We start from the raw sequence: 138032 nt of genomic DNA, 5'->3' as shown, positions 1-138032 counted from the left end.
AAATGTACTGTATAATACTGTAAAAAAAGTAAATGCTACCGTAATCAGAATGATTGAATGAAATTCATTGCGGGGTGGGGTTTGTATTTCAGAGTATTTTACTGTAATTACAAGGGATTGGTGTCAGCATGTTGGCTGTTAGGTAATGTGTTTACACATTACAGAATATTTATGAATATTTGGTGGCACTTCTAGAGGCCTTAACAAAGGCTTCCAAACTGGCAGCAACTACAGGGAAAATTAGAACAAAACAACATGGCAAAATGCTCAACCATATAAGGTTTAAAGGGATACTTCTGGATATTTAAAAATCTACTTCCCCGGAGTCAGATTAAGTTATCAATACCTTTTGTAGTTTCGCGAGCCAATGCTAATTCGCATTAGCACAATGACTGGACGTATATAGAATAGTTGCGAATTTGGCTTCCCTAAAATGGGAAGCCTGGGGAAGTTCCATGGCAGAAGTCAGCTATAGAGGGGTTGGAACCTGGTGTAAATCAGTGACGCCTTGCAGCACATCAAACCAATCAAGTGCCTTGCTTGGAAGGAGCTCCAAAGGTGCTCACCAGATTAGTGCCATAGGAGCAACACTGAGGACTAAAAATGTCAACAAAACAATCACAGGTGACAAAACATTTTAGATTATTTGCAGCACGTTGGTTTTCAGAGCATTTCTCTGTTATTTCGAGTTGAGCTAAACATGCAGCAAGAGGAGAGAAATGGTCTACAAAACTGGCCATATCAATATTTTTATGTTGATGTTTCTGAAATGATATTTCGCTGTAAATGCTAGCATGAGGGACAAGTATCTAGCTACAATGAGGTTTGTTTAGAGAAAAGTCAGCTAACCTTGTAAGCTACCTAGGCATAATTAACTAGCTTGCTACTAGCTAGTTTAAATCCTCTCACAATTATAAAGCCAACCTTTAATTTTACCTAAGATGTTAGCTGTGTTAGCACATAAGCTTATCCAGAGTCAGTGATACATGAAGCAGCCATGTACTATTAGTGGGAGGTTTTCTATCTATGGGAACTGCAATAATTTTGCTAGAAACATTGCTAAAATAAAGGAAATTAAATGAACCTCATAAAATGTCACCTGTAATGCTCATCCAATTTGTAAGTCGCTCTGGATAAGAGCGTCTGCTAAATGACTTAAATGTAAATGTAAATCTCCTGTAGCCTAATTCTCCTTATTTTTTCGTACTGTACCTCGATAACACAGCTTGGATTTACACTAAACAATTTTATATGTCAGCACTTATAAGGCATGTACAAAATCTAGTATATGGTTTGCCTCATATACATTGTCTACTGGTATCATTTTAAATTGAGAAAATACACTGAGTATACCAAACATTACGAACACCATCCTAATATTGAGTTTTCAATACCCCTTTCAAAGGTGCTTACATTTTTTGTCTTTCCCATTCATGCTCTGAATGGCACACATACACAATCCATGTCTCAATTGTCTCAAGCCTTAAAAATCCTTCTTGAACCTGTCTATAACAGTCTCCTCCCCTTCATCTATACTGATTGAAGTGGATTTAACAAGTGACATCAATAAGGGATCATAGCTTTCACCTGGATTTACCTGGTCAGTTTATGTCATGGAAAGAGCAGATGTTCTTAATATTTGTATACTCAGTGTATAGCTCAACATGTAAACAATGTGTGAGTTTAGCTATTCTCTGCTCCAGATGACAGATGCCCATAAGGCCAGTAATGCCATCATACTGTAGGCATATGGCTGCATTGGTGATGCATGCCATATGATAAGCTGCTAAATGGATTCACATAGCTGATATAATGAGAGAAAGTGACAATCAAATAAAACAGATTTAAGATCTTACAAATAGACAAAAAGGAAATGTTCGTTTGAGAATACAACACATAAACACAGACAAATTATAGACAGAACCCCCTCCCCTATTTATTGCAGATTGTGATATGTGATTAATCAACAGACACTGGTTCATTTTGAATAATAGTTTAACAATTAAAACAAGTTTAAACACTTTACTTCAAAGAATCAACACTTCATCACTTCAAAACACACAAATAAGCTAACTCGTATGAAAAGTTAGACATCTTAGTCTAAACAACAATAGATAATTACGTGGTAACAAGTAGGCTATAATTACTGAAGCATAATTTCAAGTGAACAGAAAAACTCCATACCAGCGGTGGCCAACCTTGCTCCACTGATCCCTGATCTACTAGGTGAGCCGACTTCTTTTCCAGCCCAGCAAAAGCACACTTGATTATCAACTCATTCAATTTGATCAGTTAAATCAGCTGCGTTATTGCTGGGCTGAAACAGAACCCTGCACACCCGGCAGACCACCAGCAGGATTGACCTGCTCCAATTGTAATAGGTTTATACATTATGTGTGATGTTTAACTATATTTTTGTATACAACATTTGCTAACAAAGGTAGGCCTACACATATAACCCATGGCATATAGGATATACCCTTAGTCTCTTGGGAGATTCATTGGGACCTCTCTCTTCATCTGCAAAAGTGCCTTCACAACTTTCCATTTCTAAGGACAGAAAACATCAAAAAGAAACAGGCTTCATTATACACAAATGAGACAGCACTCTATATTATGTTGCTATTATCTCTCTGTCCTCAAAGATTTCCCCTGTAGGGGCTGGAACTGGAGAATCTTTTCTTAATGTCCTCCCACAAAGTTACCTGCCCTATCCAGTAGCCTACACTCTCCCTTTAGTGACAATTTCACCCACTTTTCCATGGCTGTTATCTACAAATGCATTTGGAGACTGTGTTTTTAATTTACAATGATTACATCAAGATAGCTAGCTAATAGGAAGTTAGTACCTTTTTTCTAAGAGTGTAGCTGTTATTCGGCTGTCCCCATAGCAGTACCCTTTGAAAAACCCTTTTTGGTTTCATGAAGAACCCTTTCCACAGAGGGTTCCAAAAGGGTTCTACCTGAAACCAAAACTGGTTCTACCTGGAACCAAAAATGGTTATCCTATGGGGACAGCTGAAGAACCCTTTTGGAACTCTTTTTCTAAGAGTGTAGCTTGATGACATTTTTTTTATTTAAAAAAAATTGTATTTCACCTTTATTTATCCAGGTAGGCCAGTTGAGAACAAGTTCTCATTTACAACTGCGACCTGGCCAAGATAAAGCAAAGCAGTGCGACACAAACAACAACACAGAGTTACACATGGAATAAACAAACGTACAGTCAATAACACAATAGAAAAATATATATATACAGTGTGTGCAAATGAGGTAAGATTAGGGAGGTAAAGCAATAAATAGGCCATAGTGGCGAAGTAATTACAATTTAGCAATTAAACACTGGAGTGATAGATGAGCAGAAGATGAATGTGCAAGTAGAGATACTGGGGTGCAAAGGAGCAAAAAAATGAATAACAATTTAATTCACTTAGCTAAACAGTGTGTACAGTTAGTTAGCTAGCTAGCTAGCAGCTAATTTTAGTTAGCCAACAAAGTGACCTACTGGCCGACAGCTATCTAACTAGCTACTAATATATTGTCTTTTAACATTTAAAAAATGTATTTATTTACCTGAATAGTTTTTCCCACTGCCTCTGTTTTTTGTGTCAAAATAGTGGTCAATCTTCACAATATTTTCAGGGTTTACGAAGTGCAGCCAGCAGTCATGTGGACAAGCGGAGACAAGGAAAAAAGTGTTTGTCATCAGAGTGGTTTAGAACATGTTGTGACGTTTGACTTTACCAGCGTAATCCACTTTCAATTTCAATAAATATCAATCACAGACTGTTGGCCACACTTGATAACTTGAAAACTAGCACTTGAAACTAGCATAGGCAACAACTACCTGGAAGGAAAACAGTGACAAACAACACACAGCACCCCTTCTACGGGCCTGTGGGGGCAGGGTTTCTTGAAATGTAACATCCAATCAAAATCTTAATTGGATGTTACGTTGGTCCAGCGGACCATTCAACCCGTTTTTACAGTACAAAGTTCCCCAGACTTCCAAGGGAGGCGTGAGAACGATGTGATTTTGGAGGTATGACAAAGCGAGACTAGTACATCAATGGTAACAGCTATTGTGCTAACGCTAGTTCATCTGACTCTGGGGAAGTAGATAAAGGGCTTCCCTTTACAGTAAGTATCCATTTACAGTAAGACTTGATGCCACTACAATCTATCCCCTATACAGAGCTTTCAGAAAGTATTCATATCCCTTGATTTATTCCAAAGTCAAGGAGTGTGAATACTTTCTGAAGGTACTGTATTTGTTTAAAATCTATCAATTGATGGTTTCATTTCAGACAGAGAAATAATCATGTTTGTTAGCAAAATACTATATACTATATCCGCCTCACTCTCAGACAAATAAGTAGTACTGCTAGGTTTTACACAGTCAAATGTAACAAATAACTAATAAAGAAATGTACAAATTATATATTTGTGACATCAATATGTTTTTTGTGCTTGATGGTTGTTGCGACTGCACTTGAAGAAACTTTCAAAGTTCTTGACATTTTCCATGTTGACTGACCTTCATGTCTTAAAGTAATGATGGACTGTCATTTCTCTTTACTTATTTGAGCTGTTCTTGCCATAATATGGACTTTGTCTTTTACCAAATAGGGCTATCTTCTGTATACCAACCCTACCTTGCCACAACACAACTGATTGGCTCAAATGCATTAAGAAGGAAAAATTCCACAAATGTTCAATTAAATGCATTCCAGGTGATTACATCATGAAGCTGGTTGAGAGAATGCCAAGAGTGTGCAAAGCTGTCATCAGGGCAAAGGGTGGTTACTTTAAAGAATCTCAAATTAATTTTGATTTGTTTAACACTTTTTTGGTTACTACATGATACCATATGTGTTATTTCCTACTTTGATGTCTTCACTATTATTCTACAATGTAATAATAAACAAAAACCCTGGAATGCGTATGTGTGTCCAAACTTTTGACTGGTACTATATATATATATATATATATATATATATATATATATATATATATATATATATATACACTGCTCAAAAAAATAAAGGGAACACTTAAACAACACAATGTAACTCCAAGTCAATCACACTTCTGTGAAATCAAACTGTCCACTTAGGAAGCAACACTGATTGACAATAAATTTCACATGCTGTTGTGCAAATGGAATAGACAACAGGTGGAAATTATAGGCAATTAGCAAGACACCACCAATAAAGGAGTGGTTCTGCAGGTGGTGACCACAGACCACTTCTCAGTTCCTATGCTTCCTGGCTGATGTTTTGGTCACTTTTGAATGCTGGCGGTGCTTTCACTCTAGTGGTAGCATGAGACGGAGTCTACAACCCACACAAGTGGCTCAGATAGTGCAGCTCATCCAGGATGGCACATCAATGCGAGCTGTGGCAAGAAGGTTTGCTGTGTCTGTCAGCGTAGTGTCCAGAGCATGGAGGCGCTACCAGGAGACAGGCCAGTACATCAGGAGATGTGGAGGAGGCCGTAGGAGGGCAACTACCCAGCAGCAGCCTTTGTGCAGCCTTTGTGCAAGGAGGAGCAGGAGGAGCACTGCCAGAGCCCTGCAAAATGACCTCCAGCAGGCCACAAATGTGCATGTGTCTGCTCAAACGGTCAGAAACAGACTCCATGAGGGTGGTATGAGGGCCCGACGTCCACAGGTGGGGGTTGTGCTTACAGCCCAACACCGTGCAGGACGTTTGGCATTTGCCAGAGAACACCAAGATTGGCAAATTCGCCACTGGCGCCCTGTGCTCTTCACAGATGAAAGCAGGTTCACACTGAGCACATGTGACAGACATGACAGTCTGGAGACGCCGTGGAGAACGTTCTGCTGCCTGCAACATCCTCCAGCATGACCGGTTTGGCGGTGGGTCAGTCATGGTGTGGGGTGGCATTTCTTTGGGGGGCCGCACAGCCCTCCATGTGCTCACCAGAGGTATCCTGACTGCCATTAGGTACCGAGATGAGATCCTCAGACCCCTTGTGAGACCATATGCTGGTGCGGTTGGCCCTGGGTTCCTCCTAATGCAAGACAATGCTAGACCTCATGTGGCTGGAGTGAGTCAGCAGTTCCTGCAAGAGGAAGGCATTGATGCTATGGACTGGCCCGCCCGCTCCCCAGACCTGAATCCAATTGAGCACATCTGGGACATCATGTCGCGCTCCATCCACCAACGCCACGTTGCACCACAGACTGTCCAGGAGTTGGCGGATGCTTTAGTCCAGGTCTGGGAGGAGATCCCTCAGGAGACCATCCGCCACCTCATCAGGAGCATGCCCAGGCGTTGTAGGGAGGTCATACAGGCACGTGGAGGCCACACACACTACTGAGCCTCATTTGGACTTGTTTTAAGGACATTACATCAAAGTTGGATCAGCCTGTAGTGTGGTTTTCCACTTTAATTTTGAGTGTGACTCCAAATCCAGACCTCCATGGGTTGATAAATTGGATTTCCATTGATTATTGTTGTGTGATTTTGTTGTCAGCACATTCAACTATGTAAAGAAAAAAGTATTTAATAAGATTATTTCATTCAGATCTAGGATGTGTTATTTTAGTGTTCCCTTTATTTTTTTGAGCAGTATATATATGTATATATTTTTTTAAATAATGAATTGCAGTAATATGAGATCTGTATGAAAAACTTTTACATTTGACAGTTTTGTAATTTAGCAGAAGCTTTTATCCAGAACAACTTACAGTAAGTGCATTCATCTTAATGAATGTCTGTCTATGGAGAGTGCATGACTGTGTGCTCGAATTTATACACCTGTCAGCAACGGGTGTGGCTAAAATAGCCAAATCCACTCATTTGAAGGGGTGTCCACATACTTTTGTATATATAGTAGGCCACACAAGCTCACGGAACGGAACCTCCGAATGCTGAAGCTCGTAGCGCGTAAAAATCGTCTGTCCTCTGTTGCAACACTCACTACAGGGTTCCAAACTGCCTCTGGAAGCAACGTCAGCACAAGAACTGTTCGTCGGGAGCTTCATAAAATGGGTTTCCATGGCCGAGCAACTGCACACAAGCCTAAGATCACCATGTGCAATGCCAAGCAGCGGCTGAAGTGGTGTGAAGCTCGCCGCCATTGGACTCTGGAGCAGTGGAAACGCTCTCTCTGCCAGGAGAACGCTATCTGCCCCAATGCATAGTTCCAGCTGTAAAGTTTGGTAGAGGAGGAATAATGGTCTGGGGCTGTTGTTCATGGTTCGGGCTAGGCCCCTTAGTTCCAGTGAAGGGAAATCTTAACGCTACAGCATACAATGACATTCTAGATGATTCTGTGTTCCAACTTTGTGGCAACAGTTTGGGGAAGGCCCTTTCCTGTTTCAGCATGACAATGCCCCAGTGCACAAAGCGAGGTCGTTGTGGAAGAACTTGACTGGCCTTCAAAGAGCCCTGATAGTGTGCTTCGCAGAGCTTTACATGTTGTTTCAGAAGTCAGTGTGATGAATGAAACCTTTGTTTTCTGAGCCAAGGACAGTGATCTTGACAGCCTTCATGGGCCACACAACAAACTGTAGTAGAGGAGGCACAGACAGCACACTGTAAAAGAGGGGGCACAGACAGCACACTGTAAAAGCAGGGGCACAGACAGCACACTGTGAAAGAGGGGGCACAGAAAGCACACTGTGAAAGAGGAGGCACAGACAGCACACTGCAGAGGTGGCACAGACAGCACACTGTGAAAGAGGGGGCACAGAAAGCACACTGTGAAAGAGGGGGCACAGAAAGCACACTGTGAAAGAGGGGGCACAGAAAGCACACTGTGAAAGAGGGGGCACAGAAAGCACACTGTGAAAGAGGAGGAACAGACAGCACACTGCAGAGGTGGCACAGACAGCACACTGGGAAAGAGAGGGCACAGACAACAATTTACTTTACACTGAAAACACTCCGATATAAGTTGTATGGAGATATCAATGTTATGTAACTTGAAAAATAAATAAATGCCCCTCGTTTGTTGCTATGGCAATGGCCCTCTGGACTCTGAGCACCTGTGCACCTTGTGTGAGCACCCTCTCCCATGTCTTTTCTCCAGCACACTTTTTGCTCCCTGATTAGTCCCTTACAAAAACTTACCTCTGGCCTGTGCCTCCCACACAAAGACTGCAACCCATCAGTCAATTATAAATTAACGTTTAGGATTTATAATGTTTAGGTGTGAATAAAACCTATCAATAATCAATAATTACAGATCAGTTCACAGAATACCTATGCTCAATTAAATTGTGCGGCATTACAAAAAACGTGCTAATTTGCACAAGCATACACTCAGTAATACACGCACGTCACACACACACACAAGTTGCTTTGTAGATGGAGTGATCGGTGATTCCTTTCTTCATACCCATATGAATAATTAAGAACTATTTGCACTAAGTCTGTATCAATCACCAAATCTCAGGTCATTACCTGAAGCCTCATAGAACACTACCACTGAAGTTTCACAGAACTAGTGTTGCGAAACTGGGAATCCATAACTGGGATTTCTGGAAACCCTGAGAATTTGGGGAAAGTGACCAGATTTTTGCACCTTACATGACATAACATTACTGGACTACTGAAATTCCTCAGGACATTACCACTGAAGCTCCATGGTTAAGCTAGTGCTGGAGGCTAGTGGAGTTGACTTCTCTGACACAAGCATACAGTTTGATATTTGTGGATACAATGTCACATATAGCACTGGACACAGGGTAGGCGGTATCATCTTTATATTTTTTGTACTAATTATGCATTGAGTGTTCTGTGTGTTTTATTATAATGTTTCTAATTAAAGAGACATTGGGGGCGCGGCACTGCTGCCAGACCCTGAGCTCACCTGCATGAATTGTTTTTTTGTTTATAGTTATATCTGGGGGTGCAACTTTCACTGGGGACAGGGGGGACATGTACCCCCACATTCTGAAATACCATTTTTGTCCCCCCAGTTTTATAATTGGAATGTGATACAAAATGAGGCAAAGGTGTGCTTTAGGACCATTCGGAAGACTCTGAGTGGTCGGGTAGGCTGTGTTGAGTGTTTATCAGACTGGATAAAAAATAAAAAAAACATTAATAATACAAACAAAATGGTCGGTGAATAACATTGCAGCTTTGAAACAAGAACTTACAATTAATTACAAACACAAAGTCCGCATTTCAGGACATGCATATATGCTAAGCACAAATACTGCTGCAGCGATGCTACACTTCTAAAGCCAAAGTTGCGCACCTGGTTATATCGTTACATTTTGTTTTGTTTTGTCTCAATCCAAGTGCGTCGGAAATTAGAAAGTGTATTGTACACACTCTCTTTAATAAATGGGTCACTTTAATAACGCCATTTTAATAATGTTTGCATATCTTGCGTTAATCATCTCATATGTTTACAGTGGCGGATTTAGGTATAGGCGACATGGGCATCTTCCCAGGGGCAGCGCGGGGCGCCCGCACAAAAACATTTGGAATGGTGACATTTGCACAATCAATTTTCTATTGCTCATTTGCACATTACGTCAATGATATCATGTGACCATTTGGGACTGTGGATCAATTAACCTTGTCGGAGTGGGTGCCCTGATTCTAGTATGTGAGCTAGGCATGCTACTGCCTGGGAAGGTCTCCCACTCAGAAGTACGAGATGGGGAGGGGGGCGGGGGTAGGTTGACCTCAGGTCTCCCCACTGGAAGCCCGAGGTAGGGGGAGCGGGGAATCTATCAAATAGTGCACCTATAACTTTGTACAGTGCTAAATACATGTGTAAATCAGTCACACTATGAAATGCTACCAAATAAACCACAATTCATTCATAATACTGTGAACATAAATTTTCACAGACATTGTTGCATTTTCTTCTGGTTTGTGTAAAATCGTTAAGAATAATATAAAACCAGTCTGCACACCACCAAAGGTGAATTGGTTTAGTCTTGACTCTTGGGTGACAGTGTTGGGGGATGGGTAATGTATTGATGCTTGAGTGCCAAATCAACACAAATTTGTTTCTATTACTTATTTTTTATATTTATGAGTCTTATTTTTGTACATATTTGTATATTTATATAGTTTTAAATGTTATGATTATTTATTTATGTTGTTCCAAATATCTGAATAAAAATTACAGTTAGTGCAGAATGGTGCTTTATGGGGGGGGCTGAAGTGGGGGTTCGCTAAGGGAGCCATACAAGCTAGAACCGCCAGTATGTACAGTATATACTGTATTTTATACCATCTATTGCATTTTGCCTATGCAGCTCGGTCATTGCTCATTGATACATTTAGATGTATATATTCTTATTCCATTCCTTTATTAGGTAGTTGTTGTGGAATTGTTAGATTACTTGTTAGATATTGCTGCACTGTCGAACTAGAAGCACAAGCATTTCGCTACACTCGCAATAACATCTGCTAACCATGTGTATGTGACCAATAAAATGTGATTTGATTTGGTGTGTGACCTTCTTAATCCTAATCTCCATAATATGCAGAAAACGTTACAATCACTACAGGGGGTTGTATGGATTCAGTGAGTAAATCAACCACCATCACCTACTCCCGTGAGTTTCTGCTCACTTTCAAAAACAGCATTGCCTTAAATGATGGTTGTTCTACAAAGTCAAAAAGGGAAACTAAGAAGCGAGGCTCAAGAGATGGTGTTAGGAACAGACTACGGAGGCGGGAAAGCCTTCACCTGCTCCCGGTGATAACCCTGTCAAATGTGTGGTCACTAAATAATAAACTGGATGAGTTATCGGCAAGGGCTACATTTGAAGAGGATTTTAGGATAAGTAATTGAATCTGCTTTACAGAAACGTGGCTCAAGCAGGACAATATTGACGTGAACATTGATGGATACGCTGTTATTAGAGCAGATCGAGACAAAAGAACATCACATACTGTAAATCAATAGGTGGGGCCGTGGGGCTATGTATCTTTGTAGATAATACTTGCGCTATTTGTGTTTGGGGATTTTAATACACTCTCCCTCTGCTAGCACCTCCCCACTCTGCAACAGTATGTCACCTGTCCAACTCGCTCAACTCGCATCCTGGACCAGTGCTATGTCAAGGTAGAGGATGCATACAAGGCAGTGTGCAGAGCACTGATCGGGAAATCATACCATCATACCAACGTTATTAATCTCCTACCGAGATACAGGCAGCAGGTGAAACGTGAAAAACCCGTAGAGAAATCCATTCAGGTATGGACAGAGAGTAGAGAGAATGATTGCTTTGACGTCACAGACTGGAAGGTGTTCTTTGACTCGTGCAGGCATCCCCACGAGTTGACAGACAGCATCACATCATACATCCAGTTCTGTGAGGATACTGTCATTAACACAAAAACATTCAGAGTATTTCCGAACAACAAACCCTGGTGTCTAAGGACTTGAAAATGAGCCTCAATTAAAGGAAGTTTGCATTCCTGAAAGGAGATACTGATGCTGTAAAGGAGAAAGAAAATGAATTCAGGTCAAAATGGGGAAAGCTAAAAAGGACTTCAAGGATAACGTGGAGCAGCAGTTCTGTACAGGCAGTCCAAGACAAGCATGGGAAGGGCTTAATTCAATGATGGGAAGAGAAAGGAAAAGAGAGAACAATAAAAGTGCAGACTGTTCATCCTTTGTAAACGACTGAGGATGCTACCCTGACCTCGGTAAACACGGTGGCTTTCAACTTGCAAAATCATATGCACACATGTATTTATTGATTTTAGTTCAGCTTTCAATACAATGCAAAGACAAACACTCCTGAAACGACTACTGGACCTGAATGTCAACGGATCAAGGACTTTTTAACTGACAGCCCACAGAGGGTCCTCATGAATGGGGCCCTCTCTGATGAGCTGACCCTGAACACAGGGGCGCCCAGGGGTGTGTCCTTTCACCGCTGTTGTTTTCTATCTACACTAATGAGATGAAGAACCAATGAAATAATGTGACCCTTTTCAAGTACATGGATGACATGGCTCTGGTAGGATTCTATTTTTAAAGATGCTAAGTCAGATGGGGACAGCTAATTTAAACAGACCAACAACCTTCATGAATGGTGCCGGTCAAGTGCCCTCCACATCAATGTGGAAAAGACAAAGGATCTGATCATCAATGGCAACAACTTGCCAATGTCCCAACCACTCTCTCCGAACAACCAACCTGTGGATGTGGTTAAGTGTTTGAAATCAAGTCAAATTTTATTTATCACATGAGCCAAATAGAACAGGTGTACACCTTACAGTGAAATGCTTACTTACAAACCCTTAACCAACAATGCAGTAAAATAAAAATAGCGAGGCCATATACACGGGGTACATGGTACAGAGTCAATGTGCGGGAGCACCGGTTAGTCAAGATTAGTCAAATACCTAGGAACACAAATTGATAACAAGCTGAGTTTTGCAGACTGTATTTTTTTTTTAAAGCAAGCCAGTGCCTGTTTTTAATCAGGAAATTGAGGTCATCCAGGATGTTCTGGAGAGTGTGTACAGCAGCTTGGTGGAGAGCATCCTCACGTTCAACATGACAGTCTGATATGGTAATCAGAGCGTGAGGAGCAAAAGCAAACTGAACAGAATAGTAAATGTAGCCAGCAAAGTAATTGGTCGACCACAGGCACATTTGAGCAGTCTGTTCCACAAAGCAACCAAAAAGAAGGCACTGGCTGTCATTGGCGACCCCTCCCACCCTCTACACCCTCAGTTGGAGAGGCTTCCCTCTGGCCGGTGCTTCAGAATGCCCATGGCCAAGAAGAACGTGTTCAAGCATTCGTTCCTTGTGCAGTTGGACTACTAAATGCAAAGTAAATTGTATCAGTATATATACATATCTATCCAGTGCAGTTGAGACAGCAGTCAGTTGTGAGTGAATGTATCAGTGTCCTCTGATTTTAGTGTATGCAACATGACTGGTGTGTATGGGGTGAGAATGTATGTGTATATGATCCTTTTAATGGAAGGTGATGCCAAAGAAAAATGTCCATCCTGGACGAACAATACAGTTGTATTCTATTATTTTGATAACTCTAACATTTATTTATTTGGGTTTAGGTTTAAATAAATACAATTCAATTTAAATTCAATTCAAGGGCTTTATTGGCATGGGAAACATTTGTTAATGTGGCCAAGGCAAGTGAAGTAACTACTCCAGCTCGTTAGGTGGCAGTGTTCTGGAATATATAAGTCACATCTACGTGTGCGCATTAGTTCGACATGTTGACATTGTCGAGATGTGAAAGATTGCCACGTTGGAACTGCGTTTATGTGAAATTTGACGAAGTACAGCGTTATTTAACGTTTATGGGTAACAAATGCTGGACAATATTTGTTGAGATCTAGCGTCATGACGACGCCATCTGTTCGCGTGTTTCATAAACTAGAGGGATTGTTTTCCATTTACAAACCCCCCGGTGTCCACTGGAAACTCGTCCGGGATACCGTCAAGACAAACCTGCTCAAAGGTACTATAACGTTACTGACACTAGTATTTACTTTTGCACTACAAATGCAAAATAATCCCCCATGTTGTTATTTTGATAATTGCATGCTTAATTGTAGTTTGATTAATCCGGCTATAATACACAGTTAATTGGTATATTCAGCCTGGAAATAATGCCTGCAAAATCGTGTAAATGTACCTTACAAGCCAGAATGTTGAATAAAATTACATTTAAGCTTACTCTACCTGTTGTCTGTGCGGTTTGCACTATAGTTGCTTGTAATTTGAGACAAAATATCCACAGGAAAGTATTGTTTATCCGACATTTTAGAGAGCCGGTAATGTTTAGTAGTAACGTTATATGGTTGAGTTGCTACTGCTGTTACCTAATGGGTTTACCACTTAACAAGAAATGCCAGCAAGGGATTTCCTGTCACATGTCCAGTTCATTCACAGCAGTGCAGTTGAAGGAAATTAGAGAATAATTTTACATCTTACATTTCTAGTCATTTAGCGTACGCTCTTATCCAGAGAGCATAGATTTTCAGAAAAAATATTCGTCCTGGTCCCCCTGGGAATCGAACCCACAACCCTGGCATTTCAACCGCCATGTTCTACTAACTGAGTTGGACGGGACCGATGATGTTGATGCAATCTCTCTCCAAAGGGATAAATGCTGCCCCTCCTCCAGCCCCTCGTCAGCGGGTCCAGTTCCTGGCTGAGCCCACCGGTGTTGTGGCTGAGGGTTCCAATGAGCTCACCCTGTCTGTAGCCTCTGTCCCAACTCTGGCTCATCACCCTCTGGGTATGTTCAGGTTCACTGTACAATCACTTCCAAGTCTTTCATGACCTGTCCCTTACACAACCTATAAGTGCTTTCACTTGTATTTTAAAGGTGAGGCTCTCCATATCGTAATGATGCTGGATTTGTGTGAATTCAATAACGGTCTTACTGTTTTCATGTCAGTGAGTGGACCTGAGTTCCAGCACATAGGAGTAGGAGTGGGACATCGCCTGGACGTATTTTCCTCTGGAGTTCTAGGTGGGACTTTCTGTCATGTCCTCCAAATTACAAAAAAAAAAATATATATATATATATATTGCTGAGGGATATGCTCATTTGAACCACATCGGGCCTGCATTACTGCACCGATATAAGTTTTCATGTTTGATCATGTACATCATCATGGCATCTGTTTCTCCTCAGTTCTTGGTGTTGGCCAGGCAAACAAGGCTCTGACTGATCTCTACAGATCTCATGTCACTAGAGTAAGCATTCATCTCTATTTATGTTACAAGTAAAAGAGCGTACAGTTTATTGGAGGTGGAAAATCCATATGGCATCGTTCTGATAGAATGCTGAGATTGCCATGATGCATTTTTTGTTCAACTTTCGATAATTTATTCAGGATTATACATTGGAAGGTGAATTGGGGATGGCCACAGATAATTTCTCTCACACAGGCCGCCTCATAGAGAGGACCACATATGGTAGGTACAGCAGCACTTTATTTTTTTCTGCCTTGCACCTTATTGTAATAAATACAGAATCTATAAAAACATTATCTTGACTGTGTAGTAACCCTTGACATGCCCTCCAGATCACATCACACGGGACAAGCTGGAGAGAGTCCTGGCCATGATGCAAGGATCCAATCAGAAGGCCCTGCTCACGTACGTCCACCATTCATTCTAGTTCTGTGGTCCACCTCTTATCCCTCTCTGTTCACCTTACTTGATCTACTCACTGAACCAAGGTTTATTGCAATTAGAGCATTCCCATAGACCTGTACCAATTCAACCCCATTACTTACCAAACTAATGCTGTGATATAAGTGCCAGTCAGTTGTTGTCAGTGCCAGTGAAAGCTTATTTATTATTTTTGCTATACCTAGTGTGTGGAGCAGTGTAGGATAACTGTTTGTTCTGGCAGGTACTCTAAGGTGGACATGAGCACCCAGGAGGCCTATGAGCTGGCTGTGAAGGGGGAACTGCATCCCGACGGGAAGTCTCCCCCTATTATGACAGGCCTGCGTTTATTACACTTCCAACCACCCCATTTTACCTTGGGTAAATGTATTGCCACCTCCAGTTTCACCTGTACTGTACAACACTTGATAGACACTTGATCACACACAGTACCAGTACACACAAAGACACAGGGACACACTCGCATGCAATAGGACTTGGCACATGGCTCTTTCTAACTGATGAACTGCAACAGACACCTTGTTGCATTAGATTCATATCCGGTATTCTTGAATAGTGGGGCAATTCCATGATGACAGAGTGACACGGAGACTGATTTTTCACTTTAAAATGTATGCCAAACCAAAACCAATGATTGCAAAGTTAAACAAACCATACAACTCTATGCACAAGAACTACAGTATAAATTGTTAAAAGTAGTTATTGTGCATAGTTGTATGGTTTGTTTAACTTTGCAATCATTGGTTTTTGTTTGACATACAGTATTATGTTACCGTGGAACTGCCCAGTGCTCAATTCAATTTATACTTCAATTTTTACACTTGACCCTCTTTCCCCAATACATGTGTAAATATTGTACTATAAATCAAATCTGTTACCGTGAAATTGCCCAGTGCTCAATTCAATGTATACACTCCCCTCCCCCTTACCCAATACATGTGTAAATATGGTACTATAAATTGTGCCTTCCTGTATTATACATATGCTCAAATGTTAATTCTATTCTACTGCCATTTATTTGATGTTCATATTCTTATTTTTTTTACTATTTCATATTGTTATTGCATTGTCAAGAAGGAACCTGCAAGTAAGCATTTCGTTGGACAATGTATACCATGCGTGTCCCATACATACGACTAATACAACTTGAAACTTGCTAGTTCAGTTTGGTACATTTCAGTATCCAGTTTTCTCCCTCTCACAGAGGTGCAGTGTTTGAATGAAACCCAGCGGTACCTGTGCAGAATCCTGCATGAAGTGGGCTTGGAGCTCCGCAGCACGGCCGTATGTAAGGGAGTGCGCCGCACTCGAGACGGACCCTTCACCCTACAACACGCCTTGACCCATCAACACTGGACTTCCCCAGATGTCATACAGGCCATCAGACAGTACTGCTCTTCCAGAAAGGCTAGCAAAGCCAAGCACACACAGCCAGGGAAGGATACAGGAACAGCCAGTCAGAGACAGGAAATGGCAGAAGAAGCAGCAGTCACAGGTGATTCCCACCGGTTACACTCTGTATTGACATCAAAAGCATTTGGCTCTTGATGTCCTTGGAATAGATATCCTTGAAAGCTACATCAGCCTCAAAACATACTGGTTTTAGTCAATGAAGATGTAGCCTCTGCCACAGGCTTTCACCTCACCTACGAGTGCGAAGCCTGGAGCCAAGGCTAATGAAGATGTGGCTGTTGGAAAGCTTTATTTTTTTTAATTTTTTTTCATGTGCAATGTCAGCTTTCATTATGCCAATGTAAAATGTATGACCTGTTTGTCAGTCAGTGTCTGTTCTTTTAAATTAAAATATACCAAATTATGTGATCATCTCAATCTGTAGGGGGAAATAAGCTAATAAATATTCTTAGTTCTAAGAAACACCAGTGAGTAGCTTGTGAGCCATCCCAACATTAGCCCTTGATCATGACTCTCATTTCCATTCCATTACACACAAGTCATTGGGTGAAGGCATCTTCTGTATAGGGGTTTTGTTAAGATCCCTGACGCTTGTTTTGAACATTAACACGCATTGCTTGCAGTACAGTTCTGGAAACATAAGGACCTTATCTTTCATATCAGCAAGCAATAAGTTTAAAAAAGAAAAGGTTAAATTGATACACCTTTTAGGGTTAGTGTTCCCACACGGCCATATCTCTACGTTACAGCGCGTGTTTTTGGAAGACAGACGGACCACCTCTGCTAATTAGCAATCTATCGTGCGCTGAACGCCTGTGTGTATATAATGGGAAAAGGCCACCAGAAACGTGTTGTCACGGAAAAAATACTGTCGGCTGCAACTATGATAAAGCCGGTAAATAGTGTACAGTAAGTGTATATTTTGCGTTAAATTATGTGGATGTTATATGAACGAACATAACGGGCTTTTGTTTTTAGAACCGTATCGCAATTGAGAATCGATTCACGTTTAAATAGAATATTTTGCTGCCAGAGTCAGTCTACCTCTAAAATAACATACAAGGTCCTTGAACCTTAAGGCAGGCTCCTTATTAAGAGTAAGTACATATTGGGCTATCCCAACATAAGATGGCAGCACAAGCAAAGTTATTTGTCACAATTTAGAATGTATTCACTCTATTTTGAACGTCCTGTAACTTTTTGTCCAACCTCAGTATTATAATACATTTATGTTAAGGATTTACACAAACATTACACGGTAGGCTACATGTTTGAGTGCAGGACTGAAATGGAACCCTTCCTTCTGTGCAAGAGATTCAGTGGGGATATTTGAAGTGCTGCACCCTAGGACCGACTGCCAGTAAGGGTATACCTCTCGTTGCATTGTAGCAAATATACTGGTAACTAACCCTTCTTCTGTCTGTGATTGTAGCGTCGAGAGTGATCAGGTACGATACACACCCTTCGGTTATCTTCCTTGACATAATTTAACTCCAATGTTGTCATATATGCTGCTGCTACTGTTTATCCTGTTGCTTAGTCACTTTATCCCTACCTTTAAATCAGTGGCGAACCGTAACTATGGCCCTAGTCTCCAGAGGGACCAAAAATCTTCCATTACGTTGTATCAAACTCAAATCAAGAAAATAACATAAAACATAGTATCATTTATTATATCTTCTGTAGTCGGACCATTCTAGTTCTACTGAAGGAGAAATGAAAACAGGCCTGGCCGAGCTTCGGAGACAGAAAATCATAACAATACAAAAGCACAACCATTTAATTTCCCAAATTAAATTAAAAGTTATTTTATGACCTTCATCACACTAACCAGTGATCTAAAGTTTAAATGCAACAATGTTTCATAGTCATTATTTTCAGAGATCGCAAACATCAAGTGAGCTGCAAAAAAAAGTGTCATTCACCAGATTATCATTTGTAAACAAAGATTGAAAGTTAAAAGGGTGGCGCTAACAAATTAGCAGCAACATCCACCTTGAAGTTAATAACAGCTGCTAGAGCCGCTGTAGCCATTGTCACACTACTACAACACAAGCTAGCTAGCATTTCCGTGGGAAAACTACTGCTTGCGCCTCTGATTATTTGCTCGTCTTGCGCCCTCAGTAGTGATGTGTCTAGGCCTTAGAGAAAGAGAAGGGTGCAATTTCGGCCTGCATTCTTGTATCTGCAGGACTTCTATAAGTACATTTTATACTTTTTATACCCCTTTATACTTTTATAAGTACATTTTTAGGTTAGGGAAGGCAGAAGCGATCCAGTACAGTAGGTGGCGTTATTGAACAATAACGTTGGATGCCAGCCGCCGATTCAATACCCCCCCCCCCATTAATGTTACTTACCTTACAGATCACAAAGTGAGCTCATTTCCACTACATTCATATGCAAATACGTTTGATTCATACACTGGCTTGTCTGGCTGGCATGTTTTCATTTTAAACAGGCATTCCCTTATCTAAACTCAAATAATTGTAGTCCTCAATTATGATTTAAAAAAAAAAAAGCATAGCTTATTAGTACACCTTTGTGGTTGAATATATATCTATTGTATGTCTTATGATCCAATTTAATGTTGAACTAACAAATACCATCAAGGGATACGTTACAATTTACAATAATGAACACCTTATGAAACAGCTGTGAAAACCAATCTAGCAATATTTTAGATTTAAATACATAACCATTGATATTTTTTTGGTACATGTGTGTCAATTTACTTTCAGATTTTTTTGTACACTCACATGGCAATCAGACTGAAATACAGAATTCTGGTGTGTGGAATAGAGAGGGGGTGGGTATTGTGTGGATGGGAGGTTGAATAGAGAGGGGATGGGTATTGTGTGGATGGGGTGTTGGTAAAGGATGACATCAGGTGGATCCATGTCTGGGTGTTAGGCATAACCCCTAGGTCCTGGAGAACAGGAGCAGTGTAAAGGGAATAGGGTAGGAGACAGAGGTAAACAAGCAAGCACACAGGTTAAATGATTGTCAGGTATGTAAAAATACAGTTATTGAATTATTTAATTTAAATGTTTGATTAGACATGCAATAATGTTAATGGCAGACAGAAAAGAAAGGATACCTGTCTAATTTTTGATGTCAGTGGGGTTGGTAAGGGATGGTCCCTGGAAAACATAGAGTGATGAGTTGTGAGAGAAACTCCAGGGGGGTGTCATGACCACTGGGGTCATACATACCTACCTGGAGGTGGCAGTTACTTAACGTGATCCAGTTGTTAGCCTTGAGATTGACTATTTGGAGAAACCCCTGGGCCAGTGTTGGTACTGCTGACAGCATGGTGATGCCGCCCACCACGAGGCAGCAAATAGTTATTATCTGAGATTTTTATATTCACCTTATCGGATGTCCGGGTCTCGCCTTCCTTTCGTCCTTCTTCCAAGCCAAGTCATTCGCCCAGATGTCGAAGCACTTGGTCCCCTTGATTCTTCTCAGGTGGCTCTCCTTTTTCTCATTCGCCCTGTCCATGTTCAGTCTAACCTTCATTGATAATATAAATAAATGCAATTATTACAAATATATCTCTTGTAAGGCCAGAAAATAAATTAACAGCGGACAATAATTTGTACCTGGTCAAAAACCTCCACATCCTTCTCAGTCCGTGCCTAAAGGTGGTCTTCAAAGGCATTCTGATCTGCTTCAACAACTTCCACCACATCAGGTGGAGTATCAGTGACCTCAAAGAACGTTATGCAAAAGAAAACACTAATTCAATAAAAAAAAGATATACGACAGTATATGCAATAATGTTACAATTGCATTGTTTATGTCAGTTAACTGCTGCGGCTCCCCTCCATATAGCAGGCGATAGAGTGAATACTCTGGAGGCCTGGACACTGCTGTGTTGTGTGCAAAGATAATTACCTTCAGATTGTCCTTCCACCGTTCCTGGTACCCGTCAAGGGACTTGCCCATGGCAGTCCCGTTGGTCCCTTCATCCAACATGGAGTCACCATACATCTACTCATTCACATTATATATAACTCACTGTACGATCAGTGTCAATTTATAAAACACTCTAAATTACTGGGCACCTATGCAAAACAATGCCACAACCATTACATTAAGCTGACATTGACTAAAACCAACTAGGCGAGAGCTAACTACTATTGTGCTTAGCCAAGGTAAATTTGGTTAGCATCAAGCTAGCGAACTGTTACACTATTTTCGTACAAATATTAACACTAACATTTTATCGTGACGTCACATATTTACATGTATTACCTAAAGTGAACTGAGCCTTTGTTCATAGAAAATAAAACAAATTGGATCTAAAACGTTAAAAAAAAAAGTACAGAAAGTTTGGGCGCCATGTTAATCCCTTCTCGTTCCTTTGTCTGTACATTATGCCTTGAATCTATGCTATCGTGCCCAGAAACCTGCTCCTTTTACTCTCTGTTACGAACGTGCCAGACGGCCAGTTCTTATAGCCTTGAGCCGTACTCTTATCCTACTTCTCCTCTGTTCCTCTGGTGATGTAGAGGTTAATCCAGGACCTGCAATGCCTAGTTCCACTCCTACTCAACAGGTCAATGACAGAAGTCATTTGCTGACTTCTGTAACCGTAAAAGCCTTGGTTTCATGTATGTTAACATTAGAAGCCTACTCCCTAAATTTGCTTTATTCACTGCTTTAGCACATTCTGCCAACCCGGATGTCTTAGCTGTGTCTGAATCCTGGCTTAGGAAAACCACCAAAAAAACTGAAATTTCCATCCCTAACTATTACATTTTCCGCCAAGATAGAACTACCAAAGGGGATGGTGTTGCAATCTACTGCAGAGATAGCCTGCAGAGTTATGTCTTACTATCCAGGTCTGTACCAAAACAATTTCAGCTTCTACTTCTAAAAATTCACCTTTCCAGAAACAAGTCTCTCACCGTTTCCGCTTGCTATAGACCACCCTCTGCCCCCAGCTGTGCCCTGGACACCATATGTGAATTGATTGCCCCGCCATCTATCTTCTGAGCTCGTGCTGCTAGGCTAGGCTAAACTGGGACATGCTTAACACCACGGCCATCCTACAATCTAAGCTTGATGCCCTCAATCTCACACAAATTATCAATGAGCCTACCAGGTACAACCCCAAATCCGTAAACACGGGCACCCTCATAGATATCATCCTAACTAACTCGCCCTCCAAATACACCTCTGCTGTTTTCAACCAAGATCTCAGCGATCACTGCCTCATTGCCTGCATCCGTAATGGGTCTGCGGTCAAACGACCACCCTTCATCACTGTCAAACGCTCCCTAAAACACTTCAGCGAACAGGCCTTTCTAATCAACCTGGCCCGGGTATCCTGGAATGACAGTGACCTCATCCCATCAGTAGAGGATGCCTGGTTATTCTTTAAAAGTGCCTTCCTCACCATCTTAAATAAGCATGCTCCATTCAAAAAATGTAGGACCAGGAATAGATATAGCCCTTGGTTCACTCCAGACCTGTCTGCCCTTGACCAGCACAAAAACATCCTGTGGCGTTCTGCATTAGCATCGAATAGCCCCCGTGATATGCAACTTTTCGGGGAAGTTAGGAACCAATATACACAGACAGTTACGAAAGTTAAGGCTAGCTTTTTCAAACAGAAATGTGAATCCTGTAGTACAAACTCAAAAAAGTTCTGGGACACTGTAAAGTCCATGGAGAATAAGAGCACCTCCTCCCAGCTGCCCACTGCACTGAGGCTAGAAAACACTGTCACTACCGATAAATCCACTATGATTGAGAATTTCAATAAGCATTTCTCTACGGCTGGCCATGCTTTCCACCTGGCTACCCCTACCCCGGTCAACTGCCCGGCACCCTCCACAGCAATACTTCTGGCCCTTCTTTGGACACTGTGTTAACTAACCTCCAGACGAGCTTCAATGCCATACAACTCTCCTTCCGTGGCCTCCAACTGCTCTTAAATGCAAGTAAAACTAAATGCATGATTCAACCGATCGCTGCCCGCCCGCCCAGCATCACATCTCTGGACGGTTCTGGCTTAGAATATGTGGACAACTACAAATACCTAGGTATCTGGTTAGACTGTAAACTCTCCTTCCAGACTCACATTAAGAAACTCCAATCCAAAAATAAATCTAGAATCGGCTTCCTATTTCGCAACAAAGCATCCTTCACTCATGCTGCCAAACATACCATCCTACCGATCCTCGACTTCGGCGATGTCATTTACAAAATAGCCCCCAACACTCTACTCAATAAACTGGATGCAGTCTATCACAGTGCCATCTGTTTTGTCACCAAAGCCCCATATACTACCCACCACTGCGACCTGTACGCTCTCGTTGGCTGGCCCTCGCTTCATTCTCGTCGCCAAACCCACTGGCTTCAGGTCATCGACAAGTCTCTGATAGGTAAGGCCCCGCCTTATCTCAGCTCACTGGTCACCATAGCAGCACCCACCCGTAGCACGCGCTCCAGCAGGTATATCTCTCAAGTCACCTCCAAAGCCAATTCCTACTTTGGCCGCCTTTCCTTCCAGTTCTCTGCTGCTAATGACTGGAATGAATTGCAAAAATTGCTGAAGCTGGTGACTCTTACCTCCCTCACTAGCTTTAAGCACCAGCTGTCAGAGCAGCTCACAGATCACTGCACCTGTACATAGCCCATCTTTAAATAGCCCATCCAACTACCTCATCCCCATACTGTATTTATTTATCTTGCTCCTTTGCACCCCTGTATCTCTACTTGCACATTCATCTTCTGCACATCAATCACTCGTGTCTAATTGGTATATTGTAATTACTTCGCCACCATGGCCTCTATTGCCTTACCTCCCTTTTCTTACCTCATAGAGGTAGATTTAGATTTTATTGAACTGTATTATTGACTGTATGTTTTGTTTATTCCATGTGCAACTCTGTTGTTGTATGTGTCGAACTGCTTTGCTTTATTCTTGGCCAGGTCGCAGTTGTAAATGAGAACTTGTTCTCAACTTGCCTACCTGGCTAAATAAAGGTAAAATAAAAATAAATAAATGTAAACCATTAGCAACCTAGCCTAATTCCATTAACTTACTTACAATGAGGATAATACCAACCAGTTTTTCACTCAGTTAAAACTGCCTTCAAACATCAACAAACTCATGGACTATGTAATTAACCATGTTACCTCAATATTTTGAGTTATATTGCATTTTTGCACATTACATACCTGAATTAATAGTTAAAGTGATGAGACGGAGAAACGTTCATTTTCAGAACTAGTCATTCTCCATAATGATGAAGAAATGTTAAATATCTCACTAACTCACTTCATTGATGTCACAGCTCCCCTAGTGGCAGTAATTGTATACATACATTAAATGAAAATACCTGGGAGGAAAAATGAAATATAAAAAATATGACCATACATGCAGTTGAAGTCGGAAGTTTACATACACCTTAGCCAAATACATTTAAACTTAGTTTCACAATTCCTGACATTTAATCTTAGTAAAAATTCCCTGTCTTAGGTCAGTTAGGATCACCGCTTCATTTTAAGAATGTGAAATAACAGAATAATAAACTCAGAAAAAAGAAACGTCCTCTCACTGTCAACTGTCTTTATTTTCTGCAAACTTAACATGTGTAAATATTTGTATGAACATAAGATTAAACAACTGAGATATAAACTGAACAAGTTCCACTGACATGGAATAATGTGACCCTGAACAAAGGAGGCGTCAAAATCAAAAGAACAGTCAGTATCTGGTGTGGCCACCAGCTGCATTAAGTACTGCAGTGCATCTCCTCCTCATGGACTGCACCAGATTTGCCAGTTCTTGCTGTGAGATGTTACCCCACTCTTCCACCAAGGCACCTGCAAGTTCCCGGACATTTCTAGGGGGAATTGCCCTAGCCTTCACCCTCCGATCCAACAGGTCCCAGACGTGCTCTATGGGATTGAGATCCGGGCTCTTCGTTGGCCATGGCAGAACACTGACATTCCTGTCTTGCAGGAAATCACGCACAGAACGAGCAGTATGGCTGGTGGCATTGTCATGCTGGAGGGTCATGTCAGGATGAGCCTGCAAGAAGGGTACCACATGAGGGAGGAGGATGTCTTCCCTGTATGTCTTTCCTGTCACCCTGTAGTGCTGTCTTAGGGGTTTCACAGTACGGACATTGCAGTTTATTGCCCTGTCCACATCTGCAGTCCTCACGCCTCCTTGCAGCATGCCTGAGGCACGTTCACGCAGATTAGCAGGGACCCTGGGCATCTTTCTTCTGGTGTTTTTCAGAGTCAGTAGAAAGGCCTCTTTAGTGTCCTAAGTTTTCACAACTGTGACCTTAATTGCCTACCGTCTGTAAGCTGTTAGTGTCTTCACGACCGTTCCACAGTGGCATGTTCATTAATTATGGTTCATTGAACAAGCATGGGAAACAGTGTTTAAACCCTTTACAGTGAAGATCTGTGAAGTTATTTGGATTTTTATGAATTCTTTGAAAGACAGGGTCCTGAAAAAGGGATGTTTTTTGTTGTTGCTGAGTTTAGTAAAAGTAATGATTTATTTCAGCTTTTATTTCTTTCATCACATTCCCAGTGGGTCAGAAGTTTACATACACTCAATTAGTATTTGGTAGCATTGCCTTTACATTGTTTAACTTGGGTCAAATGTTTCGGGTAGCCTTCCACAACTTTGGAAGTGTCCTTGGGGTGATTGTCCATTTGGAAGCCCCATTTGCGACCAAGCTTTAACATCCTGACTGATGTCTTGAGATGTTGCTTCAATATATCCACATCATTTTCCATCCTCATGATGCCATCTATTTTGTGAAGCGCACCAGTCCCTCCTGCAGCAAAGCACCCCCACAACATGATGCTGCCACCCCCGTGCTTCACGGTTGGGATGGTTTTCTTCGGCTTGCAAACCTCCCCCTTTTTCCTCCAAACATAATGGTCATTATGGCCAAAGAGTTCTATTTTTGATTCATCAGACCAGAGGACATTTCTCCAAAAAGTACTATCTTTGTACCCATGTGCAGTTGCAAACCGTAGTCAGGCTTTTTTTAATGGGGGTTTTGGGGCAATGTCTTCTTCCTTGCTGAGCGGCCTTTCAGGTTATGTCGATATAGGGCTCGTTTTACTGTGGATATAGATCCTTTTGTACCTGTTTCCTCCAGCATCTTCACAAGGTCCTTTGCAGTAGTTCTGGTATTGATTTGCACTTTTCGTACCAAAGTACATTAATCTCTAGGAGACAGAACATGTCTCCTTCCTGAGCGGTATGACGGCTGCGTGGTCCCAATGTGTTTATACTTGCGTAGTATTGTTTGTACAGATGAACGTGGTACCTTCAGGTATTTGGAAATTGCTCCCAAGGATGAACCAGACTTGTGGAGGTCTACAATTTTTTTCTGAGGTTTTGGCTGATTTCTTTTGATTTTCCCGTGATGTCAAGCAAAGAGGCACTGAGTTTGAAGGTAGGCCTTGAAATACATCCACAGGTACACCTCCAATTGACTCAAATGATGTCAATTAGCCTATCAGAAGCTTCTAAAGCCATGACATCATGTTCTGGAATTTTCCAAGCTGTTTAAAGGCACAGTCAAGTTAGTGTATGTAGACTTCTGACCCACTGGAATTATGATACAGTGAAATAATCTCTGTAAACAATTGTTGTAAAAATGACTTGTAATGCACGAAGTAGATGTCCTAACTGACTTGACAAAACTATAGTTTGTTAACAAGAAATTTGTGGAGAGGTTGAGAAACGAGTTTTAATGACTCCAACCTAAGTGTATGTAAACTTCCGACTTCAATATGTGTCACATATACACATGGCATATGCTTGAGTACCACCTTGGCATCTATGATCTGCTTGCCTCAATAAATGAATACTAGAACATTGGTAGCCAGAATTAGCTCTTTCAAATAAAATCAAACTTTGTCACATGCGCCAAATACAACAATATACCTTACCGTGAAATGCTTACTTACAAGCCCTTAACCAACAGTGCAGTTCAAGAAGAGTTTAAGAAAATATTTACCAAATAAACTAAAGTAAAAAATAAAATGAACGATTACAAAAAGTAACACAATAACATAACGAGGCTATATACAGGGGGTACTGGTACCGATTCAGTGTGCGAGGATACAGGTTAGTTGAGGTAATTTGTTCATGTAGGTAGGGGTGAAGTGACTATGCATCGATAATAAACAGCGAGTAGCAGCATTGTACAAAACAAATGGAGAGGTGGGGGGCAATGCAGTAGCAGCTTTGTATCTAGTCTCATAATAATTGCATAACGGTGCAAGTTAGACATGTTATCTTTTGTTTGCATGTTTTAATTTTTTTTATTAAACCTTTATTTAACTAGGCAAGTCAGTTAAGAACAAATTCTTATTTACTATGACGACCTACCCCAGCCGAACCCGGACGACACTGGGCCAATTGTGCGCTGCCCTATGGGACTCCCAATCACGGCCGGTTGTGATACAGCCTGGAAATGAACCAGGGTCTGTAGTTATGCCTCTAACACTGAGATGCAGTGCCTTAGACCGCTGCGCCACTCGGGAGTCCCAAGCAAGTCTTTTTTTGTTGGTCCTGTCGATGTTGTGATCACACACAGGTTACTTTGCCTGCTTGCAAATGTGTTCTAAAACTGGGGATGTTTCATAGTATTTCCGATTATCTTAACTCACCACCACCACCAATTAATTTTATTTTTCACAGATATCCACAGAACCACAACTGCAATACAGGCCTACACTCAGTTAAAAAGGTGCTATCTACAAACTAACAGGACTCTTTCACTGTCCCCATAAGAGAACCCTTTTTGATTCCAGGTAGAACCCCTTCTGTGTCTAGGTAGCTCCCTTTTTGGCTCCATTCCACATAGGGTTCTACCTGGAACCAAAAAGTTCTCTCGTTTGGTGACAACCAAAGAACCCTGTTGGAACCCGTTTCTCAAAGAGTGTACTCAACAAGTTTAGCCTGATAAGTTTACACCATTTGATTCTGTACTCAAACATCTGCCTGGTATTCAAGATAACATGCAACATAGCAGCACCACCACCCTTTGAAGGTTTTTGTCAACCTGTGCTCAGACTTAAAACACAGTGTTCCAAGAACCTCCACCAGGGGTGACTGTAGTATGCTCAAACGGACAAAATGCAGGCGAGGCACCCCACACTCATTTTCGATCCCAAGGGGTCTTCATTTTCATACTGTATGCTCTCACTCTCATCACTATCTCCTTTGCCATCTTCTCATGTCTTTACTTGGAACTCCATCACACACACACACACACACACACACACACACACACACACACACACACACACACACACACACACACACACACACACACACACACACACACACACAATAGCATCTTGCTTACATTTCTCACATTTTAGGCATCCAGCTGAGGCCTTGGATGGATCATGTTACACTGAGATGGGCACAGGGGTATATGTACAGTCATTTTTAGTGTGGTGGCAAAGTAGTTGAACAGGAGAAGAGGATGTGGTTACTTGTGGAGGGAGAACAGTGAGGTGGGTGGGTTGAGCACCTGCAGTGAAGCTGATTGGTTGCTCTGGCTCATCACATCTTAACTAAAAGAAAGAGATTTAGAAATGAGTTAGACATTGCCATAGTTCAACAGCTGAAAAGCAGTCATTAACATACTCCCAGAAATAGCAATGTATTCACTGAATGAAGTAGCCTACCCATCCCCATGTACAATTGTATTCATCAATGAAATAAATTATACTATAGCACATTCAATTACATTATTGTTGTAGGCTATAGACTACTCTTGTATCTACAATAACGTAATCATGGAATGAAATGGCGTACCCATCCACATTTAATTGATAAATTAGATAAATAATACTAGCACATACAGTTAGATTGTAGAATAGGCTACTACTGTATCCACACTATATTAGGATACCGTTGTGATATTGTCAGGCGTGATTTTAGGTCTTCGATCGAAGTTGCATGTTGTACCTCGTTTCCCTTCAGTGAAAAGTAGTTATTTAATTAATCCATTAAATAAATAATACTAGCACATCAAATTACGTTATTGTACACTATCCTACTCTGCTATAGACATAGTAATAATATTGCCTACGTGCTTTCGACAATGTTATCAACAAAAAATTATTATTTTCAAATAAACCAAATTTGCCTTAACACAGTAGGCCTAAATATTTCCTAACGATATCACAACTTAAGTAAAGCCTACTTACTCCTCAATTGGATCAAGTACATCTTGGTAATTATTTATCGTTTCTAATGAAACTATCTGGGGCAGACACTCAAATCGCTTCTGTTGCTTGTAAAAAAACAAGAATGAATGAATGTGTCGCCGCCGAGCTCTCAAATACCGTGCCAGTCTCTCACTGTATGAATGGTCACTGCAATCCGAATTCCGGGGAACGTCCTTACCCTAAACTAACACTAAACTTAACCAATTTACATTATTCTACTTTTTTGTGTACCTTTTAACTAGGCAAGTCAGTTAAGAAAAAAATATTATTTTCAATGATGGCCTAGGAACAGTGGGTTAACTGCCTTGTTCAGGGGCTCCCTCTGTACTTGATAGAGGGAGGGACATCCCAAGGAACCCGATTAGCACAAACCCTCTGGGGAAAGTCTGTGAAGTGCTCTATTCGACTGAAGGGACATCCCAAGGATCCCTAATAGCACCTATGAACTCATCTGAAAGCCGTTGACACAACCGTTATTGGCTGTCTGTGGAACTGGTAACAACACAGTCTGTGATTGGCTAACAACATTTAGATCTGTATACAGCGAGATAAGATAACATACCATGCCATGAGGTGTTGAGGGAAAGACAGATTGGGCATCATCTTTTCTAGGCCATTAGCGATAACAGGAAATACACAAGCCGTAGGCTACACTGTAGTTCAATGTGGTTATGTTGGAATGTCTGCTTGCACGGGAAAAATTGTACGTTTCTAACATTTAGAGTTGAGATTTAATTAATATAAACTATGCACATGACGTTAGTAAGGCGTTGGTGTCATGTCAGTCAGACACGTAACGCAGGAGTCACACAGACGTTTGTAAGGCGTTGGTATCATGTCAGGTGGTACGTTGCCAAGGCTTATGTCCCTGATCACCCCTCATAGCACACGGTGTCGCTAACTACCTCTGCACATCGACTCAGTACTGGTACCCCGTGTATATAGCCAACTTATCGTTACTCATTGTGTATTTATTCTTCTTGTTATAATTGTTCTATTATTTCTTTGTATTCTCTGCATTGCTGGAAAGGGCTCGTAAGTAAGCATTTCAATGTTAGTCTGTTGTTTACGAAGTATGTGACAAATAAAATTAGATTTGTTTCATGGTTAAAAAGTATACACCATGACGAACGTCAGCATGTAATAACGCGTGTAACGCAAGCAGTCTCGGTACACCTGCCCCTATGCGTGTTGTCAGTGGAGGGTATACGCCGTATACCCAGTTATTTTTCAATGGGCATTAAGTATACTCACTTCTTAATCCCTTCGATGCATATCAAAGTAGCCTAGTTTAGTGGTCTAGTGGAGGTATGTCATATCAATTAATAAGGTTGATGGAACATATCAGAATGTTTAGCTTAAAATGTTGATTAACTATTATTTCTAAACATTTTAGGTGCAGCAATGTGCACACGGTGCAGGCCTACATGCGAATGTTACAAAATGCAATTTACAGGAAAAGCATTCTAAAATGTGCACCACCCATACCTGAAAATAGTTTCATAGACAGAGATGGAAATATCCATTAGACATTTTAGAAAGAAGGGAGCTCTAAAGATGCGACAACTTACAACTATCATGGGTTTATTAATATGACTAAGATCATACCTTTGGCTGCTAGACAATGAAATAAAGTTTAAAGAATACCAACAGAACAGGAGAACATTGAGGTCTTTATAAAATACTTGTCTCCATGTTTCTATGGTGGGATTTTGGCTGTAGACTACTATGAAGCAAGGCAAAACATGCCTCAATGTCATGAAGTAAAACATAAGGAAGGAAAAATATAGCGACGCTAATGGTAGGCCTAACCGTCTTCTGGTAGATGGAAAGGCTTTCCCAAAAACTCTCAATTTAAAATGTTAACTAACTACAAAGTAGTCTTTGCCTACCTGGCGGAATGATATCATAATTATTTGCATCAATCCAGTGGCCATTTGTTTTGCTAACTACATCTCAGAAACACTGCTAACCAAACAGCAGTTTTAGATGCCTGCCACTTAAATTAAACGATAACTACACAACAAAAAATACAATTCCCAGACCTTAGTGGTCTCCTGATGTGGTTTAAACATTGTTATGGACATAGAACATCCTATTTAGTTGTTTTTTCTATTAAAAAAGTGTGACTTATAGCGAAAACCAGAAAAAAAATTACCAATCAGAAACCTGCAAATTTCTGGCTTAGTTGACAGCCTCAATTTATCTGTTTCACTAGTAGGCCTACCTGCACAGTACAGCTTGGGTTGGCCTGACTGTGAAAGATAATTTTAGGTTATTTAAGAGTGCATGTCACTGTTTCTCATACATTTTCACACAGAGCATCTTTCCTTCAACGGGCAGGCCATTTGGTACAGTTTTTGCTCAATTAGAGTATACTCACTTCTCCAGGCACCACTATGTGGTAGAGGTCGGCCGATTAGGATTTTTCAATACCGATTATTGGAGGACCCAAAAAAAAGGCGATACAGATTAATCGGCCGATATTTATTTGTAATAATGACAATTACAACAATACTGAATGAACACTTATTTTAACTTAATATAATACATAAATACTATCAATTTAGCCATAAATAAATAATGAAACATGTTCAAATTTGGTTTAAATAATGCAAAAACAGTGTTGGAGAAGAAAGTAAAAGTGCAATATGTGCCATGTAAAAAAGCTAACGTTTAAGTTCCTTGCTCAGAACATGAGAACATATGAAAGCTGGTGGTTCCTTGTAACATGAGTCTTCAATATTCCCAGGTAAGAAGTTTTAGGTTGTAGTTATTATAGGACTATTTCTCTCTATACGATTTGTATTTCATATACCTTTGACTATTGGATGTTCTTATAGGCACTTTAGTATTGCCAGTGTAACAGTATAGCTTCCGTCCCTCTCCTCGCTCCTACCTGGGCTCAAACCAGGAACACATCGACACCAGCCACCCTCGAAGCAGCGTTACCCATGCAGAGCAAGGGGAACAACTACTCCAAGTCTCAGAGCGAGTGACGTTTGAAACGCTATTAGCGCGCACCCGGCTAACTAGCTAGCCATTTCACATCGGTTACATGATGTTCTAATAGGTACTTTAGTATTGCCAGCCTAATCTCGGGAGTTGACAGGCTTGAAGTCATAAACAGCGCAATGCTTGAAGAATTGCGAAGGGCTGCTGGCAAAATGCACGAAAGTGCTGTTTCAATGAATGCTTACGAGCCTGCTGGTGCCTACCACCGCTCAGTCAGACTGCTCTATCAAATCATAGACTTAATTATAATATAATAAACACACAAATATGAGCCTTAGGTCATTAATATGGTCGAATGCGGAAACTATCATTTTCGAAAACAAAACGTTTATTTTATCTAACGGGTGGCATCCCTAAGTCTAAATATTCCTTTTACATTGCACAACCTTCAATGTTATGTCATAATTACGTAAAATTCTGGCAAGTTAGTTCGCAATGAGCCAGGCGGCCCAAACTGTTGCATATACCCTGACTCTGCGTGCAATGAACTGACACAATTTCACCTGGTTAATATAGCCTGCTAACCTGGATTTCTTTTAGCTAAATATGCAGGTTTAAAAATATATACTTCTGTGTATTGATTTTAAGAAAGGCATTGATGTTTATGGACAGGTACAGTCGTGCAACGATTGTGCTTTTTTCGCAAATGCGCTTTTGTTAAATCATCCCGTTTGGCGAGGTTGGCTGTCTTTGTTAGGAAGAAATAGTAATCACACAGTTCGCAACGAGCCAGGCGGCCCAAACTGCTGCATATACCCTGACTCTGTTGCAGAGGTGACACATTTTCCCTAGTTAAAATAAATTCATGTTAGCAGGCAATATTAACTAAATATGCAGGTTTAAAAATACACTGCTCAAAAAAATTAAGGGAACACTTAAACAACACAACTCCAAGTCAATCACACTTCTGTGAAATCAAACTGTCCACTTAGGAAGCAACACTGATTGACAATAAATTTCACATGCTGTTGTGTAAATGGAATAGACAACAGGTGGAAATTATAGGCAATTAGCAAGACACCCCCAATAAAGGAGTGGTTCTGCAGGTGGGGACCACAGACCACTTCTCAGTTCCTATGCTTCCTGGCTGATGTTTTGGTCATTTTTGAATGTTGGCGGTGCTTTCACTCTAGTGGTAGCATGAGACAGAGTCTACAACCCACACAAGTGGCTCAGGTAGTGCAGCTCATCCAGGATGGCACATCAATGTGAGCTGTGGCAAGAAAGTTTGCTGTGTCTGTCAGCGTAGTGTCCAGAGCATGGAGGTGCTACCAGGAGACAGGCCAGTACATCAGGAGACGTGGAGGAGGCCGTAGGAGGGCAACAACCCAGCAGCAGGACCGCTACCTCCGCCTTTGTGCAAGGAGGAGCAGGAGAAGCAGTGCCAGAGCCCTGCAAAATGACATCCAGCAGGCCTCAAATGTGCATGTGTCTGCTCAAACGGTCAGAAACAGACTCCATGAGGGTGGTATGAGGGCCCGACGTCCACAGGTGGGGGTTGTGCTTACAGCCCAACACTGTGCAGGGCGTTTGGCATTTGCCAGAGAACGCCAAGATTGGCAAATTCGCCACTGGCGCCCTGTGCTCTTCACAGATGAAAGCAGGTTCACACTGAGCACGTGACAGACGTGACAGAGTCTGGAGACGCTGTGGAGAACGTTCTGCTGCCTGCAACATCCTCCGGCATGACCGGTTTGGCGGTGGGTCAGTCATGGTGTGGGGTGGCATTTCTTTGGGGGGCCGCACAGCCCTCCATGTGCTCGCCAGAGGTATCCTGACTGCCATTAGGTACCGAGATGAGATCCTCAGACCCCTTGTGAGTCCATATGCTGGTGCGGTTGGCCCTGGGTTCTTCCTAATGCAAGACAATGCTAGACCTCATGTGGCTGGAGTGTGTCAGCAGTTCCTGCAAGAGGAAGGCATTGACGCTATGGACTGGCCCGCCCGTTCCCCAGACCTGAATCCAATTGAGCACATCTGGGACATCATGTCTCGCTCCATCCACCAACGCCATGTTGCACCACAGACTGTCCAGGAGTTGGCAGATGCTTTAGTCCAGGTCTGGGAGGAGATCCCTCAGGAGACCATCCGCCACCTCATCAGGAGCATGCCCAGGCATTGTAGGGAGGTCATACAGGCACGTGGAGGCCACACACACTACTGAGCCTCATTTTGACTTGTTTATGGACATCACATCAAAGTTGGATCAGCCTGTAGTGTGGTTTTCCACTTTAATTTTGAGTGTGACTCCAAATCCAGACCTCCTTGGGTTGATAAATTGGATTTCCATTGATTATTTTTGTGATTTTGTTGTCAGCACATTCAACTATGTAAAGAAAAAAGTATTTAATACGATTATTTCTTTCATTCAGATCTAGGATGTGTTGTTTAAGTGTTCCCTTTATTTTTTTGAGCAGTATATATACTTGTGTATTGATTTTAAGACATTCATGTTTATGGTTGGGTACACGTTGGAGCAAGACAGTCCTTTTTCGCGAATGCGCACCGCATCGATTATATGCAACGCAGGACAGGCTAGATAAACTAGTAATATCATCAACCATGTGTAGTTAACTAGTGATTATTATTGATTTGATTGATTGTTTTTTTATAAGATAAGAGTAATGCTAGCTAGCAACTTACCTTGGCTTCTTACTGCATTCGCGTAACAGGCAGGCTCCTCGTTGAGTGCAATGTAATGCAGGTGGTTAGAGCGTTGGACTAGTTAACCGTAAGGTTGCAAGATTGAATCCCCAAGCTGACAAGGTAAAAAGCTGTCATTCTACTCCTGAGCAAGGCAGTTAGCCCACCGTTCCTAGGCCGTCATTGAAAATAAGAATGTGTTCTTAACTGACTTTTCTTATAAAAAAAATATAAAACAAATTCGGCAAATCGGTGGCCAAAAATACCGATTACCGATTGTTATGAAAACTTGAAATCGGCCCTAATTAATCGGCCATTCCGATTAATCGGTCGACCTCTACTATGTGGTGTTATCATTGAGCAACTAACAAAAAAGTCAGTGTCTTATCATTCACTTAGAAATAAAACAGTATCTGGACTTTGCACCTTCCAGAGCTTTTTTGTGCTTTATTTTGCAGCCTCAGCTATTTTGTCAAATTTTCTTTTTGTCAATGCAGTGAAAGTAACCTACCCATTTTTCATACTTTTCCTGATTTCCTCCATCTACAACATGAGATGTGTGTATTTCTGTGCCAGGTGTGATGCGTGTGCCACTGCACTGGGTGCTGTGGGATGTGAAAGACACCCTGCTGAAGGTGCGCAGGTCTGTCGGGGAGCAGTACTGCCAGGAGGTCAAGCGAACAGCAGGTTTCAGTCTTAACCCTACAGAGGTGGAGGCTGCCTTCCGCCAGTCCTTCCATCAGTACTCCAAACTCTACCCCAACTACGGTTTCGCCCAGGGCCTGGGGGGGAAGGCCTGGTGGATGGGAGTGGTTCGGGACACCTTCGCCCAGTGTAGAGTGCAGGACGCAGCCCTACTGGACACACTGGCCCACAACTTGTATCATGGCTTCTGCAGCCCTAATAACTGGGAGGTGAGTATAATAATTGTTTCTATCAGCATTACAGTATGTTGTATAATTCATGTAACATCTCCAGAAATGTGATATTATGATTGTGCAAAATGATCTTGTATACCTACATGCATTCATTGAAATAGTTTAATTGTAAACCATCCTCAATATCTATCAATTGGAACAATTGTGCCACATTGTCAAATTAATAGTCTGTATCTTCCGTACTAAGGTATTTCCAGACTCGGCGAAGACCCTGGAGAGCATATCCTCCCTGGGACTGAAGCAGGGTGTGGTGTCCAACTTTGACAATCGCCTGGAGGGGATTCTACGAGACTGTGGCCTGCTGTCTCACTTCAGCTTCCTGCTCACCTCAGAGGAGGCCGGTATAGCCAAGCCTAACCCAGCAATCTTCCACCAGGCACTAGAGAAATGTGGCGTAACAGCCGCGAGTGTAGCTCACATTGGGGACCATTATGTCAATGACTATGTGACCTCTCGGTCACTGGGCCTCCATGGGTACTTGCTGGACAGACAGGGCAGGAATAAATACCCTGATGTTCCCCCACAGCATCGATTAAAGACCCTGGAGGAGCTACCTGCACGTCTCCAGCAACATATGGACTAAATGTTATCTATTACACAAGTAAACTCAAGCCAGGATTCAAACAAACCGCACTGTGCCAACATTTCACTGCACTTGACATTAAAGTATAAAAAAATATATATAAAATCCAAGCCGTGAAACTAGCCCCAAAACTTAACACATGAAATGACCACTTTTAGATTATCTAAAGACGTACATACAGTGAGGGGAAAAAAGTATTTGATCCCCTGCTGATTTTGTACGTTTGCCCACTGACAAAGAAATGATCAGTTTGTAATTTTAATGGCAGGTCTATTTGAACAGTGAGAGACAGAATAACAACAAAAAAATCCAGAAAAACGCATGTCAAAAATGTTATAAATTGATTTGCATTTTAATGAGGGAAATAAGTATTTGACCCTCTCAATCAGAAAGATTTCTGGCTCCCAGGTGTCTTTTATACAGGTAACAAGCTGAGAATAGGAGCATAAGAATAGGAACTCTTAAAGGGAGTGTATACCTGTATAAAAGACACCTGTCCACAGAAGCAATCAGATTCCAAACTCTCCACCATGGCCAAGACCAAAGAGCTCTCCAAGGATGTCAGGGACAAGATTGTAGACCTACACAAGGCTGGAATTGGCTACAAGACCATCGCCAAGCAGCTTGGTGAGAAGGTGACAACATTTGGTGCGATTATTCGCAAATGGAAGAAACACAAAAGAACTGTCAATATCCATCGGCCTGGGGCTCCATGCAAGATCTCACCTCCTGGAGTTGCAATGATCATGAGAACGGTGAGGAATCAGCCCAGAACTACACGGGAGGATCTTGTCAATGATCTCAAGGCAGCTGGGACCATAGTCACCAAGAAAACAATTGGTAACACACTACGCCGTGAAGGACTGAAATCCTGCAGCTCCCGCAAGGTCCCCCTGGTCAAGAAAGCACATATACATGCCCGTCTGAAGTTTGCCAATGAACATCTGAATGATTCAGAGGACAACTGGGTGAAAGTGTCGTGGTCAGATGAGTCCAAATTGGAACTCTTTGGCATCAACTCAACTCGCCGTGTTTGGAGGAGGAGGAATGCTGCCTATGACCCCAAGAACACCATCCCCACCGTCAAACATGGAGGTGGAAACATTATGCTTTGGGGGTGTTTTTCTGCTAAGGGGACAGTACAAATTCACCGCATCAAAGGGACGATGGACGGGGCCATGTGCCGTCAAATATTGGGAGAGAACCTCCTTCCCTCAGCCAGGGCATTGAAAATGGGTATTCCAGCATGACAATGACCCAAAACACACAGCCAAGGCAACAAAGGAGTGGCTCAAGAAGAAGCACATTAAGGTCCTTGAGTGGCCTAGCCAGTCTCCAGACCTTAATCCCAAAGAAAATCTGTGGAGGGAGCTGAAGGTTCGAGTTGCCAAACGTCAGCCTCGAAACCATAAGAAGATCTGCAAAGAGTAGTGGGACAAAATCCCTCCTGAGATGTGTGCAAACCTGGTGGCCAACTACAAGAAACGTCTGACCTCTGATTGCCAACAAGGGTTTTGCCACCAAGTACTAAGTCATGTTTTGCAGAGGGATCAAATACTTATTTCCCTCATTAAAATGCTATAATAAATTATTTTATAACATTTTTGACTTGCGTTTTTCTGGATTTGTGTGTTATTCTGTCTCTCACTGTTCAAATAAACCTACCATTAAAATTATAGACTGATAATTTCTTTGTCAGTGGGCAAACGTACAAAATCAGCAGGGGATCAAATACTTTTTACCCCCCTCACTGTATAATTTATCTAATGTTTTCGTAACTTATTTCGCCAATACATTTTATATCACGTTGTGACACCTTCCAATTAATGGATTATGTTCAATAAATAAAAATGCCTGTTCTACAGCCATGGCTACATTCTTCTACGACTTAACTCCTCTCTTGGAAATGAATAGATTTTTTTAATACAGCATTAGATTTCACCTCACTTGAGCTGAGAAAAGGAGGAATCGGGCCGGTTATTTATGGTCGTGGCTAGATGTGATGCAGCTAATGTCAAAGTGATATCAAAAGTTGCATGTTTGAGTTGCATCAGGAAGATTTTTTTTTTGCATTTTACCTAACCTTAACCTAATTCTCCTAACCTGCAAGTCACTTCTGACATTAACTGCATCCCGTCCAGTCAAAACCGTTATCTGACATAAAAAGCTATGACTGGCTGCACATGATCGAGAGAAGCACTCCAAAGTGCATCCACTCTGAGGGCAGGAACCAGTATTTATTTGTTTGCATGGGTGGTCCGTCACGCCATTCAGTACAACCCAGTGAAAAGCATACCGCAATCCATCTTAAGCCTATTTTCAGTGTTGTGTAGTTTTGGCCTAAAAGGCATGAATTCTTTGTTCATTATAGTAGAGCTCTTTTGTTACACAGCAAATTGGCCAGTGTTACCTTTTCAATGTAACATTCTTTGTGTTGATTCAGGAGTTAACATTTTCAACACAGTGTTACTATGAGCCCATCCTCCCCAACGAACTTAAATTAAGCGTGTACCAGAATGAGGCTCACACCTCACTGCCTATTGTTCCTGCAGTGAGGAAATTCCCATCTTCAGAGAATATTTTGACAACTTCTCTACAGATAATTGTTGTCTGGAGCTGAAAAAGCAGTAGCCTAGCAGTATGCAAGTCAAGGAGCCAAATTAACGTCTCTTTAAATGTGATTAAATACTTTGTTACGTCATAGAGAACACATGGTATATAATTATAGAGTAAGATACAAGTTTCTTTGTCTATAGGTCAGCTGATTGTATACAGTGCATTCGGAAAGTACTCAGACCCCTAGTCTTTTTCAACATTTTGTTACGTTACAGCCTTATTCTAAAATTAATTACATTATTTTTTTCCTCAATCTACACACAATACCCCATAATGACAAAGTGAACAAAGGTTTAGACATTTTTGCAAATGTATTCAAACTAAAAAAACAAACCTTATTTACATAATTATTCAGACCCTTTGCTATGAGACTCGAAATAGAGCTCAGGTTCATTCTGTTTCTATTTATCATCCTTGATGTTTCTACAACTTGATTGGAGTCCACCTTTGGTAAATTCAATTGATTGGACATGGTTTGGAAAGGTGCACACATCTGTCTATATAAAAAGGTCGCACAGTTGACAGTGCATGCCAGAGCAAAAATCAAGCCATGAGGTCAAAGGAATTGTCCGTAGAGTTCCGAGACAGGATTGTGTTGAGGCACAGATCTGGGGAAGGGTACCAACACATTTATGCAGCATTGAAAGGTCCCTAAGAGCACAGTGGCTTCCATCATTCTTAAATGGAAGAAGTTTGGAACACTAAGACTCTTCCTAGAGCTGGCCACCCGGCCAAACTGAGCAATCGGGGAAGATTGGCCTTGGTCAGGGAGGTGACCAAGAACCCGATGGTCACTGATAGAGCTCCTCTGTGGAGATGGGAGAACCTTCCAGAAGGACAACCATCTCTGCAGCACTCTACCAATCAGGCCTTTATGGTAGAGTGGCCAGATGGAAGCCACTCCTCAGTAAGAGGCACATGACAGCCCGCTTGGAGTTTGCCAAAAGGCACCTAAAGGACTCTGACCATGAGAAACAAGATTCTCTGGTCTGATGAAACCAAGAGTCACGTCTGGAGGAAACCTGGCACCATCCCTACAGTGAAGCATGGTGATGGCAGCATCCTGCTGGGGGGATGTTTTTCTGCGGCAGAGACTAGGAGACTAGTCAGGATCTAGGGAAAGATGAACGGAGAAAAGTACAGAGGATCCTTGATTAAAAACCAGACTGGGGCGAAGGTTCACCTTCCAACAGGACAACGACCCTAAGCACACAGCCAAGACAACGCAGGAGTGGCTTCGGGACAATGTCCTTGAGTGGCCCAGCCAGAGCCCGGACTTGAACCCGATCGAACATCTCTGGAGAGAACTGAAAATAGCTGTGCAGCGACGCTCCCCATCAAACCTGACAGAGCTTGAGAGGATCTGCAGAGAAGAATGGGAGAAACTCCCCAAGTACAGGTGTGCCAAGCTTGTAGCGTCATACCTAAGACAAGGCTGTAATCGCTGACAAAGGTGCTTCAACAAAGTACTGAGTAAAGGGTCGGAATACTTATGTAAATGTGATTTGTTTTTCTTTTTAATACATTTGCAAAAATGTCTAAGCATGTTTTTGCTTTGTCATTGTTGGGTATTGTGTGTGTAGATTGATTCAATTGAAGAGAAAAAAAAACAATTTTAAAATAATGCTGTAACAACAAAATGGAAAAATTCAAGGGGGTCTGAGAACTTTCCGAATTCACTGTAGGTCAAATCAAATAAAAATTTGTCACATACGCTGAAATGCTTAAAAGCCCTTAACCAACTAAGTTAAGAAAAATAAGTTGAAGTATTTACTAAAACAAACCTAGGTGAAATTATAAATATTAAAGAGCAATAATGCAAATAGTCCTGGTAGCCATTTGATTAGCTGTTCAGGAGTCTTATCGCTTGGGGATAGAAGCTGTAAAGAAGCCTTTTGGACCTAGACATGCCGTGTGGGAGCAGAGAGAACAGTCTATGAGTAGGGTGGCTGGAGTCTTTGGCAATTTTTAGGGCATTCCTCTGACACCGCCTGGTATAGAAGTCCTGGATGGCAGGAAGCTTGGTCCCAGTGATGTACTCGGCCGTACACACTACCCTCTGTAGTGCCTTGCGGCCGGAGGCCGAGCAGTTGCCATACCAGACGGTGATCAGTGGGGCAAATGTGTTGTTACCTACCCTTACCACTTTAGGGCGGCCCATCAGGAAGTCCAGGATCCAGTTGCAGAGGGGTGTTTAGTCCCACGGTCCTTAGCTTATTGATGAGCTTTGAGGGCACTATGGAGTTGAACGCTGAGCTGTAGTCAATGAATAGCATTCTCATGTAGGTGTTCCTTTTGTCCAGGTGGGAAAGGGTAGTGTGGAGTGCAATAGAGATTGTGTCATCTGTTGGGGCGGTATGCAAATTGGAGTGGGTCTAGGGTTCCTGGGATAATGGTGTTGATTTCGGTAGGGAGAGGGGGGGGTACAATCCTGGGAGGGATAGTGGTTTTTTTGGGGGGGGGTCTCATTAACCTAAAGATAATGAGACCCCCCTATCCCAAGAGAGGGTAAAGGGTACATTCTCTCTTTGTATGCATAGCTGACTATTATACTGTATACTAAATGAAAAATGGTCATATCTTTGATACTGTACCACATTTCTTTTATTTGCATATAAGCAATGTAAAGATGTGCATTCTAAGGGGAAAACCCTCTAATCTTGTTCTAGTATTGTATGTTATATTGTAATGTCTAATTCAAAGACATGGCATGAATAAGAATCAAATAACTCAAGTGAGTTTTGTTGAAAAAGGTGTCCAATCAATGATAACATTAAAATGAATGTATTGTACTGGATCAAATGACAAACATAATGGGTTCAATAAAGTAAAAAAGTTGTAATATGATTCTGATTGGGGTGACAAAATCCTACAAAAAAATAAGGTTTTTTGTTTTTCTTTTCAATTTAAGACCTAGACAACCAGGAAAGGGGAGTTCCTTAATTATTAGTGACCTTAATTCATTGATCAAGTACAAGGGTGGAGAGAACCTGCAGACATTCAGCCCTCCATGGAATGAGTTTGACATCTGCTATATAACTGTCATGACGTGGCCCTTTCTGGGTATAGAGCGTGGCAAACCCCTCCCTCTCCTACACCCAGGTACTGTTATATCAGGTCGTAAATTCCTGGAGACTCCTCCTGGCCATGCAATATAGAGAGAGAGTTTCACAGTAGAACAAAGGAACTTCTTCTTCATCACAGAACTTGAGAACTGAACAATTATCCATGTTTTGGAGAATGTGTAAACAGTGGGTGGAGAAGCCAGCTACGACCGGTCCGTTTTGTTTTATGTTTGACCTCATGAAAGACAATACAGCTACATTACCATAACTCTGTTTATACAGGTGCCTCCGTTATGAGGTTTGCGTCTAATTATTGTGTAAAATGAATGAGTAAAGATTAAACTATTTGTGAAATGATGTTAATGTGAGAATTGTATTCCCTTTAAAGTTTAACTAAGTCATTGGCCTGCCCCCATGAGCACAGACATGATCTGGCGTCATGGAACAGCCCTTCTCTACTGTTACGAATAAAAACCCCACCTGAAGAATTCCTCTTCAGACCATGCTTACCTCGGTCAGCTGAGGGGGCAAAGGTTTGAGTAGAGACCACAAAAACCTCAGTATAAGCTAAGGTTGTAATGGTTGTTGAATTCCTAACCATACCACGTGGCGCATTGGCTACACGGCGGGAAATGGTTAAACTCTGAGAATATCGATCCCAACAGAATAAGAGCAAATCTTAGATACTAATTACTAGTCTGCAGCTAGAAATTGTTAACCTGGGATGCAAAGACCGACAACTGCCGAAACATCTATTCTATAAGAACATTTCTGAATGGTACTCTGAAGTATCCATTCTAACCATGAGACTTCAGGGAAGCAGAGACGCTTGGATGAACTTTCCAACAGAAAGACAGACGATTCCAACAGAGATCACGACGACACACTGAGCGTAAATATATATTGATTGCAATTATTCCCGAATGAGTGAGCGTTCATGTGCAAAGGATTAGCATTTAAATTAATATAATTATCAACTGTGTAGTGACTCATGTCTTTCCTGCCCTTCTCAGTCCACACCCACTTCCCTTTGTCCACCAAGCCGTCATATCGGTTTAGCCCACTAGGGAACCTCCCCTATCATTTCCTTGTAACCATATCTACTGTTTGTTTATGCATTTGATTATTTAGTTAGTAAATAAATGATTAAGACAATTAATGTATGGATGATTCATATTAAAGGCTGAGTTTGTGCAGATAACCAACAATGTACGACGTTTGGAATGAGACAAACGTGAGGTAAAGAATAATTCATTAATTAGAAGACTAATTGATCAGATATTAAAATATCTGAAGGGTTATATTAGGAAAATTATAACTTTGTAATCTGAAGATTTTCTTCGGTGTCCATACTACCTAGTTAGTTACATTTACATAATTAGTTTAATCACGTAATAATAATTAGAGAATTGATTTGATAAAGTAAGTCTTCAATTTAATGATGCCAAAGACACGACATACCTCTTCTATTGACGCAGTGCATGGTTAAGCCGTTACTGCGAGAACAGTAGATCCCTTTTTACAAAGAAATATCCCATTGAAGAGCGTCTGCGTTTACATATGTTGAGTGCAGTGATCATGATGATGTGTATGAGCACAATCAGCGATTATATCCGAGGGGGAGAGAGGGAACGTTGGGCTGGGAGGATGGACAGCTAGGTGGGGGAGTTGGAGCTTGCTCACTTAACCATAATACTGATATTCCTAGCCATCTATGCCAAGGCAGATGCTGGGAATGTTGGGTTAGGATCAGAGAGGAGGGTCAGAAGTTCAAAACCAACACCAAAAGAAAAGGTGGCCCTGAGAGGCACCAAAGAGCTTTAGGCAAAATCATTGTCTCCAATATAGGGCCATAACAGCTGAATTAGAGCTTGGCCTTTGGTTTTTCCCCTTTTCCTCCATCTGATCATCCTCCTCTTTCTATCCATTCTTCCTCTCTATCACACAGTAAGCCTTTTGTGCATTATCACAGGAGGCTGCTGAGAGAAGGACGGCTCATAATAAGGGCTGGAATAGAGTGAATGGAATGGTATCAACCACGTGGAAACCATGTGTTTGATATCATTCCATGCCAGCCATTAGAAGAGTCCATCCTCACCAATGAAATAGCAACCAGCCTCCTGTGGTATCCATAGGGAGGGATGCCCCAAAAGAGCTTCTTAATTCAAAGCTGGTTTTAGTAGCTCAGCCAAACGGCTCTAAAGGACTCCACACAAATCCAATTCTTAACATAATGGGATTGGGAAACGAAGCACTTGGAGAGAGAAACAGGAAGGGTAGAGCAAAAGATGAATACGAGTGGTGGTGGTCAAGCAAAATACATCTGCAACAGAAAAAGCCAAATGAATGAAGATAGTGAGTCAACGTCACACAGGCTATACTCATGCACTGAACAAGTACAGGGATAGTTTCTTCAGCCCCTTGTAGCGACATCTACTCTCACCCAACAGGGGACAAGCAAACAAATAGCCATGGAAGTAAATAGAATAAAACCTTTCCTTCCCTCAGCTAAAAAAAAAAAAAAAGCACTCAGGACCGAGGCTCTTTATTCCCCAATTGTGCCTGAGGTTTAGTTTTTTTTTCATTTATTCTGCCTTTTAAAATATTCAGTAGAAGGAGGGGGGGGGGGGGGACTCTGAATAAAGAGGACAACTGCCGTAAGAGGAGAGGTGACAGTAGCGAGTGAAAAGAGGCAGCACGCGATGGATAGAGTATGGAGGAAGAGAGAAAGTCAAGTGAGGATCAAAAAGTGGGTTATATAGACGGGTGTAAGTCTACACTGCGTTCCAACAATCCACTAGCTTCTCGTTGTTGACCCTTTCTCCTCTGTTAGCGAGTAGACGTCTTGCTATGTTACTGTGCAACAGAAAACAGCAGGGAGACAGCCACTTTCACAGATTTCAGTCTTCATTGAAAAAGAAAAAAACATAAGTCAAGGACATTACATCATCATCATACAACTGGTTAGTTCCAATGAGAATATCCAGTACAGATGTACTGTTGATGAATATCCAAGAGGTTAATCATTGACAAGGTCAAGTCTGAAGTTAATACTGTACAGTCCATGATCCTTATCCTCTTCAAATTAAAACATTGAGAGTACATGGATTATATTTCATTTGTATAGTTTACAACTTAACATTGTTCAGTAGGTGTGTTTTCCATGCTTACCCCTCCTACTTCGATTCTCTTTCACCATCTCTTGCAAATTTTTAATACACTTGAAAGCTCCAAACATTTATTTACTTCAAAATGTGGTTTCGGGCTGCTTTCTATTTCCACCAAATGGTAGGCTTATGGTATAATAAGCATAGACAAAATGTCTGAATTAAATACATACATTTATAAATAAATATAAAGCAGGTCACCATCCTACTTTCTTCTCCCCAAGTATTTGTTTTTCAGCAATTCGTTTTTTCCCAAAACTGTACAAAAAAATTGCCATTCATACGCTTCAGCTCTACTTTCACCATATTTTCTTATTCAGACATCTATTGTACCATATCTGTAAAGTGTGGTTTTAACAGTTTCTAAAAATGATGCTCTATAAAAAGTGTTGCACAATTTCCAGTTAATAAACAAGGCATTCCAGCTAAAAGCTGTATTTTGTGCATATTTGTGGTGTGCAATAATACAAATACTGTGTTGTCTAATATGTTTCATAAATAGAAACAGGGTCTTGTGTATGCATGGCTGGATGTGCTCTATAGAAGGGCAATTCCATGGTAACAGCGATGCTAGTACAGAGGTTTCACTTTAAATGCATGTCAAACAAAAAACTATGTTTGCAAAGTTAAACCATACAACTATGTACAAGGACTACTTTTACATTTTTTACATAAATACATTGAATAACAGTGCTGATACAAAGTTTGGTAAAAGAATGACGGCACAAAAAGCACAAACCATCATTCTGTTACAAAACTTTGCATCTGCACTGTTCTTCAATTAAATGTGCTGTAAAATTTTCTGTGGAAATTGTTCAAAGTAGATCTGTGCATATAACTGTATGGTTTGTTTAACTATTGGTTTATTGGTTTTTCCTTGACATATATTTTAAAGTGAAAAATCTTGAGTCTCAATCATTCTGTTACAGTGTTATTGCCCAGAACTGACGCTTGTCGCATGAGTCTTTCTGTGCTCTATCAGACATGTAAGATCTTCAGGTCCATTTGGCATCTCTCACATGTGAAGTAACAGCAACCTAAGTGCAGAAGTGTGCTTTGCAATAGTGAGCAAGCTTGCTATGACGTGTACCCCAAGAAAACATTACTATACAATGAAGTGTACATCTAGAATAGGTCATGATAAGAATCTCATGCATACAATGTTCCCAATAACATATGTGCATAAAACAAGTGCTAGAACACAACAACGTCTGTTTGTATGTGCATCACTCACTTGTCAATTAGAAACCTCTGAGGCAGAGGAAAACGTAATGCCGGTTTTGTGCAGGAATGGAAAGAAACAGCCAACACTACAATATCTGAGGTACAATGCAATGTGCACACTCATAGAAAGTCTGTCATATCAGGAATAATGATACATGGTGGTAGATAAGTTACTAAGGGACTATAGGTTGGCAATGTTTTTGGAGATTATAGTCCTCTAAAATCTACTCTTTTGCATGCATTTAATATCTCCCATATCTATGTCTAAGTCCCACCATTGGTCCTTAATCCACAGTGGGGTTAAAGAGTCCCAGTAGCAATCTCCCATTTTTGTCAGGTGAGGTGTGTCAATATCCCTTGCTTAAAACAGAAACTAAAATGTTCTTGCCCCACCTAAATCTCTGTGCGCTTTAAGTTTTGAAGAAACAATTGTTCATTGTGTTTTTAGCTTGTGTTTAGCTTCTTAAAAGACAAATGGAAGAATTTTGAGTTCCTCTGAGTTTGAGTGAATAAAACAAAAGTTATACCTCAAATCGAAATCTGAAATAGTTGCTTTCATGTGCCAAAAACCCCACAGGACACCAAGTTGTCAAAAGTATTTCTCTTATGTCCAGCATGTTCCTGGTCAAGTCCTTGACTTCATCATCTTTACAGTGATGATGTCACACTGAGCGCTCACAATTTAGAGGGTATCTGTTCACGAGTCCAGTTCCAGAGAGCTGTTCCGGAGAATTTGGTATTTCTGACCAGTCAGTTCACATCTCTTCTCCTCCATGCATTAAAACGGTAGTGAGATCACAGTATTCCAAGTGTGCGGAGGTTCTGAAACGACATGAAACTCTCACGTCAAATGGGCCTCCCTTGGTCTGGTAATAGAGATAGAGGGGGTCTCTCCTCCCTCTCTGTCTTATGAGGATGTTATTAGCCAGGTGTCTGATGTCCATCTTAGGTATGATCCAAATGTCCCAGCAGTCTTTAGCAGTCTTTTGAATGGACAGAGGAAGAGAGAGAAGGCAGCCCATCATGAAAATCTCTGGCGTTCCAAGCAGGAGTTCTTCTCTTACACCACTGAGGGGAAATGATAAGATAAAAAAAATAAGATCGCCATATCAACCCATTTTGTAAAAAGGACAATGTGGTATGGAGACTCAGAAGTCATGCTCAAAGTCACTACAGTCTACTCTATGCACTAAGGTTTGGAGACAATTCCATGACAATTGTCTGATCGCTGTTTTAAATGAGATGAGTTTCCAACCATTGTGTGTATAACCTCTGATCTGGACTACAATAAAAACACACTATCCCACCAAACAGAGATGGTCTGTAGTCTCGGCCACCTAAAAACAACAAAACACAATCCCAATGGTACCTTGTGAATAAGGGATGTGAGGACAAAGTACAAACAGAACATGTCATTCAATTATATCAGAAAAGTATATTATATTCTAAAATTGTGTTTCAGAAGAAGTCAAATTTCTACATGATATAGGAAACTTACATGAGGGGGCAGAAGTTAAGGAAATATTGGTCCTAGGTTTGCATAACCATCAGATAGACCCATAGCATGCCACTGCAGGGTAAGAGAGGACACTGAGAAGACCTGAGTCTTTCAAGCATCTAACTACAGTACAGTATATCTATGGAGGAAGGTGGTTTATAATTTGATTGACATTGCGGTCTGGGTGTGATGATAATGTTGTTAGTGTGTACTTCCCCCAAAACACGAGTCAAGAACATTCAAAGTTCGTACAGCATGAGAGAGTACAGTAGTAAGCATAGCCTTAATAGCATAGTCTATAGAGAACTCTGTTCTAATATGGGCATAACATTTTTTTCTCAGTATAGCGTTCTCATAACCCTGTGTGAGAGCTAGAGTAGAGACCTCAAGTTAGAGAGTTCTATGTCTATGGATGTAAAGGACAGGAAACATCAATTAGCTACAGCAGTGTCAGTAACACCTCAATGGTTCCCATACACAGCGTGAGCCTTTAATACTGTCATGATCAAACCAGATGGGTCCTATATGCACAGAGAAAGGTTCAGTATGCTTCAGCAGATTGGACACAGTAGGCCATTAAACCGACCTCTAAGGCTCATAGCCATCTACCCTCTCCAGTTGGTTACAAAAATACCCCATACCGATTACCATAATTACAACCCCTGTAGTTTCACATTTCAAACATGATGACAGTTGGGAATGTGAAACACACAAAAGACAAAACTAGGCAAAAGTACAAAATGAAAAGTAAATTGAAGTCTGTACCACTTTCAGAGTGACAGCAGGACCCTCGGCCCTTCAGCATACTGCCTTGTTTCTCTGGGGCACAGTGGAGTCTGTGCCTCCGCCCCAAACCGTCCCGCCTCCACCAGCAACTGGGAGAGAGGAGACAAACTCTTCATGACAAATGATTTCAGGTCAACACACCAAATGACTTTCTAAAGACCAGTGGAGGGTTTTTAATCTTACTTCATGGACAAACTCATCATGGTAGCATGTGCAGTATGTTTGGTTAATCACAGTGTAATTACGCAGATGTCTACACAAAGTATGTAGGCTCAGTGAATGGGCAGTGTCAGAGGGAGATTGCTGTTCTCTTGTGGACAGCACATTGAGTAGAATCACAGTGTGGTTGGTTAAGCACAATGTGATTGGTTAATCAACCACGTAGTTGTCTTTATGATATGCCATTTCAGTAAATGGGATAAGTCATGGAGAGATTTTCCTATTAAGCAGACATCATGTACTTACTGTAAAAGGGTGCAGAGCAGCATCGTCAAGACGCAACCAATCACACACAGAACTAGCACCGTGGCAACTGTCTGTTGCCTGTGATTGGTGGCCACGACAGCTAGCAGGTCGGCGTGCTCACATCGCATCCCTACGAAGCCTTGGTGACACCTGTCAAACATGAAGTGGAGAAAGGACATACAACTTCATACAGCAGCATGGACTTGATCCTTCAAGGCTGTTTGACAAACTCACTGACTCCATTTGCAATGGAGAGACCACAGCATTAAATATTACATCTATAAATATATTGTATCTCTATGGAAGAGACTAATAGAGGTAGAGATGAATGAAGTAGAACAGGTAAGTAGAACTATTAATCCTACGTTTCAGAAAGAATAGTTCAGTCTGCAAAACTATTCTGCATCATATTGCTACCCATACAATACCCTTCGTATTATGAACATGCCATAAAGTGTCTCAAGAGGTCGCTACTAAAGAGCATTTTAGTAAAGGGTTTAGGTCAAAGAGCCTAACCCTGGACAGAATTCCCTTTTCTGCTCATCTCACCCAGTGAGAAGTGAACTGTCGCGCTCCAATTCCATAGGCCAGTGTAATTCGTATCATGATCAGACCAGCTCTACGAACTGCAGCGAATCAGTGTACAAACATAGCACTGACAGAACAGATCCTAAACACACTTTGGATGCATTTGTATTTATTATGGATCCCCATTAACTCTTCCTGGGGTCCAGCAAAATTAAGGCAGTTTAACAATTTTAAAAAACATGACAATACATTCATTACAGAATTCACAACACACTAAGTGTGTGCCCTGAGGTCTATACTCCACTATCTACAACACAAAATGTGTACGTGTGTGTATAGTGCGTATGTTATCGTGTGTGTATATATATATGCATGTGTCTGTGCCTATTGCTTCACAGTCCCTGCTGTTCCATAAGGTGTATTTAAAAAAAATTACAAATATTAAAATCTTATTCTACTGCTTGCATCAGTTACCTAATGTGGAATAGAGTTCCATATAGTCATGGCTCTATGTAGTACTATGTGCCTCCCAGTCTGTTCTGGACTTGGGGACTGTGAAGAGACCTCTGGTGGTATGTCTTGTGGGGTATGCATGGGTGTCTGAGCTGTGTGCTAGTCGTTTAAAACAGACAGCTCGGTGCTTTCAACATGTCAGTACCTCTCATAAATACAAGTAGTGATGAAGTCGATCTCTCCTCTACTTTGAGCCAGGAGAGATTGACATGCATATTATTCATGTTCTGAGCCAATTGCAATTTTCCTGAGTCCCTCTGTGGCACCTGACCACACGACTGAACAGTAGTCCAGGAGTGACAAAACTAGGGCCTGTAGGACCTGCCTTGTTGATTGTGCTGTTAAGAAGGTAGAGCAACACTTTATTATGGACAGACTTATCCCCGTCTTAGCTACTGTTGTATCAATACGTTTTGACCATGACCATTACAATCTAGGGTTACTCCAAGCAGTTTAGTCACAACTTGCTCAATTTCCACATTATTTATTACAAGATTTAGTAGAGTTTAGTGAATGATTTGTCACAAATACAATGCTTTTAGTTTTTTTGTAATATTTAGGAATAACTTATTCCTTTCCACCCATTCTGAAACTAACTGCAGCTCTTTGTTAAGTGTTGCAGTCATTTCAGTTGCTGTAGTAGCTGATGTGTATAGTGTTGAGTCATCTGCTTACATAGACACACTGGCTTTACTCATACGCCGCATACATAGACACACTGTTGTTAGTAAAGATTGGCCTAGACAGCTTCCCTGGGGAATTCCTGATTCTACCTGGATTATGTTGGAGAGGCTTCCACGCCCTCTGTGTTCTGTTAGACAGATAACTCTTTATACACAATATAGCAGGGGATGTAAAGACAATAACACATACGTTTGTCCAGCAGCAGACTATGATCGATAATGTCAAAAGCCACACTGAAATCTGAACAAAACAGCCCCCCAATCTTTTTATCATCAATTTCACTCACCAATCATCAGTCATTTGTAAGTTCTGTGCTTGTTGAATGTCCTTCCCTATAAGCGTGCTGAAAGTCTGTTGTCAATTTGTTTACTGTGAAATAGCCTTGTATCGGGTCAAACACCATTTTCTCCAAAACTTTACTAAGGGTTGGTAACAGGCTGATTGGTCAGCTATTTGAGCCAGTAAAGGGGGCTTTACTATTCTTAGGTAGCAGAATGACTTTAGCTTTCCTCCAGGCCTGAGGGCACACACTTTCTAGTAGGCTTAAATTGAAGATATGGCAAATAGGAGTGGCAATATCGTCCACTATTATCCTCAGTAATTTTCCATCCAAGTTGTCAGACCCCGGTGGCTTGTCATCATTGATAGATAATACACACCACCACCACAGCACCCCCCCCCCTTCCACATTCACTTTACAGAATTCAAAATTACAATTCTTGTCTTTCATAATTTGGTCAGTTATACTTGGATGTGTAGTGTCAGCGTTTGTTGCTGGCATGTCATGCCTAAGTTTGCTTATCTTGCCAATGAAAAAAACATTAAAGTAGTTGGCAATATCAGTGGGTTTTGTAATGAATGAGCCATCTGATTCAATGAATGGAGGAGCTGAGTTTGTGTTTTTTCACAATATTTCATTTAAGGTGCTCCAAAGCTTTATACTATCATTCATCTTTGTTTCATAGTGTAGTTTCTTCTTATTTTTATTCAGTTTAGCCACATGATTTCTCAATTTGCAGTACATTTGCCAATTGGTTGTGCAGCCAGACTTAAATTGCCATTCCCTTTGCCTCATCCCTCTCAACCATACAATTTTTCAATTACTCATCAATCCACAGGGATTTAACAGTTTTTACAGTCATTTTCTAATGGGTGCATGATTATTAGTAACTGGGATAAGCAATTGGATGTCACAGACAGACCTAAAACTGGGTGGCTTACCCAACAAACTCTCCATAAATCCTACTAACTGGTGACCACTCAAAATAAAATAATTAAGACATATGCTAACTTTTTACAGCTTACTTGTGACAGGTCACCAGCAAGGACAGGTCACAAGTTCATTATCGAAGAACAATTTCCCATACAGACAGAGTAACACAATGATTCACCTGATTTTGAAATAATGACCACAATGCCTTACTGTAGGACGTAGCCTTATTTCAACTATGTGGGTGCGTGTATCAGCGAGAGAGAAAGAGAAGTTGAACTTACACACATGCAGGCGTCTCCTCCAGAATCAAGAAACGACAGGTGCCATGGAAACAGAAGTGGCTGTGGGAGTCAGGACAGTCATCGAAGTGGGATCGAACAGCTGCTGCAACAAACTCTGACAGAGAGAAAGAATGACATTTAAGGGTATTTCTAAAACAGCCACAGGGTCTGTACTGAAAGTCCAAACCATTGTTCAACTGGATTGCAGTCAGATTGTGCATACTCAATGATTTACAAATCACCTTGTATTCCAAATAACTACTCAATATGTGATGAAGATCAGAAATTCTGCACTTCGCTTTGCTCAAACTGATCCCCTCCAACATGCTGTTTCTCTCTTTGTAGGATTATACTGTAAAAGAGCCCAATAACCTGGCCATACGCCTTACCAAAACTCCATAGGTCAGTCAGTGTCATAGATCTAAAATAACTTAACTCTTGGAAAACAATGTCAAAATCTACTCCCACGCCTCCATCCCATGCCTCCAGTTGTGGAAGTTCCTGAGGCAGAGGAGACTTATTCTAAGCCTTTTGTTACATCTCTGAGTGACTGGGGTTTTGTCTTATATCAGGGACAGGGCCCTCCAAGGGACAAGTCTAACCCCATGTCAAATCCCACAGCAAACAAAACATCTGTCCATCATCAAACCCATTAGAGGTCTGGAGAATGCACATCCCTGAAGCCAGGAAGTAAAACTCTCACCCTTTTCACTCCGTGGTTGTGTCTGAAAAGATTACTAGCCATCATGTCCTTGCTTCCTCCTTATGGAGTGGATCAAAAGGTCCCTCCTTCCGAGCTCTACTCTATTGAGCTTTGAGAGGAATTCAGGAAACAAGGACAGAGGAGACAAGGATTTGACAGCTAGTAAGCTTTTCAGACACAGCCTCTCTCCTCTTCCCTTTACATCCAATCAAACTTGATTTATTATGGCTAGAATAACAGAATTAATCTTCTGAAATAAATGAACATTGGGATGAACTGAAGGGGTCAGAACTCAGGAAGAACACGGTAACCACATTTTTAAGTCTGGACGAATTTCTTACTCATCAACTATACAGTCAGGGTTCCAAATTCCAACCTGACTGGCCCAAACAAAAGTCTGAGTATCTTTTCTCGGGCAGCCAAAACAGATGTCACAATGTGGCATTCAGAGAGGGAGGAAGAGAGGGAGTGAGTGAGAAAGAGAGAGAGGATGAACAGACAGATAGACTGCTGCAGTACAGCCGACCATAACACGCTCCATTCCATTAGTAAATGGCTGGTTGGATTCCAGCCTACATGCATTGTTCTTTCTCCCCTCTCTCTTTCAGAGTCTGTATAAAGCTCTCTGTTCTTCCCCGAGGCATCTGCCCCAGCTACCCCTCAGCCCCTCTCTAGCAGAGTCCCAAATTGTACCCTATTCACTATAGTGCACTATTTTTGACCAGGGACCATAGGGCTCTGGTCAAACATGGAACCCTATTCCCTACATAGTGCACTATTTGGGATACAGATCCATCTCTCTCTTCATGTGATTTTGGCAGTCAGTCGAGGATAACATTTAGGAGGAATGGAAATTAGTCATTAGGGCATTTCTGGATTTTACATGGTGCCTCGCAGATAATGACGGAAATATGATAGTTGGTAACCTGGGATTTAGGCTACTTGATTATTTTTTTGCTACATTCTATCCAGGCTGAGATTTTTTATTTTTTTGCTACATTCTATCCAGGCTGAGAAACTAGATTTATGAAAAAAATAAGCCAATTAATTAATGTATAGCTTAGTATGTGTCCACTTTTGAAATACATTCTCTGTTGCCATCTGACTTCACTAGAAAAGCCTTGAATTAACATTGGCACCAGTCAATGAGTCTGAAGAGGTGAACAATTATCTGGAGCACCCTGTAGAGAGGTTTTATAAAGGCATTTATAAAATGTGTGTCACCTGCACACACAGAAACACACACAGAGACAAAACACACACACAAATACATACTTTTCACTGGAATGGTGGTTGTAGTGGTGATACTGGTGGTGGTAGTAGAAGAGGTAGTAACATTTACAGTGGTAGTTACAGGAGGTGTGGTGGTCATTGTAGAATTAGTAGCAATAGTGGAATTATCCTGGCCTATTCCATATGTAAAGAGGGAACCTATTGGAAGAAACAGATTATGAAATGATAAAGTACACACATCAGTAATAATGTCAAGAATGATCAGCAAAAGAAACAATAAACAAAATTCCAGTTGGCCTTAGTATTTGACAATCAGAGAAACAGGCCGTCTCCAGATGACTTGTTGCTCTTAAAGTAGAACTAATCTCCCACTTGGAACACAAAACAAGGTGACATTAATTAGATCCCCACTTATCATCCTGAGTACTATTCACTGAGGTGAAACTGACTGAAATGGGCTGCGCAGCCACATCAGATCTTTTCACATCATCACTTTTTCAGAGCTTATCCGATTGGTCAAAAGACCAATTAGTGAAACAAATATCAGAATTGGGCTGCCTGTGTAAACGTAGCCATGGTACTACCTAAGTACACTGATTTTTGTTTTCTGTTTCCAAACCACTACAGTACATGTTCACATATCAAACCTACTTGACTTAAACCACTTTGCCCCATTGGGAGGATAGGATTTCCACAATTGCTTTCCACCTCCCTCTTCTGTTCGATGGCTTGGCTCTTGCCAGGAGATCTTAACATATCATTGCACTGCAATCGTACTATATTATCTTATTTCTAGTAACCACTTCTCTTTTTTATATTGCACTGGGCTCATTGTGGATTGCATGCTGAGGCATGTTCTGTACTCATAACTCTCACATTTATCATTATGTTTGAAACTCCTCTTACCAGTTGAGTAGTCCAAGAGTGGCAATAGGATGAACACACTACAATGGGTCTATAATAGGACTAAGCTGGGATAGTCTTAATATTGACAGATTTGGGAGAGAGATCACACAATTAGAATACTGTAAGGCACCTAATGAGACATGATTGTTATTCAGTGATATGGAGAATTTTTTTTAAATTATTGAACCTTTATTTAACTAGGCAAATCTGTTAAGAACAAATTCTTATTTACAATGACGGCCTACCCCAGCCAAACCTTAACGATGCTGGGCAAATTGTGCGCCGCCCTATGGGACTCCCAATCAAATCAAACTTTATTTGTCCCATGCACCAAATACAACAAGTGTAGACTTTACCGTGAAATGCTTACTTACAAGCCCTTAACCAACAGTGCAGTTCAAGAATAAGTTATTTTCAAGCATAAGAGCAACATTATGTACACAATAAGTAAAAAAAAAAATAACAAAATAGCACAATTGGTTGGGAGAATGTAAAACGTCAGCCATGTTCTTCGGCACCATCTTGTTGTCAATCACGGCCGGTTGTGATACAGCCTGGAATCAAACCATGGTCTGTAGTGACGCCTCTAGCAATGAGATGCAGTGCCGTAGACCGTTGCGCCACTCAGACAATGAAAGTGCTGAGTACCAAATTAGCCATCACCATACTGCTCAGATAGATAAGAGATGGTTGCAGTCTGTCATAAGGGTTTCAGGAAGGGCCATTTTCTTGCAAGCTCTTCCCTTTCCGAGATTTCAAATGATGTTTAAAAAATAAAATAAAAACACTGAGCGTCAGTTAAATGGGTGACATCCCTGTGATGTTGCTAAGGACACTGTGAGCGTAACAAGGTACAAAGTCCAGAAATAGAGAGGGCAGATGAATGCTGTGTCAATTCAGGTAATATCCCCAATGGCACCCTATTCCCTACATAGTGCACTACTTTTAACCCAAGCCCTAAGACACCTGGTCAAAATTAGTACACTGTGTAGGGAATAGGGTTATATTTTGGATAGGGTTATATTTTGGACACACACCAGTGTGACTGAACAACCAATAACAGTAGCAGGGTCAAGTATTCCCTCCCTACTAAAAGGATGAGGCCATTAGAAACCTATGAATAGGTCTGAACTGGCAGTTAACGCATGCTACATCAAACACCAACAGTGGCTCATTGGTAGGCCAACCATCTTTTTTTCTCATAGAAAAGGTGAAATGTCACTGACCCTGAGGGATAGCCACAAAAATGGTTAGAATTCACAAATTGGGGCCATATTCAATCAAACCTGGAAACCAAATTCCCAGCGTATGAGTAGGCTAGGTTAGGCTATATAGGCCTGGAGTATCAACTTTGTCCTTTCTGATGCCCACGAAAATATTTGAGAGACAGAGGTTACTGTTGATATTTTGTATTTATAATTGTCGTTTCTCCCTGCTTTTTCAGGGACCCCTAGTTGAGGTTTTATTTGTAATGAATTGTATTTGTAAGGAAAAGGGTCTACAGAAGCAAAGCTAGTTTATTAGGAAATAATAAGGACCTTTTCCCTTATGGTATAGCAAATTCCAATTTACTCAAATCCATTTTTCATTTAACATTTTACACATTAAAATATTTTAAACTGTTTTTTTTCATTGAACTCACCAGTAATGAGAAATATCGCATCCCAGAAAGCCCGATTCATCATGTTGATGGTTGTCTATCAAGGTAATCCTCCGAAATTCGAATGTTCTCTGCTCAATTCCATAAATATTTGTGTAGGCCTACGCACGCATCCGTCAGTCAGGCGAGAGAAATGTATTCGTCTAAAAATAAAAAAATAAACTTTCTGCTTCTCCACTATAGGCTGCTACTGACGTTCTTCAGAAATGTCTCAAACAATGCAAGTGCGTCGCTATTCAGCAACTTCATTATTGTCCAATGCCATGTGCAAACTGAGTTGACGTGCCTGATATATCATCAATAAAGTGTATCAACCAACAAGTCTTCAAATACTTCGTTTCGATTAATATTTATTACATTTAAACGGAGACGTTAAGTCCATGCCCTAAACAATTCCACTCTCCTGTCGAAATAAACCCTTTCACGCACGGCACACGTAATCTTGTCAGTAGCGTACCCTGAGGAGCTCTATCACGGGACACATGTAATTGGAGAGAGAGAGAGCGGCGTGAGATAGTGATACATATTTATGTTGATTTATTTTCCCATTCCTACTCCAACTACTTGCACATTGTTACAACACTGTACATAGCCACAATATAACCTTTGAAATGTCTCTATTCCTTTGAAACTTTTGTGAGTAATGTTTACTGTTAATTGTTTATTTCACTTTAGTTTTTTTTACCTATTTCACTTGCTTTGGCAATGTAAACATATGTTTCCCATGTCAATAAAGCCTTTTGAATTGAATTGAGAAAGAGCAAGTCAGTATTCAATATCATTCTGTCTTTGCTCTCTCTGTCGGGCCCACTTCCAGTTACCTAAAATAGGTTGTTTTTAGGGAATGTTTTAGAGTAAAATTAAATTTATCACAAGAATCTTGTAATGATAACTCAATCTTCAAATGACCGGCTTTCATATTTCAATTTGGTGGTGTCTTTTATATGGGCAGTTATACTGAACAAAAATATAAGTGCAACATGTAAAGTGTTGACCCCATGTTTCATTAGCTGAAATAAAAGATCCCAGAGAGAAAGCGTATTTCTCTCAAATTTTGTGCACAAATTTGTTTACATCCTTGTTAGTGAGCATTTCTCCTTTGCCAAGATAATCCATCCACCTGACAGGTGTGGCATATCAAGAAGCTGATTACATAGCATGATCAATACACAGGTGCACCTTTATAATTAAGCCCTAATCTAAGTTTAAATTTGATTTTGAAACAAGAGTAAATTTGATCCTGGTTCAAAGTGAAAATTTAAACTTAGATTAGATGAAGGGTTAAATGTAACTAGGACTAATTCAATACTAGGTTTAACGTTTATGCAACATGATTAATATATCAACCTTAATTTAAGTGTTCATTCATGTTGGTGCAACCCACCCTGGTATTTTACAACTGTGTTTACTTTGAAGTATTGTATTGAAAACTCATCAAATGCAATTACTCATAAGCCTTCAATGCAGCACCATCTGCTGGCTGGACAGCAACATTTGAAGAGGCTGATCAGTATTAGCCAATAATGTTGGTAGTAGCCTATAATACTGTATGTTATACTTGTTTCTATTAACAGGGCAATTATTTAAATATGATGTTAATGGTGACTTCATGTGCCATTGGATGCACTCGTCAGTATGGCTATAACCTTGCCATAATGAATGCACCCACCATAGTAAAATTCTTCTGAAAGTAAACCGTGTGTGTGTCTATGTGCCCATGTGTGTACATACAGTATACTCACTCTACCTTTCCTCTCAGTTGATTCAGAAGTTTGTGAACAAGATGTTTCGGGAGTGTTAGGATGTTCAGCTGTTCAACAGGTCACCCTGTTCTGGACTTGCATCATGTCCATCTACTCCCTGGGAGGGCTGCCAGAGCTCTTATAGCTGGACCCATGAACATAACCTTTGGAGGGTAATTTGACTTATTTGATTAATACATTTTGGCCTACTTTGGAAGGCAATGTTATTAATGTCAATATCAGCTTTTTACACAAGGATGTCTGATAACCATGGTATGTTGTCCTCACTGAGAAGCTTATTACGTTTTATTTGTACATTGTATTTTTGAATGTTGCCAATTTTATCAATCAATCAATAAAATGTATCTATAAAACCCTTCCTACATCAGCTGATGTCACAAAGTGCTGTACAGAAACCCAGCCTAAAACCCCAAACAGCAAGCAATGCAGGTGTAGAAGCACGGTGTCTAGGAAAAACTCCCTAGAAAGGCCAGAACCTAGGAAGAAACCTAACCAGGCTATGAAGGGTGGCCAGTCCTCTTCTGGCTGTGCCGGGTGGAGATTTTAACAGAACATGGCCAAGATGTTCAAATGTTCATAGATGACCAGCAGGGTCAAATAAAAATAATCACAGTGGTTGTAGAGGGTGCAACAGGTCAGCACCTCAGGAGTAAACGTCAGTTGGCTTTTCATAGCCGATAATTCAGAGTATCTCTACCAGTCTTGCTGTCTCTAGAGAGTTGGAAACAGCAGATCTGGGACAAGGTAACACGTCCGGTGAACAGGTCAGGGTTCCATAGCCGCAGGCAGAACAGTTGAAACTGGAGCAGCAGCACGACCAGGTGGACTGGGGACAACAAGGAGTCATCAGGCCAGGTAGTCCTGAGGCATGTTCCGAGGGAGAGAGAGAGAGGGGGACAAAATACTTAAATTCACACAGGACACCGGATAAGGCAGGAGAAATACTCCAGATATAACAGACTGAACCTAGCCCCCCGACACATAAACTGTGTTCAAGCAGGCCTCCTTTGAAAAATAGGCCTTGGTCTCAATGGGACTCCCTGGTAACATAAAGGTTAAATAAAAAAATGTATGTGCTTTAAAAATCAATATTATCAGTGATATAACATCTCAAAATGAATTGTTTACTGATGAGCAAATGATCACCTATTTATGGGTCAGATGTGAAAGGAGAGGTTGCATTGAAGAGAGCATAGATACAGGATCTCTGAATACTGGGGGTGGCAGGTAGCCTAGCAGTTAGTGTTGGGCCAGTAGCTGAAAGGTCGCTAGTTTGAATCCCAGAGCAAGGCACTTAATTGTTCCAGGGTTGCCGTTGATAATGGCTGACCCTGGCCGTGACCCCACTCTCCGAGGGTGTCAGGGTGAGTTGGAATAGGCAAAAAAACACATTTCCATTTCACACGTGTATAATACACACTTGTGAAACAAATATAAGTACCCACTGAATTATTATGAAGACAGCAGGGCTACCTTTACTTCATGTTTCCTCCTCACAGTGGAGTCAGTCAATAAAAATGTGGAGGTGTTTGTTTCTCAAGGCTGATAGAGATCTCTGAACCTTGCAGGCTGGCGCCAGAGCATACTACGATATCTATATGAGTACTATGTGCATTAATGTAATTACTTCCTTGATATTCAGGATTTACTTAATTCTACTTGTCTCCACTCTATTCTATTCTCCTGTACTCTACTCTACTTTAAACCCACTGTGTTGCTCTCATAGGAAGAAGACTTTGCTGTTGTATAATATCTTCTTGATGCTGAGTTCACTCCTAGCGTTGACCAGCAGAGCTGCCAAGTCTTTTGAAATGATCATCATCTCCAGGGTCCTGGTTGGAATCAATGCTGATATGTACTGTTTAAGGTATGTACTGTATATGGTATGTACTGTATATTCAACCAGAGAGTTCTTAGTTGGGGGTTCTTATGTCATCAAACCATGCTCATTGTGCCACTGACTGCATTACTGTTTTGGGGTTTTACAATAGAGAAATATTTGTAATACTTGTAGTATGTTTGTTGCTTTATTAGGTCTTTAAATGTCAATGGCATAAACAGTGTATTTATACATAATTAGACAAATGAGACAAACAGCTGTACAATTACAGTATTATGTTTGATGTTGGAAAATGAAACCACCGACAGTAGAGAAATTATCCACTCCTTTCACAGGGATCAGTATGAATGTACAACCCATGTATTTTGGAGAGAGTGCTTCCAAGCACTTGCAAGGGGCTGCTTCCCTGTCGTCAGCCATCTTCACATCGCTTGGAGTGGTTTTAGGACAGGTTGTAGCATTTGGAGGCTACGAAATCAGCTTGCAGATTAGTGTTACACATCAATCTAGCTCCTACAAAAGATTGTGTGATTTGTTTGGGGAAATCATTGCAGTTTGAAACTTTGTTTATTAAGTCAGTATTTCATTTGATGGTGGTCATGTGTTTCCAGGGAGATCTTGGGTAGTGAGCCATGATGGCAATACCTACTGGCCAGTAATGCCATCCCAGGCCTCATCCAGCTCCTCACTCTCCCATTGTTCCCAGAAAGCTCTCAATACCTCCTCATAGACCAGGGGAAAAGGAGGCCTATCAATGGTAAGTAGGAGGAGAGCCAGACCATGGCCTGTGTTAGTCTGTGGCTATGTGCAGTACTTGCTTGTCTGAGCCACATGGCTCTGTTCCTCTTGTATGTGAGTTAGTGTGAGAGATATATACAGTAAAAACATGAGTAAGTTCTGCTGCTGTTATTCATTATTCTGCATCAGCAGGGATGGGCAGTCTTTGTATCAATTACATGCATCTGTGTACTTTTTTTAATCATTTGTTTGTATTTACGTAATGCATTTTGCTCGTGTGTGTGTGTGCATGCGTGTTAGCCTTGCGGTGTCTGCGTGGCTGTGAGATCCAGCGGTCAGAGTTGGATGAGATCCTCCAGGAGCAGGCTGAGGTTAAAGGCCTGAGGCCCAGCAGACCCTGGGAGCTGTTGGCTGACCGTAATGTCCGCTGGCAGGTGAACTCCATCAGCAGCACCATGCAACTCTGTGGCAATGACTCGATTCTGGAAAAATATTAGAACTCAGAACTCGGTTCGTAGAACTTATAAGAACTTTATTTTTCAACAGGGAACTTCATTTGTTCCTAATTTGTAATACATTAAGTAGGCTACATGTGTCGCATAAAATCTCAAATACTACATGACCAAAAGTATGTGGACACCTGCTCATCAAACATCTCATTCCAAAATCATGGGCATTAATATGGAGTTTGTCCACCCTTTGCTGCTATAACAGCCTCCACTTGCTGCGGGGACTCTTCCATTCAGCCAAAAGAGCATTGGTGAGGTCGGGCACTGATGTTGGGAGATTAGGCCTGGCTCGCAGTCTGCGTTCCAATTCATCCCAAAGGTGTTTGATGGGGTTCAGGTCAGGGCTCTGTGCAGGCCAGTCAAGTTCTTCCACACTGATCTCAAAGAAATCCTGTATGGACCTCGCTTTGTGCATGGGGGTATTGTCATGCTGAAACAGGAAAGGGCCTTCCCCAAAATGTTGCCACAAAGTTGGAAGCACAGAATCGTCTAGAATGTCATTGTGTGCTGTAGCGTTAAAATTTCCCTTCACTTGAACTAAGGGGCCTAGCTCGAACCATGAAAAACAGCCCCAGAACATTAATCCTTTACAGTTGACACCATGCATTGGGGCAGGTAGTGTTCTCCTGGCATCCGCCAAACCCAGATTCGTCTGTTGGACTGTCAGATGATGAAGCGTGATTCATCTCTCCAGAGAACGCGTTTCCACTGCTCCAGAGTCCAATGGCAGCGAGCTTTACACCACTCCAGCCAACGTTAGGCATTGCACATGGTGATTTTAGGCTTGTGTGCGGCTGCTCGGCCATGGAAACCCATTTCATGAAGCTCCCGATTGTCAGTTAATGTGCTGACATTGCTTCTAGAAGCAGTTTGGAACTCGGTAGTGAGTGTTGCAACCGAGGACAGATGATTTTTACACGCTATGCGCTTCAGCACTTGGTGGTCCCGTTCTGTGAGCTTGTGTGGCTCTAGCAGGGCACAATTTTACAAACTGACTTGTTGGAAAGGTGGCATCCTATGATGCTGCCACATTGAAAGTCACTGAGCTCTTCAGTAAGTCCATTCTACTGCCAATATTTGTGTTTGTCTATGGAGATTGCATGACTGTATGTTCAATTTTATACACCTGTCAGCAACGGGTGTGGCTGAAATAGCCAAATCCACACATTTGAAGTGGTGTCCATATACTTTTGTGTATATATAGTGTATCTGTGGTGAATTATGAAATGTCCTTTAACCCGCTTTCTTACAAACGATGTAAGCAGCAGACTCCTCTTGTTATTGAAGCTTGGTTTCTCCCCACATTCATTGTTTCTCAGATGTTCAGTTTTGGTTTGAGTCAGCAGGGTTCTGGTTCTCTCTGGTTCTGGCAGGGGCTTTCTTACAGAGCTCTCCATCTGGGATCAAAGTTAACTACCTCTGAAGTACATGATTGTTCTGACAGCAAAATGTACCCAGCTCAAATTAACTTCTGGACAGAGCCTGTTCCTGGCTCTTCCCTCACAACAAACTTGATTAGAAATGTGAGATCAGCTACCAATTTTGTAGCGCGAGTAGACGGGCTTACATTTCATTGTACAGTACCTTGTTAAAAATGCATTCTGGTGATGATGACATACGGTTGTACTTTACATTTGTAATGCTTGCGGGAGTTAGGGAGGAGAACATAAAGGGTTGTTTGTATTTCAGGGTTTAATGAAGAGATGTAGTCAGTCCAAGACCATGCCATTTCACTGGTGCTGCAGATTTGGTAAACTTCTTCGGGATCGCTGTCCCTTTCACAGGACGGTTGAGCTAACGCTGGCTAATGCGATTAGCATGAGGTTGTAAGTAACAAGAAAATTTCCCAGGATATAGACATATCTGATATTGGCTTAAATTCCTGTTAATCTAACTGCACTGTCCAATTTACAGTAGCTATTACAGTGAAAGGGTAACATGCTATTGTTTGAGGAGAGTGCACAATTTTGAACATAAAAAGTTATTAATAAACAAATTAGGCATATTTGGGCAGTCTTGATACAACATTTTTACAGAAATGCAATGGTTCATTGGATCAGTCTAAAACTTTGCACATACACTGCTGCCATCCAGTGGCCAAAATATATTGCACCTGGGCTGAAATAATACATTATGGCCTTTCTCTTGCATTTCAAAGATGATGGTACAAAAAAATACAGAATAACTGTTTTTTTTTCTTTGTATTATCTTTTACCAGATTTATTGTGTTATATTCTCCTACATTCCTTTCACAATTCCACAAACTGCAAAGTGTTTCCTTTCAAATGGTACCAAGAATATGCATATCCTTGCTTCAGGGCCTGAGCTACAGGCAGTTAGATTTGAGTCATTTCAGGCGAAAATTTAAAAAAAGAGGCGGATCCTTAAGCGGATCAAATTGTCTTTGTCACATACACGTGATTAGCAGATGTTATTGCGGGTATAAGAAATGCTGGTGCTTCTAGCTCCAACAGTGCAGTAATATCTAACTAATTACAACATATACACACATCTAAGTAGGAATGAATTAAGACTATATACATATGGACGAGCGATGTCAGAGCGTAACGGACTAAGATACAGTATAATAGTATAGAAAACAGTATATACATATGAAATGAGTAATGTAAGATATGTAAACATTATTAAGTAAATGAGATACCGTAGAATAGTATAGAAAACATTATACACACATGAGATGAGTAACGACATATGTAAACATTAAGTGACTAAGAGACCGTAGAATAGTATAGAATACAGTATATACATATGAGATGAGTAATGCCGGATATGTAAACATTATTAAAGTGACTAGTGTTCCTTAAAGTGGCCAGTGATTCCTAGTCTATGCCTATAGGTAGCAGCCTCTAATGTGCTAATGATGGCTGTTTAACAGTCTGATGGCCTTGAGATAGAAGCTGTTTTTCAGTCTCTCGGTCCCAGCTTTGATGCACCTGTACTGACCTCGCCTTCTGGGTGATAGCGGGGTGAACAGGCAGTGGCTCGGGTGGTTGTTGTCCTTGATGATCTTTTTGGCCTTCCTGTGACATCGGGTGCTGTAAGTGTCCTGGAGGGCGGGTAGTTTTCCCTCGGTATTGCGTTGGGCAGACCACACCACCCTCTGGAGAGCCTTGCGGTTGCGGGCGGTGCAGTTGCCGTACCAGGTGGTGATACAGCCCGACAGGATGCTCTCAATTGTGCATCTGTAAAAGTTTGTGAGGGTTTTAGGTGACAAGCCAAATTTCTTTAGCCTCCTGAGGTTGAAGAGGCTCTGTTGTGCTTTCTTCACCACACTGTCTGTGTGGGTGGTCCAGTTCAGTTTGTCAGTGATGTGTTCGCCAAGGAACTTGAAGCTTTCCACCTTCTCCACTGAGGTCCCGTCGATGTAGATAGGGGGGTGCACCATCTGCTGTTTCCTGAAGTCCACAATCATCTCCATTGTTTTGTTGACGTTGAGTGAGAGGTTGTTTTCCAGGCACCACACTCCCAGGGCCCTCACCTCCTCCCTGTAGGCTGTCTCGTCATCGTTGGTAATCAAGCCTACTACTGTTGTGTCGTCTGCAAACTTGATTATTGAGTTGGAGGCGTGCTTGGCCACGCAGTCATGGGTGAACAGGGAGTACAGGAGGGGCTGAGCACGTACCCTTGTGGGGCCCCAGTGTTGAGGATCAGCGAAGTGGAGGTGAAATTTCCTACATTCACTGCCTGGGGGGCGGCCCGTCAGGAAGTCCAGGAGCCATTTGCACAGGGTGCGGTTCAGACCTAGGGTCTCAAGCTTAATGATTAGCTTGGAGGGTACTATGGTGTTGAAGGCTGAGCTATAGTCAATGAACAGCATTCTTACATAGGTATTCCTCTTGTCCAGATGGGATAGGGCAGTGTGCAGCGTGATGGCGATTGCATCGTCTGTGGATCTATTGGGGCAGTAAGCAAATTGAAGTGGGTCTAGGGTGGCAGGTAAGGTATAGGTGATATGATCCTTGACTAGTCTCTCAAAGCACTTCATAATAACAGAAGTGAGTGCTACGGGGCGATAGTCATTAAGTTCAGTTACCTTTGCCTTCTTTGGTACAGGAACAATGGTGGCCATCTTGAAGCATTTGGGGAGGGCAGTCTGGAATAGGGAGAGATTGAATATGTCCGTAAACACTCCAGTCAGCTGGTCTGCGCATGCTCTGAGGACTCGGCAAGGGATGCCGTCTGGGCCGGCAGCCTTGCGAGGGTTAACATGTTTAAATGTTTTACTCACGTCGGCCACAGAGAAGGAGAGCCCACAGACCTTGGAAGCGGGCCGCATCGGTGGCACTGTGTTATCCTCAAAGCATGCGAAGAATGTTTTTAGTTAGTTGCTTTTATACTACATTTAACAGACCCAAACTGCTGACTGTGTAATTACAGTACCTTTCTCCAGGGGATTATTAGACCAGAAGGCTGGCAGTTGGAAGCATTAGGGGAAGAGCTGACTGGGTATTAGAGCAGTAATGTGCAAAATGCTTTGCTGCTGAATCAGCTTATTATCAACACAATTTGAATTTGACATAATGATTAGAGATGCTCAGTCAGTCTGTCTGTACTCTGACAGTAAATTATAAGGACGGGTAGCATTCTAGGAAAAACTATAGAAAAGGTATAGTCTTTGTTTTATTAAAAAATTATCATAACTGAAACAGCCGGCATTGTACTCTTTCAGTACTCTGACGTATTAGATGTTCTTTTTTTACTCCAATATATCTACTTCTATGCATATTATGTGTTTATAGAGGCCTCTCTCTGGATATGATCCAGTATATCACCATATGCACTGGTACATGTGAATTCACAGCCTGTACAATATGAGTGAATATTCCTGAGTTATAATACACATGGTTGTTATTGTCACCACTTCCGCCGAAGTCGTTCGGCAGTCGACATCACCGGCCTTCTAGCCATCGCAGCTCCACTTTTCATTGTTCCATTTGTTTTGTCTTGTTCCCCCGCACACCTGGTTTACATTCCATAATCACACTACTTATACATTCCCTCTGTTCCCCCCATGTCTTTGTGTGGAATTGTTTTTGTTACGTGATTTGTGTGACGCTCCAGGCTGGTTTTTCCCCCAGGTACCGTGTTTAACCCGAAGTATGTTTATTGTTAAACATTTGCATTATTGTGAATGTTGTCACGCTTTTCACTTTTGCTATTTGGCTGGAGGTTTTGACGCAGTTGCGTCCATCTGTTGTTGCTTCTGCCAAATAAAGTGTGCGCCTGATCAACTCTCTGCTCTTCTGCACCTGACTTATCTACCAGTAGCGCACAACCTGACAGTTATGTAACTATCGGTAGCTAACTAACCACCTCAGAGGCAAGGAGGGATTGTTTCTCTCTCTCCTTCTCTCTCGTTAAATCCTTAATCCAGACCTTTGAAATAGTCACTCTGTAAGAAGAGTTCCATTTGTAAATTTTTCCTGCATTCCGAGAAGTTAAAGCATCTATCCGACATACTGTTCGGATTAGAATGTAAAAAATAAATACATGTATTTTCACACAAGGCTAGGCGTAAAAGAAGTAAACACACCTCTATCGCGTCTATGGCTAACCTCAGGGCTGAAAATTATGTGATTTGAATTTTTATATTTTCACCCTGCTCAGAACCTGCTGATCGAGCGACAGGGCAGGAAGATTATTTTGATGGGAGGCTACATTTTCATGACAGGCTGGGCCATTGTCTTCACTATAGCTCTGTGTTTGAGGTATTATATTATCTTATGTCATCCTCTTGCCCCCCCGTCATGCCCGTGATGGGCATACATACTAGAGGTCGACCGATCATGATTTTTCAACGCCGATCCCGATTATTGGAGGACCAAAAAAAGCTGAGAGTTGATAGGCTTGAAGTCATAAACAGCGCTGTGCTTCAAGCATTGCTAAGAGCTGCTGGCAAACGCAGTAAAGTGCTGTTTGAATGATTGCTTACTAGCCTTCTGCTGCCCACCACCGCTCAGTCAGACTGCTCTATCAAATATCAAATCATAGACTTAATTATAATATAATAAACACACAGAAATATGAGCCTTGGGTCATTTATATGGTCAAATCTGGAAACTATCATTAAATCATCACCCGTTTGGCGAAGTTAAAGTAGGCTGTATTTCAATGATAAATTAATAGGCACCGCCTTGATTATATGCAACGCAGGACAAGCTAGTTAACCTAGTAATATCATCAACCATGTGTAGTTAACTAGTGATTATGTTAAGATTGATTGTTTTTTATAAGGTAAGTTTAATGCTAGCTAGCAACTTACCTTGGCTCCTTGCAGCCACAGGTCCTTTTGATGCTGCACTCGTGTAACAGGTGGTCAGCCTGCCACGCAGCCTCCTCGTGGATTGCAATGTAATTGGCCATAATCAGCGTCCAAATACGCCGATTACCGATTGTTATGAGAACTTGAAATCGGCCCTAATTAATTGGTCGACCTCTACTACATACTCATCCTAATGGAGGGACAGTAGTCAAACTTGGTGTATCATGCTTGGGTTGTCATGATGTGTACTGGGCCGTGGTGTAAAAATACTTTAAAGTACTACTTAAGTCGTTTTTGGGGTGTCTAATTTACTATTTATATTTTTTACAACTTTTACTTCACTACATTCCTAAAGAAAATAATGTACTTTTTACTCCATACATTTTCCCTGGCACCCAAAAGTACTTGTTACATTTTGAATGCTTAGCAGGACATAAAAATTGTCAAATTCACGCACTTATTGTCAGGGATTTCTTCGTCGTCAGACGATATAGCGAAATCATCGTCGGAAAAAGAGGACCAATATGCAGCAGTGTTGAGATAGTTCATTTTGAACATTTAATAAACTCAAAAATGAACTTACAAAATAACAAAACAAACTCACAATTACTCGACAATCCTGTTAGGCTCACACACGCTAAACAAGAAACAATCTCCCACAAATACACAGACAAACACACCCAACTAATATAGGACTTCCAATCAAAGGCAACACCACACAGCTGCCTTCAATTGGAAGTCCACCCCAATTAACCAAACATAGACATACAACCAGCTAGAATAACATAGAAATACATAAACAAGGAACAGTGCCCAAAAACCCCGGAATACTTAAATTAAATGCCCTTTTAGAAAAAACACCACCCCAAACCACATAAACCAAATACCCTCTGCCACGTCCTGACCAAACTACAATAACAATTAACCCTTATACTGGCCAGGACGTGACACTTATCAAGTGAACATCCCTGGTTATGCCTACTGCCTCTGATCTGGCGGACTCACTAAACACGTGCTTCGTTTGTAAATTATGTCTGAGTGTTGGAGTGTGCCCCTGGCTATCCGTCAATAAAATAAAAAATGTAATGGTGTCGTTTGCTTTGTAAGGAATTTGAAACGATTTATACTTTTGATACTTAAGTATATTTTAATCCAAATACTTTTAAACTTTTACTCAAGTAGTATTTTACTGGGTGACTTTTACTTGAGTCATTTTATATTAAGGTATCTTTACTTTTACTCAAGTATGACAATTGGGTACTTTTTCCACCACTGTGTCACATCCTGACCAGTAAAGGGGTTATTTGGTATTATAGTTTGGTCAGGACGTGGCAGGGGGTATTTGTTTTATGTGGTTCAGGGTGTGTTTGAGTGTGTGTTTATGTAGAGGGGCGTTTGATTTATGTATTTTGAGGTTTTGGTTTAGTTCTATATTGTATATTTCTATGTCGAGTCTAGGGTGTTTATTTCTATGTTTAGGTATTTGGGATTGGGGCCTTCAATTGGAGGCAGCTGTGTATCGTTGCCTCTGATTGAAGGTCCTATAATTAGGAGTATGTCTGTGTTGAGAATTATGGGAGGTTGTTTTTGCACTGCTAGGGTTAGTCTGCAAACTGTTATATTGTCGTCCATTTTCTTGTTTTGTGAAGTGTTCGTGGTTATTTAAAATAAACGTCAAAATGAGCACTCAACCCGCTGCGCCTTGGTCCATTCACTACGACGACCGTGACAGAACCTCCCACCAACAACGGACCAAGCAGCGGGGGATGGAGCAGCAAAGGAGTTATCTGGAGTCGTGGACCTGGGAGGAGATTCTAGCCGGAGAGGGCCCATGGAGGAAGGCTAAAGAGGACCGGGACTGTTACAGGGGTACACGGTTGGCATTTAAGCCTGAGGCAGCCCCAATAAAAAAAATTGGGGGGGGCACACGGGTAGTTTGGCTGGGCCAGGATTAAGCCCCAAGCCAACTCCCCGTGCTTATTGGAGGCAGCCTATTACTGGTCAGGTCCCGTGCTTTGGAGTGATGCACACAGCGTCGAGGCCAAGTATTCACAGGCCGGTGTGCGTGGTGCCAGCGCCCCGCATTTGCCAGGGGGAAGCGGGCATCCAGCCAGTAAGGGTGGAGCCAATACTGCGCTCAAGACCGCCAGTGCGTCTTCACGGCCCAGTGTATCCTGTTCCTGCTCCTCGCACTAGCCCTGAGGTGCGTGTCTCCAGTCTGGTACCTCCACTACCAGCCCCACGCATCAGGCTTCCAGTGCGTCAGCCTCGTCCCGAGCTTCCGGCGACAGTGCCTCGTCCCGAGCTTCCGGCGACAGTGCCTCGTCCCGAGCTTCCGGCGACAGTGCCTCGTCCCGAGCGTCCGGCGACAGTCCGGAGCTCCCAGAATCGCCCTACAGTTCGCAGCTCCCAGAATACAGTCCAGGGTCTAGAGTGACATGCTTCAGGCCGAGGTATTCAGTAGGGGTGGACTGGTCAGGTAGGGGACTAAGGCCTGAGCCTAAGCCACCTCCACTGTAGGAGGTTTGGGGAGGGGGGGGTGTAGCACGGGAGCCGTCGGCAGCCACCCTCCCTTCCCTCCCTTTAGTTTAGGGGTTTATTTTGTAGATATTTTGTTAGGTGCACCCGGGGTTTGCACCTTTGGGGGGGGGTGTACTGTCACGTCCTGACCAGTAAAGGGGTTATTTGGTATTATAATTTGGTCAGGACGTGGCAGGGGGTATTTGTTTTGTGGTTCAGGGTGTGTTTGAGTGTGTGTTTATGTAGAGGGGCGTTTGATTTATGTATTCTGGGGGTTTTGGTTTAGTTCTATATTGTATATTTCTGTCGAGTCTAGGGTGTTTATTTCTATGTTTAGGTATTTGGGATTGGGGCCTTCAATTGGCGGCAGCTGTGTATCGTTACCTCTGATTGTCCTATAATTAGGAGTATGTTTGTTGGGAATTGTGGGAGGTTGTTTTTGCACTGCTAGGGTTAGCCTGCAAACTGTTATATTGTCGTCCGGTTTCTTGTTTTGTGAAGTGTTTGTGGTTATTTAAAATAAACGTCAAAATGAGCACTCAACCCGCTGCGCCATGGTCCATTCACTACGACGACCGTGACACACTGGTACTAGGCAAAAAGTAAATATACACCTTTGAACTCACTGTCTTGGTCTCCATTCAACGACCCATGTGACAAATGCTTTGCAGGTTGAGGTGAAACAGGTGGTTGGATAGGTATAGTTAGGTACAGCAACAGGACATAACTCTTAAAAAGCCCAGTCTCAAACAGTGGTATTATGTGGTGCTCAATTGAATTTCCATTGCTTTTTAGATTTAGTCAAAAGCTTTGACCAGTGATTACCTCAACCTTTGTTCTGCAAGAAAGTCAGTAATGTTCTATTCTATTGATTAAGCAAAGTAAGTAATTTTCCTGACAACTCAGTTTTTTACTTTTTAAATCTCTTTTTCAAACTTGATAAATCATGTTTGTTTTCCTGTAACAGCACAAGGTGGAGTGGATGCCCTACTTGAGAATGGCCAGTATCTTTACCTAAATACTCAGCTTTGGCATGGGCCCAGTTGAGTCAGTCTCTTCATCCCAATAGCTTAAGCATTAATAATATGAGCCCAGTCAGTTAAAAATACTAGCTTATATTGAAGGGAAGTTACGTTGGCATTAAAGTATTTTATCCTAAAGCATACACGTTATCTCCAGTTCATGTTGATTCCAAAAGTTAGACTAACACTTTATAACTTCTGTTTCTTTGGGGATAAATAAAGTACAAAGTCATCGCATTATTCAATGGCTAGGATATAGGATATTAGCCCCAGTAGGGTGACAGTATTGGGACGGTCTCTGTATCTTTGCCTACAGCTGGAGTGATGGGTCCTCCCTACAGAGATCTTCAGCCAGACTACCCATCCAGCAGCTTACATGATAGCGGGCTCTATGATGTGGATCAACCTCTTCATTATAGGGATGATCTTTCCATTCCTGGTGGTGAGTGAGACAAACTCACACACACACCATGACTTTCTCTCTGGTATAATCTTCTCATCTGCTAGTGTCTTACTTCTCCCTCTCTGACACCTTTGTCTCTTTCTCTCTTCAGAGTGATCTGGGTGTGTTCTGCTTTGTCCCGTTCGCTACTGTCTGTTCCCTGTCTGCTCTGTACGTGGGCCTGGTTCTGCCTGAGACCAAAGGGAAAAACCTTGTCAGCCATCGCCAGCGAGTACTACAGGGTCCATGACAAGCAGGCTCAGTATCAGCTGGGAGAGGTCTGCCACTCCACTGCCCTGTAGGCCTACTGCTCTCTCACCCACGACCTATGACCTCTACACTGGGCCACAGCACTATTTAAGGCGTATTAATTAACCTTAATTAAGCAAGAGATTCCATATTTTCCATACTTTTGTATTTTGGGAAAAGCAGACAGGTGTATTTGCTTTAATTCAAAATGAATTTAAGGTTGAGTTAAATGCGGAAGACGCGTTTCAGTTGTACAACTGACTAGGTGTCCCCCTTTCCCTTTCAACCATCAATAAACTCATGGAGAGAAAATGTGTGTTGAGCACAGAGATCCTAAAGTTATGTAATTATTTGTTATTGAGTTGCCCTCCCATTGTTGGACATAAAAGACTGTAAAAACACCAGAAAATCTTAATTTAAGAAAGCTGTTCTCAAGAATTCCCACCAAAATAGACACATTATCATATAAGCAAGATTTGAGATGATTATCTTTTAGTCAAACATATCTGTTTGGGCTTCATGCAGTCAATTTGCAATTATCTTCCGGGCCCCAACCATCTGCTCCAGAAAAAATGTGTTGTTGATCCATGTCATTAAGCCATGGCAAAATGTTTAGAATTACAGGAAATTAGCTTTAAAAAGCAAGGAGGGGGGGCTTGCTCGAACCTTGTGGGGGTTAATCCACATGAAGCCTTAATGGTGAATTCTATATAAACTGATCAGGGAAGTTATGATGGGGTTTTTATGACCAATATTTCTATTGCGACAAGGATTTACCAAATCCCTATGAGCCTTTTTATTCCGTATCAATCTCAATCACATTGTGTTGTGATGAAAAAGGTACACTACATGGCGAAAGGTATGTGGATTCGGCTTTTTCAGCCACATCCGTTGCTGACAGGTGTATAAAATCGAGCACACCGCCATGCAATCTCCATAGACAAACATTGTCAGTAGAATGGCCTGTACTGAAGAACTCGGTGAGGCTCAGCTGCGAAGTGGTAGGCCACACAAGCTTACAGAATGGGATTGTCGAGTGCTGAAGCACGTCGCGAGTAAAAATTGTCTGTCCTCAGTTGCAACACTCACTGAGTTCCAAACCGGCTCTGGAAGCAATTTCAGCACAATAACTGTTTGTTGGGAGCTTCATGAAATGGGTTTCCATGGCCAAGCAGCCGCACACAAACCTAAGATCGCCATTTGCAATGCCAAGCATCAGTTGGAGTGGTGTAAAGCTCGCCGCCATTGGACACTGGAGCAGTGGAAATGTGTTCTCTGGAGTAATGAATCATGCTTCACCATTTGGCAGTCCGATGGACAAATTATGGGTTTGGCAGATTCCAGGAGAACGCTATCTGCTCCAATGCATAGTGTCAACTGTAAAGTTTGGTGGAGGAGGAATAATGGTCTGGGGCTGTTTTTCATGGTTCGGTCTAGGCCCCTTAGTTCAAGTGAAGGGAAATCTTAACGCTACAGCTTACAATGATATTCTAGACGATTCTGTGCTTCCAACTTTGTTGTAACAGTTTGATAATGCCCCCATGCACAAAGTGAAGTCCATACACAAATATTTTGTCTAGATCGGTGTGGAAGAACTTGACTGGCCTGCACAAAGCCCTAACCTCAACCCCATTTGAACACCTTTGGGATGAATTAGAACTCCGACTGCGAGCCAGGTCGAATCGCCCAACATCAGTGCCCGACCTCACAAATGTTCTTGTGGCTGAATGGAAGCAAGTCCCCGCAGCAATGTTAGTGGAAAGCCAGCCCAGAAGAATGGAGGCTGTTACAGCAGCACAATATTAATGCCCATGATTTTGGAATGAGATGTTCAACGAGCAGGTGTCCACATACTTTTGGCCATGTGTATATTCATATGAAATCCCATTTTTGATAACTTTGTTCTGTTCAGGTAAAATGTACAGTTCAACTGCTGCTGCCCCATGTGTCATAGGGTTATCATAAGGATATGGTGGATTATATTGTAACAACAAGGTGAAAAAAGCTATCCAAAGCAACAGACGCGAAGAGGGCATGAACAAAACCTATTCCCCTACTGAAAAGATTTGGCATGGGTCCTCAGATCCTCAAATGGTTCTACAGCTACACCATCGAGAGCATCCTGACTGGTTGCATCACTGCCTGGTATGGCAACTGCAAAGCCTCCGAACGCAAGGCACTACAGAGGGTAGTGCGGACGGCCCAGTACATCACTGGGGCCAAGCTTCCTACCATCCAGGACCTCTATACCAGGCGGTGTCAGAGGAATGCCCTAAAAATTGTCAAAGACTCCAGCCACCCTAGTCTTAAACTGTTCTCTCTGCTATCGCACGGCAAGTGGTACCAGAGCGCCAAGTCTAGGTTCAAGAGGCTTCTAAACAGCTTCTAACCCCAAGCCATACGACTCCTGAACATCTAATCAAATGGTTACCCAGACTATTTGCATTGCCCCCCCCCCCCCCCCTTTACACCGCTGCTACTCTGTTGTTATCATCTATGTATAGTCACTTTAATAGCTCTACCTACATGTACATATTACCTCAACTAACCGGTGCCCCCGCACATTGACTCTGTACCGGTACCCCCCTGTATATAGTCTCACTATTGTTATTTTACTGCTGCTCTTTAATTACTTGTTACTTTTATTATCCGTATTTTTTTAAACTGCATTGTTGGTTAGGGGCTCATAAGTAAGCGTTTCACTGTAAGGTCTACACCTTTTGTATTCGGCACGTACAACTAATGTCACACGCATCGTTGTAGGGAGTGGACCAAACTGCAAAAGGTATAGTGAACATCTTCTTTTTATTAAAAGGAAAAAGCAAAATACACTTACACAAAACAAATGACGAAAAACAGTCCCGTAAGGTGCTCAGACTATACAGGGAAACAACCACCCACAAACACAAAAGAAAATTAACCCACTTAAATATGGCCTCCAATTAGAGGCAACGACAACCAGCTTCCTCTAATTGGAGGTCGTTCCAAAACCCCAACATAGAAATAGAAAACCCAGATAAACACATAGAAATAGACAATATAGAACATACACCAAAACCCCCGAAACACACAAAACCACGAAGGGAGGGTGGCTACCGTCACCGACGGCTCCCGTGCTTCACCCCCCCCCCCAATCCTCCAAATACGGAGGTGGCTCAGGCTCCGGCTTAGGTCCCCATCCTAACCTGCCCACCCCCCTTGAAGGCTCATGGCTGTAGACCACTACTAAAGGCTCTGGGCTAAGGTGCGTCGCTGGAGACCTCGGGCCGAGGCGCGTCGCTGGAGACCTCGGTTGGCAGAGTGTGCTAAAGCAGTGAGTAAAACAAACTTAGGGAGTAGGCTTCTAATGTTAACATGCATGATACCATGGCTTTTATGGTTACAGAAGTCAACAAATGAGAGCACCTGGGGAGTGGGAGTGGAGCGAGGCACTTTAGGACCTGCTTAGCATCCACCGTTATTGCTCAGGCCGTGCTGGAAAGGACAATGTAAAAATAAAAATGTCAAACCAGCACAGTACGGTTCAGGTCACCCCTATAGTGTGAATCAAACATTAGAATGCACTGGACATACTGGAGAAAGCAATAAGCCTGCCTTATAGGATATTACTGAAAATATTACTGAAAATAGATTATTATTACTGAAAATAGATACATGCTCATGAATTGGTTCCTGAAAGGCTTACTTTTCTCTGTCATATGCTGTCTAATACATGTCCCTTGACAGATGGCCACTGTAACTCTATGGATCTGTTTGGATCTATTTGACATTGGTACTTGTGTGGACCATGTAGGATGGTTTAGGCCAGTTCTGCTTCCTGGTTTTTGTGGCATACTGCATGTTCAGCTCAGCATTCATGCTCTGCTTTATCCCAGAGACCAAAGGCAAGAGCATGGTGGAGCTCATGGAGGACTTTAACAAACTCAAATACAAGATCAAATCAAATCAATTCAAATTGTATTGGTCACATACAAATATTTAGCAGATGTTATCGCGGGTGTAGCGAAATGCTTGTGTTCCAAGCTCCAACAGTGCCGTAGTATCTAACAATTCACAACAATACACACAAGTCTAAAAGTAAAAGAATGGAATGGAATCAGCAATGTCGGAATGGTTTGAACTAAAATACAGCATATGCATATGAAATTAGTAATGTTAACATTATTAAAGTGACTATGGTTCCATTATTAAAGTGACTAGTGATTCCATGTCTATGTACATAGGGCAGCAGTCTCTAAGGTGCAGGGTTGAGTAACCGGGTGGTAGCCTGCACATGATGGCTATTTAAAAGTCTGATGGCCTTGAGATAGAAGCTGTTTTTCAGTCTCTCTTTTAAGTCTCTCTCGTCATTGTTGGTAATCAGGCCTACTGCTCTTGTCGTCTGCAAACTTGATGATTGAGTTGCAGGTGTGCATGGCCACGCAGTCATGGGTGAACAGGGAGTACAGGAGAGGACTGAGCACGTACCCCAGTGTTGAGGATCAGCGAAGTGGAGATGTTGTTTCCTACCTTCACCACCTGGGGGTGGCCCGTCAGGAAGTCCAGGAAACAGTTACACATTGCGGGGTTCAGACCCAGGGCCCCGAGCTTGATGATAAGCTTGGAGAGTACTATGGTGTTGAAGGCTGAGCTACAGTGGGGGAAAAAAGTATTTGATCCCCTGCTGATTTTGTACGTTTGCCCACTGACAAAGAAATGATCCATTTGTAATTTTAATGGTAGGTTTATTTGAACAGTGAGAGACAGAATAACAACAAAAATATCCAGAAAAACACATGTCAGAAATGTTATAAATTGCTTTGCATTTTAATGAGGGAAATAAGTATTTGACCCCCCCCTCAATCAGAAAGATTTCTGGATCCCAGGTGTCTTTTATACAGGGAACGAGCTGAGATTAGGAGCACACTCTTAAAGGGAGTGCTCCTAACCGCAGCTTGTTACCTGTAAAAAAGACACCTGTCTACAGAAGCAATCAATCAGATTCCAAACTCTCCACCATGGCCAAGACCAAAGAGCTCTCCAAGGATGTCAGGGACAAGATTGTAGACCTACACAAGGCTGGAATTGGCTACAAGACCATCGCCAAGCAGCTTGGTGAGAAGGTGACAACATTTGGTGCGATTATTCGCAAATGGAAGAAACACAAAAGAACTGTCAATATCCATCGGCCTGGGGCGCCATGCAAGATCTCACCTCCTGGAGTTGCAATGATCATGAGAACGGTGAGGAATCAGCCCAGAACTACACGGGAGGATCTTGTCAATGATCTCAAGGCAGCTGGGACCATAGTCACCAAGAAAACAATTGGTAACACACTACGCCGTGAAGGACTGAAATCCTGCAGTGCCCGCATGGTCCCCCTGCTCAAGAATACATATACAGGCCCGTCTGAAGTTTGCCAATGAACATCTGAATGATTCAGAGGACAACTGGGTGAAAGTGTTGTGGTCAGATGAGACCAAAATGGAGCTCTTTGACATCAACTCAACTCGCCGTGTTTGGAGGAGGAGGAATGCTGCCTATGACCCCAAGAACACCATCTCCACCGTCAAACATGGAGGTGGAAACATTATGCTTTGGGGGTGTTTTTCTGCTAAGGGGACAGGACAACTTCACTGCATCAAAGGGACGATGGACGGGGCCATGTACCGTCAAATCTTGGGTGAGAACCTCCTTCCCTCAGCCAGGGCATTGAAAATGGGTCGTGGATGGGTATTCCAGCATGACAATGACCCAAAACACACGGCCAAGGCAACAAAGGAGTGGCTCAAGAAGAAGCACATTAAGGTCCTGGAGTGGCCTAGCCAGTCTCCAGATCTTAATCCCATAGAACATCTGTGGAGGGAGCTGAAGGTTCGAGTTGCCAAACGTCAGCCTCGAAACCTTAATGACTTGGAGAAGATCTGCAAAGAGGAGTGGGACAAAATCCCTCCTGAGATGTGTGCAAACCTGGTGGCCAACTACAAGAAATGTCTGACCTCTGTGATTGCCAACAAGGGTTTTGCCACCAAGTACTAAGTCACGTTTTGCAGAAGGGTCAAATACTTATTTCCCTCATTAAAATGCAAATCATTTTATGACATTTTTGACATGCGTTTTTCTGGATTTTTTGTTGTTGTTATTCTGTCTCTCACTGTTCAAATAAACCTACTATTAAAATTATAGACTGATCATTTCTTTGTAAGTGGGCAAACGTACAAAATCAGCAGGGGATCAAATACTTTTTTCCACCACTGTATAGTCAATGAACAGCATTCTTACATAGGTATTCCTCTTGTCCAGATGGGATAGGGCAGTGTGCAGTGCATTGGCGATTGCATCTTCAGTGGATCTATTGGGGCAGTATGCAAATTGAAGTGGGTCTAGGGTGTCAGGTAAGGTGTAGGTGATATGATCCTTAACTAGCCTCTCAAAGCACTTCATGGTGACAGAAGTGAGTGCTACGTGGCGATAGTCATTTAGTTCAGTTATCTTTGCTTTCTTGGGTACAGGAACAATAGTGCACATCTTGAAGCAAGTGGGGACAGCAGACTGGATAGGGAGAGATTGAATATGTCCGTAAACACTCCAGTCAGCTGGTCTGCGCATGCTCTGAGGATGCGGCTAGGGATGCCGTCTAGACTGGCAGCCTTGCGAGGGTTAACATGTTTAAATGTCTTACTCATGTCGACCACGGTGAATGATAGCCCACAGTCCTTGGGAGCAGTCCGAGTCTGTGGCACTGTGTTATTCTCAAAGCGGGTGAAGGTGTTTAGCTTGTCCGGAAGCAAGACGTCGGTGTCCGCGATGAGCCTGGTTTTCCCTTTGTAGTCCGTGATTGTCTGTAGACCCTGCCACATACGTCTCCTGTCTGAGCCATTGAATTGCAACTCCACTTTGTCTCTGTACTAACTTTTTGCCTGTTTGATTGCCTTGCGAAGGGAATAGCTACACTGTTTGTATTCAACCATATTCCCAGTCACCTTGCCGTGGTTAAATGCAGTGGTTTGCATTTTCAGTTTTGCATGAAGGCTGCCATCTATCCACGGTTTTTGGTTTGGGTAGGTTTTAATGTCACAGTGGGAACAACATCCCCTATACACTACCTGATGAACTCAGTCACCGAAAAGGCTGACTTTTCTTGGAAAAGGCACCTAAAGGACACACAGACCATAAGAAACAAGATTCTCTGGTCTGATGAAACCAAGATTGAACTCTTTTGCCAGAATGTCAAGCGTCACGTCTGGAGGAAGCCTGGCACCATCCCTACGGTGAAGCATGGTGGTGGCAGTGTAACCGATGTGAAATGGCTAGCTAGTTAGCGGTGATGCGTGCTAATAGCGTTTCAATCGGTGATGTCACTCGCGCTGAGACCTTGAAGTAGTTGTTCACCTTGCTCTGCAAGGGCTGCGGCTTTTGTGGAGCGATGGGTAATGATGCTTCGAGGGTGGCTGTTGTCGATGTGTGCAGATGGTCCCTGGTTCGAGCCCAGGTAGGGGTGAGGAGAGGGACGGAAGCTAACTGTTACATTGATGCTGTTGACCCTGATCACTGGTTGCTGCGGAAAAGGAGGTCAAAAGGGGGGTGAGTGTAACCGATGTGAAATGGCTAGCTAGTTAGCGGTGGTGCGCGCTAATAGCGTTTCAATCGGTGACGTCAATCGCTCTGAGACCTTGAAGTAGTTGTTCCCCTTGTTCTGCAAGGGCCATGGCTTTTGTGGAGCGATGGGTAATGATGCTTCGAGGGTGGCTGTTGTCGATGTGTGCAGAGGGTCCCTGGTTCGAGCCCAGGTAGGGGCGAGGAGAGGGATGGAAGCTATACTGTTACAGCAGCATCATGCTGTGGGGATGTTTTTCAGCGGCAGGGACTGGGAGATTAGTCAGGATCTGGGGCGAAGGTTCAATACCTTAAGCACATAGCCACTCCTGCATTGTCTTAGCTTCGGGACAAGTCTCTGAATGTCCTTGAGTGGCCCAGCCCGGACTTGAACCCAATCAAACATCTCTGGAGAGACCTGAAAATAGTTGTACAGTGACGCTCCCCATCCAACCTGACAGAGCTTGAGAGGATCTGCTGAGAAGAATGGGAGAAACTCCCCAAATACAGTTGTGCCAAGCTTGTAGCGTCATACCCAAGAAGACCATAGGCTGTATTCACTGCCAAAGGTGCTTCAACAAAGTACTGAGTAAAGGGTCTGAATACTTATGTAAATATTATATTTTCATTATGGGGTATTGTGTGTAGATTGATGAGGGAAAAACTTTTTAATCCATTTTAGAATAAGGCTGTGACTTACATTTTTTGGGGAAAAAGTAAAGGGGTCTGAATACTTTCCGAATGCACTGTATATACATTAATAAACAAACATTACATTACATAACATTGTGTGCCCTCAGGCCACACTTGCCTGCCTGCCTGATTCTGACCTGATTACGAACCTCTGCCTTCCCTGACCCCGAGCCTGCCTGCCGTCCTGTACCTGCCTGATTCTGACCTGATCACGAACCTCTGACTGTCCTCGACCTGCCCTATGCCTGCCCCGTGTTTATAATAAATTATCTGAGAACTGTACTATCCGCCTCCTGTGTCTGCATCTTGGTCATATCCTGAGTCGTGATGAACGGAATAAAAGTGGGGATTTATTGCTCAGTCTAATTCATGTTGATAAAAAAAATCCATAGGCCTGATGGACACATGCTCAAACTTACACACTTTTGATAGACTTAAAGGGGCAATCTGTAGTTGCTACATCCACTTTTGGACTTATACATTTTATATATATATATATATATATATATATATATATATATATATATATATACTGCTCAAAAAAATAAAGGGAACACTTAAACAACACAATGTAACTCCAAGTCAATCACACTTCTGTGAAATCAAACTGTCCACTTAGGAAGCAACACTGATTGACAATAAATTTCACATGCTGTTGTGCAAATGGAATAGACAACAGGTGGAAATTATAGGCAATTAGCAAGACACCCCCAATAAAGGAGTGGTTCTGCATTTACATTTACATTTTAGTCATTTATCAGACGCTCTTATCCAGAGCGACTTACAGTAGTGAATGCATACATTTCATACATTATTATAATTTAAAAAAAGAATAATAATAATATATTTTTTTTTTCTGCAGGTGGTGACCACAGACCACTTCTCAGTTCCTATGCTTCCTGGCTGATGTTTTGGTCACTTTTTTGGTGCTTTCACTCTAGTGGTAGCATGAGCCGGAGTCTACAACCCACACAAGTGGCTCAGGTAGTGCAGCTCATCCAGGATGGCACATCAATGCCAGCTGTGGCAAGAAGGTTTGCTGTGTCTGTCAGCGTAGTGTCCAGAGCATGGAGGCGCTACCAGGAGACAGGCCAGTACATCAGGAGACGTGGAGGTGGCCGTAGGAGGGCAACAACCCAGCAGCAGGACCGCTACCTCCGCCTTTGTGCAAGGAGGAGCACTGCCAGAGCCCTGCAAAATAACCTCCAGCAGGCCACAAATGTGCATGTGTCTGCTCAAACGGTCAGAAACAGACTCCATGAGGGTGGTATGAGGGCCCGACGTCCACAGGTGGGAGTTGTGCTTACAGCCCAACACCGTGCAGGACATTTGGCATTTGCCAGAGAACACCAAGATTGGCAAATTCGCCACTGGCGCCCTGTGCTCTTCACAGATGAAAGCAGATTGACACTGAGCACATGTGACAGACGTGACAGAGTCTGGAGACGCCGTGGAGAACGTTCTGCTGCCTGCAACATCCTCCAGCATGACCGGTTTGGCGGTGGGTCAGTCATGGTGTGGGGGGGGCATTTCTTTGGGGGGCCGCACAGCCCTCCATGTGCTCGCCAGAGGTAGCCTGACTGCCATTAGGTACCGAGATGAGATCCTCAGACCCCTTGTGAGACCATATGCTGGTGCGGTTGGCCCTGGGTTCCTCCTAATGCAAGACAATGCTAGACCTCATGTGGCTGGAGTGTGTCAGCAGTTCCTGCAAGAGGAAGGCATTGATGCTATGGACTGGCCTGCCCGTTCCCCAGACCTGAATCCAATTGAGCACATCTGGGACATCATGTCTCTCTCCATCCACCAACGCCACGTTGCACCACAGACTGTCCAGGAGTTGGCGGATGCTTTAGTCCAGGTCTGGGAGGAGATCCCTCAGGAGACCATCCGCCACCTCATCAGGAGCATGCCCAGGCGTTGTAGGGAGGTCATACAGGCACGTGGAGGCCACACACACTACTGAGCCTCATTTTGACTTGTTTTAAGGACATTACATCAAAGTTGGATCAGCCTGTAGTGTGGTTTTCCACTTTAATTTTGAGTGTGATTCCAAATCCAGACCTCCATGGGTTGATAAATTGGATTTCCATTGATTATTTTTGTGTGATTTTGTTGTCAGCACATTGAACTATGTAAAGAAAAAGGTATTTAATAAGATTATTTCATTCATTCAGATCTAGGATGTGTTATTTTAGTGTTCCCTTTATTTTTTTGAGCAGTGTATATATATGACCATATCTAAGTGCTCGTTTCTCAGGAAAAAAAAGGCATCATATTCTTCTTGGTAGTGTATATGAACAGATTTTAATAAGATTTCATGTTGCTAAAACATTGTCAGCCTATAGGGAGGAGGTCAGAGACCTGACAGTGTGGTACGATGACACCAACTTCTCCCTAAACGTGATCAAGACAAAGGAGTTGATTGTGGACTACAGGGAAGGAGGATCGAACATACCCCCATTCACATTGATGGGAGTGTAGTGAAGCAGGTCGAGAGCTTCAAGTTCCTTGGTGTCCACATCACCAACAAACTATCATGGTCAAAACACACCAAAAAAGTTGTGAAGAGGGCACGACAATGCCTATTCCCCCTCAGGAGACTGAAAAGATATGGCATGGGTCCTCAGATCCTCAAAAAGATCTACAGCTGCACCATCCTGACTGGTTACATCATCGCCTGGTATGGCAACTGCTCTGCATCCGACCGCAAGGTGCTACAGAGGGTACTGCTTACTGCCCAGTACATCACTGGGGCCAAGCTTCCTGACATCCAGGACCTCTATACCAGGTTGTGTCAGAAGAAGGTCCTAAAAATTGTCAAACACTCCAGCCACCTTAGTCATAGACTGTTCTCTCTGCTACCTCAAGGCAAGCGGTACCGGAACGCCAAGTCTAGGTCCAAAAGGCTCCTTTCCAGCTTCTACCTCCAAGCCATAAGAGTGTTAAACAGTTAATCAAATGGCTACCCAGACTATTTGCATTGACCCCTTCTTTTTTTACGCTGCTGCTACTAGCTGTTTATTAGCTATGCATAGTCAATTTACCCCTACCTACATGCCTCAATTACCTTGACTAACCTGTATCCCCGCCCATTGACTGGGTACAGGTACCCCCTGTATACAGTATAGCCTCGTTATTGTTATTTTACTGTGTTACTTTTTTTTAAACTTTAGTTTATCCAGTAAATATTCTCTTCAATCTTATTTTCTCAACTGCATTGTTGGTTAAGGGCTTGTAAGTAAGCATTTCACGGTAAGGTCTACACATGTTGTATTCGGCGCATGCGACAAATACAATTTGATTTGATTTGGCTTTAAGAGATGTGCTCTGTTTACTTGTTAATTTGAACCATGTGGCTTTACAGCAGCTAGTATGAAATACTGTTCTTGAATTCTACTGTGACCAGTTTTTGTTAAAGAAGATACTCCAAAAAAATATGTCGCTATATTCTAGTCGGGGGTCCTATGTATCTTGAAAGGATTTTTAAAAGTTGTATCAGTCAGAAATTGCCTTGTGATGAAAATGAAGAAAAAATATATTGTTATCAAATTTGGAATGGTGAAAAAATGATGTTCAGGTAAATGTACAGTTCAACTGCTGCTGCCCCATGTATCATAGGGTTATCATAAGGATATGGTGGATGATATTTTAACAAAGTGAAACAATTCTATCCAAAGCTGCTGTATGTTCAGAGAAATATTATACTGTATATATATATATAATTTCACAAATCATTATTATCAAATGATCCAACTGTCTGTTGTTTTGAAAATGGTGTGTTCTATTTCATTGTTTAGAATAGATTGTGATAATAAATTGTGTTTGATTTATCTTCTTGTTGTTGTAATTTAATATAATTCTGTTATGTTGGAAAATAAATGATCTTGTAAGTTAATAAGTATTTACAGGCTTTCTTCTTTGGTCACAAGTGGTCTACCATTCCATAGGCATCCTTTAGACAACTCAATCAACACATTTGTTATGGCAAGAACATGATGACCCCAGATTTGTCCAAATAAACAAGACCATGCAAGGTATCTGTCTATGTGAACCATATTAGAGCCACATGGAGGACCAGCAGAGAACACTGAGTAAGATATAAACTAACTGATTACACAATATGCCAAACACTGGACATAAAGGGAGACCCCTATGTCATTGCATATTCTTTATTATGGCAGGAAATTTTACTATCGGTCAGGAACATTGGTTATTTTATCATCAACCAAATTAGCATCACAAAGGTTTTTGTAAATCATAAATAGTGCATTCATATGCCAACAATTAGAATATCAAATGATCTAATTTGGATCATTAAATAGTTATCAGTACATACAGCAATAATAACAAACATATTGTCAATATTCTTTGGTATCGCATTCGCAAGATAATAGTTATGAAAATCAACTGCTAGATACACTATATTTGTCATATCCACATGAAAATGATTGAATGATAAAGTATATGTTTTATTCTCATCTCGAGTTAGTATATCAGGTCAGAAGTACGGTACATAATTGGAGATAAGCCTTTGCCTGTTTCTTTATTCTTTTTAATGATCAATTCTCTTTTAGTTTATTGCCAATAACAATCACCAGTACAGGACAATGTTGTCAATAACAATCACCAGTACAGGACAATGTTGTCAATAACAATCACCAGTACAGGACAATGTTGTCAATAACAATTACCAGTACAGGACAATGTTGTCAATAACAATCACCAGTACGGGACAATGTTGTCAATAACAATCACCAGTACAGGACAATGTTGTCAATAACAATCATCAGTACGGGACAATGTTGTCAATAACAATCACCAGTACGGACGGCACAATCCCGTCGGCTGTGCAATAACAATCACCAGTACAGGACAATGTTGTCAATAACAATCACCAGTACAGGACAATGTTGTCAATAACAATCACCAGTACAGGACAATGTTGTCAATAACAATCACCAGTACAGGACAATGTTGTCAATAACAATCACCAGTACAGGACAATGTTGTCAATAACAATCACCAGTACAGGACAATGTTGTCAATAACAATCACCAGTACAGGACAATGTTGTCAATAACAATCACCAGTACAGGACAATGTTGTCAATAACAATCACCAGTACAGGACAATGTTGTCAATAAGGCCAACGCTCGTTATCAGTGGGAAGGAATCTGGTGAGATCCAGTTTGGACCAGTAAGATGTTCCTGGTTCAGTCCTGTTCCTCTCACTGTTCAGTGATCACTAATCTGCACTCTCTCTCTACCCCCCATCTCTCTCTTTCTCTCCTCCTCCTCCTCTCCAACAAGGTTTTCTTCCACTACAACCCAGAAGATGTGATTAATAACAGTTTCGGGGATAGGACCGTGGTATCGGTGGGGTTAAATGTTCCTTGGTGTCTGTTTCCCTCCATCTCCCTCAGCAGCAGCAGGCGATCAACCAACTGTCCACCTGCTCTCCTGTTCCAGCCAGCATCCAGGGAGCCTCAGACGAAAAGATGGGAAAAGTACTCAATGATCTGGTAAGACAACAACACATCACTCACATAATTGATGATGAGGCTCATACTGAAATTATTCAATAAATAGTTTTGAAAAAAGAGACTCCGCACTCTGCCATTTCTACTCCTATGTTGTTTATACTGAGAGACATCCTACAATTACAATAAAAATTAAAAAAACACAATTGTTGAGTTAAAAACTGTGCACAACACTTTATTTGACTGTTGACTGTAATCTATCAAACTTGTATCATGTCTGTAATGTTGCTCTTTGTTTCATTGAGACGTAACTCAGTTTAGAATTCTTAGTTACTGTAAGACATCCTTGTTTATATTCTTGGTGCAGTACTGGAGGCGTTGGTTGACGTTGGTATTGACGTTGGTATTGGGAATTGGGGGATCATTTTAATATGGGATGCAAGTTTCCATCATGGCTTCTCTAGCAGAGGTAAGAAAGCTGTCTGATGATCAGCTCTAAGGAGTTGAATATAAACTTGATAATGAGGAATAGCATTGAGGGATAAAAGTGAAGATGTAATCTGATTTAAGATTGATACCTCCTTGCCTGTTGGTGTAACAGTGTAGGTTCCGTCCCTCTCTTCGCCCCAACCTGGGCTCGAACCAGGGACCCTTGCACACATCAACAAATGACACCCACGAAGCATCGTTACCCATCGCACCACAAAAGCAGCGGCCCTTGCAACGCAAGGGGAAACCCTACTTCAAGTCTGGAAGAAGCTAGCTAGCTAACGAAGAACAACAAAGAATATCTAGTTAACAGAAGAAAAGAAAGAGAAAATCAGGACAGAAGAAAAAGGATATCAAAGTGAAACAGTTCTCTAAAGACACAGGAGACAATAATACAAGAAACAACACTTCTGTAGCTTGTCAACTATGTGTCTGTCTATCCCTGTTCTCTCCTCCCTGCACAGGCCATACAAACGCTTCACACCGCGTGGCCGCTGCCACTCCAACCTGGTGGTCCCAGCGCGCACGACCCACGTGGAGTTCCAGGTCTCCGGCAGCCTCTGGAACTGCCGGTCTGCAGCCAACAAGGCTGAGTTCATCTCAGCCTATGCTACCCTCCAGTCCCTAGACTTCCTGGCGCTGACGGAAACATGGATTACCACAGATAACACTGCTACTCCTACTGCTCTCTCTTCGTCTGCCCACGTGTTCTCGCATACCCCTAGAGCATCGAGCCAGCGGGGTGGTGGCACTGGAATCCTCATCTCTCCCAAGTGGACATTCTCTCTTTCTCCCCTGACTCATCTGTCTATCTCCTCATTTGAATTCCATGCTGTCACAGTTACCAGCCCTTTCAAGCTTAACATCCTTATCATTTATCGCCCTCCAGGTTCCCTTGGAGAGTTCATCAATGAGCTTGACGCCTTGATAAGTTCCTTTCCTGAGGATGGCTCACCTCTCACAGTTCTTGGTGACTTTAACCTCCCCACGTCTACCTTTGACTCATTCCTCTCTGCCTCCTTCTTTCCACTCCTCTCCTCTTTTGACCTCACCCTCTCACCTTCCCCCCCTACTCACAAGGCAGGCAATACGCTTGACCTCATCTTTACTAGATGCTGTTCTTCCACTAATCTCATTGCAACTCCCCTCCAAATCTCCGACCACTACCTTGTATCCTTTTCCCTCTTGCTCTCATCCAACACTTCTCACTCTGCCCCTACTCGGATGGTATTGCGCCATCCCAACCTTCGCTCTCTCTCTCCCGCTACTCTCTCCTCTTCCATCCTATCATCTCTTCCCTCTGCTCAAACCTTCTCCAACCTATCTCCTGATTCTGCCTCCTCAACCCTCCTCTCCTCCCTTTCTGCATCCTTTGATTTTCTCTGTCCCCTATCCTCCAGGCCGGCTCGGTCCTCCCCTCCTGCTCCGTGGCTCGACGACTCACTACGAGCTCACAGAACAAGGCTCCGGGCAGCCGAGCGGAAATGGAGGAAAACTCGCCTCCCTGCGGACCTGGCATCCTTTCACTCACTCCTCTCTACATTCTCCTCTTCTGTCTCTGCTGCTAAAGCCACTTTCTACCACTCTAAATTCCAAGCATCTGCCTCTAACCCTAGGAAGCTCTTTGCTACCTTCTCCTCCCTCCTGAATCCTCCTCCCCCTCCCCCCCCCTCCTCCCTCTCTGCGGATGACTTCGTCAACCATTTTGAAAAGAAGGTTGACGATATCCGATCCTCGTTTGCTAAGTCAAACGACACCGCTGGTCCTGCTCACACTGCCCTACCCTGTGCTTTGACCTCTTTCTCCCATCTCTCTCCAGATGAAATCTCGCGTCTTGTGACGGCCGGCCGCCCAACAACCTGCCCACTTGACCCTATCCCCTCCTCTCTTCTCCAGACCATTTCCGGAGACCTTCTCCCCTTCCTCACCTCGCTCATCAACTCATCCTTGACTGCTGGCTACGTCCCTTCCGTCTTCAAGAGAGCGAGAGTTGCACCCCTTCTGAAAAAACCTACACTCGATCCCTCCGATGTCAACAACTACAGACCAGTATCCCTTCTTTCTTTTCTCTCCAAAACTCTTGAACGTGCCGTCCTTGGCCAGCTCTCCTGCTATCTGTCTCAGAATGACCTTCTTGATCCTAATCAGTCAGGTTTCAAGACTGGGCATTCAACTGAGACTGCTCTTCTCTGTGTCACGGAGGCTCTCCGCACTGCTAAAGCTAACTCTCTCTCCTCTGCTCTCATACTTCTAGACCTATCTGCTGCCTTTGATACTGTGAACCATCAGATCCTCCTCTCCACCCTCTCCGAGTTGGGCATCTCCGGCGCGGCCCACGCTTGGATTGCGTCCTACCTGACAGGTCGCTCCTACCAGGTGGCGTGGCGGGAATCTGTCTCGGCACCATGCGCTCTCACCACTGGTGTCCCCCAGGGCTCTGTTCTAGGCCCTCTCCTATTCTCGCTATACACCAAGTCACTTGGCTCTGTCATATCCTCACATGGTCTCTCCTATCATTGCTATGCAGACGACACACAATTAATCTTCTCCTTTCCCCCTTCTGATAACCAGGCGGCGAATCGCATCTCTGCATGTCTGTCAGACATATCAGTGTGGATGACGGATCACCAGCTCAAGCTGAACCTCGGCAAGACGGAGCTGCTCTTCCTCCCGGGGAAGGACTGCCCGTTCCATGATCTCGCCATCACGGTTGACAACTCCCTTGTGTCCTCCTCCCAGAGTGCTAAGAACCTTGGCGTGATCCTGGACAACACCCTGTCGTTCTCCACTAACATCAAGGCGGTGACCCGATCCTGTAGGTTCATGCTCTACAACATTCGCAGAGTACGACCCTGCCTCACACAGGAAGCGGCGCAGGTCCTAATCCAGGCACTTGTCATCTCCCGTCTGGATTACTGCAACTCGCTGTTGGCTGGGCTCCCTGCCTGTGCCATTAAACCCCTACAACTCATCCAGAACGCCGCAGCCCGTCTGGTGTTCAACCTTCCCAAGTTCTCTCACGTCACCCCGCTCCTCCGCTCTCTCCACTGGCTTCCAGTTGAAGCTCGCATCCGCTACAAGACCATGGTGATTGCCTACGGAGCTGTGAAGGGAACGGCACCTCCATACCTTCAGGCTCTGATCAGGCCCTACACCCAAACAAGGGCACTGCGTTCATCCACCACTGGCCTGCTGGCCCCCCTACCTCTGAGGAAGCACAGTTCCCGCTCAGCCCAGTCAAAACTGTTCGCTGCTCTGGCACCCCAATGGTGGAACAAGCTCCCTCACGACGCCAGGACAGCGGAGTCAATCACCACCTTCCGGAGACACCTGAAACCCCACCTCTTTAAGGAATACCTAGGATAGGATAAAGTAATCCTTCTAACCCCCCCCTTAAAATATTTAGATGCACTATTGTAAAGTGGTTGTTCCACTGGATATCATAAGGTGAATGCACCATTTTGTAAGTCGCTCTGGATAAGAGCGTCTGCTAAATGACTTAAATGTAAATGTAAATGTAAGTCTCAGAGCGAGTGACGTCACTGATTGAAACGCTATTAGCGCGCGCCACCGCTAACTAACTAGCCATTTCACATCGGTTACACTCACCCCCCTTTTGACCTCCTCCTTTTCCGCAGCAACCAATGATCCGGGTCACGGCACCAATGTAACAGTGTAGGTTCTGTCCCTCTCTTCGCCCCAACCTGGGCTCGAACCAGGGACCCTTGCACACATCAACAACTGACACCCACAAAGCATAATTTCCCATCGCGCCACAAAAGCCGCGGCCCTTGCAACGCAAGGGGAAACCCTACTTCAAGTCTCAGAGCAAGTGACGTCACTGATTGAAACGCTATTAGCGCGCACCACCGCTAACTAACTAGCCATTTCACATCGGTTACATTGGCATGTGACTGAGCCTGTAAAGATATCACAAAGAAAAACCTATATGGCCTGAGCCACATAGGAGCACAAATTAGCTTTACAGTAAGAAAATGCAATTATTATTATTGTTATTACGTTGATATGTCACAATTACACTACAGTATTACAGTATTGCAATTTTTCAATTGAGTGTGTGCCAAAAGGTGCAAACAGCAGGGTGCATACAAAGTGTGAGAGCGTAAACAAAGTGTCCAGTTTCCCAGGAGAACAGGGAGATATCGTATCACTTCCCAGCCAGAGGAGGGAGTGACCTAATCCTAATGGATAGCACTGTGATCAACAGTTCATCAGCAGCAGCTTTTTCTCCAATCCAATTTATACAGATCCGACAGAGTATTGTCATATCATGTGAGCAGACAGAAAGAAAACATGGTGGGGTTGAGGTTACAGGACTGTTGTTGGAGTATTTGAAGTATACCATGTTGCTTTAGCCATCATAAGCAGGGTCAAGTCAAACCGAAGTTTATTGGTCGCGTACACAGATTTGCATATGTTATCGCAGGTGCAGCTAAATGCTTGTGTTCCTAGCTCTGGCAGTGTAGTAATAATACCTAGAAATACAAAACAATACGCAATTAATTTTTTTTAAAGTCCAAAATTTTAAAAGTCAAATTAAGAAATATCAGAACGAGCAATGTCAGAGTCCGTAGTATGGTGTGTCTATATATCTCTATACAGTATGGACAGTACATGAATAGAAACGGTGTGTACAGCAGTAGCTAGAGATGAATGACTACACTCTCAGAAAAAAAGATGCTATTTAGAACCTAAAAGGGTTCTTCCGTTTCTTTCTAAGAGTTTACAGTATATACATATAGTGGGTTAAACAGCATGTAAACATTAAAGTGACCAGTGTTAAATGACTATGTACAGTTGTGGCCAAAGGTTTGAGAATGACACAAATATTAATTTTCACAAAGTCTGCTGCCTCAATTTGTATGATGGCAATTTGCATATACTCCAGAATGTTATGAAGAGTGATCAGATGAATTGCAATTAATTGCAAAGTCCCTCTTTGCCATGAAAATGAACTGAATCCCCCAAAAACATTTCCACTGCATTTCAGCCCTGCCACAAAAGGACCAGCTGACATCATGTCAGTGATTCTCTCGTTAACACGGGTGTGAGTGTTGACGAGGACAAGGCTGGAAATCACTCTGTCATGCTGATTGAGTTCGAATAACAGACTGGAAGCTTCAAAAGGAGGGTGGTGCTTGGCATCATTGTTCTTCCTCGGTCAACCATGGTTACCTGCAAGGAAACACGTGCCGTCATCATTGCTTTGCACAAAAAGGGCTTCACAGGCAAGGATATTGCTGCCAGTAAGATTGCACCTAAATCAACCATTTATCGGATCATGAAGAAGTTCAAGGAGAGCGGTTCAATTGTTGTGTAGAAGGATTCTGGGTGCCCAAGAAAGTCCAGCAAGCGCCAGGACCGTCTCCTAAAGTTGATTCAGCTGAGGGATCGGGGCACCACCAGTACAGAGCTTGCTCAGGAATGGCAGCAGGCAGGTGTGAGTGCATCTGCACGCACAGTGAGGCGAAGACTTTTGGAGGATGGCCTGGTGTCAAGAAGGGCAGCAAAGAAGTCACTTCTCTCCAGGAAAAACATCAGGGACAGACTGATATTCTGCAAAAGGTACCGGGATTAGAATGCTGAGGACTGGGGTAGTCATTTTCTCTGATGAATATCCTTTCTGATTGTTTGGGGCATCCAGAAAAAAGCTTGTCCAGAGAAGACAAGGTGAGCGCTACCATTAGTCCTGTGTCATGCCAACAGTAAAGCATCCTGAGACCATTCATGTGTGGGGTTGCTTCTCAGCCAAGGGAGTGGTCTCACTCACAATTTTGCCTAAGAACACAGTCATGAATAAAGAATGGTACCAACACATCCTCCGAGACCAATTTCTCCCAACCATCTAGGAACAGTTTGGTGACGAACAATGCCTTTTCCAGCATGATGGAGCACCTTGCCATAAGGCAAAAGTGATAAGTGGCTCAGGGAACAAAACATTGATATTTTGGGTCCATGGCCAGGAAACTCCCCAGACCTTAATCCCATTGAGAACTTGTGGTCAATCCTCAAGAGGTGGGTGGACAAACAAAAACCCACAAATTCTGACAAACTCCAAGCATTGATTATGCAAGAATGGGCTGCCATCAGTCAGGATGTGGCTCAGAAGTTAATTGACAGCATGCCAGGGTGGATTGCAGAGGTCTTGAAAAAGAAGGGTCAACACTGCAAATATTGACTCTTTGCATCAACTTCATGTAATTGTCAATAAAAGCCTTTGACACTTATGAAATGCTTGTAATTATACTTCAGTATTCCATAGTAACATCTGACAAAAATATCTAAAGACACTGAAGCAGCAAACTTTGTGAAAATTAATATTTATGTCATTCTCAAAACTTTTGGCCACGACTGTACATAGGGCAAAACAGTCTCTAAGGTGCAGGGTAGATTGTCAAGTTGTAGCCGGCAAGCAACAGATTTGAATGTTCATTCAACTTTTAAAACATCAAATCAAAATCAAATTCATTTTATCCGTCACATGCTTTTGTAAATGATAGGTGTAGACTAAAAGTTAAATGCTAACTTACAGGCCATTCCCAACAATGAGAGGAAGAAAATTGAGAAGTAATAACATGTAATGATAAAATTAATAATAAATACACAATGAGTAGCGATAACTTGGCTAGAGAGAGTACACAGGGTACCAGTACCGAGTCAATGTGCAGAGGTACGAGGTAACTTATACTTTTTCCACATTTAGTTGTGTTTCAAAGGGGGATTAAAATTGATTAATTGTAATTTTTTGTCAATGATCTACACAAAATACTCTGTAAAGTCAAAGTAAAAGAGTATGAAAAATAAAACTCAAATTTATCTTGATTAGATAAGTATTCAACCCCCTGAGTCAATGCATGTTAGAATCACCTTTGGCAGTAATTACAGCTGTGAGTCTTTCTGGGTAAATCTGTAAGAGCTTTGCACATCTAGATTGTGCAATATTTGCAAATTATATTTGTTTTAATTCTTCAAGCTCTGTAAAGTTGGTTGTTGATCATTGCTAGACAGACATTTTCAAGTCTTGCTATAGATTTTCAAACCGATTTAAGTCTATACTGTAACTAGCTCACTGAGGAACATTCAATGTTGTCTTGGTAAGAAACTCCAGTGTATATATAGCTTTGTGGTTAAGGTTATTGTCCTGCTGAAAGGTAAATTTGTCTCCCAGTGTCTGTTGGAAAGTAGACTGAACCAGGTTTTCCTCTAGGATTTTGTCTGTGCTTAGCTCTATTCCGTTTCTTTTTATCATAAAAAAACTCCTTAGTCCTTGCCGATGACAAGCATACCCATAACATGATGCAGCAACCACCAATATGAAGAGTTGTACTCATTGATGTATACGAAACGCTTCAGTCTGGTTTTAGACCCCATCATAGCACTGAGACTGCACTTGTGAAGGTGGTAAATTACCTTTTAATGACGTCAGACCGAGACTCTGCGTCTGTCCTCGTGCTCCTAGATCTTAGTGCTGCTTTTGATACCATCGATCACCACATTCTTTTGGAGAGATTGGAAACCCAAATTGGTCTACATGGACAAGTTCTGGCCTGGTTTAGGTGTTATCTGTCGGAAAGATATCAGTTTGTCTCTGTGAATGGTTTGTCCTCTGACAAATCAACTGTAAATTTCGGTGTTCCTCAAGGTTCCGTTTTAGGACCACTATTGTTTTCACTATATATTTTACCTCTTGGGGATGTCATTCGAAAACATAATGTTAAATTTCACTGCTATGCGGATGACACACAGCTGTACATTTCAATGAAACATGGTGAAGCCCCAAAATTGCTCTCGCTAGAAGCCTGTGTCTCAGACATAAGGAAGTGGATGGCTGCAAACGTTCTACTTTTAAACTCGGACAAAACAGAGATGCTTGTTTTAGGTCCCAAGAAACAAAGAGATCTTCTGTTGAATCTGACAATTAATCTGGATGGTTGTACAGTCGTCTCAAATAAAACTGTGAAGGACCTCAGCGTTACTCTGGACCCTGATCTCTCTTTTGAAGAACATATCAAGACTGTTTCAAGGACAGCTTTTTTCCATCTACGTAACATTGCAAAAATCAGAAACTTTCTGTCCAAAAATGACGCAGAAAAATTAATCCATACCTTTGTTACTTCTAGGTTGGACTACTGCAATGCTCTACTTTCCGGCTACCCGGATAAAGCACTAAATAAACTTCAGTTGTGAATATATAATTTCTTGTTCTCTGGTTAGTTTACCCTCTTAATTATCAGTTGTTCTAGCCTGGTCAAGCATTCTGACCTCTGTGTTGTGCTCACAGTGCAGCGGTTAGCATGGTTGACCAGGCTGCATTGGTTCATGTTCATAACACCTTAACACACATCCTCAGAACCCACAGTCACAGCACAGTTACATAGATTACATCCACCCTTCCAGAGTTCACACTGTTCAGTGAAATCCCCTTCGTGCTCAGCCCCCTCCTGTACTCCCTATTCACCCATGACTGTGTGGCCATGCACGCCTCCAACTCAATCATCAAGTTTGCAGACGACACTACAGTGGTAGGCTTGATTACCAACAATGACGAGACAACCTACAGGGAGGAGGTGAGGGCTCTGGGAGTGTGGTGCCAGGAAAATAACCTCTCACTCAACGTCAACAAAACAATGGAGATTATCGTAGACTTCAGGAAACAGCAGGGGGAGCACCCCCCTATCCACATCGACGGGACCGCAGTGGAGAAGGTGGAAAGCTTCAAGTTCCTTGGCAAACAGATCACTGACAAACTGAACTGGACCACCCACACAGACAGTGTGGTGAAGAAGGCGCATCCTGTTGGGCTATATCACCGCCTGGTATGGCAACTGCACCACCCGCAACCGCAGGGCTCTCCAGAGGGTGGTGCAGTCTGCCCAACGCATCACCGGGGACAAACTACTTGCCCTCCAGGACACCTACAGCACCCGATGTCACAGGAAGGCCAAAAAGATAATCAAGGACAACAACCACCTGAGCCACTTCCTGTTCACCCCACTATCATCCAGAAGGCTAGTACAGGTGCATCAAAGCTGGGACAGAGACTGAAAAACAGCTTCTATCTCAAGTTCTTCAGACTGTTAAATAGCCATCACTAGCACATTATAGAGGCTGCTGCCTATATACATAGACTTGAAATCACTGGCCACTTTAATAATGGATCACTAGTCACTTTAATAATGTTTACATATTTTACATTACTCATCTCATATGTATATACTGTATTCTATTCTACTGTATATTAGTCTATGAAGCTCTGACATTGCCCATCCATATATTTCTATATTCTTAATTCCATTCGTTTACTTAGTAGATTTGTGTGTATTGTGAAATTGTTAGATGTTACTTGTTAGATATTACTGCACTGTTGGCACTAGAAACACAAGCATTTCGCTACACCCGCAATAACATCTGCTAAACACGTGTATGTGACCAATAAAATGTGATTTGATTTGAATGTTCCAGTTGACCCACGCTGAGCCTCGGACCAGCCTCACTGTCATATGCACTGGATTACCCTGTCCCGGTCCAGCTGGGCAGAAGTACATATTCTGAAAAGCTCATCTGACCAATTACCAGAAATGGAATAATTCTGGAGCACAATTTACAAGTGTATGGCAAAGCTCTCTATGACAAAAAAAAAAACATTTTGACAGAAGCTGGATTTTAAAAATTATGTGAAACACAAATAATGTATTCTAATAGGGAAATTTGAGCAATATTGATGTTCAAGTATCAAAGATGGAATGAGGATGGAAGAAAGACACAGTATGGTTGAAATTAGTCATTTCTTACCAAGTCTCTCACTCTGTCTTTCTGCTCCCCCGTCTCCATCTCTCTCGCTCACTCTCTCACTGTCTGTCTGTAGGGAGGTGATGGGTACAGATGACATGTGGCCCTGGCTGATGGCCCTTAGTGGCCTCCCTGCCATCATCAAGTTTGTGACCCTGCTCTTTTTCCCAGAAGCACCTCGCTACCTGTACATCGACAAAGACGACACAGAGGGCTCAAAAAAAGGTATGCAGTTAGGCCAGGGCTATATCATAATGTGAGACATTTTTATCTGTTAAGCTGGCTTTGGGGAAAGAATGTCCCTGGATCAAATCTAGACCATACAATAATCAAACACAGAATACATTTCATAATGTACAACATAACAGTACACATACAATATAACACATCAGTACACATCATATCATCAGAGATGGCGAGAAGAGGTGTGTATATGATGTTGTATAACGTGATTTGTGTGTATGTTGTTGTCATAGTCCTGCAGTGGCTGTGGCAGGAGGATGACCTGAAGATGGAGATGGATGACATGGAGAAGGAGAGGGAGAGCATGCAGGGCCAAGTCTAAGACAGTGTGGGACGTGCTGACTTCTCGCTGTGTCAGGTGGCAAGTGCTGGCTCTGGTCATCCCCTGTGCCTGTGTTCAGTTTTGTGGTATTAACGCAGTGAGTCTGTTTTTACTCTATCTACCTTTACTGCAACATTACTGAATCTACCTTTAGTCACGAGTTCAATGTCAGTAGGTTGTATTTCCCTGATGAGGTTATTCTGCATTCTACGTAGAAGTTATGAGGTTATCCATTCCCTTCCTTTTTCATTCTCATTCTCTATATTATCTTGTCATTCTCCTTTCATCTCATCTTCTCCACATTGACCCAGACTTTGTTCTATAGATTTATTTCTACGCTTTCGACATCTTCCATGAATCTGGAGCAGCAGAGGACAAGATGCACTACCTGTCCATTGGCATCGTAGCAACAGGAACTCATCTCCATCAGTCTCTGTGTGAGTACCATAACATACTGTAGGTCATAGTGGAGAATAACATCACTGTCTGTAAGTGAACAATACAATAACATTTGTTTTAGTGGCCATATTGACCTCCTGTCCTTGTTGTGTCCCAGTCTCTGTTGATAGACCGTGCGGGCAGGAAGATACTGATGGGCTATGGCTACCTGTTGTTGGGAGTCATCATGTCCATCCTTGTTGTTATGCTGTCCATCAAGGTAAACAAAGGTCCAACATTTAGGGTTTCTGTGTCAGCTGACATGAGAACTAACACAGTCCTTTCTCTCTCAACAAGACCTGCTTTCATGGGTCCCTTATGTTAACATCGCCCTTATCTTCTCTGTCATCTGTGTTTATGGACTAGGACCATGTGAGTACTCTATGCTTATAAATGTCTTATGTATTATGTCACATTTTGGTGTGTACGATTACAGTTCGGAGTATTTGGAATTGAGTGAGCTAATGCCAGGCTGACCTGGTTGTCACAGTACTCTTATCTTTCTAGCCGGGGTGTCCATGGCCCTCCCCGCAGATCTCTTCCTGCAGGCCTGGAGACCGTCCGCTTACGTCATCAGCGGCTCCGTCAACTGGCTAGGCCTGTTCCTCATCGGGATGTTCTTCCCCTACATAGTGGTAAGATACTGCTCCAAGTCAACATACACACACTTAATATCAGTGATCCGAATGACTACTATTCCCTGACGGTTTTATATCTCTGAGATCCTACTGTCTGTCTGATCTTTAACATTATTCATGTGCCCATGTAGGATGCTCTAGGCCAGTTCTGCTTCCTGGTCTTTGTGGCATACTGCATGTTCATCCCAGAGACCAAAGGAAAGAGCATGGTGGAGATCATGGAGGACTTTAACAAACTCCACTACAAGAACAGGGGGACAGACACCGAAAAGGCTGACTTTGTTTTGGAAACAACATTTTGAGAACATTTGTATATACAGTATACACTACCGTTCAAAAGTTTGGGTAGACTTAGAAATGCCCTTGTTTTTATAATATATATATATTTTTTGGTCCATTAAAATAACATCAAATTGATCAGAAATACAATGTAGACATTGTTAATGTTGTAAATGACTATTGTAGCTGGAAATGGCAGATTCTTAACGGAATATCTACATAGGCGTACAGAGGCCCATTATCAGCAACCATCACTCTTGTGTTCCATTGGCACGTTGTGTTAGCTAATCCAAGTTTATCATTTGAAAAGGCTAATTGATCATTCGAAAACCCTTTTGCAATTATGTTAGCACAGCTGAAAACAGTTGTGCTGATTAAAGAAGCAATAAAACTGGCCTTCTTTAAACTAGTTGAGTATCTGGAGCATCAGCATTTGTGGGTTCGATTACAGGCTCAAAATGGCCAGAAACAAAGAACTTTCTTCCAAAAGTCGTTAGTCTATTCATGCTGAGAAATGAAGGCTATTCCATGCGAGAAATTGCCAAGAAACTAAAAATCTGGTACAACGCTGTGTATTAGTCCCTTCACAGAACAGCGCAAACTGGCTCTAACCATATTAGAAAGAGTGGGAGGCTCCGGTGTACAACTGAGCAAGAGGACAAGTACATTAGAGTGTCTAGTTTGAGAAACAGACGCCTCACAAGTCCTCAACTGGCAGCTTCATTAAATAGTACCTATAAAAACACCAGTCTCAACGTCAACAGTGAAGAGGCGACTCCGGGATACTGGCCTTCTAGGCAGAGTTGAAAAGAAAAAGCCATATCTCAGACGGGCCAATTAAAAGAAAAGTTGAAGATGGGCAAAATAGCATAGACACTGGACAGAGGAACTCTGCCTAGAAGACCAGCATCCCGGAGTTGCCTCTTCACTGTTGACATTGAGACTGGTGTTTTGCGGATGCTATTTAATGAAGTTGCCAGTTGAGGACTTGTGAGGCGTCTGTTTCTCAAACTAGACACTCCTCTTGCTCAGTTGTGCAGCGGGGCCTCCCACTCTTTCTATTCTCGTTAGGGCCAGTTTGCGCTGTTCTGTGAAATTTCTAAGAGACCCCAAACTTTTGAATGGTAGTGTATATTTTTTTAATGTACTATACAGTTCTTTCTGAAAGCCCAAAGCTGTTAAACAATGGACCAGTTTCCTGGAAAATGAAGCCTAGTCCTGGACTAAAAAGCATGCATGCTCTGCTTAATCTGTGTCCGGAAATGCAAGTGAAAGATATGTTTAGGTAAGGACTACTTGATATAACATGTCGATTGAATATGGTATATTATCATTGATTATATAACAAGACACTAGATTAGGGACCTCTATTTCATTTGACTGTAAACCTATTAGATCAATACCATTTCTGATGTCAGTGTGTTATTTATTAACTTATTGAAACCTGCCATGACATCAACCCCAATGACATGACACTGAAAACAAAACAATGTTCCTGGGAAAGAATGACATGTCTGTCTCTGTCCTTTCCCACACCTGAACGTCACCACCAGTATGTAGCAGATGTCTGTGCAGTTTGTCTGGAAGGGAGTAAAAATAAAGATGTATATTACACTAACCTGTTTTTCATCAATAATGTAGCCTTTACGCTACGTTTTATTCTGCACTAATCTATTCCGCACAGTGACATCATGTTGATTTTCTACTAATGGCCACATGAAGAGCTTGAATCCAGTCATAGTGACATGGCGAAATAAGTGAACCATGTGACATGAAGAGTAATTCAAAGTCAACTCATCCAAAACTATGGCACAATAACGCACTCAAACAGTTTCAAATACATATTTATTTAATCTCCAACTCTGTATCAATCAGACAGAGATGACAGACTCAAAAACAGTGTACAAAAACAGACGTCTATAGAAAAGTATGCTTATATTGAAATATGTCCAAAGGTTTTATAACAAAACATTTAACTTAAAAACGTTTAAAGTTGAAGAATCTTGACGAGTACAATGATAAAATACCAACATACATATACAAATGTACATCTTTGTGTGCATGTTATGTGTACAAAAGTGTCATTGCAAGTCACTCTGCGCATGATTGACCATTTAGAGAAATAGGTCCTTTTTCATCTCGCATTTCAAATCTACTGCTGTGCACAATCAGTATTGGGAAGGCACTTTGCAACAGACCAACATAACAATACAAGAAAACAACACAGGTAAGTATCTAAGCAATCAATCAATAAAAACATCCTATAAATTGAACTACCAAAACAGGTGCGATAAACAAACAACCAATACCACCAGATGAATTTAATAGCATGTATGGGCGATCACCAGTGTTGCATATCATATGAGCATATTTCTAAAAACAGCATTGTCTCTTACTTATCCAATAAATAACACCAACAGGCCTTTAATTGATTTTTACTCCATCCACTGTGTGAAAAGCATCACTATTCAGTGGGGATATTAAAAGCAATAATATTGATTAATATGGCCTAAACAGACTGATTGATCAAAGCCATGGGTGGCAGAAGTAAACTGGTAGAGTACACACTACCAAAACAAGGTAACAGCACAGTGAACCAGACCTGGATTCAAATAGTATTTGATTTAGCTTACCTGGCACAATAGAAGAGTCCCACAAGTGCAAAACCCACCCATCTGTCACTCAAGCCAGACTCAAGCAAATGCTTTCAAGTACTTTTTGAACCCAGGTCTACAGTGAACAGGGATACTTCTGTCACCATCCAGTGAACAACCGCATCCCAACAAACATTTATGTCCAAAACAGTACACAGCAGATCATGGGCACTCACAGTGAGGAAAATCGAACAACCACCACCAAAACTTGGCAAGGAAGGAAAAAAAAGTTATATATAGATATATCTAATGATTGATTTAATCTTTAGTCGATGAATGGGGATTTTATATAATCAATCATTCGATATATATATGCATTCGGAAAGTATTCAGACCCTTGACTTTCACCCAATTTTGTTACATTACAGCCTTATTCTAAAATTAATTAAATACAAAATGTTCCTCAATCTACACACAATACCCCATAATGACAAAGCGAAAACAGATTTAGACATTTTTGCAAATGTATTAAAAAATGTATTAAAAAAATACCTTATTTACACAAGTATTCAGACCCTTTGCTATGAGACTCGTAACTGAACTCAGGTGCATCCTGTTTCCATTGATCATCCTTGAGATGTTTCTACAACTTGGAGTCCACCTGTGGTAAATTCAATTGAGTGGACATGATTTGGAAAGGCACACAACTGTCAGTATAAGGTCCCACAGTTGAAAGTGCATGTCAGAGCAAAAACCAAGCCATGAGGTCAAAGGAATTGTCCATAGAGCTCCGAGACAGGATCATGTTGAGGCACAAATCTGGGGAAGGGTACCAAAAAATGTCTGCAGCATTCAAGGTCCCCAAGAACACAGTGGCCTCCATCATTCTTAAATGGAAGAAGTTTGTAACCACCAAGACTCTTCCTAGAGCTGGTCGCCCGGCCAAACTGAGCAATCGAGGGAGAAGGGCCTTGGTCAAGGAGGTGACCAAGAACCCGATGGTCCCTCAGACAAAGCTCCAGAGTTCCTCTGTGGAGATGGGAGAACCTTCCAGAAGGACAACCATTTCTGCAGCATTCCACCAAGCCACTCCTCAGTAAAAGGCACAACAGCCCGCTTGGAGTTTGCCAAAAGACACGTAAAGACTCTCAGACCATGAGAAACAAGATTCTCTGGTCTAATGAAACCAATATTGAACTCTTTGGCCTGAATGCCAAGTGTCATGTCTGGAGGAAAACTGTCACCATCCCTACGGTGAAGCATGGTGGTGGCAGCATCATGCTGTGGGAATTGTTTTCAGCAGCAGTTACTGGGAGACTAGTCAGGATGGAGAGAAAGATGAACAGAGCAAAGTAGAGAGATCTTTGATGAAAACCTGCTCCAGAGTACTCAGAACCTCAGACTGGGGCGAAGGGTCATCTTCCAACAGGACAACCACCCTAACACACAGCCAAGACAACGCATGAGTGGCTTCGGGACAAGTCTCTGAATGTCCTTGAGTGGCCCATCCAGAGCCCAGATTTGACCCCGATTGAACATCTCTGGACAGACCTGAAAATACCTGTGCAGCAACGCTCCCCATCCAACCTGACAGAGCTAGAGAGGATCTACAGAGAGAATGAGAGAAACTCCCCAAATACAGGTGTGCCAAGCTTGTGGCGTCATACCCAAGAAGACTCAAGGCTGTAATCGCTGCCAAAGGTGCTTCAACAAAGTACTTAGTAAAGGGTCTGAATACTTATGTAAATGTGATATTTTCATTATGGGGTATTGTGTGTAGATTGATGAGGGGAAAAAAACGATTAAATGAATTGTAGAATAAGGTTGTAACTTAACAGAATGTGGAAAAATTCAGGCAGTCTGAATACTTTCTGAATCCACTGTATATGAATGAATGTTATATACACTCGTTACAATCACAATATAACGATAAATAAAAGCCGGAATGTACTGAAAGTAATAAAGCAAAATTATCTGACAAACAATGAGACTAAAAGCCTTCTTGTTGATTAGATTCGGAGGACAAAAGCACATATCAGAGAGCACCAAACACATCCAGATATTTCAGCATACATACTCACTGTCGCTCCCTAGTTGGTCTCCTGTATCTAGCATAACTTAGACTAAAATCAGTACAACACATCGACATCTCAAACATCAACTCATTAAAAAAAAAAAAAAAAAAACTTTGTCCACAAAGCATACAGGGCAATCAATAAATTAATAAAATATATTCTACATTTCTCACGATTTCTAATAGTCAAACCTGAACTTGGTCCCTGTTGAATATCTAGAATTGATTTCACGTGACTAACAAATACATCTGTTCTCTAAAATTCTGTAATAAGAGAATAGAACTTTCTCAAATGGAACAGCCACAGGGTTTTATCCTTGCCCTGCAGAAACTGATAGAATTGACTATGATTCTATTCAGAGTTGGACCAGAGTTCCAGAGAACTCCAGAGTTCCATTTGCAGCCTCGGCCCTTCAGGAGCTCTGTCTGAAGTAAGGGGAAGCTTGGGTTTGACGGTTTCACCGCAGCTGTGAACAACATATTGATAATAACAAAGCAATTCAAAATGACCCAGTAAACGCATGTACTAACCCATTGGTTACAAACCACACTCTGTATTTCCATTACCTGACATGATAACAACAGCATTTACTAATATATTTTTCTTATATGTGCATGTGTTTGGTAACGGATCTTAAGGGCATGGTTATGTCATAAACAACAATACAAATACAATCAAAAAGGAAGATAACTGCTTTCTAAAATCCGCTGTCTAAGTTGCTTAATGTTAAAATAATTCATGTTAATGTACATTTTATATTCTGCTCTGAAATGGTCTTCATAAAGAAATTCTGTATATAGATAGTAATAGCGAGCTCCATGACACAAAATGTAATAAAACAACAGTGAGCGATGATGCCATGAACAGCAGAGCAGTCTATAGACAACGCCAAGAGCAGTCTATAGACAACGCCAAGAGCAGTCTATAGACAACGCCAAGAGCAGTCTATAGACAATGCCATTCCCTTACATCTGATAGGCTGAACAGACCTAACTAGGGCAAATTTCCCACACAAATCTAGGTTCACTTCCCCCACATTGACCTATTGGTCACTTCCCCCCCACTGAGCTACAGGTCACTTCCCCCCCACTGAGCTACAGGTCACTTCCCCCCCAGCTCCATCCCACTATGTCCTGCCTCAGAGTCCACCAGCGACGAGGCAAAGGCAGACTGGACGATCTGGAAGCCAAATGACTCCAGCAGAGACATGTTCTGTTGAGGGGAGAAGGGTGAGCCCAGGGAAGGACCCAGCTCCCCCAGACCTGACCCTGACCCTACACCCACCACTAGACTCTTCTGGACCCCATGATGGTGCACTCTGTTGACGTGCTTATTGAGGTAAGACTTGGTGCGGAAGGTCTGGGTGCACTCGCTGCAAGGGAACTTCTTCACTGGAGAGTCCTGGCTGGTCTTGGCTTTAACGCCACCTGGTGGCGACCCTCCCACGGCCCCGGTATCGGTAGAGGTTCCGTTGCAGTCGAATGGCGTCCCAAGCTCCTCTTCCTCAGACTTGTGCGGAGACTTAATTTCGTCGCCGTTGGACAGATCCCCGAATAACGGCTCGTCTCCCTCAGATTCTCCTTGATGGGGGCATTTTCCAGCATTCTCCTGCCCGTCTGAGGTAAATACAAAGGGGGTGGGGGAGGATATGGAGGGGTGGAGGAAGGGGGGAGGAGAGGGAGAGTTGATAGGGTGGGGGTTGGGTAGAGGGAAAGGACACAGGGAGAGTCAGAGAGCAGGGGAAGTTTAAGGGGAGAGAAAACCTCAAATTAGACCATGTCCACGCAACACAAAATGTGTCTATTTAGACCAGCAGGCAGCACTGCTCTCCGGTTAGCCGCCACCACCACCTGCAACATGAACAGAGGACAGTTTACTGCTGTGTGTACTAAGCACCTGCTCCCATGAATCCCATTGGTTAAGAACAAAAAAGATTAGTATAGTACTGTTAAGTAGAATTGTACTGCAATTCTTAAAATACACGGTGTTCATTTATATTATAGGAACAGAGGGCACATTTGTTCAAATTATATAGTACACAGACATTCTGAAGCTTCATTCATTTACCCAATGGATAATACACTTTTCATTGAAAGCAAGGTCTTCCTCGTGAGTTTGTCATAATTTCTTTACACTTAAAAATGTTCAACCTGGACATAAGTGTTTATTGGTAACACTATGTGGCAGATTATTTGAGCTCAGATTGAACAATGTACAATATCGGCCCATAATATCTGATATGGAAAGGGCTATTGTATCGTCCAAATTTTTACAAAAAATGCATCATAAAAAAATAAAAACAACCGGTGTCATGTTTTAATCATGATGCCAAAACCACATCAGAACTACTTACGGGTCGACATAAACTAAGCGGCTTATTTCCAGGAAACCTTTTGCTTATGCATCCCGTCAACCAAATTTCCTTGACTCTTTATGCACATGCATCCCCTAGAGGTTGTTATCTTCTCGTCTAACCAACTCTTTACAGTGGAACTCTTGTTACTCGTCTAATCAGCAGGCCTTGTTAGAGCCGTTAGCCCCAACCCTACTGCTGGCCCATACTGACCTGGCAGAGGCCCGTGGAGGGGGTGAAACCCAGGCGGCCCGGCAGAGTGGCACTCCCAGAAATATGGAGCCCCCCCAGGCCCCGGTTTCCCCAGGAGCAGCTCGGGCTGCAGACCCAGGGAGGGAGGACCAGCCTGGGGGAGAAAGCAGTGACCATCTGCCTCTGGGAAGGTGACCAGCAGCCGGCGACTGGTGCAGAGGTCTACACCAAAGACAGACAGAGAGTAGAGAGGGGGCAGCAGAGACAACAGACAAAGCCAGCGGAAACCATATATACATCAATGTAGTCAGGATATTACCCAGACCTTACTAAGTATAATTTAGTAGCTTTACTTTGTCCAGTGATTACAATAGACAAAACAGTAAACAGTGAATGAAACTTTTTCCTGTATTACTTGCCAAGCCAGCCAACTTGATTTATTCTAAATAAAAGCAGTTTGCCAATAGATTTAGAATTCTGGCATGCCACCACATTGCAACAATTTTAGATCTGAGATAGGTAATCACTAGGAAGTCATTTTCTACAGCTAAAAAACTGAATTGAGTTCAAGGTTTTAACCTAGAATCTAAACCTCTCTCCACTAGGTTTGGGCGATATTCAGATTTTCATACTGTTTCTGTACCATACCAGGGTATACGTCATTACCGGAAGGGCACATAACGGTCGCACAAACCAATTTGGGGAACATGGATCTTGATCCAAGAGGGGATTGATTGTCTCTGCTGTAACCAAGAAGCTTGATCTTGCCATCTAGCTACTTAGGTAGCAAGTTAACAAACCAAATGCATAACTGGAGTTCGAGGCAGGGTGGCCGAGGTGGGCCCCCCCCTCCAACTAAAAAAATAAATCCAAGTACTGTTGGTATGTCTAAATACCCCGGTATACGGTATAACACCCAAGCCTACTCTCCACACAGCTTTACCTCCTTCTCGCTCTCTGCCAGAGTGAAGTACTGTACAGCCGAATCCATAGGCTGCTGCTAGTTGCCATGGCAATAATAGTTGAAAAAGGCTCCATTGAATCCAGAGGAACACTGCACAGTACTGTATGATTCAATAGACATGCAACATTATAGTGCATCATTTGGCCAATGGCCACAAGTTGATGGAGATGACAGCAAGCAACAAACAGCGTTTTCAGAAAGCGTTCACATTGCCATGCTGAACACAGACAGAATAGCATGGCACTAAGGCTAAACACAGTCTCTGTGTATGTCTGAGCCCTGACTGAAGAGCAACAAGGCCATTTGGAACATGGGGAGGCATACATGCACTTCTTTGTTGTAGCTTTTTATGAGCTGACCGAGTCCCTGACAACCTGCAGTATCCCAAAACTGACCATTGGGGGGCAGTGCCCCATTAGAGAAGATGCCAAATGCTGCAATTGCAAATGTGTCTCACCTTGATGAAGTCATGTTTTGTTTCAAGAAATAGGCCTATACATATTCTAACCCATTGAGTAAAAGTTATCCTTATTGATAGCTTAATTCACATGATCTCTGCCTAGTAAAACGCAAAAAGTGAAGTTCCCTAATTAACTTCCTCTCACTTTCCTTCTCCTCTCTTCACTATATAAACCAAGCAGAGGAGCAGACAACTACACATGCATGCTGATTTAGAAAGAAATCTTCTGCCATGGGCCTAAAATCTCTTTATATACACAATATCAGCCTGCTGTACATATGGTGCTTCTGAAGACATTGTCCCTACTGTTAGCTGATGGAGGCACAGAGGGGATGGATCCTTTAGCGTTAGCGTCACTGCGCAGGCACAGGCAGGAATGCCTATATGCTTTGTGTGCATGTTTGTGTATGCTTGTGTTTTTGCCAGGCTTTAAAAACAGATGCAGCAGGTTTTCCCCACAAGCAGCAGAGCAGATGATGATCAACACAAAGCAAGAAGAGACATAGCCTATGCTTGGAGGCAGGATGGAGCGGAACGGGGTGGGCGGCTGCTTGCCTTCCACTGTGCACTGGCGTCCCGTGTGGTAGGGGGCGCCGCTGTGCATCTGCGGCTCCCCGTGCAGCGCAGGGAAGGCACCGTGTGCTTGGGCAGTACGGGGGAGCAATGGTGAGCCATGGTGCGATTTTACGTGCACCTTAAGGTAGGATGCAGTGGAGAAACCTGGAGACCCAGAGAAGAACACAACAAAGGGCAGTGGCACTACACACCCAGCAGGGAGAGAATGGATGCGCTCTGTTATGTACCCAAAGATGACAGTGGGACAAAAAAACACCTCTTCCCCAAATCTGCCTTTCGCTGTGTAACTGTTTTATCTTCATGCAGACAATGATATATAGGAGATGGTAACAAAGGATAATAATATGATTTTTTTGAACTGAGCTGAGCTGTTGGCTGTTGTAACAACCCTCAAAACCAAACTGAAGCACATCTAACTTCAAAGGCAAAGAAGAATATGAACCAACAAGAGGCAGGCTAACCACAAGCAAGAGTGAACAACATGCAACCACTGTTCTCCATTATCTAGGCCTACCACAAGAATGACACCATGTCCAGACAGGTAAATCAGGGCAAAATAAGCAAGTCAACCCAATACATTATCTTGACTTGGGGCAACATTTCTGACCAAGAGACAAACTGCATATGGGGATTGAAATAATCTACAGTAGTACACACATTAAGGTAAGACAAGTATTAAACCTTTACATACAAAATCAAGCCTTTCTAAAAAATAAAACATCAGTACTAACCACGTTTCCATGCAAGTCATACCGTATAAAAAGAAAAAGTAATGGCAGCTGTGATGGAAACAGGAAGTTTGGTTCAATTTTATAAATGCCGACTGTTAATATGTTCGTTCGACATGGTGGGATCTTTTTGTGTCTGTAAAATTAATTATGCGAGAAATGGTGGTGGAAACACCTTTATGCGCAAATATTGATATAATAACTATCATATCGAAGTAAACTTGGAGTCACATGATAGCATGGTGTGGTCCTCCCACTACGACTTAGGAAACCGTGCAGTTTATTAGGCTACAGATTAAATGAGTTATGATGAATTTCACAGGGTGGTGAAAGTGAACAGTGACCTTGATGCTCCTTTCCAATAAATATTGAGGGTTTTATTCTGGTGACATGATGATCGATGGATGACTGGCGTTTAATAAAATATTCTCGCTCTTATCCATCAGTGGCCTTGTGGTTAGTGTCTGCCCTGAGATTGGAAGGCTGTGAGTTCAATCCCCGGCCAAATCACACCAAAGGCTGTAAAAAATGGGAACTGATGCATCACTGCTTGGCACTCAGCATCAAGGAGCTAGATTGGGGGTGAGGTCCTGCGATAGACAAGCGTCCTGTTCAGGGGGTGTACTTGTACACCAAGCTGCCTCACTCTACAGGAGCAGGAGATCGGCTCATAGGACAGGAGCCGTTCTGGCTTGCACAAGCTGCAACTTACTTATCCATAATAATCTCATCATGCAGCCTACCCGCGCTGTTGGCTAAAGTTCATGTGCCAAGACCAGAGCAACGTTAGGCACATTTGTTACTTAACGCAACAATTTTTATGAGAAAACTAATCGGTAGAGTTGAAAATGATATGGAAACACATTGAACTTTAGATTTTTATTCGGTACATGAAAACTTTAGCGTGAAAAGTACATTTTCTGTGCACTGTCATCACCCACTGATTTTTATACACAACAAGTCTGTTTGGTGGAAACACACCACTGGTGGGAAAATGTGCATATCACTTTTATGCAGATTCTAGACTATTTGCATGAAATCTGTCACCAATTGGATGGAAACCTAGCTACTGTCTGCTAGCAAGTATCTGATAGGTGCAGCTGACAGCTCTATTTTGGATAATTCATTAACCAGATAAAAACATTACATTAATGAGACTACACGCATTAGCGTACAAGAGAGTCAATTAGAATGGCAGCAGGAGAATGTTCAGAGAGGCCAACAAAAAAGAAGAAGAAATGGGAAAAAAACTGGACAACCCATGCTGACACTACAACTATGATCTGCAAATAGCCCATGATTGCAGTTCACAAGCTCTTCTGTAGAAAGCAACCAAAATGCTTTGCACCAGCTGAGGTAGTTGATGGTTACTACAGTATTAGAATTGTAAACATTTTGGTAGATCATCCTTGTTGCAAGATGGCAATACCATGCTGGAAGAGAGGCAGGTTAACAAGAAAAACACAAAAATCTAAGACATAAGAAGATACCAGTCATAGATTTGAAGGTCCCGCCCTGATTCTCCTGACATGTATGTGGCGATGATGCTGCACCCTAGGCCTAAGGTTACCTTTGTTGCATATACCACAGTAGTTGTGAGGTCCTTCACTGTGTTTCTTGAGGTGGTCGGTCATGTATGCAGCTCGGAGGTACTTCCCACACATCTGGCAGGGGATCTTGTCCTCATGACAAGCTAGGTGGGAACGCAGGCGATCTCTTGTAGCAAAGGAAGCATTACAAATCTGAAGAACAGGTGGAAAATACAGGTAAAATAATATGCCCTCATACATGTTACGTACAGAAACAGTATTCATTTACCATCAACCTTTCAACCATATTCTAATCAACAAGAATGACAACTAAATCTTTAAAACATGCAAATACCACATTGACAGATTTGATGTGTGATGTTCATTCATTGTGACAAATATAGAATCCACATCCACTCTTCTAAGAGGATCCACTTGTTGCTGTTGTCTCACCTGGCACTTATGGGGTCTCTCTGTTGTGTGAACCTGCTTGATGTGTCCATTCAAATGGTCTGGCCTGAATAAATCAAACATAGGCATGTTGAGACAGATGCAGGCAGTAGACTACCGATTATGAATAAGACCACCATGTGTATTCATTATCCCTCCAAATCACAGAATGCTTCAGAGTAGAATAGGGAATGCACCTGGAACTAGTGGTTTTAGTATACAATTGCCCATTGCTCACCTGGAAAACCCCTTTCCACAGCTTTGACAGAGGTAGGGTTTACCCACAGATCCATCATGTGACCTGACATGGTATGACATCCTGTCCTTGCGCTTGAACCGCAGGCCACAGACATGGCAAGCATATGGCTTTTCCCCGGAATGAGACAACTTGTGTCGGTTCAGGTGGTAGACATCTCGGAACACCTTCCCACAAATGTCACAACCAACGTGACGTCTCGTCCTCTCGCGCTTACGGCTGTTTTCTAGGCCTACTCCTCCATGCAATGGCATGCCATTCTCCAACAGACCTGGCTGACCAGAGTGCGATATCGAGGTAGGGCCTCCCTCGCCAGACAAGCCGTCGCCGCTACTCGCGCCATGACTGGACGCTCCATGCTGCGCTTCGTGGTTTCTCAACCGCACAGCCTCTGTAAATGCCTTGCCACATATTCCACAAGGAAATATCTGCTCAATGTCTTCTTTAACGTCAGAGGTGCTGATGTTGTAATGAATAGGCTCCATGACTGTCCCCTTCTTTGGTCGCCCCCTGCCTCTCTTGGAACCCGAAGAGCCCTCTTCTTGGAACGGGTTGCCCGTCATCTCTGATGGAGACACGGGCTGCAGGACTGGCATGGAGGTCTGGGAGCTGCCATCCGACATGACTGTATCATTGGCCCGATTTCCATCCACATTATGCTTCTGCCCATTGTTGGTAAACAAGCCATTCCCAGTTGACATGTTGTCTACAGCCAATGTGAAACTAAATTCAGAGCCCCCCGTGGCACGGAATAAACTGACGTCGCCTCTTCTTGAGGGTGGAACAAGAATTTGTACATTGGACTGTTTGATTACTTCTTGGCATATCTCGATTACAGAACGCATTAGCAGAAATTTAGCAGCCGTCATCAACTCGGGGAAACATTCCAATCGTACCACAATCCTAGAGGTGTAGGCAAAGTCCAAAATGTCTTTAAAAACTTTGGGACTTATCGTATGCATCTCGAGCTCTTTCGCCTCCCCGTCGCCCTCCGTTTGACAACCAAAAACAGACTCGAAATACTCGCTGCACGCCGCCAGTACCGCCTTGTGGGCAGGGAAGCTCTCTTCGCCGACGCGCAAGATCACATCGCAAAACTTGCCTCCATCTTTCCTCTGAATGTTGAGGTTGTGTAGCATCTCCGCGCTATGCTTGCTCACCTGATAGGTGTATGAAGAATTCCACGACTGCTCCGCTATTCTCTCCATGCCGAATTCATGCAACATCAATTTTTGTTAGCGAGTAGGGGTGGCGAAACAAAAAAGTGTAAAGCTCAATAGTCGGGAGAAATTAAATAAAACCACGACGACCACCCCTCCCTCTCTAGCATCTAAAATGTAAGCAGCAGTGAAAAATGGTAGCCCCCCAGCTTCCTGTGAACTTTAACCTTTGGTTTCAAAGCGGGGTTATCGTTCAATTTTTTTTATTTCGCTTTGACATAAAGCAAGTGGGTCTCCGTTATGTCGAGTAAAATGTATTCGTCAAATAGACACTAGCTATTCAGGCTACATGAGGTTGAAGTTGTCAAATACATTCATACCATTTCTCTTCCTGGTTTCTCCCACACAACCCCCTCCCCCAGCCACAGGCAAGGTTGAGATGGGGTGCGTTCCTCTGCCCAGGCGTTGCTCACGCATGACAGATCTTTCAAAGCCTGGGTAGTGGCAACTAGATTCAGCCGCGCATCCGATTATAATTTTTACGCTGCAAATTGACTACACAAGCACAAAATTAGATTGTATTTGAAGATACATAATTTCATACCTTGATTACATTAAGACGATCATGACTTGTGTGGGAATACTAAAACAGATTTTTACCGAACCCCTGAAAGGTTTGACCAAAACCGTAAAAAAATAACACCCTTGAGCCAGCACCTGTTGCCGACCAGTGTTTTAGTAAGCTGTCAGTCAATGACTTTACACGCAACCATTGGGTGAGACATGCAATGTCTGGGCCCAAAGGCTACCGACTGTCCTGCGTGCAGAACAAGAGAACGGTACATATGTTAGAATAAATGGCAAACCATGCTTTAAAGAGGTTGAAACCAACCGTAGTTGATGGTGCAAATTGTTTCTATAACCAATGCCATTTTAGTGAACTAAAATAAAAATTAAAGCCTACTGTTCAAAGTTCAGATGCCTTTGGAGAATTGCACAACCATCTGCAAATAATAGCCTTGTCATGTTCTGAGTAAGGGAAAGAAAGTGAGAACCGAAACCCAATTTGATAAGATCTAAAAGTCCATGTCCATTATGTTAATTGTCAGCCCAATAGCAAAAATGTAAACAAACCATGAAGGCAATTCATTAAAACTGGGGGAAAATACCAGTCTTTAGTTGTCCGCTTTAACAAATCAGGCACCGGCCAAGATACAGTCTTTGCAACTCATTATTCCAAATACACAGCACAATACCTTGAATTTTCTAAAGGCACATGTTTAAAGTATTCAATCTTAGTTCAACAATTCTTACAAATAAAAGAAAGTTGTGAATTCTTTATTGAACATTATTTATTAATTCTATTTGTGCTTTTAACTTAATAGCACATTACCATAAACTGAATCCTTACACCCCCCCCCCCCAAAAAAAATATATATATAACATGATTCAGAGCAGTGCTTCTTTTCCAGTGACTGAAGGAGGGGGGGGGGGGGGGGGGGGGGGTCAAGAGAGATGCAGTAAAAAAATAAAATAAAAAAAAAAGCTGTGGGCTCGAGACATCTTTCCTTAGATCCTCTACCTTCTCAAAACACATTGGAGAAGACTGTCCGAGATGAGGGATCTTAGACGAGCAACTGGATAGGATGCAAGGAATCACAGAAGGAAGAACTGAGTCAGAGAGCGAAAGGCACAACCAGCACTTGCTGCACCCCCTGGGTGCTTCCTGTAAGCGCCACCCACCTCTCCAGACAGAGGGCAGGCAGGTACACCGACTGACCCAGCCATAGGGAGGACATCTTTTGAAGGGAACACTCGAGATCAACTCCAATCAAACATGGGTATTGAACTTGCATTAGCCCCTTTCTCAGTGCAGTTCAAATCCATGGGGAAGGTGGGAGAAATAAAAACTACCAGGACATGACAACCCTTGCTTCGCTTGGTAGCTACTCCGTCTGACTGTGGCAGTTTTCACTTAAAAACAGCAGGATACAACCTTCCCCTTAACAAGAAAAAGAGATGTACAGGAAGAATAATAAGATCTATTCCCACGGTCTGTACAGTTTTGGGCTTATGTTACTTCATCTTTATTGCAAAAAAATACCCCAAAACAAATAAGCTGCAGAAAAGTAATCTTCCACAACTCATCCTTCCCTTTCTTTGAGTTTAGGCCTCAATACTCTACCAGTGACTTCAAGGTTTAAGACAAAACATGGACACGTACTGTTTGTTCTCCAGGATCTGTTAGTCTTAGAAATTAAAGACCACATTTTCACTAACAGGGAGGTGAAGGGAGGGGGAAAATTAAGTCTTGCTTTATCCAGAATTCTGGTTGTATGAAACTCCTGAGGGCCCAAACTCGAGTTCGTCTACACTTATGACTTTAGCAGGCATGGAAGGAAGGGGCTGCTGCAGCACATCTGAGCCAAACCACTTGGCCAGGCCAGCTCCCCCCACACCAGGAGGGCTACCCACACGTTGCTGGGAGTGGTTCGTCCGATGAGGGCCGTGGTTCTGTGACTGGTGGCCTGGGACTGTTGGATGCACTGAGAGAAAATGAAATTTGTCAGTGAATGCCATGAGGAACATTGGCAAACCCATGTCATAAAACTAGATACATTAAGTGCCCTCATCTCCTGCATCTTTTAGACTGTGCATGAACATTAGTACAACACATGCAAAATTGGTTAAAGTTGGGGTTGTTGAACAATAACAGACTTAACTGAAAATGTCACTCACTTGGTCTCTGTTGCTGCTGGAGTTGCTGCTGCATGAGCGCTAGCTGCATGGGATTGCTGGATCTGGGAAGTAAGAGAGGATGTCCCGTTGCTCCTAGGGGGTAGAGGGGTTGTCCGAGTAGGGTAGAGGGCAACCCCTGAAGCTGTGAGAGGTCAACATGTTGTGGAAATATACCTAGGATGAAGAGAGATTTCAATGAGCACCTCAGCAATCAGTAATTTCCATCCACTTCAGAGTACAAGTAGTATTAGGTTGAAAAATATATAATTGCTTGAGTACTGTGGATACCAATATCCATGTGAGCTTCCCAGACCCATGTTGCCTAGGGTTAAGAACATAAAATATAGATTAATAATCTGAATTTGTATTACCCCCTCAATTTCTCAGACCCCTTAGCCAATTTGTTTAATTTATTCATAGAAATGTAATAAAACACTTGAAATTATATTTTGGAGATCTGTCCACAGAACCCCGGTAGGACCACACCGAGAACCCCTGGCTTAGCATAGGCAATTAGAATTATTAATCTTGACCACAAATAACTAGTTATTTTGTGAACTGTGATTTGTAGACAGTTTGAAACAAATACAATGTAATCAAGAGTGGACCAGTACTAACCTGCCTGCATCAGAGCCGGGCCAAGCTGCTGTGGCTGGATGCCCTGGGCCAGCATCCTCTGCAGCACGCTGGGGTGGAGCTGGGGCAGAGCAGGGCGCACCATGGGCACATGTCCATGAGATAGCAGCGGTACCGGGTAGACTGGACGGGGGAAGGGAGAGACAGACCTGGGGGACACCAGGGTGGGGGTGTGGTGCCCAGTGGAGCCTGGCCTAGGACGCTCCTGGTGGTCCTTGGTGTGCTGGCGAGCCTGGGAGTGGGAGGACAGGGGGGTGGAGCAGGCCTTTACCCCTCCAGACTGAGAACCACAACCATCCATCCCATCCAGGAAGGAGCTGGGAGAGCTACTGTCTGTAACACAGGAGCACAAACACTACATTTGACAACACAGGAACAGGCAAGTTAAGTTGCGACGAGGGCATTCATCCACCTGACTAGAGTACTAGTTCACTACCATGTGTTTTTTAATTTATTGTGCAAAAGTTAAGCCCAATATACACAGACTTGTTTTAACCGAGAACACCTTCCCCAAACAATGTCACTACAGACATACAAACCTAAATTGACAAAACATTTTAAATACATACATGAAACAGCAGTATGTGAACATACCCTCTTGAGAGTGGCCTTGGGAGTGACCCTCCTTGCTGTCTGGACGACTACCTGGCTCATCTCGACTCTTCTCTTTCGTCTCGTACATCTTACGGATCACAGACGTGGGCACGAAAGATGGCGACAGCTGTACAACAGACAAGAACCAGTAGTTATATAACTCAAAGTAATGTGAGGGCATTAAAAAAGGTAACATGCAACAAACCATACAGTTGGTCGAAAATTCAGAGTTGTGGTTACAATACTTCAAATTATATATTTAATATACTGTGCGTAGGAGGGGAAGAGTTGGACAGTTCAACAAAAAAAGCACTTATTTCCTGAAACCACTATGTGGTTTGATTCAGCAGTGTGATTGAACAGGGTCACATTCATTAACACACAGGTAGTCCCCTACCTGTCTTTTCTTCTGTGCCTAATGAATACAACCCAGACAACCTTTTAACATACCATGCTGGTAACAGTGTTGCCAGGGGAGTTTCTGCCTGCAGGATGAGGGCCTGGACCAGGGGATCGGTTCATCCTGGTTTGTCTGGAGAACACATAGTACACAAGTGATACTTGAAACCAAGGTTGGAATTACAGGAGGGATCAAAACCCCTATAACAAAATCAAGGGCCCCCCATAATTACAAAAGATTAATGTTCGGCACCTCAAGTCATTGTATAATTCAATCCCTGCTTAAAAGCTACAAGTGAAAGTCACCTGTTGTGTTGGTAGGCCTTGTTCGGAGGCGGTTTGTTGTAACCTGTCTGGAAGGCGTGGTGGGCATGGAGAGCCAGGTCTTGCTGGATGATCAGAGCCTGCCGGTCAGCCTGGTCAACAGCCATGGACAGCGCCCTCATCTGGAGCCAGAGAAGCATTCATCTACCATCAGTTTTTACACACTCATCTCAAAAGGTTACAGTTGGCATACCTTTGTTGACAATAGCTAGGCTTCAATACAATTTGCGACAGATATGAAAATTCAGAAATTTGTAAAAGTAATACATTTTTAAAAATTTTCCCCACCAGTGGTGTTTCCATCATACTGACTTGTGGATAAAAAGCAATGTGTGATGACAGTGCCCATAAAGGTACTTTCCACTTCATGTATGTTCCAAAGTTCAGTATGTTGCCATCACATTTTCAACTCCAAATAGTGGGCACAAAAACGTTGTGTTAAATAGCAAATGTGCCCACTCTGGTCTTGGCATGTGCACGCCACCCAACAGCTCGAAGATCTAGGGCAGGTAGACTAGCCTACATGAGATTATGGATATGCGCAATAATTTGTGTCTAAACGGCAGCCAAGGATTAATCATGTCACCAGAATAAGACCCTCAATACTTATCGGAAAGGATCACTCACTGCACTTTCACCAACTTGTGAAGTTCATAACATATTTAAATCTGTAGCCTAATAAACTGCATGTTGTTTTCCCGAGTCGTAGTGGGAGAACCACACATGTAAATCCCAATACGTACATACGTGGTCACCAAATTAGTGGATTCAGCTACTTCAGCCACACTCGCTGTTGGGTGTATAAAATCGAGCACACAGCCATGCAATCTCCATAGACAAACATTGGCAGTAGAACAGCCTTACTGAAGAGCTCAGTGACTGTCAAAGTGGCAGTCATAGGATACCACCCTTCCAACTAGTCAGTCCGTCAAATTTATGGCCCGCTCGAGCTGCCCCGGTCAACTGTAAGTGCTGTTATTGTGAAGTACAAATATCTAGGAGCAATAACAGCTCACAGAACGGGACCACCGAGTGCTGAAGCGCATAAAAGTTGTCGGTCCTCGCCTGCAATGCTCACTAAAGAGTTCCAAACTGCCCCGAAGCAACTTCAGCACAAGAACTGTTCGTCTGGAGCGTCATGAAGTGGGTTTCTATGGCCAAGCAGCCACACACAAGCCTAAGATCACCATGCGCAAAGTGTCGGCTGGAGTGGTGTAAAGCTCACCGCCATTGGACTCTGGGGCAGTGGAAACGTGTTCTCTGGGAGTGATGAATCACACTTCACCATTTTGCAGTCCGACAGTCAAATCTGGGTTTGGCTACCTGCCCCAATGCATAGTGCCAACTGTAAAGTTTGGTGGAGCAGGAATAAAGGTCTGGGGCCGTTTTTTTCCCCATGGTTCAGGCTAGGTCCCTTTGTTCCAGTGAAGGGAAATTTAAACGCACAGCATACGACATTCTAGGTGGTTCTGTGCTTCCAACTTTGTGGCAACAGTTTGGGCAAGGCCCTTTCATGTTTCCACATGACAATGCCACAGTGCACAAAGACTGGTTCATACAGAAATGGTTTGTCGAGATCAGTGTAGAATAACTTGACTGGCCTGCAAAGCACTAACAACTAGTCAGCCCAAGGCGGGGATACAGGCGACAACCTTAGGCCCAAAATAAGCCCATAGAAACGTATTGGGCTTATGTCGGACAGATTTTGTCGCGTGACACATCACGCTTTGCCTCTTCCTCTGGTACTGTAAACGCATACAAGGACCGGACATTTTTCATTAAGAGCTAAAAATGGAAACTTGCAACAATAGCATTACAGTTCAAAAGGCTACAGCCTATTATTGAACATGCAACTCGTCATTTTCAAAACATTGGCCAAAATGTAATTTGTGAAAAACACTGCTCTAAACGTAATGCGAGCAGTTGTGAGAATAAAATCTGTTCGAAATTTAAAAAGAGGGGGAATCTAATAACTATGATGGGTTGCTAATATGACTAGGATTGTGCCTTCGGCTTCCGGACAATGAAAGAAAGTTGACATAAAAACCAAACAGGAGAGAAACGCTGGTTAATGGCATAATTGCCTACGTTTCTATGGATGGACTTCCACAAGGCTACTTTGAAGGTAAAATATATCTCAATATTTGAAGGAAAACATTCAGATTTCAAATAATTATACTGCCTCAAGCTCACATTTAAGTGGTGGGTGACATGCTGATAGTCAATGGTAGGCAGGCTATACCCTATACACCAGAATGACGAATGGGAGGCGCACTTTAATTACGAGTTAAGCTTGAGAAATAAAAACAGCTCGTTTTAAAATCATGGCCACCAAAGTTAATTCTAAATTCAAATCGCATGTTATTTGTTGAGGGATGACTGGGCTTACAAAAGCAGGTTTCACTCCAGCAGCCTAGACTGAGAACTACTCACACTGACAGGTGGTAGGATATTCCATTCTTCAAACTAGGCTCTGTATGCTGTGCAATAAATAAGATGCATGACAAAAAAAAAAAAAAGCAATTTAAATTCCATAAAAGTATGCAAATTACACTAACGTATTCCAAAAGTATTCAGACCCCTTAACTTTTTACAAATCTTATGTTACAGCCTTATTCTAAAATGAATTAAATAGTTTCTCCCTCTACACACAATATCCTATAACGACAAAGAAAACAGGTTGACATTTTCGCACATTTATTAAAAATGGAAAATTAAAATGTAAATTACATAAATACTCATACCTGTTGCTCAGTACTTCGTTGAAACAACTTAGCCAATGATTACAACCTCGAGTATGACTCTACAAGCTTGGCGCACCTGTATTTGGGGAGTTTCATTCTTCTATGCAGATCCGCTCATGCGCTGTCTGGTTGGATGGGGAGCAGCAGCCATTTTCATGTCTCTCCAGAGATGTTCGATCGGGTTCAAATCTGGGCTCTGGCTGGGCCACTCTAGGACATTGAGAAACTTGTCCCGAAGCCACTCCTGCATTGTCTTAGCTGTGTGCTTAGGGTGGTTGTCCCGTTGGAAGGTGAACCGTCACCCCAGTCTGAGGTTCTGAGTGAGTACTCTGGAGCAGGTTTTCATCAAGGATCTATGTACTTTGCTCTGTTCATCTTTCCCTCAATCCTGACTAGTCTCCCAGTCCCTGCCACTGAAAAACATCCCCACAGCATGATGCCACGCTTCACCATAGGGATGGTGCCAGGTTTCCTCTAGACAGGACACTCAGCATTCAGGCAAGAGTTCAATCTTGGTTTCAGACCTGAGAATCTTGTTTCTTATGGTCTGAGAGTCTTTATGCAGGCTGTCATGTGCCTTCTGAGGACTGGCCTCCGTCTGGCCACTATCATAAAGGCCTGATTGGTGGAGTGCTGGTTGTCCTTCTGGAAAGTTCTCATCACCAGAGGAACTCTGGAGTTCTGTCAGTGTGGTCATCGGGTTCTTGGTCACCTCCCTGACCAAGGTCCTTCTCTCCCGATTGCTCAGTTTGGCTGGGCAGCCAGCTCTAGGAGTCTTCGAGTATCCAAACTTCTATTTAAGAATTATGGAGGCCAGTGTTCTTGGGGACCTTCAATGCTGCAGAAATGTTTTGGTACCATTCCCCAGATCTGGGCCTCGACATAATCCTGTCAGAGCTACAGACAATTCCGTCGACTTCATGGCTTGGTTTTTGCTCTGACATGCACTGTCAACTGTGGGACCTTATATAGACATATGCCTTTCCAAATCATGTCCAATCAATTGAATTTACCACAGGTGGATTCCAATAAAGTTGTAGCAACATCAAGGATGTTCAATGGAAACAGGACCCACCGGAGCTCAATTTCAAGTTGAATAAATATGCAAACAAATTAAAATGTTTTTGCTTTATTATGGGGTAGTGTGCAGACTGACAAATATTTTAGTCCATTTTAGAATAAGGATGTAACAAAATGTGGAAAAGTCAAGGGGTCTGAACACTAAATGCACAATTTTCAGCGACTAACAGTTAACATCCCTAGGTAGTACAGTTTAAAGTGTCCTGTACGTCTCCAACTGAATAGCATGCTAACCTGTCCACTTTTAGGTATTGAAATCAAGTAACCTACCTGGAAAATATGCTTTTTCTCAAAATGAGTTAATTCCTTATAGAAATGTTATTTTTAATGCTCATTGCTAGGACGTTCATGAAATTGTCAGCCAGCTATTGTCATGCAAAAGACTGCCGGTCTAACCGAAATTAACCATTAACAAACACTTAGCATCTCCAGGCCGCCATGCATAGAAGCCCTGATGCGCGCCGTCGGGATTATAAAAAATATATTTTTTAAATAAAAATAATACACCGTCAGAATAAATCCATAATTTATTTTAGGCATGTCTAACGAAACATTAATTTCAGAAGAACAGAATGTTATATGCCATAGGCTTGTTCATTTAGCAGACAAGGTAAGTCCCATGCCATTACTTAATACAAAGAAAAATATAATTCAATTTACCTGAATAAAATATTAAGGATATTTTTCCCATTCCGGAGCGAGCGCGCATATTAAGTGGCTAGGTTGAGTGTAAAAGTGATCATTTGAAACAGGGCCTTTGCTAGATTTAGAGTCATTTGCCTACTTTAGTTGTGAATGATACAATCCTTAGAATGTCTTAGAAATTAAAACATATACAATCCTTAGGCTGCATGATAAGCTATAGATGACTTGAGAAAGTAGCAAAAAAAAGCTTGCACTGTTCTTTGCCTCAGACTGCACAGCGGTTTCATCAAGTAAACATATACCATTCTAAATGTTAATCTTGTATTTACTAAAATAAGTTTAGATTTAGAATGGCCCATTATAAAACGGGAAGGAACAGGGGGGAAAAAAAACATGCATGCCAATAATGAATGGAAGCTGCTTACCTGCGGGTTAGTTTCAGGCTACTCTGGTTATTTCACTCCACAGCGTCAACCGTTTGAGGATCATGCAGCCTCTCGCTGCACTACAGATGATATTCTGCCTAAACTCTGCATGACATTGGCTCTCCAACCCAGTTACTGCATTTACCTAGTGCTTAATTTGGAAAACCTTGTGAAATCTGTTTGCGAACATTGATAGTAACATGGTTTTCACAAAAAAAACATTTAATTAAACTGGTGACAGGCCCCCTCTCTGCGTGCTGGAGGAAGGAAACTCACTAGAGATGCACCGATATAACATTTGGGCCGTAAGCAATAATATTTTCCTTGCCCAAAAATAAATAAACGATCATATTAATTTTTTTAGCAGCCTTAAGCATTTTAGTACAGTTAAATAGTTGAAACACCAAAGAGTTGTAAGCATTTACACTTGTCCCCATTACCAGTAAAACATTTCACTTACTTGCAGTTTCGTTGTTCAGTCTCAACCAGGATTTCATCGTACATGTCAAGCAGTGAAGTTTTAGCTCTGTTGATCCGTGGCCTCTTCCTCTGTGCGCACTGTCCATTTCCATCTGGTCCAGCGGTATCTAATTTGTCAAGTAAACCCCGTTTGTCTGCATCGAAGTAGTGGTTCTTGTACCTAGCGTCGAGCATAGTGGCGACCCAATAGAGGCTCAGAGAGAACTCTAGTAGAGTACCTTTCCAAGATATGTTAACAGACCGTCAGGTTTTGTTGAGCCGGCGTTAATGCCATGACAGGGTATCACGTCTGCTGCAGACGCAGTTGAGTTTATTTCTCGAGTCAATTGTTTGAATGGAGCGTGTGCATGTTTCAAACATATCCTCAGCAGCGGTAAGAGAACCAGCACATTCTTGAGAATGCAATACGGCTTTCCTCACTAGAAAATCCTTGTCGACCACTGTGCTGTCGGACTCGGCATGCTCATGGGGTAGACGTCGCTTGTCCAAATGTCAGTAGTGAAGCTAATAGCAGTGATGCCCATAGCAAGTAGCTCGTGTATGTGCGTTTCAACAATACTATGCGACTCTGGTAGGGCAACATTTGAAAAATAGCACCTACTTGGTAGTGTGTACCGGTGCGCGACAGGTCAGCGAAAGGTAACGTCAACCACGACAGACGGTTGATTGTCAAGTGCAATGAAATCCATTATCTCTGTGTTAATGGATTTCACCTTTGAGTTGTCTCGCTGAAATTCTCTTACTCTTTCAAATGACCACTCAATCCACACAGCAGACATTGTGGGCTAGGTTAGGAATGCTGTGTTGAACATGTATCGCTATATTTTCTGTGCCGTCATTGTCATCTACCTACGTTATATATAGTTTTAGTCGGCAGTTCACATACACGTCGGTTGAGTCATTGAAACTCGTTTTTCAACTACTCCAAATTTCTTGTTAACAAACTATAGTTTTGGCAAGTCGGTTAGGACATCTACTTGGTGCATGACAAGTCATTTTTCCAACAATTGTTTACAGACAGATTATTTCACTATCAATTCCAGTGGGTCAGAAGTTTTACACTAAGTTGAATGTGCCTTTTAACAGCTTGGAAAATTCCAGAAAATTATGTCATGGCTTTAGAAGCTTCTGATTGATGTCAATTAGCCTGAGTCAATTGGAGGTGTACCGGTGGATGAATTTCAAAGCCTACCTTCAAACAGTGCCTCTTTGCTTGACATCATGGGAAAAATCAAAAGAAATCAGCCAAGACCTCAGGAAAAAAAAAAGAAGGAAATTGCAGACCTCCACAAGTCTGGTTCATCCTTGGGAGCAATTTCCAAACGCTACCACGTTCATCTGTACAAACAATAGTATGAAAGTATAAACACCATAGGACCACGAAGCCGTCATACCGCTCAGGAAGGAGACGCGTTCTGTCTCCTAGAGAGGAACGTACTTTGGTGTGAAAAGTGCAAATCAATCCAGAACAGCAAAGGACCTTGTGAAGATGCTGGAGGAAATATGTACAAAAGTATATATCCACAGTAAAATGAGTCCGATAGACATAACCTGAAAGGCCGCTCAGCAAGGAAGAAGCCACGTCTGCTCCAAAACCGCCATAAAAAAGCCAGACTACGGTTTGCAACTGCACATGGGGACGAAGATCATACTTTTTGGAGAAATGTCTCTGGTCTGATTAAACAAAAATCGAACTGTTTGGCCATAATGACCATCATTATGTTTGGAGGTAAAAGGGGGAGTTTGCAAGCTGAAGAACATCATCCCAAACGTGACGCACAGGGGTGGCAGCATCATGTTGTGGGGGTGCTTTGCTGCAGGAGGGACTGGTGCACTTCACAAAATAGATGGCATCATGAGGATGGAAAAGGATGTGGATATATTGAAACAACATCAAGACATCAGTCAGGAAGTGGGTCTTCCAAATGGACAATGACCACAAAGCCCTGACCTCAATCCCATAGAAAATTTGTGGGCATAACTGAAAAAGCGTGCACGAGCAAGGAGGCCTACAAACCTGACTGTCAGGAGGAAATGGGCCAAAATTCACCCAACTTACTGTGGGAAGCTTGTGGAAGGCTACCTAAATTAAACAATTTAAAAAGGCAATGCTACAAAGTACTTTGAGTGCATATAAACTTCTGACCCACTGGGAATGCGATGAAAGTAAAAGCTGAAATAAATCCTTCTCTCCTATTCTGACATTTCACATTCTTAAAATAAAGTGATCCTAACTGACCAAAGACAGGGAATTTTTACTAGGATTAAATGTCAGCAATAGTGAAAAACTGAGTTGAAATGTATTTTTCTAAGGTCTATGTAAACTTCGACTTCAACTGTAGGTACGCACGGCAGCTTTGACATCGGTCCGAGGCCGGCATTTTTTGCCAATATCGGCCAATTCCGATATGCTTACCGATATATCATGCATCCCTAAGATGCACAGTGGTTAAATATTCTGTAGCAAAAGTTAGTGTCAACCTATTAATTATGAGTATAAATTCACTCTAATTGTAGACTTAGCCACCCTCCACAAGCAATGAACCAACAGCATCACCTAGGCCTAGAAGTTCTCTTCCAGACTCATGGATAGAAAGTTGGAGCGTAGCATTAGGTAATCAGTCCATCCAGTATGCATAATACAGTCCACACTCAAAGGCGAATACTCATATTGAACAAATTAGGATATGCTAGACCAATGTAACAAAGCAATCTTAAAATCAGTTTATTTTATGTTTTTCTGCCATGCGTAATATGCGGTAGGCTATGTACTGTATAATGGCACAATCATTTTAATTCAGTCTTTTTGCTACGCATGTGCATAAACTAGTATGCTTATGGTTGTTTAGAATGAATCAGAACGCACGGTCCATTTCATTATGTTAGGCTTCAAAACATCCCCAACGACCATGTTTTCCACTCAGTTTCAACCGGCTGTTAAACTCCCCTCATTGTGATCAATTTGAACGAAGGAGTTCTAAGAGCACATATTGCTTTGATAAGTGTTTCATGCGATTTTCAATTGTATTTATGTCAGATGGACTACACAGCCCCGAGAAGCAGGCCATTAGCGACCTGATGGTCATTAGCGAGTTGGGTACTACCAACGTATGTCCAGAGAGCATAAGAGATTACTGTGACTCAATGGTAACGTAGAATTTTACTGCCGTCCTGACTCATGACTGCCGATAATACCATCACCAGCCCTACTCATTGCACATTTATAAAAACAGACTACAGCTAGCACGTAACAGTATGTGGAAAATGCTGCTCGAGTCAAACTGATAGGGATGTGAATCTTTCCATTTTAAGACTATTCGATATGCATCTAGAGCAGGAAATGCTGTTGGGAGGAGCTATAGGAGGACAGGCTCATTCTAATGGCTGGAATCATGGAACTGTGTCAAACATACAGAAGCCACGTTTGACTCCATTTATTCCAATCATTACAAAGAGCTCGTCCTCCAACTCCACCCACCAGCCTCCGCTGACCTAGATACAAGAACTCCGATACAGGAACGGTACATTTTAGTCTGAAAGGATTCAGTGCGAGTCGAGAACAAATCGAAGTGATTCGTTTCTATATACTAAGATGTTGCATATACACATTCATTTTCTATTCTAAATAAAAATCTGCTGCTGGAGCTCACGAGCTGGAGGAGCTGTCAGCGGTGTGTGTACTGTAGGCCCCTAATCTAGGCACCACACTCACTTTCAGATTAGGTATTTTCAGATGGTAGAAAGAAAGTAAAATGAGGAACAACAAAAAAGTTGTGAATTCGCAATGTTTGAATGGATTTTCTGATCGATGCATGCTACATTTAGATCAGTTTGGAGTCCGCGCACCGATGCAGTCCCATCTTAAAACATTGGAATCGGGAACCGATGTGTAGCGGTGAATAGTTACAGCCCTAGAAACAGCATTCATTTTCTAGAAAACCTTTTCATTAATACTCCGGTTTTAGTAGGGTATGCTCTCAGTTGAGACAAAAAAAATATATATATTACAGTAAAGTCTCAATGTTGTTTAGGTGCCTATATGAACAATTCTGTTCGACCAAACCTCAAATTGAAACTACTTGTTGTCAGAGAGGAAGTAGTTATCTTTCATATTTGTTGTTGAAAGTGGCAGAGAGAGGCTTAGTGTATGTGTGTAAAGGGACACAGTACACAAGTGGACATAAACATTCCTAAAAACCTTGAGATTACAGGCATTTGGAATTTTGCACTAAAACAAATGATATGTCGCCCAGCCCTACTTCAGAAAATCGTCCCAGTCCCAAAATTAGGGCCGGGACGATACCAGTATCACAATTTTTCCCATGACAAAAAGGAAAACAAAGCAGACTTTAGGTCCTTTAAAACCTGTTGAAAGTAAAAGCGTCCTATAGCTTTGAAAATAAAATGGCTGATAAATGTTTGTTTCAAATATTAGGGTTGTTTTCCTAAATAAGTAAACTCAGTTTGCTACTAACGAGTGTCGAGATACTGGTATCATCCTGGCCCGACCCATCATTGGGCAATTTGATAGACAAGAGTATCTCTGACCTGTTGTTGATGTTGTAGGGTGGGTCCATGTCCTGGACCAGGGCTGAAGGATCTATTTATCTCTGGGAACTGCTCCCCCATCATGGGCTGTGGACCAACAGGGTACCCTGAAAACGTCACAAGACAAATCAGTCGCTCAATCACACACACACTGTAGTTATTAGGCACCAAATGGAAGAAAAGTGCCCTGAAACACAGGCCAGGTAGAGACTTTCTACGGTGTGCCCTAATGAACACGACCTAGGTCTTGGCTTCCAAAGAGTAATGTCTACCGGCGGGAGGATGCATGCGCCCATGGAAGTAGTCAGGAGAGGGAGCCCTCTGTGGGAAGAGTGGAGGCGAGGGCCCCCTGTGCTGTAGCAGGCTGTGTTGAGGACCAGGGCAAGGGTTTGGAGGGGCGTTGGGGCTGCCCAGCAGGCTGTGGAGGAGGGAAGGGGAGCCTCTATGGGGAGGTCCCTGTGCACCCAGAAGCTCCTGTAACAGTTTTACACACTGCTCAGACAGGACCAACACAGACATCATACAAGTGCTAATCAGGGAGTCCTCCATTCATAAACAAACTGGCCAAACAAAATAACACCATCCTTTAATGCTACAGCTTACTATCAAAATCCCACATGCAAGCTAGTCCCAAACCACACACCTGGAATATGTTCTTGTGCTGTTGGGCAGGCACTGTGGCTTCAGGCAGGGGCACTACAGCAAGGTTCAAGGGCTGATTGAGCTGTAAATGGGGTGGAAGGTGGTGCAATCAGACAACTGTCCTGGCAGCGGACACTTAACCCATCCCACTGGGCATTTTCTGATGCATACATTTTTATTTAATCAGGTAGGCCAGTTGAGAACAAGTTCATTCACAACTGACCTGGCCAAGATAAAGCAAAGCAGTGCGACAAAAACAGTTAAACGTGCAGTCAATAACACAAAATAAAAAATAGATTTGTCTATGTACAGTGTGGAAGAGTAAGAAGGTAGGCAATAAATAGGCCCTAGAGGCAAAAATAACTACAATTTAGCATTAATACTGGAGTGATAGATGTGCAAGTAGATATAGGGGTGCAAAAGAGCGTAAGTAATAATATGGGGATGAGGTAGTCAGGTGTGCTATTTATAGATTTACAGATATAAGACTCCAGCTTCAGTAATTTTTTGCAATTCGTTCCAGTCATTGGCAGCAGAGAACTGGAAGGAAAGGCAGCCAAAGGAAGTGTTGGCTTTGGGGATGACCAGTGCAATATACCTCCTGGAGCGCATGCCACAGGTGGGTGTTGCTATGGTGACCAGTGAGCTGAGATAAGGCGAGGCTTTACCTAGCAAACACTTATAGATGACCTGGAGCCAGTGGGTTTGACGACGGATATGTAGTGAGGGCCAGCCAACGAGAGCATACAGGTCACAGTGGTGGGTAGTATATGGGGCTTTGGTGACAATACAGATGGCACTGTGATAGACTGCATCCAGTTTGCTGAGTAGAGTGTTGGAGGCTATTTTGTAAATGACATTGCCGAAGTCAAGGACCAGTTGGATAGTCAGTTTTACGAGTTTTTTTCTGGCAGCCTGAGTGAAGGATGCTTTGTTGCAAAATAGGAAGCCGATTCTAGATTTAATTTTGGACTGGAGATGCTTAATACGAGTCCGGAAGGAGAGTTTACAGTCTAACCAGATACCTAGGTATTTGTAGTGGTCCACATATTCTAAGTCAGAACCATCCAGAGTAGTGATGCTAGTCAGGAAGGAGGTGCGGGCAGCGATCGGGTGAAGAGCATGCATTTAATTTTACTAGCATTTAAGAGCAGTTGGAGGCGATGGAAGGAGTGTTGTATGGCATTGAAGCTCATTTGGAGGTTTGTTAACAGTGTCCAAAGAGGGGCCAGATGTATACAGAATGGTGTCGTCTGCATAGAGGTGGATCAGAGAATCACCAGCAGCAAGAAAGACATCGTTGATATATACAGAGAAGAGTCAGCCCAAGAATTGAACCCTGTGGCACCCCCATAGAGGATGCCAGAGATCCGGACAACAGGCCCTCCGATTTGGCACACTGAATTCTGAGAAGTAGTTGGTGAACCAGGCATTTGAGAAGCCAACATATGCTTTGGTTAATAGTTTGTGTTAGTATTTTGACATTGTAAAAATGGGATGTCTAAGGTCATCCAATGGAAAATATAGGTTGTTACATATAAGACATTATGGGTGGGTTGCACCAACATTGTTAAAATTAATCTAGGATTAGAGCTGATCTAGGTTTCTAATTGGAAATGTTGCACCACCTCATTTTAAATCTGGATCAGTAAATCTATGACTAACCGTTTTAAACTATGATTAGTGACATGTTACCCCAATATGAGGCATTTCATGAGATGAAATGAAGTAGCTAGCCAACTTGACAATTGAGGCCACAAAGGTGCTGTTCCATGATAAAACAACAATGTAATGTTAGAACTACTGCAACTATCGGAAAAGGTTCTCATGGGTTGGCTGATTTGAAATAAAATCTGTTATTTGCCAGTACTAGACAGAAAGCTAATTTGTTAGCTACTGTAGCTAGCTAGTTTATAAACCAAGCTAACTAGCGTACAATTTTTTTGTCATTACTTAACGCCATTTATTTGTCTGCTAGCCACCTGATCATGTCATGTCAAAGATGTTCAAATTTCTACGCTTATGAAAAAATATTGGTCGGAGCTGATGGAGGAATTTAGTAACGTACTGGAGGAAAAAAAACAGACAACACGACTGTCAAAAAGTAGTAAGACACCTGGGCCATTTAATGCGACTAATGTAAATGGATTGACAGACTAAAAGGGAAGAGGGACCCAAACAAATTAAAGCGTGCTGGAAATTTTTTTAAAGCAAAAGCCAAAAAGGATGCGGCAAAGGAAAGGCGGGCTCTATTTCAGACTGGAGCCGGAGGTGGGCCTCCGTCCAAGGAAATTGATCCTATCACCCAGAAGATATGCAAGATTATTCCCCAGCAGTTTGCCCCTCTCCATAAACCCCTATGATGGACAATTTGACCCACCAATATTTAGTAGGCATAAATAACAATGCACGTTAATGCTACTTCACTAATATGTTACTGTTATCAGGCCCGTTACAGCATGTTGCATAACATCATTCGTACCAAGGCCGGGCATATCATAAACGCCAATTCAATTGTTGTACAAAATGGGCACGTAAATAGCCTACTGAATAATGAGTTAATTATCCTAAAACGCAACGGGATTCAACTGTCTCTATTCTGAGGAACAAGTTGGTCTCTCCACAGTAGATATGCTGCCATTTTATCAGTTAAAACCACCTCAAGCGGCAGTTTAGAATTAATCGCCAATCTAAGAGATATATATTATATATATATATATCTCTCAAAAAATAAAAGGGAACACAAACAACACATCCTGGATCTGAATGAAAGAAATAATCTCATTAAATACTTTTCATTACATAGTTGAATGTGCTGACAAAATCACTCAAAAATAATCAATGGAAATCCAATTTATCAACCCATGAAGGTCTGGATTTGGAGTCACACTCAAAATTAAAGTGGAAAACCACACTACAGGCTGATCCAACTTTGATGTAATGTCCTTAAAACAAGTCAAAATGAGGCTCAGTAGTGTGTGTGGCCTCCACGTGCCTGTATGACCTCCCTACAACGCCTGGGCATGCTCCTGATGAGGTGGCGGATGGTCTCCTGAGGGATCTCCTCCCAGACCTGGACTAAAGCATCCGCCAACTCCTGGACAGTCTGTGGTGCAACGTGGCGTTGGTGGATGGAGCGAGACATGATGTCCCAGATGTGCTCAATTGGATTCAGGTCTGGGGAACGGGCAGGCCAGTCCATAGCATCAATGCCTTCCTCTTGCAGGAACTGCTGACACACTCCAGCCACATGAGGTCTAGCATTGTCTTGCATTAGGAGGAACCCAGGGCCAACGGCCCCAGCATATGGTCTCACAAGGTGTCTGAGGATCTCATCTCGGTACCTAATGGCAGTCAGGCTACCTCTGGCGAGCACATGGAGGGCTGTGTGGCCCCCCAAAGAAATGCCACCCCACACCATGACTGACCCACCGCCAAACCGGTCATGCTGGAGGATGTTGCAGGAAGCAGAACGTTCTCCACGGCGTCTCCAGACTCTGTCACATGTGCTCAGTGTGAACCTGCTTTCATCTGTGAAGAGCACAGGGGGCCAGTTGCGAATTTGCCAATCTTGGTGTTCTCTGGCAAATGCCAAACGTCCTGCACGGTGTTGGGCTGTAAGCACAACCCCCACCTGTGGACGCCGGGCCCTCATACCACCCTCATGGAGTCTGTTTCTGACCGTTTGAGCAGACACATGCACATTTGTGGCCTGCTGGAGGTCATTTTGCAGGGCTCTGGCAGTGCTTCTCCTGCTCCTCCTTGCACAAAGGTGGAGGTAGCGGTCCTGCTGCTGGGTTGTTGCCCTCCTACAGCTCCTGATGTACTGGCCTGTCTCCTGGTAGCGCCTCCATGCTCTGGACACTACGCTGACAGACACAGCAAACCTTCTTGCCACAGCTCGCATTGATGTGCCATCCTGGATGAGCTGCACTATCTGAGCCACTTGTGTGGGTTGTAGACTCCGTCTCATGCTACCACTAGAGTGAAAGCGCCGCCAGCATTCAAAAGTGACCAAAATATCAGCCAGAAAGCATAGGAACTGAGAAGTGGTCCCCACCTGCAGAACCACTCCTTTATTGGGGGTGTCTTGCTAATTGCCTATAATTTCCACCTGTTGTCTATTCCATTTGCACAACAGCATGTGAAATTTATTGTCAATCAGTGTTGCTTCCTAAGTGGACAGTTTGATTTCACAGAAGTGTGATTGACTTGGAGTTACATTGTGTTCCCTTTATTTTTTTGAGCAGTATATATATATATATATATATATAATATTTTTTTTTTCTCTCCATTGACCAACAGCCTTAAACTGTATCTAGGTTTAAACTGAAAATTAAACTTAGATTAGAGGAAGGATTTAATTTAAAATGTGGTGCAACAAGTTTAATAGCTAAACCTTGGAATAACTATTAAACTGGGTTAATACATGTTGGTGCAACCCACCGTATAACATCGTTTTGACGTGACAATTCTAACATTGTCACGACAGATTAACCTATTTCCTACAAAAAGCAACAATTGATCGTCCGATCTGAACATTTTCCCATTGGGATGGAGAAGAGCAAAATATGGCTCAGCTAGAGGCAATGAAAGTCCTGAATGTAGATATACCTCCATGCCCATAGATCAAAGTGACAGACCCTCTGACAGACATTCACCAGGGCACAAAAGTAACAGGACAATGATAATCCAGTCAAATTTGATATGAAGGATAATGTAAAGAAAATCTGTATGCAATCCTTTGATTGTCATGTTAGTGCATCGAGGTTCATGTGAATCCAGAACACCCCTCGAAAGAGGAAGTCTTCAAACTTTGCTATACAAATGTATACCCATTACTTTTCCAGATGTACTGACTTTGGTGGTTTGATTTAATGGTTAGGATGTTAGCATTCATGCATCATTTGCTTTTGAAAACCTACATGTAGCACTTACATGGGATGTAAAAAGCCACACTCACAGCAAAACACACATGGGTCAGTTTACCAGACTCTAGGTTACCTGAAGCAGCGCAAAGCAGTTAGGGCTTAAACATCCAGCTTGACCTGAGAGGCAGCATGCCAACAGGACAGTCAGTGCTTTTTAAAACAGATTAGCTGAGAGTGGCACACTTACGTTGCTGTTCACTTGGTTTTCTTTGGGGTGGCTGGGCAGTGTTCCACTTGCCTTCATGCTGCTGACCAACTTGTTGAAGGCGGACATGTCAGGGTCTCTGGCCCGTGAACACGTGGGCCCTGCACTGGGGCCTGCACCGCCTGTTAGAGCCTGCTCCAGGTGTTCAGCCATGAAGGGTGTGCCACTGCTGGTGCTGCCTCCGCCGCCGATGCCTCCCTGCTGCTGATTCTGGTGGGCCTTTCGAGGCATCTGGTGGTGCAGCTCAGAGCCCACTTTCAGACCCTTCAGACCCCCCTCTACCTCCTCCAGAGAGAGAACTACGCCCGAGTGAGCTGGGGGACAAAGAAGAAGGGCAATGTAAACATGCGCATCATACGAATGCACCAAAACCTATGAACCATTACTCTCGTCTTAAATGCTGAACAAGCCCTAACCATTTTCATACAAGACACATTTTGTAGTAGACTTGCAGCTGATGTAGTTCACATGGTGGAATTTATGTACTGGTTATGTAAAGGATGACTCACTGCTCTGCTGTAGGCGTTGCTTGTTAACATTGAGGCTGGAGAGGAGGGGTTTCAAGTCTATCTTGGCCTTGTGTAACAGCTCCAGGATGTCCACCTTGTCCCTACGCTCCACTGACTGGATGGGGGTGAAGTATGGGACAGGGCCCCCCTGGCTAGGGGACGTACAGCGGGGGTCCAGCCCTGAGGGAGGGGGTAAACCAATTATTTCCCAAATTTTGACAACAGGGTGCAGTATCCTGGACAAAAATTAAGTTTATTCGTTTATTTCAGGACTAGGCTTAATCTGTGGCCAGAACAAGTGTGTGTTAGTCCTCAATGTAAAAAAAGCATTGCATATTGTTATTCAATTATGTTTTTATAATAAAATTTAACAGAAGACATAACTAAGGAGGACATGAAGTTTCCCCCCCTCCCCCGAGGATGAATTCTAGATGTTCTAGCCTGGTCCGAGATCAGTTTGTGCAGTCTTGCCAACTCCTATGTCATTGTCATGCCAATGACCACAGGAGTTGGCAAGACAGCAAACCGATCTGGGACCAGGCTAGAAGTGTCCCTTCCTTACCGGCCAGTCTCTCCAGCTCCTCGTGGGGGGTGGAGCGCAGGCTGGAGGAGTGGCTGCCTGAAGGACTCAGGTTACTGGAGAACCACCGGCTGAAACGGCTGGCCGACACAGGGCCCTCACCCAGAACATCCTCTATCATCTGCAACATAGGGACAGAGGCCGGTCAGAGGCAAGCTAGTAGTCCAGAGTGGCAAACTGCTCAAGGGTGGGTGTTACGTGGCACTTACATTTAGGGCTCTGTCCATGTGCACACTTGGGCTTTTTGTCAGTAGTGTACCCTTCATTCATTGAATCTGTGCTTTATTTCCCTATCCCATATCTATAAAATAGGGAAATGAGCTTCTTTTGCTAATAATTTGCAAGGTATTCTAATAAGTGACGTAATAAGCTGGAACACATGGGCATACATTTGCATTAGACTGAACCCTAACAAAACCACCACACTGGAGGAGAAACTGGTTGGGTCCCTTACAACTTTCACTGCAAAAAAATAAATCACAATACAGCAAGAAAATCTTTTAGAAAGTACGATGTCCTTGACAGGGTGACAATACCACCATCATCCATCCAAACAGACAAAGGAAAGTCCCAAGTGATAAAGCCATGAAACTACTAAACTCCAGTGTATGAGAAGACCATGTGTAGCCAACTACAGACCAATACACGGTAAATTTAGAGTTGATGTATAACACAGTGCACACCTTATAGCCCCCAAACACACACCTTAAACATGCAGTGCTGCCCAGGACTTACAGAGGCCAGTCCTGGCATGGTCTTCTCCAGGTTGAAGAACTCATTGAAGTCAAAGTCTCCTGATGTCTGCTCTGGTAGGACCTCTGGGTGAGGGACCTCCTGGTCTGCTGTAGAGTGAGAATCTCTCACTACTTGCTCCTCTGCCAGCCCACCATTACATTCCACTGCTGAACACATTAATGCAAACACGACAATGAATAAACACATAGCAAACAGACCATCAGGGTAGCTTGATGGCTTTAAGATAATCTGACAGCTGAATGGCTACTGTAGTTACAGACAATTACATTGATGGAAGCTACAATATTAAATCTGATGTACCCCCTAAAAAAGAAATTCTAAAAAGTTGAATCAGATATCACCCACTACAGATGCTTTATACCCCCCCCCCCCCAAAAAACACATTTATAACTTAACTATAAAACACTACCATGTGCATATTAATAAACGTTTATCACTTCAGTGGCCATTAGTAGAAACAAAATACACCACTATTCAAAATAAAATAGCAATGCATTACATCCATAAAACTGTAAACCAGGGGTGTCAAAATGATTTTGCCCCGGGGCAGCAGTCAGTCTTCAACAAAGTCCGGAGAGCTGCACTGAATGTGTTATACTTCTTTGCTGTCAATTTTTAAAACTAGTCCCCCATCTATCATTTTTTAAACGTCCTACGCTCCCTGACTGTCTAGCTTCCATTTCAGTGGTTATTAGGGAGCTGGACACAGTCATGAAATTGTATGAATGTAGGTCCATTACCCTTTCGATTTGGTTTTACTCATTTTAAAGTATATGGATTTTATTTTTATTTTTTTAAATTTTTTACTCAGACCACCCGCACGCCAGATTGGACCCAGGCCGCATGTTTGACACCCTTGCTGTAAACCAATGCCACCAGACAACCTTTTTGGGCAAAACCAACTCCCATGATCTCCAATGGTGATATGATGCAGCATGACTTGCCTTCTCTCACAGAGTCTGTCCTCTTCCGGGAGCGTTTTGGTCTGCGCTTGTCCTCCTCCAGGATCTTGTCATCAAAGCCAATGAGCTCAATGGTCTCTGATTGGCTGGTCGGGCCCCCTGAGAACCACTCCGGCTCCTCCTCCAGGTCATTCCTTCTCCTCTCACTGAACACACGCTTGTCCCCAAAGTCACGCTGCAGGAAAGGGAAGAAGAACTGGTATAGGCCAAATCTAACAGGCTGCTAAATACCATGGGAAATATTTAAAGAGAGCAAAGAGTGGAATGTGTACACAGCTCCTGACGATTGTCATTTAGATTTATTACTGCAGGAAGTAAGCCTCCCATTGAGGCACAAGAAATAACCATTTTGTGTGTCAGTACATACAGATAACTATGTCCCTTTAGGGTCATTATGTTTGAATTGAATGCAGCTCAGGAAGCAGCAGATAGACACTCACCCTGAACCTCTTATCCTTGAAGTCTCTCTCCTTCTCCACACGGGGTTCCCTCTCCCTTTCGAACCCTCGGGCCGCCATGATGCGCCCACTGCCGATGCGCCGCGCCACACCCAGCCGGAGACTCTCATTCTCCTTATTCTCCAGGGGGCTGACAGGGCGGCGGGTGGGTGCAGGAAAAGCGTTGCCAACGCACCCCCCTCCGAAGCTACGACGCTGTGGGCTGAGCACCACATCCAGGTCATCCTCCTTTAGTCGTTCACGGGGATCTGAGAAGTGTAAAAAAAAAAAAAAAACAGTTAGCATTCAACATTCACACTAATGCTTCATAGCTTATTCAACAAGGAATAGTAAGAGTAAGCACGGTAGCGTGTCTAAGGACAGCTGTACAAATTTGAGCTCAAAAGCCCTCAAACCCTTATGGAGCATGTTTTAAATAGGTGTATGCCACAGTCATTTGAATATCAGCTATGAAAATGATATACTACATTACTAATTTACCTGCAATTCTACGTTTCAGAGGGATCCTATCATCCACAAAGTCCTTATATCCATCCACAGGGGAGCTGCACTCCGAGGTGGGGTACAGCGAAGCATGCCACTTCTCAGGGTCCCACACACCATCACTGGACACCCCCCACCCCCAAAAAACAAGTTAAACCAGAGGGAACAACTCAACAGTTGGCATAGAACTACACATGTTGTGTGTCAAATTATTCCAATCTTAAAAACGCTCACCTGTCAAATTTGTCCAAAAGACAGTCTGGCCTTTCATTAGAGATTGGGAAATATTTTATCTCCAAAAGCTCCTCCTGTAAGAAGACAAATTATGTTACCCCACAAAGTTGTGCTGCTAGGTGCACAGCTATCTATTTATATTAGCCATGCATCTCCAAAATACCTTGGTATATCTGTAAGGGGATGTTCCAGTTGATTCCTTGACCACCTCGGTGTCACCATTCTCCTGCACCTCTACACAAGCATCCCTTTCCATGACTCCGTCAAGGGGCCAAACCAATATATAACTTCTGTTTTAAGATCTTAGTAGTATACCTGTTAAAGAATGTCATATTGTTATGAAATAACCCATACAGGTCTACTATATCTACCAAAAGTTTAAAAAAAAATCTAATCCTAATAGTGAATTCTATATTGGCGAGGAAGACCACTGAAAAAGTCTTAAAAGACTGGATATTCAAACATCATTCTGGCATTATTTTACATGTAGGTTGCGTAGTAAGTACAAGAAAACAGTAAATATCAACACGCTAAGATCAAGCCTATTTCACTACTAGCTACATTAGAGAAATATATCGCCTTTCTTAGCACATTAACGTCTTCGACGTGGCCTGGAGTTAAAAGCAGACGAGACGAAATTGAAAACTAAACTGGTCTGGCAACAAGTCGTCCAGCCATACCTGAGCGGCATAGCGAAGTGGCGATTAACGTCACCAAGTTAGCTAATGGTGGCAATTAGGTAGCCAACTAACGTTCGCATACTAGGAAATTAGCGATCATTAGTTAGCAAGCTAAATAATTGAACGTTGACACGCAGTCAATCAACTGGAAGTAGCCATCTAAATAGTCAGGCAAATGTAAGCTGACTCACTAAAATGTGTAACTAACGTTAGCTAACTAATTGAAAGAAGTTGCACTGGCAGATGAAATGAATACGCTGATACTAAGACAACCGGCGTCAAATATTCGATGAATGGCTAACAATTAGCTAAATGTTAGCTAGCTACCTACCTAGTTTAAAGTTACACGACCGTTGGCGTCGTGTTTGGTTGACTTGGTAGCTAACTATCGTTATGTAGTTGGCCAACTAGTTAGCATACTCAGATGCCAAAACTTTGTTTAGTTGAGTTAGTTAGCCTGAACGCCGACTTGTTGTGGCACAATTTGATAGCCAAGTTACCCAGTCAACGCGTTAATCACAAATTAAATTGATAAATGCCGAGTACAGTCAAGTAACGTTTACAAACAAACCCACCAACATAATTCACTCTTAATAAGTTGCAGACATTTATGTAAAGGTACCCATTCACTTACAATTCTGTTCAGAAAACGTATGAAGCCAAAAGATGTTAGCTAGCTAACCTAGCTCTACGGCTAGCTAGCTGGGTATAAAGCCTTCCAATAAGTGCACGTTTTTCATACAATTAACTAGGGTAGTTTTTTAAGCAAAGAGCCAACGCCCGTGATATTTCTACGAACACAAATCCAAAAGTATACTGGCGTCTTATATTGTCGAAGTAGACTTGTCTTCGGTCTATTTTTCGTCGTAGCAGCGAATTTGCGTTCATCACCGCTTAGTTCGGAACGAGTCCTTCGTAGGCTTGATTATATAGTGCCCATCACTAATGCCTTGCTCAACTATTTCAAAATAGAATAAATAATTTCTTAAAACCATTACTGTCTTTGACAATGTATCTTTTGGCTATGAAAATAATGAATATGTATTTAGATAAAATATAAATGGCTGCTTGTCTTTTATGAGTAAGTCATTTCATATCAGGCATTCTGTATGGTCGGCTAATTGTTATCATTCCAAAGCAGAGCGATGAAAGCTGATCATTTTCACTTTCAATGCTTTTTTAAAAACAACTAGCCCGTTCCGTGCATGCTCATTTCACATGTAGGCCTGGCCAACCAAAGGGTACTCAACACATCCACATTTTTATTTCTTAGTAAATTATACCAGTACCCTGTCATGTTAGGGCAAGATGATCTGTGCTTTACAGCACCCTGAACTGAACGTACGTTTTTCGTTCATATGGTCATTGTTGGTTTGCACAGAGTAAGTTTGTAAGACAGCACGCGGTCACTGACTAACAACGGTGCCACCATAAAGATCAGCATCTTTATTTATTTTAAAGGGTATGACAGAAGCACCAAACGTTTTGTAAAAATAAATGAACTTGATCCCACAAAGCTGGCCTACTTCAACATGTCTGTAAAACTCTCTCATCCCACTGGTTTCAACTTCACCACGAAGGAAGAAGAAACTTCATGATTGGATGGACAATGAGCCTCGCAGCTGATCAAAGGGTGTGCGTGGTGCAACAGCAAAATATACACCCCTGAGAAAACCGCAAGAATAAGCAAGAACAAAGGCCGTGATCTCGGCGATTTCCCTTCAAAACAAAAGTCCCGCAATGAATATGGTAAAAACATTTATAGAAATGGTCAAATGTTATTA

General features: G+C 42.5%; 5 protein-coding genes, 1 long non-coding RNA gene and 1 pseudogene across 9 annotated transcripts; 3 read left to right on the top strand and 4 right to left on the bottom strand.

The window, feature by feature from the left end:
* Positions 1 to 1911: 1911 nt before the first annotated feature.
* Positions 1912 to 4677, bottom strand: LOC106583394 (uncharacterized). Its single transcript, XR_001323502.3, has 3 exons — positions 3574 to 4677; positions 3099 to 3152; positions 1912 to 2550 (listed from the first exon to the last, which is right to left on the bottom strand). It is a non-coding gene; the product is annotated as an uncharacterized LOC106583394 (long non-coding RNA).
* An 8491-nt stretch (positions 4678 to 13168) lies between these two features.
* On the top strand, positions 13169 to 16957 carry trub2 (TruB pseudouridine (psi) synthase family member 2). Its single transcript, XM_014167856.3, has 8 exons — positions 13169 to 13453; positions 14099 to 14236; positions 14399 to 14473; positions 14639 to 14700; positions 14841 to 14922; positions 15033 to 15105; positions 15365 to 15501; positions 16346 to 16957. Exons 1-8 carry the CDS (start codon positions 13336 to 13338, stop codon positions 16687 to 16689), a joined length of 1029 nt encoding a protein of 342 aa, XP_014023331.1. The 5' UTR covers positions 13169 to 13335; the 3' UTR covers positions 16690 to 16957.
* Positions 16958 to 17876: 919 nt separating this feature from the next.
* hdhd3 (haloacid dehalogenase-like hydrolase domain containing 3) lies at positions 17877 to 42017 on the top strand. Its single transcript, XM_014167857.3, has 3 exons — positions 17877 to 18002; positions 35035 to 35372; positions 35584 to 42017. The coding sequence occupies exons 2-3, from the start codon at positions 35040 to 35042 to the stop codon at positions 35977 to 35979; spliced, it is 729 nt and encodes a 242-aa protein (XP_014023332.1). The 5' UTR covers positions 17877 to 18002; positions 35035 to 35039; the 3' UTR covers positions 35980 to 42017.
* A 2522-nt stretch (positions 42018 to 44539) lies between these two features.
* Positions 44540 to 57004, bottom strand: LOC106583550 (protransforming growth factor alpha). The gene is made up of 6 exons (XM_014167861.3): positions 56504 to 57004; positions 53998 to 54153; positions 52020 to 52134; positions 48801 to 48950; positions 48315 to 48424; positions 44540 to 47119 (listed from the first exon to the last, which is right to left on the bottom strand). Exons 1-6 carry the CDS (start codon positions 56544 to 56546, stop codon positions 47112 to 47114), a joined length of 582 nt encoding a protein of 193 aa, XP_014023336.1. The 5' UTR covers positions 56547 to 57004; the 3' UTR covers positions 44540 to 47111.
* A 2601-nt stretch (positions 57005 to 59605) lies between these two features.
* On the top strand, positions 59606 to 97880 carry LOC106583373 (solute carrier family 2, facilitated glucose transporter member 11-like; annotated as a pseudogene).
* A 1805-nt stretch (positions 97881 to 99685) lies between these two features.
* patz1 (POZ/BTB and AT hook containing zinc finger 1) lies at positions 99686 to 112694 on the bottom strand. 2 transcript variants are annotated; one of them, XM_014167867.3, is made up of 4 exons: positions 110017 to 112694; positions 109782 to 109845; positions 109370 to 109541; positions 99686 to 104142 (listed from the first exon to the last, which is right to left on the bottom strand). In XM_014167867.3, the coding sequence occupies exons 1-4, from the start codon at positions 111258 to 111260 to the stop codon at positions 103628 to 103630; spliced, it is 1995 nt and encodes a 664-aa protein (XP_014023342.1). In that variant the 5' UTR covers positions 111261 to 112694; the 3' UTR covers positions 99686 to 103627. The 2 variants fall into 2 exon arrangements, with proteins under 2 accessions (XP_014023342.1, XP_045561756.2); XM_045705800.2 differs by lacking the exon at positions 99686 to 104142 and adding an exon at positions 105099 to 107215.
* A 571-nt stretch (positions 112695 to 113265) lies between these two features.
* eif4enif1 (eukaryotic translation initiation factor 4E nuclear import factor 1) lies at positions 113266 to 137179 on the bottom strand. 3 transcript variants are annotated; one of them, XM_014167862.3, is made up of 19 exons: positions 136883 to 137179; positions 135732 to 135883; positions 135569 to 135642; positions 135332 to 135456; positions 134834 to 135099; positions 134376 to 134568; positions 133381 to 133577; positions 132658 to 132796; positions 132096 to 132275; positions 131569 to 131900; positions 126452 to 126532; positions 126081 to 126282; positions 125809 to 125915; positions 115869 to 116008; positions 115614 to 115695; positions 115164 to 115290; positions 114552 to 114902; positions 113934 to 114107; positions 113266 to 113740 (listed from the first exon to the last, which is right to left on the bottom strand). In XM_014167862.3, exons 2-19 carry the CDS (start codon positions 135822 to 135824, stop codon positions 113511 to 113513), a joined length of 3093 nt encoding a protein of 1030 aa, XP_014023337.1. In that variant the 5' UTR covers positions 135825 to 135883; positions 136883 to 137179; the 3' UTR covers positions 113266 to 113510. The 3 variants fall into 3 exon arrangements, with proteins under 3 accessions (XP_014023337.1, XP_014023338.1, XP_082823727.1); XM_014167863.3 differs by having other exon boundaries at positions 133411 to 133577; XM_082967601.1 differs by lacking the exon at positions 132096 to 132275.
* Between the last annotated feature and the right edge of the window lie 853 nt (positions 137180 to 138032).

Source organism: Salmo salar, chromosome 22 (genome assembly GCF_965601325.2).
Source record: "Salmo salar chromosome 22, fSalSal1, whole genome shotgun sequence".
Classification (NCBI taxonomy): Eukaryota; Metazoa; Chordata; class Actinopteri; order Salmoniformes; family Salmonidae; genus Salmo; species Salmo salar.
This window is presented reverse-complemented; position numbering and strand designations above follow the sequence as displayed.

Coding starts and splice junctions, on each gene's coding strand:
- trub2 (XM_014167856.3), top strand. CDS start 13,336: ATGACGACGCCATCTGTTCGCGTGTTTCATAAACTAGAGGGATTGTTT. Junction 14,474..14,638: donor ATTTTCCTCTGGAGTTCTAG/GTGGGACTTTCT, acceptor GTTTCTCCTCAG/TTCTTGGTGTTGGCCAGGCA. Junction 14,923..15,032: donor CATAGAGAGGACCACATATG/GTAGGTACAGCA, acceptor CATGCCCTCCAG/ATCACATCACACGGGACAAG.
- hdhd3 (XM_014167857.3), top strand. CDS start 35,040: ATGCGTGTGCCACTGCACTGGGTGCTGTGGGATGTGAAAGACACCCTG. Junction 35,373..35,583: donor GCAGCCCTAATAACTGGGAG/GTGAGTATAATA, acceptor TTCCGTACTAAG/GTATTTCCAGACTCGGCGAA.
- LOC106583550 (XM_014167861.3), bottom strand. CDS start 56,546: ATGATGAATCGGGCTTTCTGGGATGCGATATTTCTCATTACTG. Junction 52,135..53,997: donor AACCACCATTCCAGTGAAAA/GTATGTATTTGT, acceptor TCTCTCTGTCAG/AGTTTGTTGCAGCAGCTGTT. Junction 48,425..48,800: donor CTGCTCTGCACCCTTTTACA/GTAAGTACATGA, acceptor CCTCTCTCCCAG/TTGCTGGTGGAGGCGGGACG.
- patz1 (XM_014167867.3), bottom strand. CDS start 111,260: ATGTTGCATGAATTCGGCATGGAGAGAATAGCGGAGCAGTCGTGGAAT. Junction 109,542..109,781: donor AGAGACCCCATAAGTGCCAG/GTGAGACAACAG, acceptor CCTGTTCTTCAG/ATTTGTAATGCTTCCTTTGC. Junction 104,143..109,369: donor CTGTGGTATATGCAACAAAG/GTAACCTTAGGC, acceptor TATTTACCTCAG/ACGGGCAGGAGAATGCTGGA.
- eif4enif1 (XM_014167862.3), bottom strand. CDS start 135,824: ATGGAAAGGGATGCTTGTGTAGAGGTGCAGGAGAATGGTGACACCGAG. Junction 126,533..131,568: donor AAAACCAAGTGAACAGCAAC/GTAAGTGTGCCA, acceptor CCCCATTTACAG/CTCAATCAGCCCTTGAACCT. Junction 113,741..113,933: donor CCAGCAGCAACAGAGACCAA/GTGAGTGACATT, acceptor ATTTTCTCTCAG/TGCATCCAACAGTCCCAGGC.